Source organism: Dasypus novemcinctus, chromosome 13, assembly GCF_030445035.2.
Source record: "Dasypus novemcinctus isolate mDasNov1 chromosome 13, mDasNov1.1.hap2, whole genome shotgun sequence".
NCBI lineage: Eukaryota > Metazoa > Chordata > Mammalia > Cingulata > Dasypodidae > Dasypus > Dasypus novemcinctus.
The window spans coordinates 74,460,652-74,604,830 of NC_080685.1; the positions used below are offsets into that span (position 1 = coordinate 74,460,652).

General features: G+C 35.8%; 1 pseudogene; it reads left to right on the forward strand.

The window, feature by feature from the left end:
* The first annotated feature begins 27,219 nt into the window (after positions 1 to 27,219).
* Positions 27,220 to 29,050, forward strand: LOC101411084 (glutamyl-tRNA(Gln) amidotransferase subunit A, mitochondrial pseudogene; annotated as a pseudogene).
* Positions 29,051 to 144,179: the final 115,129 nt, after the last annotated feature.

A 144,179-nucleotide genomic window follows, 5' to 3' on the forward strand; every position in this document is an offset into this window, starting at 1 on the left:
TCTAATAATCAGTACATTTATTCATATGCCAATATTACTGATTTTTCTAATTTTGTTATAGAATTAATATCTGGTAGGATAATTAGTCCCTCCTTCTTTTTACAGGTAGCTTGACCTTTTTTTCTCTTTGCTCTTCCATATAAAAGTTAGTCAATTAAAAAAAAGATTTTCAAGACAACTAGATAACTTTCTTGAAAATAGAGGTTCTTGTGGTTTTGATTTAGATTAGTATTAAATATTTAGAGAGAGTTTATATCTTCATGACTTTGACCTTTCCCTTTAGTTGGTATATATCCAAATAATGAGGTATCTATTTTTAAAATCAAGTGTCTTTGTATTCATACTGTTTCTACAAAGATCTTAAGTATTTTAAAATACGTATTTTAAAATATCTCTGTGTTGTGTGTCAACACTAAATGAGGAAAATACTTTCTCCAAATGATGCAGCAAAAACACTGGATGTCCACAGGCAAAAGAATGAAGTTGGAAGCTTACCACATACCATATGCAAATACTAACTCAAAATGGATCAAAAACTTACATGTAAGAGCTAAAACTATAAAAGTATCCAAAGAAAATATAGATAAAATCATCATGACTTTGGATTAAACAGTAAATGCTCTCTTAGATATGAAACCAGAAGCACTACAAAAGAAAAAAAATAAACTAGATATCATCAAACTTAGAAACATTTGTGCTTCAAAGGATATCATCAAGAATTGGAAAGACAGGAAAACGGACTTGGCCCAGTGGTTAGGGCATCCGTCTACCACATGGGAGGTCTGCAGTTCAAACTCCTGGCCTCCTTGACCCATGTGGAGCTGGCCCATGTGCAGTGCTGATGCGCGCAAGGAGTGCCGTGCCACGCAGGGGTGTCCCCCGCGTAGGGGAGCCCCACGCGCAAGGAGTGCGCCCATAAAGAGAGCCACCCAGCACGAAAGAAAGTGCAGCCTGCCCAGGAATGGTGCCGCCCACACTTCCTGTGCCGCTGACGACAACAGAAGCGGACAAAGAAACAAGAAGCAGCAAATAGACACAGAGAACAGACAACCGAGGAGGGGGGGGAATTAAATAAATAAATAAATCTTAAAAAAAAAAAGAATTGGAAAGACAAACCACAGAATAGGAGAAAATAATTGTTAATCATATATCTGATAAGGCACTTCAATATAGAATATATGAAGAACTATTATAATTCAGTAGTTAAAAAAAACAATTAAAATGGGCAAATCATCTGAAGAGATAATTCTCTAAAGAAGATAAACAAATGGATAGCAAGCACATGAAAAAACATGAAAAGTTGCTCAAAATATTAGCCACTAGGCAAATGAGAAATCACTGCACACCTACTAGGATAGCTATAATCCAAAAGACAGATAATAACAAGTGTTGACAAGAATTTGAAAAATTGGAATTCTCATACACTGTAAATGGGAATGGAAAACATTTCAGTTATTTTAGAAAATGGTTTGACAATTCCCTAAGTGATTGAACATAGAGTTATCATATGATCTAGCGATTTTTCTTCTGGGTATACACCCAAGAGAAATTAAAATATTAATTAAAATGTCCACACAAAAATGCAAATAAAAATGTCTATAACAGCATTACTCATAACAGCTAAAAAGCAAAAATAATCAAAAAGCCCATAAACTGATGAACAGATAAATAAAATGGCATATTTCTATGATGGGATATTATTTGGCAAAGAAAACTAATGAAGTACTGATGCATAATACTACATGGATGAGTCTTGAAACTATATTACTAAGTAATATAGCTATGAAATTGTACACTATATTTTGGGGAATTCTTTCTCAATAAAGCTATTAAAATATGAGTATCCTTACCCAGTTTATATTTCTGTTGGTCCTCCAAATGGTGTCTCATTTTGGAATATAAGAACATTTGTGTTCGTGTTTAGAAATGCCTTTGTGCATTGTGTATTGATTATATCCAGTTTATCATGCTTTTAAATTAGTTTTCAATATTTTTTATTCTTAGTGAGTAATTTAGTATTGGAGAAATAGACTTTATAAAAGAAAAATACTCTTAGATTTTTTCTTTTATCTCATAACTTAAATATCTCTGCAAAAAAATATAATTATGTTTGAATTGTTTAGAGCAAAAATTACACTTCCCTATAGTTCAATGTGACATGCAAGCCCTTGATATTCCTCTCTATCCCCTAAAAACTTACTACTTTGACATTATATGCCTTGTGATTCCCCAGACCAAATATTGTCCCTTATCACTGTTAATGGCAGTCACTCCAAAAGACCCCAAACTTTGTAGCCATCCTCCTCTCCAGCAGTCTAATCCCATAGATTGACTGAAAATCTCTGTGTCTCTTCAACCTATCTGAGTAAAAGTTCAGAAAATTGCCCATAGTCATCCATCATCAAAATGCTACCTTCATGTTCTTGGCATAACTCTAACCTGAATTTCTCATGACTCTCTTTCTTTGTTTGTTTAATTCCACCTATTCAATAGTAGTGCTCCTGGAGATGGGGAGGTGTTGTTTGTTATATTACACACATTTACAGAATCACAGACCACCCTGTACCCATTTATCTTGAAAGTTTTAACTTCCAGGCCACTTGCACTCTCAATAACATTACTCATATCTAAATTTTTGGTCATTAAAATTTCCTGTACAAGATCCTTCCAACACTCTAGCCCCTGAGGTTTTCAAACTCCATTTCTCCAATAAACTCTCCAGCCTGCACCCTTGATTATGCTGTAAGCTTTGTTATTATCAATAAGAGAAAACTTTCCTTTAATCCAATTACCATCCCCCATGGTTCTTGCTCATTCCATCTAGTACTCCATCTTCATTACTGCTTCTACCCTGAGAGCTATCATCCAACTAAATTAACTGTCTCTCATTCTCCTTTTATTTCCCTTTGGTCAAACATAATTACTACTATTATGTATAACCTAACTCCTTTGCCCTTCTTTGTTTTCATTTTACTTCCTTGACTAAGTTACTTTAATTTAAACACAATTCATCGAACAAAAACAATTTTTTTAAAAAAGGAAGAATTTTTCCAAGACTTGCTAAGATGTCAGGATTTCAAATAGCTTCAGAGAAGCTTTAGAATATATATAATGTCTCCCTCACTATGCTGCAACACTCTCCAAACACAAGGGGATATGTAAGTTCACTGATTTATCGACACATTGACCCTTACATAAATAGTTCAGATTTTGACTTACTGAATTTTAAGGGAATCTCACCATTTCTAGATTTCCATTCATTTAATAAATATGTATTGGTGCCAGATGTATACCAGACCCTATTTTAGTTATTGCAAATCAAAAATAAACAAGACCAGTAAGCTCTGAAGTCTTTTGAAAGTTTTAAATAGAGTTACAAGTCGAAAATAACATAAAGAAATATATAAAATATTAAGGTTATTTAAGATGGTAGCCAATGCAATGAAGGAAAACCCAAAGTGATGTGAATAAAACTGATTGGGAATTTTAATGTGCATAGAAGATATAGGGGAATCCTTTCTGAGGGGGTCAGATTTTAGTTGATAGCCAAAAGACATCAGGGAGTTACAGGTTTTGTCAGCAGTGCTCTAAGGTAAGAAAGAAGCTATTGCAGAAATAAGGGGACTGGAGAATAGCACAATTTTCAAGAACCAGACAGAAAGCCAGTCTGACTGCAGCAAAATTATACTAAGAAAGAACTGCTATCTTCCTCAAGTTATGTACACACATATATTCATACATACACATGGTATTCTTTCTATTCATATGAGATTTTTACTTCTATTCAAGCTTGTCCTGTTTGGTTGCATTGAGAAATCTAATCAATTACCTGACTCTTTTCACTTTAAGCAATCTATCAAGCTCTTTGCCTGATTTTCATGTTCCTGTACAGACTTTTATTGTTATTCTGAGATTACATATGGATTAGTCCCAGATATTGACAACATTCAATTTATTTTCTTTTTATTGAAGTTTCTCTTTACACTTCTAATTGAGTTCCACCACTTCAAATATTGAATCTTTCCAATAAGCTAATTTCTTTTATTACTTTTTCAAGACAATACCATATAATTCATACAATTCCATGGCACTTTATTTGGAAATACTACATGAAATATTATAGAAACTATCATATCATCTATCTTGTAAATACAAGAATTTGTTCTCTTAGTATCTTTTTATTGATAGTCGTATTTTATTCTCAATTGTACAAGTGAGCAATCATATTGTAAAAATAAATTTAAGCAGTACAGAAGAATATAACAGAAAATAAGCATCACAAATTTCATTTCAGTGAAGCAAAACAGTTCTCATGCTCTAGTTGTAAATGTGTGTGTGCACTAAATGAGAAAGTTCTATGTTCTATTCCTGAGGTACTTTTATGAAGTGTATAAAATGAGCATCTATATAAATGATTAAATATAGAGTGACAATATTTTCAACAGATACACAAATAGCCAAAATAAATATTTAAAATAGGTGACTTAACCAGCTCTGCACTTATGAAATATAGATTTTCTAAAATGTTATACAATGTGAATAAACTATGATTGTTTTAATTAAACTCTATGTGTGTATTTTATTGCATATATCCTTGTAATAAATTCATATTTTTATGGGTGGGTCAAATCCTACTCAAAGTCTTCCCCAAAAACTCAAATTTGGAATAGATGGGAACTATCTTAAAGTGACAAAGGCAGTTTATGAAAAGTCAACAACTGTCATCAGATTTAATGGTGAAAGACTGAAAGTTTTCCCGCTAGATCAGGGACAAAACCAGATGCCCACTTTCATCACAACTATCATCATTGTTATTCAGCATGTTACTGGCAGTTCTAGCCACAGCATGCATCAGGATAAAGTAATAAAAAGGCATCCAAATTGGAAAAGAAGTATAAATATTTTTATATGCAGATGACTTGATGCAATACATTGAAAATCCCAAGGACCCACACACACATACACACACACACACACAAAACCGTCCAAAGGTAAATTAATTCAATGAAGTTTCAGGATATATGATAACATCCTAAAACCAGTTGTATTTTTATATACCAACAGGGAATACTCTTAAAAGGAAATAAAGAACACAATTCCATCATTAGGGTGTGCAAGGTTGAGTCCCTGCCCCCTTGGTGGGCTGATAAAACAGACTCTCACACAGATAAGTAGATACACAGAGAAGATACACAGAGGATCCAGTGGACCCAGGAAGACTGATGAGCCTGATAGCTTACAGTTAATATTGTGAAGGCAACAGAGCAGCTGAACCAGGAAAAGAACAAGACTCTGGTAAGAGAGATGAGACTTATGCCAGAAGAAGGTGGACCCACAAAGCCATAAGAGGGAAGAGGAAGGTTGAATCCTCACAGATGTTGCCCACCATCTTCCATCAACACGTGGCAATAGATTTTGGGTGACAAAGTGTCTCTTATGGTACCTTGAGTTGGACTCTTTAGGGACTTGTCATTTAAGCTTCTACTCCAAATAAATACCCTTTATAAAAGCCAACCGAGTTCTGGAACTTTGTATCAGCACCCCTTTGACTGACTAATACAAAGTCTTTCACCTCCTTCGTTAAAATTTATTATTAGGCATTTTATTCTTTTGGGTAAATGGAATTGTGTTCTTTATTTCCTTTTAAGAGTATTCCCTACTGTAAGTTGTCTTTAGAGAAATGTCTAAAGAAGTTCTTTGGTCATTTTTAAGTTGGATGGTTTGTCTTTTGGTTGTTGAGTTTTAAGTGTACTTTATATATCCTAGACTTAAACTATATCCTTATACTACATCCTTTCTGTAGTTTGAATTTTCACTTTCCTGTTAATGTCCTTTGATGTGCAAAAATATTTCTTTTTTTATTTTGATGCAATCCAATTTATCATTTTTTCTCTTGTTCATGAGTTTGGTGTCAAATCTAATAATTTATTACCAAATCCTATGTCATAAAATTTTACCCCTATGTTTTATTCTAAGAGTTTTATAGTTCTAGCTCTTACATTTATGTCATTGATCCATCTGGAGTTGATTTTTTATAGGGATTGAGATGGTGGTTCAACTCCATTTTGTGTATGATTATCCACTAGTCAAAACTCTAATCTTGATCTAATAAAGTAAAAGTCAAACATGAATTTAATACAACTAAAGGGGTGTCTTGCCCAGAGGAACAGACCAGTTTACAAACATAGTCGTCCTATCTTTTTGGAATTCATAAATAATATCAAATTGCCATATACTTCTATGCTCAAAATAAGAAATACTGCTGAAAATAATAAAAAGGTCTAATTAAATTGAAAGATATGCAATGGTCCTGAATTGGAAGACTTAATGTTTTTAAGATGACAAACCCCAAACATTCTACAGATTCAGTGCAATACTTATCAAGTTTCCAATGGTCTTTTTTTGCAGAAATGGAAAAGTTGATTCTAAAATTCATACCTAATTGCAAGGGGTCCTGAAGAGAAAACAGCACTGAATTAGGGAAAAAAAAGCTGGAAGACTTACACTTTCCAATTTCAAAACTTACTACAAAAGCCATGGTAATCAAAACAAAGTGATTCTTACATGAGAATATATATTAGATATAATCAAGTAAAATTGAGATTCCAGAAATAAACCCAAATATCTAAGGCCAACTAATTCCGACAATGGTGTCAAGACCATTCAATAAGGAAAGAATAACTACTTCAATAAATGGTGTTGGAGCAAGATGGCTTCCAATGTCAGCAAGGGGCAGGCTTCTTCCAATATCAGCTGTAGGCTGGGATAAGTTTGGTCTCTTTTTCCCAGGGGGTTCTTTTCTCTCCAGTCTCAGCTGCTCTGCTCTCTCAACAAGGCCAGGTATAGTCTATTGGGAAAATGACTTATGTCTCTTCCCTGAGCCTTTGCCATGTCTAACGGAAACTTCTATCTTTCCTCACATAGTTATTTCTTGGTATGTTTACTTCCCAAGGCTCCAGTATCAAAACTCCAATCTTCCTTCACTGCAATGCAATTTTCTCTGTGAGCCCTACTGATGTGACCCAATCAAACTCTGAATCATTATTTATTTATTTCAAGTAAAAGTGAAACCTCTGAATCCAATACAATCTAATATGCCCAGAGGAACAGATCAGTTTATAAACATAATCTAAGACCTATTTTTGGAATTCATAAACAATATCAAACTGCTAAAGATATCTATAATAATAATAAAATAAATGGAAAATAACAAATATTGATGGGCTTGTGGAGAAAGAGGGGTCACCACACATTGTTATTGGGAATGTAAAATGGTGCAAAGAGGAAAACAGTGTGACAGTTGCTGAAAAAGTTAAACATGGAATTACCATATGACTTAATCTACATTTAAGAATATACCTAAGATAAATGAAAACATATGTTCACTCAGAAACTTGTACATAAATATTTTTATAGTATCATTATTCACAATGCTCAAATCATGGCAACAACCCAAATGTCCATTAATAGATAAATAGATAAATAAATTGTGATAAATATATATAACAATATTATTTAATCATGAAAATGAATGAAGTATTAATACATATTACAACTTGAATGAAACTTGTAGACATATACTAACTGAAAGAAACCACATACAAAATGTCATGTATTTTCCTTTTATATAGATATCAAAAATAGGAAAATCCACAGAAACACAAAACAAACTAACATTTAGTAGAGGTTGCAGGAAAAAGAGATTAGGGAGGAATTATGTAACATTCGTGGTGTGTTCTAGGTTGTTGAAAAACTTTTGGAACTAGAGAAAAGTGGTGGTTGTACAAAATTGTGAATGCAGGATATGCTGTGTCCCCTGCTCCCACCCTGCCTTTCGCTTCCTTACACTTTGCCCGCCTGTTCCTCGTAACCTCCCTGTATTATGGCCCTTCTCAGCAGCAGTTTGTGCTGCTGCCTCCCTCTGCCCCTCCTCCCAGCCACTGTTATCTTCCCCCTCCCAGCCGATCGCTGTTCTCCCCGCCTCATTTCAACCGCCCTCATCCCGTATCCGCCCCGGCACAACCTCGGAAACAACCCCCTCTGCCATCAATGGCTTATGTCATAAACCGCAGGTCCGCCCTTGCCTCTGCAGCCAATCCTCAGCTGCCCCGCGGACATGCCCCTCCCACAACCTCCCCGCCTCCATGACACTATAAAACCCCATGTACTTCCCGAATAAAATCAGACCTGCGCATAGACCTCGTCTCCGTGGTTTTTCCTCCATCGAACCGCGCGTCCCCCAAGCCTTGAGCCGCCTGCTGCCGCCCCGGTCAGGCCATGGCGTAGGCCCGATCCCCGGCAGCGACTCGCCTGCAGTGACCCGCCTGCAGTGCCGCAGCGGAGGCCAACAATGCTGCTGTACTTTATACTTTGAAAAGGTTAATTGTATGTTTTGTGAGATTTCACCTTAATTTTAAAATTACTAAGTTTTTAACATATATTGCTATAATTTAAAATATATGTATATATAAATAGTCAAAATGATCAACCCACCAACATTTTGATTTAAAAAATTCTTTCAGTTTTTCATTTATATATTTGGAAAACTTCAGACATTTTCAAAAAAGTTAAAGTAGAGATATTGTATAGGCATTGCTCCCATTAAGATGATGGTGTGAGAAATTTCAGGGCTCTGTGCCCCTGCAGAAGCTTAGAAAAACCAGCAAGAGCTTGCAGAAAGATCTTTCTCAGTACTCCAGAAAACCTTTAAAGAATTGCATTAACAGCATGCATGCCAAATCAAGATAAAAGGAACTTAACAATGGTAGGATCTCATGGTACCCTGGCTGCTTCTCCCATCTTTCTCCCATCTTTCAATGGCTCAGCACAGAGCCAGCCCACACCTACTGTGTGGGTCCCTGGTCCCAGTTCTGGAGGGAGCAGAGTAACCCTTGTGCACATATTGGGAACATTTTTGCCTGGCCTAATCTGGCAGAATCCTGAGGGACTGAACCAAGAAACCTGTCACAGGCTCATCATCCCAGAACTTAACCTAAATGTAGAAGACAGTTCACTGAGCTCTCCTGTAGTGCACTGGGAAAACAGTCAAGTTGTGGCTGCCTATGGTGAAGGATTGCTGCCTGTAGATCTTATAGTGCAGTGTCCAGAGCCATGAAGGCGCTGCCTTTATCTGTGTAAACAGGGAAATTCTTAGGACCACAGGCTCATGCCCAAGACAAGACACATGCACAGAAAGCATCAAGGAGTTCCCTACACTTTAGTTTGCAGATATTCTCTAAACTTATTGGAAGGTGTGATGACTAGGCTAATGTATCAACTCGGCCTGGTTATTTTGCTAACCAAGCAAGTATTGTACTAATTATAATACAAGGACATTTATGGACTTTAATCATCAGGAGTTGATTGCATAGATGGTTGATTACATTGTGTAAACAACTAAGGAGACTTCCATCAGCAATGAATGATGTTTTATCCAATTCACTGAATGCCTTAGAAGGCAAAGTGATCCCAACATACAGATAATTTTCCAGCTTAACTTTGGGCAGCCAACATCTCCTGGGAACTCATCAAGGACCTTCATCAGAGCCTCTGGTTTGCAACCTACCTGCAGAATTTGACTTTTGTATCCCTACAGTTACATGAGAGAGTTCTACAAAATCTCACACTATTTACAGATGTCTCCTGTTGATTATTTCCTAGAGAACCCTGATGAATAAAGAAGGATAAACTCTGAACTGAAAGAGGACACTCATACATGCCATTGGGAAAGATCATTTCTTTTATTTCTTCTACTAGTATTACTTCTTCTTTTTGTTGGTACCTAGCATTCAAGGAAAGCTCTGTTAACACTAACTGCATACAATCTTCAGGGATAGACAGCTCAGAGTCTAAATTCTAGAGAAAACATATTAAAATATAAAAAGTCTAGTTTTCAAAAAGGATTATAAAACATACAAAGAAACAGGAAATAATGGCCCAAACAAAGATTAAATCATTAGAAACAATCAGTGAAAAAGATCAAATTTAAGATGTATCAGACAAAGATTCTTGTTAATGCTCTTAAATATGCTTGAAGAGCTAAAGAAAAACAAGGAGATGAACTAAGAGAAACATGGAAAATGATAGATGAACATACAGAGAATATCAAGAGAAAGATGGCAATTATTAAAAGGAACAAAACAGACCTAAACACCATAATAACAAAAAATTAAAAATTTTCTATGGGTTTCAACATCAGATTAAGCTGAACATAGCAAGAGTGAATTGTGGGACACCATCAAGAATAAGAATATACACATTGTGGGAGTTTCCAAAGGTGAAAAAAATAGAGAAAGGGGCAGATAGAATATTCAAAGAGATAATGGCTGAAAACATTGCCAATTTAAGAGAAGATAGGAATATATACATCCAAGATCCTCAACAAACTCCAAACAGTATACTACCCAAAATGCTCACACATAACAAATTATTATCAAGCTGTCAAACATCAAAGTTAGTTAGAGAATTACGAAGGTCACAAGAGAGAAGTAATATGTCACATACAAGGGAGTCTCAATAAGAATAAATGCTGATTTCTCATCAGAAACCATGAAGGCAAGAAAACAGTGGGATGACATAGTCACAGGAGTGAAAGCAAAAGCAAAACAAAAAAAATTCCCACCAAGAATTCTATATCCAGTGAAAGTGTCTTTCAAAAATTAGGTAGAGATTAAGACTTTTCCGGATAAACAAAAACTCAGGAGTGTTTGTCACTACTAGACTAGCCCTTCAAGTGATGCTAGAGAGAGTTCTGTAAGTTAAGAAAATAGGCCTTTAAACAATAAATTGAAGTCACATTAAATAATAAAAACCTTAGCTAAGGGTAACAAAATGGGTAAATATAAATAAAAGAAATATTGCTTTTTTTTTTTGGTAACTTCACTTTTTACTTCCTACAGGATCTAAAAGGTGAATACATAAAATGTAAAGCTAAAGCAATGGTTTGGGATGCATAATAAATAAACATCTAATTTGTGACAGGAACTACATAAAGGTACGGAACTGAGGGGTATAGAAACATAGTTTGTACATGCTGTTGAAGTAAATTTGGTGTCAATATAACAAGATTATTAGTGATTTAAGGTGTTAAATTTAAGCCCAATTGTAACTACAAACAGAATATGCAAACTCACAGAGACAGAAAGTAGAGTGCAGTTTGCCAGGGGCAGGAGTGGAGAGAATGAGGTGTTAGTGCATCAAGAGTTTCTGTTTGGGGAGATGGGAATACTTCAGTAACTGAAGTTGGTGAGGGTACCCCAACATTGTGAAAGTGATTCTTCCAACTGACTAGTGTACTTGGTAGTGGTTGAGATGGGAAATTATGTTATATATTTGTTTTCACAGTTTAAAAATAAACGAGAAAGAGTAACAAAGAGAGAATGTCAATTAATAGCAATGTGTGATTCTGGATCGAATGTAATAAGGGAAAAGAAAAGGTTCAAAGGGACATTATTGGAACATTGGGAAAAAATGGAATATAGATATAATCTTTATACTGATGTGGGCTATGGATGGAAGGCTCTTTGTCTCTTCAGAGATAACTAAGTTGTTTGACTTGTGGGTGTGGAATGGTAAGAGGCTGCAGTCCTGCCCTTAGGGACAGTGGCAGCGGCTCCAGTCCCAAGAAATGTTTAACAATACAAGGGCTATAAACTTTAAGTATTTAGGGGAAATGCAAAAAGTAAATATGCTAAAAGCTTATCTAGAATATCTAGAGTCCATGCTAAAAGCTTACCTAAGATGTGGAAGAGATATATGCTAATTGAAGCCTATTGAGAACTGAAACAAAGGGACCATTTGGCCTTTCCTCTCTGTATAAAAGACATTTAAAAATCTCATTCAGGGCTCAGGATTCAAACAGAAGTTCCCGAGTCTGGCCGGCTGTCAATAAACCATTTTTCCTTCTCAAAATCATTCCTGAGTCCTGGCCTCTCTATACTCAAATAATTGAACTTCTCTTAAATTCTACAACATTTTTGGCAACCCAGATGGGACAACAAACGAAGGCCAGAGATGGTAGCATTTTGCTGCCCCTTCCAAATCCCCGAGGAAGCCGAGAGGACTCAGGTGAACCCCAAATCTGGGTGCCCCTGGATTAAATTTAATCCAGAAAAGATGTGGGCTCCACCAGAATCTTCCAACAAAAATCGAGGACAATGGAAGGTCTGAAGAGAAAGATTCTGGGAACAAAAAAGAACTCCGAACATGGAAGAAGGTAAGACTCCCGGGTGAGCACAGTCTGGAAGGCCCTAGCTTTAATTGCTAGGAAGGGGAGGCTGATCACCTCCCGAGAGAACCCTAGTAGCCCCAGAAGGCTGGGGGAAAGCCGTTCTCTCTAGGCTTGGGAAAAGGAGAAAAACCAGGGAAAAGCCCTGGTGTTTTGGGTTTGTCTAACTGCATGTTAGAATCTGGTACTGGTCTTATATCCACTAAAGGAGTGGAGTCTCGATTTTAATAGGAAAGGCTATTTATAGGTTCAAGTCCTAATGTCCTGGAAATTGGTCTAGATTAAGGAAAACAAAACTTGGTTACAGAAAAATAGATCAGCTTTTCTGGTGGAGCTTGGTCTGGGTGTAAAGTTTAAACAGTGGAAAAGTCTAACTGAAATCTTTTGTTATAGTGCTAATTTGTGAATGAATTCGCTTTATACCAAATGTTAAGTGTTCTGAGGTTTGTGATGGCTGTGGGGGCAGCCATGGTGAAAATAAGTATATAAACTTGTGAGTCAGATTAGTGACCTTTGTGCTTCTGTCTGTGTCAGCTCAATGCTAGTGTTGGAGTTGTGTCCTTATGTAAAGTAGAATTACAGCTGAGCTGGAGCCCTCCCTTGCCATTGGCAAGGGAGTGAAATGATTCTGGGGCAAAAGCTGAGGAGTCTGGATGTTTGCGGAGTCTAGATGTTTGTGCATGCTCTGCTGTCTTGTCTCTGGTCTGGCCCTTTGCCGGGGCTTGGAGGCCATCTGTGTCCACGCAACGCACCCAAGTTTGTTGGGGATGTCCCAGTCAGGGTAGCTGGGTCCCTGAGAGAGTTGCCAAATTTGAGTAGGTTCTGTCTGCCCATTTTAGCTGAAAGCTGGAAAGCGGGGAGCTGCTTGCCCCTTTCCAGTGAGTCCACCTTTCTATTCATAAGCCGCATTCCTGTTTGTTATGCACCCGACTGCCTGGAAGGGGGGAAAGTGAAGGGGGTGAAAAACAGAATCAGAATAAATGCAATAAAGTTCCCTCCTTAGGGTGTCAAAGCCAAAATACGTTTGCATTCTGCTCAGGTTCTTAGAAGGTATTGTAGTAACCTTAAGTAAGAGAATGTGTTCTGTGAAGGTAAAATTTTGTCTTAAGGGTATAAATAATTATAAAAGTTTTACAAAGCATTGTTTAAATTAAGGTATTTAAGTGGCTAATTGCAGAAAGTCATTATTTAACAAAACTGAATTGATAATAATAATAATAAAAAGCAATTTTATAAAAAACTTATTCGGCAGCCAATCTCCCCTACCAACTTGCTTCCAAAAAAACTGTTTCTAGTATTACATGCTACTAAGTATTTAAAGTGAAGAAAAGTTCATTATTTTAACAAGCTTGTTTAGTATTAATGGCAATTATATGTTGTAAGAAGTTTGCCTAGTAACTTAGTATGTGAGATATATGGAGTGTGTTTTTATTGTTAAGGAAACAGAAGATGATTTTGTCCTAAAATAAAATGATTGATTATTGGAAAGAGTAGAGTGTGAGACAGAACCTGAATGAATACTAAAAGTGTAGAAGGTTTGTGGAAAGAAAATTTTTATGATTAAAATTGAATAAGATCAATATACAAAGAAAATCTTTTATCAATAGCTTCTTGTGCTTTAACCTCATCATTTCTTCAGTGTTTAAAAAAGAGTCTTACCTCTTTTAAAAGAACATTTATGTTCTAGAAATCAAATCCTAAAAAGTAGCTTTTTATTTCAAACTAACTGCAAGAGATTTATTCTTTTACTTTAAAAGAAAAATTAAAGTAATAGTTAAGTTCATTTAATATGTTATAAGTCGAAAGAAAGGTATTTAAAAGTGTTATAAAATTAATAGGTTTTTTTTAAAAAAAATTAATAAAAACTGTAACTAAGTTAAAATCATTTATAAATGCATTTATGTTATAAAACAGTAGAAAGGTAATAACTGAAATTATAGCTGGGTGAATTTAGCTTGAAATTATTAAGTGTAAACTCTAAACTTTACCTTTCCTTAGTTTATGGTTACTTCAAGTCTAACCTCACCCCTTGCCTTTGCCTATAGTTATTTCATAATAGCTTCTGCCCCTATAGGCCAGAGAAGAGCTGGGACATCACTGTCTCCTCTCCTTGTATTAGTAACACTTTCTTTCATGAATTCAAGTGCAAACTAAATAAATTGCTGCCTGATAGAATAAAGTTAAATGACCACTGGAGTTTTATTATCTCCAAAATCAAAAAGGGGGGTAGAGGGGGAAAAGTCTCCTGCCTTGACGGTCAGTGTTCCTAAGAGTGGCAATTCATGAGAGAAAGCAGTCTGTCTCCCTGAGGCTTCAAATAGCCTCAGTAAATATATATAAAATTAATCTTGTTGCTTATCCAAAATTCTGCTAATTTCAAAGTAAAATATAAAGTTCTAAAACAAAATGGTGCTAAGGCATTGAAAACATTTTAATTATTACAGTCCATTAAGTAAGAAGAAAAATTCTTGTGGTAAACTGCATAGTCATAGTGCAAATTAAGAAAAGTTTCAAGAGTCTTTAAAATGTTTGCAGTCACACTTGTTTTGTAAAAATTAGAAGTTTAAAGTAATTAAAGTTATGTTTTTGTCTCAAACTATTTATATCTGCCTATTTGCTCAAATTGTTGAGGTTAAATATGCAGTTATATTTATAAATATTCTTAAAGCCCAAATTAAACTAAGCAGGATGAAAAAGTCATAAAAATCTGATTATAGAAACAATTGGGAAAGGGCCTCCTCTTTGCAAGAACTTTTAAGGCAAGACTAGGTGTGGCAGATTAAACTTATCTACTAAGCTAGGGAATTAAGAATCAGTTTGCCTAGTAATTTCCCAGTTTAAACCTTTGTCAGCCATAAAAAAAAAAAAAGAAAAACAAAGATTAGGTTAATTTTCACATAAGAAAAATGTTGATGTAACCTGGCGGCCTGCTGCCTCAGTCTCCCACTCCCAAGTTAGACAGCAGTGGAGGAGACCAGTTTAAGCCAGTCCTATGGGCAGTAGAAGGATGCCCAAGAAGGAGCTAACTAAGTCGGTGCCATTTCAGCACTAAATTCTATTCCTTATTTGACAAAGGGGGGAGCAAGTAAAAACTAAAATAGTTAGAATGTGATAGAAGAAGCAGTTAAATCAAACTTTTGCGTGGGAAAGTTAAATCTCAGATAAGCGGTAACTTCTAAAGTATCCAATCTATGGAAAAACAGGAAGAGCTTGCATGCTAAGCTTAGGGGTATAAATTGTGTCATTTTCCTTTGTTCGTGGCACCAGCCATATTTGGCTCTGCACCCCTTCTTGCAAGATTGAAAATAAATTATTTTCTTCTCCACAATCTGGTGAGCCTTATTTTCTTCCAGAAGATTTCTTTCCAACAAAATAAAAGTAATTAGTGGCTCTATTAACAAATTTCAGTAAGTAAAAAAAAATCCATAAAAACTATAGAGAGATCTTTCCTGGGTTATGATTTTAAAAAAATTAAGTAATTGTGTAATGTGTTTTAAAACCTGGTAGTCAGTATGCATGTGTTTTAAAACCTGGTAGTCAGTATGCTTTTAAATTAATAATTTTCATAACTTAAAGAAAAAAAGTTTTTAGCTTCCTGTAAGAGAAAAAGAGAACATTCCTTGCATAAACTATTATAGTTTCAATTTTATTTAACTTGAGTGTAATCTCCAATAGTTAATTTATAAACTAAATTAACATTATGTATGAAATCTTTAATGAGTAAAATTAGGCTAAAAGAAAAAGATTGTAGATATGCTCTCTTAAATAAAGAGTAAATTTCTTTCATTAGTAATTGTAATTTAGTAAGTTTATTTAAACATGAGGTGGCTAGTCAATGTAGTTATAGTCAATTATAAAGAGTTTGTAAAACATCTTCCAAACTGAAAATGTTTAAATAGTTCTAGTTGTAGAAGTCATTGTTGACTAAAAAACTTAAATTAGTATTAGTAACAAAAATAACTTCATGATAATAAACCTGTCTAAAAGCCACCGCAAAGTACACATTTAAGTAAATAGTAATAAAAAGTTGTCTTGATTCTATTAGAAATATTCTGTTTTCATTCTAACAATGAAAAATAATATTTTTCCTCTTACTAAAGTAAAGTACCTACTGTTATCTTCATAGTAAAATTGTATAAGTAAACAGTCATTTGATATATGTGTTGCATTAAGTTGTTTAAAATATATATAAAAACAAGAAATAAACTTTAACATTGTCAAACTCTTGTGCATTCAAACCAGGCCTTGAATACATTACAGGAGGCCTCTCCATGTGAGTTATTGGCTAAGCTGGTCACTGACCCCTCAATTAAAATATGTGCTATATCAGTCTCTGGTTCTGCTCCTGAAGTCAATGGAAACTATATTGCAGTTTCAAGCTCCTGCAGCAGCCAATAATGACTCGGTACAGCCAAGTGTACAATGGATATCGCCTCCAGACTGGCACTGTTCCATAGTGCCAGAGAGCACTATGCACCAGGCTAGTAGAATACTAGAAAATCTCTCTAAGATCAAGGATGCTGCGACTTGCTCACTGCGTTGAAGAACATGCTAAGTAGAGCCATGATACCAGGATACTGTAAGTGAAACTTAAACACAATTGGCATTATAGCCTGCTCTCATGGAAAGATAACATGTAAGGTATTACAAACCTGAAACTCAAAACTAATAATTGCAACTCTGAATCCTTATGCATTAAGTAATACATTAGTTAATATTAAGTGCTGTACTTTTATCCTGTACTAAATATATGCCTAATAATTGTAATGTTATCTTTTCTATTTTGGATCAAGTGCAGAAGTATATTAGACATGTTAAATTCCTGGTAAAATCATTTTCTAAACAGTTAATAACATGTCTATAGAATAAGGTGGCAGTCTCAGCCAGTCTCAGTCAACTTCTATATTCTGCTGTACTCTGCTGTGTAGCAAAAGTGAGGCTTGCTTGCTGATGGTGAGTCACCTATTGAACAAGCCAAAATTGCTAGAAATTGTACAATGAAAACCAAGGTGTAAAAATCTTTATTCTGTAGTTCTGATCACTCCCACAGGTGAAAACTAAGAGTATTTCCAAATTAGTGTTCTAATCCTGAGTGAAGCCAGTTGCCCAAGGAGTGCCAGTTCACCAGGAGCATCTGACAGAGCGAATGAGTGTCAATCATTGAACAGCTTGGAATGTGTCTTCAGACAAAGCTAAGTGTCTGTTGCAATTTCTCTCTAAAGATGGATAACTTAAAAAAGAATATAAATGCTGTTCCCACCAGCTTTTAAGGAATGCCATCTTTATAGGCACCTAACCTTGTCTACCTCTGTAATCCAATGTGTCCTCTTTTAAAAACAGGTATTCCAAATTTTTAATTAAGTTTGTTTCTTTCAGAGTGAACATCTTATTAACCATATGAAAACTTCATCCAACTTCGTACAGAATGCCAGATCCATCTTCCTCCAGTTAGAATAAATTAAAGAGTTTTACACCTTATTAGGCAATGACTACAGCCCATGGCCAGCAGGAAGCAGTTACAGAAAAGAGATCGTCTCCCTTCAGCACCCCTTTTAAATTAAAAGTGTAAACTCTTTAAGAGTAAAATAAAAGTAATAGATGGATCTGGAACCTGACTGGAAATCCACGTGAGTGACAGTGGCAGCAGAATAACTGCAGGAGGCCCCTGCCCAAGATTCTGCTGTCCAGAGTGAAAAGTTCTAAACTTCTAAAAACAGTCCTGGATGCTGTACTAAAGACTGATAAATAATCAATCAAGACAACAAACAGCCATCCACCTCATAGCTCCAACAATAATTATGCCAAAGCTTAGCAAGTCAAACTTTGGCAGAAGGGGGGGAATGATGTGGGCTATGGGTGGAAGGCTCTTTGTCTCTTCAGAGATAACTAAGTTGTTTGACTTGTGGGTGTGGAAAGGTAAGAGACTGCAGTCCTGCCCTTAGGGACAGTGGAAGGGGCTCCAGTCCCAGGAAATGTTTAACAATGCAAGGGCTATAAACTTTAAGTATTTAGGGGAAATGCAAAAAGTAAAAATGCTAAAAGCTTATCTAGAATATCTGGAGTCCATGCTAAAAGCTTACCTAAGATGTGGAAGAGATATATGCTAATTGAAGCCTATTGAGAACTGAAACAAAGGGACCATTTGGCCTTTCCTCTCTGTATAAAAGACATTTAAAAATCTCGTTCAGGGCTCAGGATTCAAACAGAAGTTCCCGAGTCTGGCCAGCCGTCAATAAACCATTTTTCCTTCTCAAAATCATTCCTGAGTCCTGGCCTCTCTATACTCAAATAATTGAACTTCTCTTAAATTCTACAACAATACCAGGACTTCATAACAAGGAGTCCGTGAGCTTGAATTGAAATTAAAAAAAAAAAAATTATTCTTGTGGCGATGTGTTGGTGTGGGTGTGATGTATTTATTAAATAATACACAGTAGAGTGTAGACTTAGTAAGGGGTCTGTGGTTTTCCCCTGACTAGCAAAAGGGTCCATGAAACCAAAAAGATTAAGAACCTCTGCTTTATATCAATGTTCCCTTTCTTGAACTTGATCTTTATATTTAAGTGAATATCCTCTTTCTTAGGAACATGTACATAGTAGTACATATTCAAAGAGCATGATGCATACACCCTACACGCGTGTTCAGAAAATGAAGCGATTGATAGGCAGAGAGAGGGAAGTGTAGGTAGAGATAGGTAGATGATAGGTAGGTAGGTAGGTAGATAGATAAGAGATAGATGATAGAGAATATGGTAAACGTGGGAAAATATTAATATTGGTTAATCTGGGTATCTGAAACTATAGGGGTATATTGGAGTTCTCTGTACAAAGTTTGTGTTTTATTTTTAACTATCCAATAAGTTTGAAAGCATTTGAAAAGAAAAAGTTTTAAAAAGTCCAGATGAAAGTTCTTACCTACTTTTTTGGTGCAAACAGATGTATGGAGAGGAATGGAGAAGACTCTTCAAAAATTAAAAGTCCCAACCTTGTTTTAGTGATTAATACTTTATTCTCTATTTCAGGTTCATTTTGGTTACAAGGGAGACAAGGCAATGGCTGTAATGCACATTTAAACCACCGTCTATCTTGACAGTCCTCATATTATAAGGTGATGTTTACAGTAATTAATAAGCAATAACCAGCCAAACAGTTACTGTCTGCCTGGAGGCAGAGTCCTGGAAGACCACTTTTGAGGAAGGTCTTAATTTTTTATAGTTTGATGGAAAGGAAGTCTTGAGACTCTCACAGGAAAAACTGCATGATTAGGGTGTTGGGGGCGGGGAGCCCTCAAGGAGGCCAGTAAGAAAGCATTCCACTATTTTATTAAGCACTATGATATCAGACATACTGAACCGTAACAGCTGAATAACAGCTTTGTTTCTGCTCAATTTTGTAATTTCAAAGAAAACTAAAGTACTCTATTTCATTTAAGTCCAGGATTTAGCCCTCCTAATTTTCACATCAAATACATGATTTCTATTCTATTCAAGAATTCCAATTTTGTTATTACAAATAACAATCCCCTGATTTATTTTAAAATATATTAATTTGAAACTCTTAATCTGCATTCAGAAAAGTAAGAGTTATAAATATTTCTTTTTTGTTGCCATACAGAAAAATTAGTAACTTCACTTACACAAAACCAGACTGTAGTCATCCTAGGTAAATCACCGAACTTGGGAAGTTAAGAGAAAAAATAATTAAAATCAATCAAATTAAAAAATGCAAATACCCAGCAGCAAAATGATATTCAAATACATAAACCAAAATCCAGTTTATTTAAAAAAAACCATTGTGAATCAACTAATATTAAATATATAGCCTTTACCTTCTATTTTGTGTGACTGAACTTTTTAAGTAAAGACTGTTAATTAACTTAATGGTCAGTAGTAAATACATTCAGTATGTGTCTATTTCATGGCCAGGAACATATAGTTTTTGCCTCAATCACACAGTCAAGTTTGAGAAAATTTTTTCATTCAATTATGTAATATCTAATTATTGGAGGGAAAGAAAACTATATCTTCACATTTGCCAAAGTCAAAATTTTGTCTATGTGATCCCTAGAGAGAAAAAAAAAATTATATGTCTGTGCTAAAACCTAAAATAATAATAATAAAAGCAATAAGTTCATTTCAAAATAATGAAAGTTTTCTTCATGTTTCCCTATTTTAGATAACATTTTCTCTTCATAACAACCCTCTGCAGTAAACATAAGAGTTTATCATTATTGGTTTTCAAATTAAACCATCACCTAAGGACAAAAGCCTGCAAAGTGGCAGACAAACACTTGAAGCAACGTATTTAATTTTGTTTTCCTGTGTGCTGTTAAATATCATTTTTATTTTAAGATATGCCTAATCTTAATAATAAAAACAGAAATTAGCTCAATTTTTAAAATCTCAATCTTCAACACTTAAGTAATGTTGACATGTTTCCTGGTTCTTTACAAAAACCTGTAATTGAATCCATATCAGATACATATGAATTATGGGACCAAGTAAAGCTAGATAATCTTCATAAATCTCATTTTATTCATTTACAAAATAGGGATTATTATTTCTTCAAAATATCACTGAACGACCACTAAATCATGTAAGTTTTCCTTATTAAACCAATACAAAGTTTTTAGAAAAGGATCTGGTAAAAATTAACTTATGTAACTGAAGAAAGCTGGATTCTGTAAGAAAGTCTATGAAAACAAGTAATTATGTAACTTTGAGGATCTGTTGAACACAGGGTTAAATATTCTTACATCTAGCTTGTACTTGTAACATTTGTCAGATGTAACACCTGCTCAAATTGCTATTAGATAGATACCACTTCAGATTCAGGATTTGAAATTGCCAGGTCAGGTTTTCAACCTCTAAATCCTAAACTTTGATGGCCACTTTTCTCCAGGAAAAATTACATAGATTCGTTGTATGTCCTGCAGCCTATAAATGAGGTAGGACGATTCCATGCAATTTTCTTTCTTTGCTTCGATTTCACTTGCAGACTCTTTCATTCCTATCTTTCTGAAATTTCTATAAATAGTACAGACCAATGATGTCTACTTTTAAATCATTGAGATCAGCTTCCAAAATAGTTTTTAGAATTTATTTTAATTAGGAAAATTAAAGAAGTAGTTAATATGTTTAGAGCGTCCAACAAATACATTGAATACCAAAAGTTTTTGGTATGCACCTTTTCTCATATATGGAGGAATTTGTTTCACTGGTCTAATATCATATATATATATGATTACAATATGGTAATTATGCACGGCATTACTGCATATGAATTTGTATTTAGCATAAATAAACTCACTTTTTTCTGCATCCATGAGATATTTGTATGATGATATTAGAAAGCAGGTAATCAACTGGCTGGAAATAAAATGAAATTTGGTGCCTATGCCCTCTGCTTTTGCCTATGAGCCTAGATAAAAGTGTCTGCAAGTGAGGAAGACATATTCGATGTACAGCGATATAACTACTAGAAATAAGAACAAGGCACCTCCTCCAGAAATGGAAATTTTAAACAGAAAATAGCTACAGTGACAGCACAATAAAACAAAGTGTCATTTGGCTGCCATCCATTAGATAATGAACAATAACCATTAAGGGAGTAGATAAATGGATCACTTCTCATTTTGCCAGCCCAGTAATAACTCCAGCTATTTGACTGTTTTCTCTCAGGATTCATTTCTGGTGCTCTGTGATCTGTTTTGCTTTGGGTAAGCTGGCATCTCAAAACTCTTATTTCCAAAGTTCTCTTGTCAGCTGCCTTCTGGTTGTTCCGCGAACGGGAGGCACTGGTGGAAAGCGAGAGCCAGGAGAGGTGACTCTCTTGTTGCTTTGGGCTTCCGTTGCTGCCCTCTGGCAACAGTTGACAGGTAAATGCACAAAAGTCTTTTTTCAGACCTAGCACATGAAATCTTAAAAATACGATGTGGAATTTTGTGTATTGGTATCCTAGAAATTGTGAGAAAACAAGAAATCCAAAAAGATAATAGGTAAAACATGGGAAATATAATCAATGAACCAACAATCCCATTTACTAAAGATAATGAAAATAGTATCTAATAAAATATAAATATACTTCCCCATGGTATGGGAAAATGAAAAATAACAGTTAAATTCCACTATACCCCTCCTATCCTCTGTGTTCTTACTGTCATATATTTTATTTCTATATATGCTCTAAATCTCACAATACATAGTTATTAAATTGGCTTGAGTAATCAATAGTTATATTCATATATGGGAATAATTACCATTTATCATCTATTTATTTTCCCTTTAAGCTTAGAACACCTTTTAGCATTTCTCCCTGTGAGGATCTGAAGGAGATGAATTATCTCAACTTTGCCTCTCTGAAAATGTCTTATCTTTTCATTCAGTCTGAAGTTTATTTTCCCTGGATGTAGAATTTTAGATTGGCAGGGTTTTCTCCCTTTTAACACTTTAAGATATTTTTCTTTGTCTTCTGGCCTCCAAAATTTCTGAGGAGAATTCATCTTTTTTTCTTATGCATGTATGTATGTGCATTATACTGTGTGTAATGTGCCTATTTTCTCTGGCTGCTTTTAATATCTTTTTCATTACCCATTATCCTTGATTTCAGAAGTTTAAATATTATTTACCAAGGTACAGTTTTCTTTGTGTTTATATCCTGCTTCAAGTACACTGAATATTTTGGATCAATATGTTGATATTGCCATCGTTTTTTGAAAACTCTCAGCTTATGTCACTCTGAATATTTCTTTAGCTTCACTCATTATCTCCTTTCCTTCTAGGACACAATTTTATGCATATTAGACCAGTGGATATTGCTGCATTTTTTTTTCCTCTTTTTCTTTCAGTTGGGATAATTTCTGTTGCCCTTCAATCAAATACATTGGTTCTTTTTAGCCTGCTGCTATAAGCATCTAATGATTTCTTCATTACTAATATTGCATTTTCTTTTCTTTTCCTGTATTTAACCTTTCTTTTAGTTACTTCTTCATAGTTTCCATATTTCTGATGAAATTTTTGATGTGTTAATGACTGTTCACCTTTTCAACTAGATCAAAATTATTTTCAGTATCTGCCTAGAAATGCAAACAAAAAACACACACAGTGTTTGGGCCTTTTCTTGTTTTCTTGCATACTTTTAATGCCCTGTTTCACATTTTCCCTGAGGATCATAGTTTCTTGTTTCTCAGCATGTTCCATATTGTATTTATGCTAGACATAATATACTAAAACAAACAAAAAATGTATAGATATGTAGTTGGCAATCTATTATTATTTATTTATTCTTGTAAAAGGGCACATAGCAAATATGCGGGTCATATGTTCTATTTACTCAACTCTGCAACTGTAGCACAAAAGCAACCATACATAATATACAAGTAAACGAGAGTGACATATTCCATTCAAACTACTTATGTTTACTGAAATTTGAATTTTATATAATTTTATGCACTATGAAATAATCTTTTTTATTTTTTTCAACCATATAATAATGCAAAAATTTTTATTCCATAGACCATACAAAATATATTTTGGGCAGGATATGATCCTGGGCCATAGTTCATTGATGCCTGGCATAGATTAAGGGAAATAATATGTACCCATACAAAAGGGCCTGCTTTTTCTTCTATCAGTATGCTAGTGTGGTTGCTGAATCAATCCAATATCTATGTGAACTAAGTTGTGGTTTTGCTGTAGTTTTGTTAGATTGAATCCACACTGGATGCAAACCTTAAGAATAAGCAGAAGTCCACATTGAAGAGCTTTAATTGGAGGAGTGTAATAATCAGACCTTCAGTTTTAATTGATACCAGCCATGGTATGGGGAAATGAATAAAGGAGCAACTGATTTAACAGACAGCATTATGATATATCCCCAGGGTGGTAGCACCAAAGATGAAAAGAAGTAGATAGAGGAAAGATATATTTAGGATTCCTAATTAAGGAGACTAGATAAATAGGATATTTTATTAACACATCTACTCTACCAAAATTAATTTATAGATTCTTCACAATCCCATAAAAAAAAATGAAGCAGAAATGTGTAGTCATTGACAAGCTGATTCTAAGTATGAGATTAAAACTACAATGGTGGGATCATTCTTCCGGCACATGGCAGGGGAGGTTTACTGGTACAGGGCATCGGGGGTGGGGGGTATACAGTATAGAGTACACCTAGGGCAGGCTTCTGTGGAATATGAAAGTGTTCATTTTGACATAATATGTCACATCAGTGTGTGTAGACCCACAAAATAAACAAGAAAATATTAAACTCCCATCCTGGGTAGTCCTGCTATTAGAGGGGCAAGAATCTCTCAAGAACATGGGCAATGCATAATAAAAGAAAACATATCAATATGTCAAGCCTTTAATATTATTGTGTAACTATGAATCTTATTCTTCAAAAAATGGAAACTTAGTGGTTACCATAGTTTCTGAGAATAGAACAGATGGAACATAGGCTATGGGAATTGTTCTGCATGATCTTCCAAAAATGGATACAGGTCATTTCATTTTGTCAAAACCTATAAAAGTGTACAGTGCAAAATGTAAAATATAATTAAACTGTTGACCATGGTTAGTAACAATGCTTCAGTATTTGTACATCAATTGTAACAAATGTACAATATACATGTAAAATGTTATTAATAAGAGAGATGGGTAGCGAGGGAAGGGGTTGGGTATATGGGAATCCCTTATATTTTTTATGTGACTTTTCTGTAACCTAAAGCTTCTTTGAGGATGAAAAAAAAAGACATTGGAGAAACATACAGAAGAAATTCCTACTGTACATGAAAGTAACAGATCTTAGAGTGATGAAACATTGAAAAACACTTTTTACTGTATTTTTCTTTTTTATTCTTTTTATTTATTTATTTTTATTTTTCAAAGATACTTAAATTATACAAATGTCACATAAAAAATTTAGGGAATTCCCAAATGCATCCCTCCCCATACCTCCCACATTTTCTCACATTAACAGCATCCTTCATGAATGAGGTACATTCATTGCAATTGATGAGCACCTTTTGGAGCATTGCCACTAAGCATGAACTAAAGTTTACTATTCTTTTTAGTTTTAATTTTGTATATTTTATTGTTATGATGATGATGATATTTGATTTTATTTTTATTTTTATTTGTTCATTTTTTTGGCTTTGTTTATGGTGAGGTTTTGGAATGCAGAAGGATCAAAACTGGCCAGGGAGAATCACTGGTGTGAAATGTCATTGATGGGGGGATATGACGGTGGAGGTGCACATGGGACATGTTTCTATGGCTTATGAATGTGTTCAAGTGGTTATGGAACATTGTCTCAGCGAGTAGAGATCCACGCTAACACCAAAGAATAATGAATTCCTATCCTGGGAAGTCATGCTACATTCTCTAATAGAGTAGTAAGAATCCCCAAATACATGGGTACTGCCTAGTAAAGGAGGACAGACCATTGTGCTAGACCCTGATGTTGATGCTTATACTTACGAATGTTTTTCTTGTGAAATTGAAGCTTAGCCTAGTATTATATTGCCTAAGAGTTACATCCTGAGAGACTCCTTGTTGTTCCAATGTGGCCTTTCTCTAAGCCAAACTCAGCATATAAACACATTACCTTCTTCCAGACATGGGACAGGCATGCAGGGATGCGCATCCCTGGCACTGAGGGATTATTACCAAGTCCTGACTAGCAATGCATTTGGAAAAAGACCTTGACCAAAAGAAGGAAATATTAAATACAAATGAGTTTTTATGGCTGAGATTTCAAATGAGTCAGGAGATCATTCCAGAGGTTACAATTATGCGTGTCTCAGCAGTATCTCATTGCCTGCCACAGTAAACAGTGCCTCAAATACCTGGGTGCCTGAGGGCTTTAGAGATATGTTGACCCTATAGGCAGGGCAGACAATCTCAGGAATTTGTCACCCTATCAGTGGGCCTTACTGGGAATATATGCTCCCTATTGTAATAGAGTTAGACTATTTTACAATTTCCCTACACATGACTCTTCTGCCGCTTTTATTTCAACCAATAATTAGCACTATAGTCATTAAATCTATGTCCCAGAGACTTAAACCTTCAGTCTGTTCATGTAATTTGAGCCCTGAATCTCAGCAATAGTTGCAACACCTACTCTCTAGTTCATTAGACTCGCCCAAGACAACTAACAAAAGGAAGATGATGGATGATACCATTCCTAAAAACAGAGAGTGTCTACAACTGCAAGCAAGACAGTTCCATACATCTTTCCCATGGGATCTAAGCCCCTCTCAATCAGAAACAGAGTGGGCATCACCATCCCCAAATCCTCAAGCTTGAGGAATGAACAAACATAAGGAGGAATGCAACTATGTACCAGAATAAACTTATTATTATTCTAGCACTGGAAGAACTTGTATCATTGGTATAAAGGCAGTGGTTATATCGGTGAGGTTCTGAGGGGACGGAGAAGGAAGAATAGATGTAATATGGGGCATTTGGGGGACATTGGAACTGGCCGGCATAACATTGCAATGGTGGATACAGGCCATTATATATTTTGTTAAAACCTATAAAAATGTGCAGGGCAAAGTGCAAACTATAATTTAGTTATAGTTAGTATCAATGCTTCAATATGTGTTCATCAATTGTAACAAATATATCAAACTAATGAAAGATGTTTCTGGTGGGGAAAAGTGTGGGAGGTGGTGAGGGAGGGCTTATATGGGAATCCCCTATATTTTTTATGTAACATTTATGTAATCTAAAACTTCTTTCAAAATAAAAAAATGAACTTAAAAGATTTATAGAGAAAGATAAAAGAAATAAACTAAAGAGCCAATATAATTTTGAAAAAAAGTTGGAATATTTACACAACCAGATTTCGTCAAAATAATCGTAGATTAGTGATGATCAAAGATGGCTACACCCATTTACTACTGGTAGCTGCTGTTGACCCTTTTTTTCCAGTTTTTCTCTTTGTCACCTGGTGCCTGTGGTGGCTGACTGAGTACAAAGATCATGCTGTGCCAGACCCTCTGAGAAGTTTCTGCAGAACTGAAACAAGGCCAAATTACTCCAAAAGAGCTCTGTCAAAACTGTCTATACCTTATCAAGAAGACCACATTTCTAAATCCTTACATTACTATATCAGAAGAGGGGACCTTAAAGCAAGCTAAAGAATCAGAAAACAGATATGAGAAAGGTCAATCACTTGGAAATTTAGATGGAATTCCTATTGCAGTAAAAGACAACTTTAGCACATTTGGCATTGAGACAACATGTGCATCAAACATGCTGAAAGGTTATATACCACCTTATAATGCTACAGCAGTTCAGAAGTTATTGAATCAAGGAGCTCTACTTATGGGAAAAACAAATTTAGATGAGTTTGCTATGGGATCTGGAAGCACAGATAGTGTATTTGGACCAGTTAAAAACCGTTGGAGTTATTCAAAGCAATATAGAGAAAAGAGGAAGGAGAAACACCATGGCAAGAATGAAGGTTTAAATTGGTTGATAACTGGAGAAAGCTCAGGTGGTAGTGTGGCTGCTGTAACAGCATTCACATGCTTTGTGGCATTAGGATCAGATACAGGAGGATCAACCAGAAATCTAGCTATCCACTGGGGGCTTGTTGGTTTAAAACCAAGCTATGGCCTAGTTTCCCGTCATGGTCTTATTCCCTTGGTTAATTCAATGGATATGCCAGGAATCTTAACCAAATGTGTGGATGATGCAGCAATTGTGTTGGTTATACTAGCTGGACATGACCCCAAAGACTTTACTACAGTGTAATACCCTGTTAAACCATTTATACTTCCCAGCTTGGCAGATGTGAGCAAACTATACATGTGAATTCCAAAGGAATATCTTGTCCCAGAATTTTCATCTGAAATACGATCTCTTTGGTTCAAAGCTGCTGACCTCTTTGAGACTTTGGGGCTAAAGTAATTGAAGTGTCCTTGCCCCACACCATTTACTCAATGTCCGTTACCATGTATTGTGTACATCAGAAGTGGAATCAAATATGGCAAGATTTGATGGGCTAGAATATGGTCACAGGTGTGATATTGATGTGTCTACTGAAGCCATGTATGCAGCAACCAAAAGAGAAGGGTTTAATGATGTGGTTAGAGGACGAATTCTCTCAGGAAACTTTTTCTTATTAAAAGAAAACTATGACATTGTATGTCCTCCCCTGGTCCACTGGGTGGACTGTGGGAGAGTGTGGGCTATGATGTGGACCATTGACCATGAGGTGCAGCGGTGCTCAGAGATGTATTCACCAAATGCAATGAATGTCTCATGATGGGAGGAGTTTGTTGTTATTGGGGGGAAGAGTGGGGTGAGGGTTTGTGGGGTATATGGGGACCTCATATTTTTTTAATGGAACATTAAAAAAATAAATAAAGACAAAAAAAAGAAAACTATGAGAATTATTTCATCAAAGTACAGAAAGTGAAGAGGCTCATTGCCAATGATTTCGTGAATGTTTTTAACTCTGGAGTGGATGTCTTGTTAACTCCTTAAATGAGGCAGTACCATACTTGGAGTTCATCAAAGAAGACAACAGAACCAAAGTGCCCAGGATGATATATTCGTGCAGTCTGTAAATCTGGCAGGATTGCCAGCAGTGAGTGTCCCTGCAGGCCTCTCAAGCCAAGGGTTGCCAATAGGGCTGCAGTTTATTGGACATGCATTTTGTGACCAACAGCTTCCGACAATTGCCAAATGGTTTGAAAAACAAGTACAGTTTCCTGTTATTCAAGTTCAAGAACTAATGGATGATAGTTCAGCAGTCTTTGAAAATGAAAAGTTAGTTTCTGTTTCTCTACTAAAACAGTATTGATAAAAATATCATGCAAATTAAAATGATTTATTAAAGATTTTATTCTCTGGAGGAAAAAAATCATAGATTGATTATATAAGTCACATGAAAAAGAGTCATAAAAATAAATTACTAGTATCTCACACCATATTCAAAATTAAAATAGATCAAAGATATGAATGTAAGTACTAAACCTATAAAACTGTTAGACAATTAGACAAAAACATAGCGATAATTCTTCACAACCTTAGATTTCGCAAAGAATTTTTAGGTCTGAGACCAAAAGCATGAGCAACAAAAGAAAAAAAAAATAGACATTCATAAAAATTGAAGTCTTTTGTGCATCCAATGACCCAGTCAAGAAAATGAAAAGACAACTTAGAAAATGGGAGAAATTATTTGCATATCATATTTATGGTAAAGAACTTCTGGAATATATAAATTACACTAGAACTCAATAATACAAGACAGTCCAATAAAAAATTGGGAAAGGATCTGAATAACTTTTTCTCTAAAGAAGATGCACAAATGGCCAGGAAGCACATGAAAAAACTTTCAACATCATTAGTCATTTATGAAATGCAAATCAAACCCATTAGATGCCACTTCACACACAATAGGATAGCTTTTTTAAAAAATGGAAAATAAGTGTTGGTTAGGATGCAGAGAAATTGGAACCAGTCTACATTGTTGGTGGGTGGGAATGTGTGATGGTGCAACCACTTTGGACAACTTGGCAGTTCTCAAAAAGTTAAACGTAGAATTATAATATGACACAGCTGTTCAACTTCTAAGTTTATAGCCAATAGAATTGAAAGCAGGTTCTTGCTCACCAATGCTGTTAGCAGCATTATTCACAATTACAAATGTTGGAAACAACTCAAAGTCCATAAACAAATGATTGAATAAATAATATGTGGTATGCACATACAATGAAATGTCATTCAACCATGAAAATGATTGAAGTATTCATACATGTTACAGTTTGTATGACTTGTGAATAAATAATGCTAGTGAAAGAAGCCCACTTATTCTATAATTCCATTCATGTGTAAATCCAGAATAAGAAATTCTGTAGAGACAAAAATAGATTAGTGCTAGCTTAGCTGGGAAGTACCTGAGAGGATGGGGGGTGGGGGGGAAGCGAATAGTTAAATATTACAGGGTATTTGTTTGAGGTAGTAAAAATGTTCTAAAAGTGTATATGCTGATGGTTGCATATATTTGTGAATATACTAAAACAACATTGAATTGTACACATTAAATGGGTGAATAGTATAGTATGTCAATTATATATCTCAATAAAACCACTTAAAATAACAAACTAAATAGAGATAAATTATATTTAATTTTAAAAATATTGCTTTGAGAATGACTGTTAATAAATGAAAAGAAAAGCCACAGTTTGGGAGTAAATATTTGCAAATCTCAAAACTTAATAGTTATAAAACAAGCAACTCAGTAAAGAGCAAGCTAAAGAATTGAACACAAGCTCTGACAAATATAATACACAAAGGTGAATTAACACATGCCAAGTTAATCTTAGGCAGTAAGAAATACAAATTAAAGCTAAGATTAACCCTGTCCCCACACCTGGTACAACAAGCTAACAAAAACTTAGCAATATCAAGTGCTGGTGAGGATAATGAGCAACTTCAACTTCCTCCTCCCTGGTAGGAATGCAAAATAGCTGAGCTATTTTAAAACAGTTTGACAGTTTCTTTCGAAGCTAAATATACCATTAACATGTGAAAGAAATAGTATTCCTACTCTTAGTGTTTTATAAAGGAGGAAAAGAAAACTTACACTCAGACAAATTTCTGAACACAAATGTTTAGAGTAGTTTTACAATACTTTGCCAAAAACTGAAAAGATTCCAAATGTCTGTTAACTCTCAAATAGATGAAAAAACTGTGATCCATCCATATAATGGAGTACTTCTCAGAGTAAGACATAGTGCACTGCTGATACATGCAACACATGGATGAATCTCAAGTGTTTTATGCTGAGTAAAAAGTAAAAAACTGTCTAGAATGGCATAATGTGTATGATTTCATCTATATACTATTCTAGAAAAGGGAGAACTATAGGAGAGAACAAATCAGAGGTTTTCAGTAGCCAAGTGCTAAAGGGGTAGAGGGTAAGAATAGAACATGAGGAGATAAAAGAGAATTTTTGGATATATGGAATATTGAATTTCCAAAGAATATGGAAATATTCTTTGTATTGATTGTGGTCATGGTTACAAAAACTGTATTCATTATCAGGATTCCTATTAAATGAATGAAATTTACTTCTCTGTGTTATCTTATTAAACCTAACCTATGGAATAATTTAACACTGATAACTAAACTTGTGAAGATACAAAGTACTAATACTTTGAAATTACTAAGTATCCAAATATTAGTTATTCCAAAACCAAAATAAGAAGTTCTTAACTGGTGTCCAAATAAATCCATATTTATGGATAAAAAATTGTACTTCTCCACAATTGAATATAGGGAACAAAATCTTCTTATGCAGAAACACTAAAAAAACACTAAAGAACCGAACTGATTTTAAACTCATTTTAAACTTCTGGAATGTTGTTTATTAAATTTGTTTTAACTTGCTAGCAGACATTTACAATCCAGTAGGAATTCGTCTTACTACATTATTCCCCTTAAAAAGTCATTAAATTAGTATGCTTTATGTCATATTGCCTCACAAGTACTATCATTTCTTTCTGATTCTTTTATGTTAGCTTGAGTTAAGTATTCATAGACAAATGTATACTAATATTCTTATTTTGAAGCATGTTGACTAAATTTTAATGATTTTATCAATGGAAGTAGGAGGCATGTGGTTGTTTTCTACTTCAAGATATTAAAGTACTTAGTACAATATCATAAGTCATTAACTCCTACTGGCTGAATAAATTGATGACATTATAAGAACAGTAAAAATAAAAATATATCAGTTATATATTTCTGTTAAGTTCTAAATGTTTATTTTACGAATTGCTGAAAGTTTTCATTAATTTAGCTTCTAACCACCTTCAACTTGATAGTCAAAATTATAATTTTGAAATGTTTAAAACAATGTTGCTAGGAGTTACACAGAATAACCCCAAGGCAAATCAGACTTACAACTCCATTTTATGGATTAAGAAATTCACCAAAAGTGGAGAGATTCTTTTCCTTAAGTTGCATATTGTTTCAATAGCAGAGGAAGTTACTAAACTCAAGCCCTCAAGCATTGCTTTTTTCATTATGCAACAAAACCTCTATTTGCTTACACTTTTCAGGGAATACATTTAGATAATGGATCTTGATAGGTTTATGTTTGTTTTAGGAAATAGTCACTGTCAGGATGAACATACCTTTATTTTAAACCTGAATAACTAAAATCAGTTCATTGAATTAGTTTATCAAAGGATAGTTTACTATAGAATTTAAGAAATTTTGGAGTTTAATTTTTGTGGGGCTTGTGGGGAGACAGACCTATGTTGCTACAAATAAAATGGAAAAGAAAAGAACAGAAAAGAAAAAAGAAAAGAAAAGACTAGTAAACAGCAATGTGCAAAATGAAACCCCAAGAGCATCTTTTGTGTAGCTGGCAATATATTCTATTTTAAGAATTACTATTTGGATTTTTAGGTATATATAATAATTTAATATTTAGAATCATAGAGAGAGCTGTAATTAGCATATGTATAACTCCATCAAAAGATTATTGAAATTTTTTAGGGAATCCATACTGTACTTAAATAAATAACATTTTAAAATAAACTGAAAATCTGTAAAGTAACAGAAATTCATGTTCCAATGCCTTTTTCCACATACTGCTAAATTCCCAAAAGCTAAAGAAAGTCAACCATTACATGCACTGGATTTACAAACAAGTCTTTGTTTATTACTTTTGTCAAGCTCTCAGAATCCTATGGTGATGATGATTGTGTTTAATAGTACAAATATAAGAACATTTGTCTATTACAAGGTATTAAGAATATGGAGATACATGGGAAAGTACAATTAATGTAACATTTATACTATGGTTAACAGTAATATTGTATTTTTATAGCAATGGCTAAGAAAGTACTACATCAATGCTAAGGGTGGATAATTCCTTTTGGAGTAATGAAAACATTCTGAGCACACCTCTGTGATGAAACTAGAAAGCCACTGAATGTACACTTTGGATGGATTGTACAAGACAGGGGACCATGCAACACAGTTAACCCTGTGGTGAATGATGAACTGTGGGTAAGGGTATAAATATGAGAACATTATGTAATGAATTATAACAAATATACAATACTAAGACCTGGTATTAATAATAGGATGGTCTTGGGGAAAATATACCACATAAAACTAAGGACTATAGATAGCAGTAATATTATGATGATGCTCATTCATCAGTTCTAATAAATGTGTCACAACAATGTAAAGTGTTGGCAGTGGGGTGATATATGGAAATCCCGTATGGTTTGCATGATTGTTTTGTCAATTCACAACTTCTAAAATAAAATAAATAAATAAAATCCTATGGCAATCTATGTATTGTCTTTAGTGTCTGCCTTATTAATTTTCTACTTAGTCTCTTCAAAACTTTCTATTTTTCCTCAAGTCAAACTCCATCTCTCACCTCCACTCAAAAAGCAAGAATATTCACTGGGATCTCCCTCAGTTTCCCAACCTCAGAAAGCTAAGTATTATCCATCATATCTTATAGTTGCCATTTTTTTCTCCAGTCTAAAATATCCATGCTACAAACTTTTCTACACTTTCTGTCAGTGCTTTTTACTTACCCCATTCTATCACTATAAGGATGGTGATTCTTTAGTCTCCTCTACTATATGCAAATATAATCTCCTTTTTAAATTAAAACAAAAACAAAAATAAGTCCTACCATTCTGGCTTCTCCGTATATTATCATCATCCCACCTTCCTTCCCTAAGTTCCTGAAAATTTGCTTCTCAAAGTCAGAGTCCGTGATAGTATGCAACAAGGAAAAATTCAGGCTTCTAAGGCAAATTAGGAAACTCCTGGAAGGACATGATGACTTTTTAGAATTCTGAGGAAGCTGCAAAACAAGCAGAGGAATAGTCTGGCCAGCACATCACCTCTGCTGCCTGTGGACCTTCTAACTGGACCCCACCTTTGGTCATAGACTCAGGTTTTATTCCCCCTACAGGAAACCCACTTTAAAGACCCTTTTCTAGTGTCTCATTTTCATCAGTTACCTGACCCTGGACCTGTTCCTGTGCTCTGGCTGTCCCAAAGCACTGAGAACAATCTCCCCCATTAAGCTATAGTCTTTAGAGCTGTGACATTGTGCTGTCTCCCTCATATTGAAGGCAATGGGGAAAATGCCTTCAAAATAGGAAGGGGCTGACCAAGTCTTTCTGTCCAGACTTTTCTCACAGAATCTACTTCCAGATTTCACACATTTCTCATTGTTCAATGTAATACCAGATGGTTCTACCTTACCACCCTACTCCATGATCTTAAAATTTGTAAATAGGACAAAGAATATTTCTTAGTCTTCTAACTCTTGAAACTTCGACAATGTTAGCATTTGTTAGTATCGAATAACAAACATGATGCTTCTAGCTGCAGGGCTTTCACTGATTCCTTGTTCTTTTCCTACTTTATGAATATTCCTTCTGAGTCCCATTTTTCTCCACATACATTTTCAATGTGGTGGCTCCTCAAAACTATGACTGTACCCTCTATTCTTCTTATTTTGCCTATCATATGCTTTACATTCTTCGGTGGCTTAATTTTTTCTCATATTGCAGTCCTCAGCTTAAATTGCATGTCTTCAAAGAAACTGTTTCTAACTTCTCCATCTTATTCTCTGTTACTGAATTCTAAATATACTTCAAAGCCTTTATCACTATTTATTATGATAAACAAATATTTCTGTTCCAAACCCATGCCTGTGTTCATAAAAATTACTTTCTCTGAAGGAAAATGGAACATTTTAACCATAGCATTAAAAAGGAAACAAAACAAAACAAAATAAAGCATCATAAAAGCAGTAGCATACTAAAATCTCTACTAGCATGTAGAACTAGTATCAGAGACAATTTAGACTTTGAAGACTTGAATCTTGTACCTTGAATTTTCTCTCTTAAGATATATACTTGAAGGCTTTTTTATTCAATACAGTCCTGTTTTATCAAAATTTAAAGTCCAATATAGGTTGAGACATCTTCATCATTTTTGTAATACAGAAGAAAATAACTTTGCCTGGACTTTAAACCAGCCACTTAGCCAGTGATTAGTTGCACTGCATTAAGGGAAGGGACTTAGAAAGGATTTTCAACTGAATCCTTTGGGCTTTCTCTTTAATTTTGAGAAAATTTGCTTTTGATTTCTTCTGAATATTAGCATGGAGGGAAAAAATAAAACATGTATAGAACCAACAACAAAACTTTGCATTATATTGATATCATTCAGCTATAGACCAATCATATGTAAGATAAAATCTTTAAAAAAGAAGAGGTTTCTAAAAGAATGCCTGTGATTTTTATCTCTCCCTTTTGTTTGTAATATCTACACAAGCAGGAAACATGTTTCTTTTATTTATTAATATTTATTCAGTGGCTTGTACACTGTCTAGAATTTTGTGAAACATTAGATTTGATACAATTTGCATTGAATATGAAAATAACGACATATTCTTTATTTATTTCAGATAATGGACTCACTTTCTCCAGTTCTACTTTGCACTATTTAATGCTCTCACCAATTCTAGCCTGAGAACTCCAACAACTTTGTCAGCAATCTCTTTGCTTCCATACTCCATTTGGCTGCTGGTGTTCTTTCAAAGTTGCAAATCAGACTGTTAGGACTTGTTTAAAACTTTGTAGAGGCTCTCTGTTAACCTGCTGAGTGAAATAGGTGTTTTCCTTTTACAAGATTGTAGATCATCTGGACAGTATGTTCAAGCTTCATTTCATACCACTCTTTGTTTCAAAGTTAGCCCTCTACTATCTCATTGACTGTCAAAGTAAATATTGTCTCAAGTAGCAGGGCTCCTGAGGGCTCTGGAAACATCCAGACACTATAGGCAGGCCTGATAGCTTAGGAGTTTTGTGCCCTGCTATTGGGCCCTACTTTGGAATTTATGTTCCCCAGTGTGACAGAGTTGGACCCAGTTGTGGTTTACTTACAAATGGCTCTTCTTACCCTTCTATTTGAACCTATAGTTAGTACTAGAGTTGATAAGTGTATGTCCAAGAAACTTAAATCTTTGGTCTGCCCATGTACCAGTTGGATCCTGAATCTCAACAGAGTTGCAACACTTACTCTTCAGTTCCTTGGATTCACCCAGGACAACTAACAAGGAGATGATGATGGACAATGACCATCTCAAGGAACAGAGTTTTCCATCTGCCCCATGGGATCTAAGCCCCCTCTCAGTTAGAGGTGGAGTTGGCATCACCATCCCAGAATCTTCAGGATTAGGAATGAACAATGGACTAGAGTAGACTTATTTCTATTCTACTATAGATTTATTGTGATTCTAACAATAGAAGAATTTTTATCATGGATGTGGAGGCAGGGACCACTGGAGGTATTGAAGAAGGGAAAAAAAAAAGGTGTAATTTGGGGGCAATTTCAGGACTTGGGAATTGTCCTGAATGACATTTCAATGACAGATACAAGTCATTATATATCTTGTAATAACTTACAAAAGTGTGCAGGAGTGTAAATTACAATGTAAACTATAATCCATACTTAGTGGCAATGCTCCAAAATGTGTTCATCAATTGTAATAAATGTACCACACTAATGAGGTGGTAATGAAGGATGTTGTTAATATAGGAAAATGTGGGAGGGGTTGGAAGTAGGGCATATGAGAATTCCCTATATTTTTAATGTAACATTTAAGTATTCTAAATATCATTAAAAAATTAAAAAGTATATTTAAAAAAACAAAAGAGGTAAACATAAAAAAATAAAGTTAGCCCTCTTCTAAAATGAAATTATGTTTAGATTAATGCATAAACACTATCATTCTTCTCCCATCTTTTAGCCTCTCTCAACTCCATCCCTCTTTATCCTTTAACACCTTGATCAGGAATCTTCCATGATCATGCCTGGCCAGTTCAGTTGCCTCTCAATTGTCTCAAAATTTTTGTACCTATTACCATGATTAGTATTTAGTATTACAGATAATTACAATGATCTATTTGTATGTTTCTCTCCTATAACACATTGTTCATCTCTCTGGGACGTGAGATAAGTTGTATTTATTTTTGTGTCCTCAGATGCACACGGATGATTCTCAGAGAGACTGCTTCCTTAATTAATTAAAATTAATTAAAATATTCTCTCTAAAGTATCTTGATATTCAATCTACATGTTTATCCTTGCTCACCATTCTAAGTTCCAAATTCTTATTTTCAATTGCCTGAAAATGATCCTTAGAAGTTCCTACTTCAAGGCCTTCTATTGTCCCTTCTACATGGGATGTTTCTTCTCCAGATATACACATAACTTATCCACTTCCTTCAGAATTCTGCTCAAAATTCTCTTTATCATGGAGGAGTTTGAATCCCCATCTAAAATACCATCATTCAACTCCCTCTGTCTCCTTTATCCTGTTATTTTTTCTTAATATTTAGCACCACAAAACATTATATTTTGTTTATTTATTATCCTTACTAGAATAGAAACTCCTGGTAAATAAATAAATCATATTTTGCTTTGTTTCTCTTTGTTCTGCAGATTGGTGATCATGTTTGTGGAAACATATTTGTAAGTGCTAAACGAAAGGAAGAGAAAGTGAAAGACCCATCTTAAGTCTCCTTTATGTCTCTTTCTACCTTACTCTCCATTAGAATTTTGAAATGTGATGCTCATACTCACTGAATATCTAACATCTAACATTTTTGGAATGATTCATCACTATGTCAAGAGGATCTTAGAGTTAAGCAGGTCCAAAATTTAACCTTCCTACCTTCACTCTACTACTGACAATTAAAGTCCTTGCCTATTAAACCTCCCTTTTGAAATCTCTCTTCCCTTTTAATGTTTAATGTTTAATGTTATTCTCCAACGCTGCCAGAATGGAAATTTTGGAGTATTTCTAAGGCAGTTGTTTCTGATCAGCTAATATCCTATCTGAGATTTCTTTCTGACTAAAAAAGACACTTAAATACCAACAGAAATACAGTAAAACAAATACAGATAAATATTTGGTATTGGATACTAAATGAATAAGCAACATTACAATTAAAATATGTATAGAAAATGAAATGGAGTCCAGCATATGGAAGGAGACATTAGATAGGCTTTGGTCTTTACTTCTTTCTCTTTAAATTTGTGTCTATGTTCACAAGCACCATCATCAGGGATAGAACAGAGACAGGCCAGAAGGTCTTCCTGTCAGCTGTAAGATAAAGACGCACCATGAATTGGCATTACCGCTTTGTGAAGCTTTGCCAACCTCTAGTGATATGTGGTTTAATTAATGTGAAGTTCTAATGTCTTCTATGCGATATAGAAGAGGAGTATATATAGAAGAGGAATATATATAGACGAGGATCATGAAGCTTTCTTCATGATCCTTCTAAGTGATGGGTGATTATATAAATATGAGCAGAGAAAGTGCCTACCCCAAAACAAATAAATACATTTCCCAAACTTTAGTTCTCTTTTAATCCACTGGTCCTAACTGTCAAATTTTGGGATAACCGATAGGTGGATCCCTGGCAGGTTATCCAAAGACTCATGACCCGACCACCTCATAAGATGAATGTTTTGAACATTTAATAACTAATATTGTTCTTTTCTTTTCTTTTAAGAGAAATGATAAGAGCAATTTTGTCTTAGCTTTTAAAAGTCTCTGAAATAGGATAGAACAGGATATTAATGAACTTCAAGGTCATAATGAACCCTAGAACAACAACAACAAAAAAAGAATATTCCATTGTCTATCAAATTATCTAATAATAATTTAGATCAAACTAAAAGAAAAGGATGACCTAATTTAAATATAAACCCTTTCCCATTATTAATATTCCAAATAGAACCAATGTTTAAAAATGGCATGACCTTGTGATTAAAATAAAAGCAATTAAATAATTACGTCTACAAATTCTTTTCAGTTCACTCTCAGCTAAAGTGTTTGCAATCAGATGCTGTATTAAAGTGGAATCTTTTTTCAGCAGATGTAAATGAGATTATGCTTGCAATGTGCTTAGAACAGTGCCTGGCACATGATGGAGAAAAATCATTAGATTGAACTTGTACCACATAAATAGCAGAAATTTTACTTTTCAAAGTTTAAATGTCCCTAGAGAACATAGTAGAAGTTCACTGTATCACTCAGAAAGCACTAGGTTAGATTGCAGAGTAAAACATCCTTGGACTCTGTACAATAACAAAAATATTATGCCTTCCTCATAAACATATTCACCCTTGAAACTCTATTCCATGTTGTTGTCAAAACCTGCTACATAGAAAGAGTAAGTTATTGTGAAAAATAATACAATCTCTTAAAACCCCCAATCATAAAAATGAGAAAATTAGAAGTCTAAATATTTATTAAAATAAGAGAAAAAATGGGGGAAAGGAAGACATCTAGTCATGCGTGAGCCTCAGTTTGAGGTACTTTATATTTTTTTCTTCAATCCCACACTGTGAAGAGTCTATTATTTATGCCTATTTTACAGAAAATTAGATTCAGAAATAAACAGTATTTATAAACTTACATATTATCATTTCTTTAAACTGAGTGTTAGTTGGCAAAATTTTACTGATTAAACAACTGAAGGTTGATGGTATAACAACAATGATGATAAATATATTCAGATTAGTATTTAAATTGGCAAATATTCTAAGGTTAAATAAACTCAAAATATTTAGTGATTTCAGTGGGGTGCTTTCTATTAAAAGGTGCTTATTTACTTCTCTTTCTCTCTTGCCTTACTGCCTCCTGCTTTTCTTCCTCTTCATAACATGTCTGTTGAAATATAAACCAGGAGATTAGCAGGAGTTAAACATTTCTCTTTACTAGATGATGTGCAGCAAAGAAGATAGTCTGTGAAGTGTTTAAGCACAGAAATAGTTCTCTAGGACTTTACGGTTCAGACTTAAGGGCAGAGAGCAAAGTTTCCAGGGACAAAACCTACAAAATTTGAGCCATTCTGACAAACCTTTTTCAGCAGAGCAATATACTTGTTGTCATGAGCAATAACAGAATGTCCCCTTGCCGTCTCTTAGAAAATTGTTGGAGTAGTTATTTTCTTCATAATGTACCTTTAATCTGGGGATCAGGTGGAAGTTTCCAGAAAAGGTCAATGAGCCATACCAAAACATTTTAAGAACCATGGGATTCTGCCCTATATTCTCTCACATCTGATTTTCTGGTCTTCACATATTTTCTTCAATGTTCCTTCAAATTTGGAACACATATATATATATCAGAAAAAAATATTAATTTGTTTTGTTATATTTTCTTACTAAATAAGTGTAAGTACCAAAAACTATGTTAGTTCAATTTTTAAATATAAGGAAACTGCATTAGTCAGCCAAAGTGGTGCTGATGCAAAATACTAGAAATCAGTTGGTTTTTATAAAGGGTAATTATTTGGGGTAGGAGCTTACAGATACCAGGCCATGAAGCATAAGTTACTTCCCTTACCAAAGTCTATTTGCACGCGTTAGAGTGAGATGGCTGCTGACATCTGCAAGGGTTCAGACTTCCTGGGTTCCTCCCTTCCTCAGTCTTCTTTTTCCTGGGTTCAGGGTTTCTCTCTCCCTGGGGCTTGTTTCTATTTCCTCTGTAAGCTTACTTTCCAGGGCTGCAGCTTAAGGCTTCAGCATCAAACTCCAACATCAAAACTCCAATATTAAAAGCCCACAACTCTGTCCTTTGCCATGACTTTTATCTCTGAGTCCCCATCCACCAAAGGGTGGGAACTCAAATCCCTTCTGGCTCAAGAGGTTTACATAGTAACTTAATCAAGTAAACCTATGAATCCGATATAATCTAATATGCCCAGAGGAAAAGATCAATTTACAAACATAGCCCAATATTTCTTTTTGGAATTCATTATTTATATCAAACTGCTACACTCCACCTTCTGAATCCCAATAAGACATTACAATATTAAAAAAAAAAAAAATTTAAATGAGTTGCAATGCAAGTACTAAATCATCACAATCAATTTAAAGAAATACAGTTTGTCTTGGGGCAAAGTCTTGTCTTTTATAGACCTCTGAAACTTACAAAACAATTCATCTACTTCAATAAACAAATGGACAAAGGATAAGCATTTTTATCACAATAAGGAGAAATTGGGAAGGAAACATGAGTCACAGGTCCTCTACATTTGAGTAAACCTGCAGGGCATCCTCCATTCGATTTCAGTCTAACAGTCATTCTTTTTTTTTTTTTTTAAGATTTATTTATTTTATTTTATTCACTCCCCTGCCCCTTCCGTGCCCCGCCCTGCCCCAGGTTTCTGTTCTGTTTTCTATTTGCTGTGTGTTCTTTGTCCGCTTCTGTTGTTGTCAGCGGCACGGGAATCTGTGTTTCTTTTTGTCACGTCATCTTGTTGTGTCAGCTATCCGTGTGTGCAGCGCCATTCCTGGGCAGGCTGCACTTTCTTTCGCGTTGAGCGGCTTTCCTTATGGGGCGCAAGGACGCGTGGGGCTCCCCTACGCGGGGGACACCCCTGCGTGGCACAGCACCCCTTGCACGCATCAGCACTGCACGTGGGCCAGCTCCACACAGGTCAAGGAGGCCCGAGGTTTGAACCACAGACCTCCCATGTGGTAGACAGACACCCTAACCACTGGGCCAAGTCTGCTTCAGAGAGTCATTCTTAAGATGATGATTCCATTTGCTGGGGCCTTATGGGAACCCACCCTTACCACACACTTGCCCAATGGCCATTTTCTTGGTTCCACAATCATCAAGCATCTGGGTGTCAACCAAGCTCCAAACCTCTCCCTCCAAGAGTGTTGGTGTGATTGCCACACCTCACCCAATCCTTGAGTTAGAGTCTTAACTCCCCTAGTCCAGTGATGTGAAGACAAAATTCCCCCTAACCTTTGGCATACAACTCAACCTTCTCAGAGCAATGAGTTGACCACCTGGCCTTAACAAACCTTTGGGGGTTAGTTCCACCCCTCTCAGACCTGTGGGGTGCTGACCTTAACCAACCTAATCCTTGGGGAATGTGCTCCACCCTTTCTGTACCCTGGGGCAGCAAAACTCTCCCAGAACATTGGACAGGAACAGCGACCCTCTTCAGCTGCTGGGGCAAACTCACCCTCTCTGTATACATGTGTGGGGTTCCTCTCTTGGTTCAAGGTGATGTCATAATTCCAGATCTCATCTTCCATGGTTTTCCTCTTAAAGCTGTTTCTCCTTCAGTCTCTTCTTTCCATGTCCCTTTTAGTCCAAGCTGACAGTGTTTATTTTCATACAGTTCTCTCAAAAACCTTGTTGGTTTATCATGCAAGAAGCAGGGGTCCCAGCCATCAGACAGTAAGACTTTCCACAAGTCTTTCCTAGATACCTGCATCTTCAATCCTGATTTACAAGTTCCAAGTTTAGTTAAGTCCTCTAATGGGGGTGGTGGACTTGGCCCAGTGGTTAGGGCATCTGTCTACCACATGGGAGGTCCGTGGTTCAAACCCCAGGTCTTCTTGACCCTTGTGGAGCTGGCCCATGTGCAGTGCTGATGCACACAAGGAGTACTGTGCCACACAGGGGTGTCCCCCGCGTAGGGGAGCCCCATGCGCAAGGAGAGTGCCCCGTAAGGAGAGCTGCCCAGTGCGAAAGAAAGTGCAGCCTGCCCAGGAATGGTGCTGCCCACATGGAGAGCTGACACAGCAAGACGACACAACAAAAAGAAACACAGATTCCCATGCTGCTGACAGCAACAGAAGCGGACACAGAAGATGCAGCAAATAGACACAGAGAACAGACAACCAGGGTGGGGGAGGAGGGGGGAGGGGAGAGAAATAAATAAATAAATCTTTGGAAAAAAAAAAGTCCTCTAATGGGGTACTATCACCGGGATCCTGATTTCCATAGGCTTGGAATTTCCAGAATCAGTTTCTGTTTTCTTTGTGCCCAACAATTCAGTTCTCAACTTATCTCGCTTGTCTAGCATTTTGCTATAAGCTACAAGGAAAAGCTGCATTCTCTGAGTTTACTTTGGAAAGTTCTTCAGCTAAATGCCCAGGCTCTCCATTTTCAAATTCTTCCTTACATAGAGTTAGGCTCTTACAAGAGTTAATTTTGATAAATTCTCTGCAACTTTAAAACATGGATTGCCTTTCCTCCAGTTTCCAATAATAATTTCATCATTTACTTTTAAGGCATCATAAAAAGTCTCTTTAGCATCCATATTGTTATCAATAGTCTCTTCAAAGCAATCTAGGCCTTTTCCATCAAGCATCTCACAATTCCTCCAAAAAATACACCTTACCCATTTATAAAATCAATCCAGCATTTTGGTAATTGCAAAAGCACTTCCCCATTCCTTAGTACCAAATTCTATATTAGTCAGCCAAAGGGATGCTGATGCAAAATACCAGAAATTGGTTGGTTTTTATAAAGAATATTTATTTGGGGTAGGAGCTTACGGATACCAGGCCATGAAGCAAAAATTACTTCCCTTACCGAAGTCTATTTCCACGTGTTGGAGCAAGATGGTTGCTGACATCTGCAAGGGTTCAGGCTTCCTGGGTTCCTCCCTTCCTCAGTCTTCTTTTTCTTGGGCTCAGGGTTTCTCTCTTCCTGGGGCTTGTTTCTGTTTCCTCTGTGAGCTTACTTTTCGAACTCTACCTTAAGACTTCAGCATCAAACTCCAACATCAAAACTCCAATTAAAGCCCGCAACTCTGTCCTTTGCCATGCCTTTTATCTGTGAGTCCCCACCCACCAATGAGTGGGGACTCAAAGCCCTACTGGCACAAGAGGTTTACATAATTACTTAATCAAGTAAAACTATGAATCCAATATATTCTAATATGCCAGAGGAAAGATCAGTTTACAAACATAGCCCAATATTTCTTTTTGGAATTCATCAATAATATCAAACCGCTACAGAAAACATCACAGTCATGGTAATAGTGCTGGAAGGATGCAGCTATTTGGTTAGAACATAAACTCATTTTATGTCCAGCTCAGGCTGCTTTCCCAAAATACCCATGGCAACTTTTGAATTGGTCAAAAATAAAAATAACTTAATAGAACATAATCTAAAAGTTTGAAGTTAGATGTAAGCTTGTATGTTTTATAAAACTTCTGTAAGATAAATATCATTATCACAAAATTTTGATTATAATTCCTATTACTAATAAACAGCAATTAGTTTGAAAGCTATGCATTTAGTGTGACATTTATGGAAATATTCTAGCAGTTTTGTAGTATAATTCTTCATGTTATTTATTGTATTTTGCCTTTTACAGCTTAAGTGGGTACCTAGAGTCATGGTTTTGATAGAGTTTCAATATCAGGGATCAGAGTTTACTTTTTTGGTTGGTTTGTGTTTCTTTTTTTCTCATTCCATTAAGAATTAGTTTTACTTCCTCACAAAAGTATCTTTTATTTGTTTGTTGCTGTTTTTATACAAGGGTATTTCTTTGTACCCCATTTAATAAGTGAATTGCTTTCATTTCATGAAGAGTTTTATTCTCTGAACATGGTGGTGACTTTTTTGTTGTTTATATCAATTCCATGGACTTTGAATAGTACATCTCCTTTTGTGCCATAAATCCTAAATCTAAATCACAGTTTCTTCCCAAGTGAGATCAAATGGGTTCAAATTTGACACTGGAAAAGAAAACTGCTGTGCTATTTGTTACAGCTGGCCAACTTTGTTCTATTGAAGCAACAGGGATGTGTTGAAAACCAGGCTGTTTCCATAAGGTCGTTATGAAGCTTGCTCATAGAATTGCTGATGGAAAATTTCAACAAATCCTCCCATGGAGCATGGATGTTTCAGTGCAACTAATGTAGCAATCTTTTATATAGCCACAGCTAGGCATATCAATACTTGGTATGTGAAAGGAATTTTAGAGCCCTTGGCATAAGTAATGTTTATTATAAATTTTCTATGGTTTTCTTTTCATTTTATAACTTAATGTTAGAATGATATTGTAAGCACCTTATTTTCTAAAATATAACACTACAGGGACCCAAATATATGTCTTCAGATTTTTGTTTGTTTTGAACAAATATTGGGAGAGAGGAAAAAAAGAAAGAAGTAAGGACACATGAGTCTCTGTAGGAAGTAAGTTTTTAGGAATTCTTCTTTAAAAGTTTCATTATCATTGCTCCAGGAAAAAAAATTTTTTTTTTCTCCATGCTCACAGACATTCTCTTTGTCCCAAAGATTAAAGTACTCTCAATGTAAATTCGCAAAATAAACAAAGAGTTCAAAAGTTTATAGTAAAATTGTTAGGCTGCTAATTTGAATGTGTAAACTGATATTCTTTCGTGTTTCATTGTAGAAACTTGAAAGTCTCCAACCAGAGCATTCACTTATTTGCCTTTATTATTTATTACTTTATATATCATCAAAGACATCATGGAAACAGAATCCATGATTCAAGGGTAACATGTTTGAGTAATAAATAGGTAAAAATTTAAGAAATTAATTGACATAATTCAATGAACATTGTTTTATAAGGTTCTAATTGTTAAATTACAGGCAACTTTGTTTATATGTTGTGTCTACTTTATCGCTATTCTTATAATCCTTCCCAGCACACCATTGTTTGCTTTTTCATTGCTTTCTAGGTCACTGTTGATCGTAACTAAGCAAGCAGAAAACAATGACAACTGGTACAGTGAGCAGATGGCTAACATGGTCCCCTCCGAGTGACTCCTGCTAACAAAGAAGTCTGCTCAAGACTACATGGTAGTGTTTATCATAGGTAGGATCATTAGCCCTTTAGCCTCTTCATTAGCTCCTTGACCCCTACAGATCAGCATTAATGAAGCCATATCTTTTCAGTCCTGAGGCTTCTGTGCTTTCCCAACAGTGCCCTAGTAATGGGGCATGTGTTTGCTGCAACTATATTACCAAGCTATGGATCCCATGCCCCTAGCATCAGCCCCACTCAGCTGTGGGTCTTTGACACACACTGGTAAAAGTTCTGCAATGAACTGTGCTCATTAGAGCCCACCAGGAAAGCAAACTTCTTAGAATAATTAGATCCCCTGAGAACAATGGCTTCTTTCACAACCAGAAAGCTAGAAGAAATTCATTCTAAAGTATGTGAAACACTGAAAAAGCACCTGTAATTAAATTTCTTGTTCTTTTCTTTTTTTCTTTTCTTTTATTTGTATTTTCACCTTGATTAGCAAAATGTGTAACTAGAATTTGGTAATTATAAATACTACCTGCTGAAGGTCACATCTGTAAAGGTTGTAGGACTTTATTATTGCTTTTCTGTTTTAGCGGAAGTTCAGTGCTGAACTGTATGTATATATATATTTTTCTTCTAGAATATGTTGACAATTTGTGCAAAAAGCATAGTTAGTGAGCATGCACTCTGTGTAGACAAAAGGCTTGAATGAACACTTAGTTTTGCACTGGGAATTTTCCTTTGCTGTTTCCACTGAAGCATGGTCCTGATTTTGGTATAAAGTTGGTCTAACACTCTCATTTCCTTCTGATGTTTTCCTATTCTTTTTGTCTGCCATTTTTTTCACTCCATCATCCCACTGCAGCCTTCTTAATGATATCTGACAGACTGTTGACTTTTGTTACAAATATATTAATTTTTGTTTTAATGGTCTCCAACTTCTCACAAGTGGTATGGTGAGTTGTGTAAGTAACTCACAGCAGGTGGGTGTTGGCAACAGCATATTATCTCACATGGTAATAACCACAACAGTGTTGACTTGGTGGCCTCAGATTACATTTCACATTCATGCTGGAGAATAAGATAGCTCGCATGTGCAAATGTTTATTTAGTAAATGGCCATCTTTTGAGGCAAATCTAAATAGGAAACTGGCATTGTACTGAAGATCTGAGTGGTCTTTAGTTCATTTGTCTAGACTTGGGAAGAGCATGTTTTGAAGGTGAATGTGAAACAGAAATGCTAATAACTATGGTAATTAAAATTATCTTGCAGTTTCCAGAGTTCTTTTATAAACATCTTACTGAGTCAACAAGGAACACAGTACAAAGCAGTCTGTTCAAGTAGCTGACACTATAGACTCAGAAGTCTCTGAATATGGGATTAAAAAAAAAAAAAAACATGACAATAACTTCAAGATTTTTTGCTCCATAATTTTGCTGCTCCAAGGCTATATTTGCACAACACAATCAACCCTGCTGTTTTAATCAAGTCAGTGAGGGGAAAAAAAGTCAGGAGAAACAGATGTTGGATGTTTTGTATATGAAACAGCTGGCTGATTGGCTGAATTTTTCAGTTTTGAACTATATTCCTGTCATGATATAGCAACATCCTGAAAACTGATTTCTTTGCTTGTGAAACGTAAGTAGCTTCCTTAATAAAGGTTTTACAGGATTAGCTACCTTAAAATTAATAGGAAATGGCTTAGTTTAGGTAAAGTTGCAAGTTAGAGTGAGAAAGTGGACACAAATAGAATTATAGAAAATGCAAATTGTTATTTCTCATTAGCATCGCTACAAATTTTATCTTAAATTCACTTCAGTGGCATAATGTCATAACTGCAGTGAATGAAGAATCGATTAAAAAAGACATTATAAAATATGTTTTTAGTTTATGGAATCAATCATTATTTTAAGCTGTGAATTTGCCATATTAGATTTTGAGTCTAATTTTATACGATCACTCCCTTTTATTCTATTCTTTTTATTATTCTGGAATTGTATTTGTGTAGAATTTTATATTTCTCATGTAAATTAATTTTTTAAATGTGTTCCTTTAGCTCTTACTTATGGCAAATTCAGAATCTTAGAAGAGTTACATTAGCAAATTACCATAGCTAAAAACATAAATAATTATGCTCATGAAAAAAAGAAAACAAGCTTAAATAAGTTTTGTCACAAGTTTTCCTAGCATACATTTGTTGGTCGATAAACATATAACATATTTTAATCTCTGAGCCTTTGTTCTATTATTAGTTTTAAAGTTTTTCATCCAGAATGGACCTGTGCAAAGTAATATAGTAGTAATTAGTGCAATGAAACAAATTATCTGGATAATTCAACACAACATTTTACCTCAGTCATTCAATGCATGATTAATAAAATATTTATTGAAACAATTATTATACAAAGTTATTGTATTAGGCATGTTTAGATGTGCAATCATGTATATATAGCTCTAATTTAAGCAATGACATAATGATATGAAGAATAAGATTAACAGTGCAAATAAATTCTTGTCAATTTTAGACAATGATAATTTCATGCAAGAGGCAATTAAGAAGGTGGATACTGAATTAGTTAGATGCTAAGAGTGAGTACAGAGAAGTGGATTTGGCTCAACTGATAGAGCATCTGCTTACCACATGGGAAGTCCAGGAGGGTTCAAACCTAGGGCCTCCTCACCCTTGTGGTGAGCTGGCCCACATGCAGTGCTGATGCACACAAGGAGTGCCCTGCCATACAGGGTCATTCCCCATGTAAAGGAGTCCCACACGCAAGGAGTGCACCCCGTAAGGAAAGACTTTTTGCATGAAAAAAGCACAGCCTGCCCAGGAGTGGCTCCTCACACACAGAGAGCTGACGCAAGATGATGCAACAAAAAGAGACACAGATTCCTGGTGCTGGGGACAAGAACGGAAGCGGACAAAGAAGAACACACAGTGAATGGACACAGAGAAAAGACAACTAACTGGGGGAGGGGGGGTAGGGAAGGAGAGAAATAAAAACAAACAAACAAACAAAAAAGAGTGACTACAATTCTGAAAAAGGGAAGGATGTTCCGGGTAGTCTGAACAACAGGAACAAAAGCACACTGAAGAAAGAGCACAGTGAGTCACAATTGGTAGATAGATTTGTCTATTAGATGAGTCTGTGTACAGAAGTAAAGGCAACAATGATTGCAAGTGAAGTTAGCAAGCAGAACACAGCTATTGACATTTAATTATGGTAGTGGCATGTATTGAGTGAGCAGGTGGAATTCAGTGCAAAATATTTTTGATATGAGACAGGAAAAGTAATATTTTCAAAAGCATTTTTAGGAGTATTAATCAGCAAACTGTTGCAGGAAATATTTGACTAGAGGAAAGATTAGAAAAAAAAGCAGGTAAAATAAGAGACAATGGGGCTTTCCTCCAAGATGCTCTCCATCTTTTTAGGTCAGTGTTTACCAATGCAAACTCCAGACTCAACTATATTCAGTGTAAGAAGAAGAGGATTCAGTAAAGGATATTAGATAGTACAAAGACTTCCTGGAAGAGTCAGACAACTGGGAATGGAGAAAACAACACAATCAATACCACGGGTCTTTGCTAGTCAAACCACCAGTGCTACCACCACCTGCCAATAATGACAATAAATGGTGAAGCCAAAAAGTACAACATAGCTGCTCCAGAAGATCTGGAAAACATTTCACCACACTTACCAAAAGATCAATCTCCTAGCACAGGAATCAACAAATGTTTTCTGACAGTCTCTGTCTCATATACGCCTTTGTAATTTTTGCAAACCTTTAAAAATGTAAAAACCATTCTTACTTTGCAGGCTGTGCAAAAACAGGTGAGAAGCCATAGTTTGTTGACCCATATCCTAGCATATGCTTAGTGCTTTCCATTGATTTTCCTTTGGCATACAAATTTAATATACATGAGTATATTTAATTGGTGGTACCCAGATCACATGCCTTTACTTTACCTGTAAGGGATTCCAGGAAATTAGAATTCATTTTGTCGGTTTGTTGTTATATTTGGTCATATTTTAATTCAATTTTATCTTGGAAAGGAAAGAGTCATACCTTGAGAAATTTTCAAAATGTTACAGGATTATCTGAAAGATAAAATAAAGTGCAGAATCTTAACAAATGCAGAAAACAGTATGAACACAAAATGCTGGCATCGGGTAGGCCTATTTAGGAATAATGAAGGCTCTATATTGTCTCCAAAAATTTTTGGAAGTCATTAATTTTTTTCTTAATTATCCTCTACCACAAATAATTATATCACTTAATAATTAATGCTTGCAATATTTATTTTTGATGAACAAATTCTAGAATTCAGAAATATTTCTATTCAAACATTAGTTTTCAAAATTAATTTTCAGAAAAATATAAATAATAAGCTCATTTTCATTAAATAAAAATCATAACTTATAAAGTATCTAAACTCTTTGAAGTAACATAAATAGCATGATTATTTTAATGTATTATCATGTACAATAATCAGTGTGTTAGTCTGCCAAAGGTGTGCTGATTCAAAGTACCAAAAATCTGTTGGCTTTTATAAAGGGTGTTGTTTGGGCTAAAAGCTGACAGTTACAAGGTTGGAAAGAGGCCAACTCAGGGTTGCATTCTCACCAAAGCCAGTTGTCTCATGCTGAAGTAAGATGGTTGCTGATCTCTTCCTGGTCTCTCCTTTCCCTCTGGCTTCTAGCCCTCTCTCTCCTGGTTTAGGCTCTTCTCTCAGGGCTTCCTATATCAGTCTCAGCCATCTTCCCAAGGTGAGCTGTAAGTATCAGGCAATTGGCTCATCTCTCCCCAGGGCCCCAAGATCAAAAATGACAGAGCTCTCTCTCTTCCTGTGTCTTTTTGAGTGAGTATCAATTTATATAGACCCACCAAGGGAGTGGGGACTCAACCTGAGTCACACCTTGTTGATGTAGTTAAATTAAAGCCATGATCTTAATGCTAATTTATTCAAAGACATTTAGCTGAATTTAATAGAATCAAAGTGTATCACACCCAGACGAATAGATGAGTTTACAAACATTATCTTTCTCTTCTTCAGATTCACAAACATTATTATAAACTGTCACAATCAGTTTTGCTAAAGAAGTTGTTTTACTAAAGCACGAATTTTCTTAATAATGTTACTGCTGAAATTTTTCAACAAAAATGCAATTTTCTTCAAGGTTGAATTTTGAGCTAAAAAGTTGACATATGTACAGGTAAAGTGAGCAAAATACAGTTTTTTGTTATGAGATAATATTGAGTATGCTAGAGAAATAATTCAGTTGAATTATACACTTTATTTCTTTGTTTCTATTGTATACTTCATTTTGAATTGTTTGAAGGACTTCTAAATTTTCTTTGCATTTTGCTAAAAAAAAATTGGCTATTTCAAAATATTCAAAAAATGGAATGCCAAAACTTATAATGTTTAACGTGTTAGAAAATAGCAATTACTGAAAACAGAGCTTGCAAATAGTAACACTGAAAACTGTACATACAAAAGCAAGAGAGAGCTCTAATTATATATAATATTTAATTTGAAATTCTTTGAATATTTTAAGGTAATTTGTGCATGTAGAACTTTATTTCTAGGGAACAAATATCTAGAATTAAAACTGCTTCATCTTAAAAATATGCATATTTTTCAGGCTTTTAAGTTGTCCTACAGACATTTTGAGTCAGTTTGTATTAGCAAACACTGTTTATGGAATAGACTCTGAGATAAAATTTAAATTCCCTCTGAAAGAATATATTGGCCCTTTTGTGGTGATTTGGAACTGTATGTATCCCAGAAAAGCATGTTCTTAAATTTAATCCATTCCTATGCATGTGGACTCATTGTACATATAATCTTTCCTATGGCTACTTTAATTTAGATGTGACCCACCTCATTCAGGATGGGCCTTAATTCTCTTTCTGGAGTCCTTTATAAACAGGATAAATACAGGGAGTGTGAGAAAGCAACAGGATCAAGAAACTAAAAGCAACAAAACCCACAAGACAGGAAAGGCCAGCAGATAACATTATGTGCCTTGCCATGTGGCAGAGGACCCAAGAATTGCTGGCAGACAGTTTGGGGAAGAAAGCATCACCTTGATGATGCCTTGTTTGAACGTTTTTCTCACCCTCAAAACTGAAAGCTAATAAAATCCCACTGTTAAATGTCAACCCATTTTATGTTACTTATTTTCAGCAGCCTAAGACACTAAAAGATCTTTAAAGATGAAATCTCAGATAACAAAAGTAGACAGTAGACAAAGGGTGGTTACCTGTTTTCATAAAATCAGAGTGTTGAATTTCCTTAACAACATCTTTAAGTCCCCAGGACCTGGCTTTAAGTTGGTAAATCAGGATGTTAAAATAACACAGCAAAATGTGTCTATTTTAGGGAGTACTCAAGTATTTTGTTTGTGCATAAATCCAAACCGTATATTTACTAGACTGTAGACAGCGCAAAGTAAAATGCCTGACAAAATAATTTTTATTATCTAAAACATTTTTCTTAAGAATCTTAAGCACTATCCTCTATTTTAGCTATCATGGTTTCAAGTACAATTGAATATTTCTTCCTTATATTCAAAGTTAGAAAAACATGTGCCAAATAACACAAGCTCAGAAATCAGATTTCATGCTGCATCACATTCTTATTTTTCTTTAACTTCTTGGATTATCCAATATCTGAGTCACAAAGTATTCAGATTTATGGATTACATAGTGAAAGATTTCTTAAGTATGTATCATTTTCATATTCTTATATTCCTGATACCTAAATTATGATTGTTTCCCTGAAAATTTAAATGCTAAGCTTTCAGATTTTCTTTTTTATAATTTTATTATTGTATATAAAAGGGAAATTAACTTTTTTTTTCATGTTTTCATAAGTAGTCAATATATAAAATCAGTTAAAATGCAAATAGAGTGACTTCCAAGAAGATGGCATCAGAGTAGGAAGTCAAGGCTCAACTCTGTCAGAAAAACAAGAGAAAGGGTAAAAAGCTGTCTGAGGGACCTCCCTTGGGGGTCAGCAGACCAGTACAGTGCTGCACAATCCCCAAGAGGATGAGAGACCAGAGAGATGAAGAACCTGAAATGACAGCTGTTACTTAATAAACACCTGCAGTGGCCAGAATGGCACCCAGCCCCCACCCTCAAGGCACACAGCCTGGATAAAACCTGTGGTACAGTATGCTCTACAGCTAACTAAGAAGGGAACAGACATTTTCCTTCCTGGGAAGAAGGAGGGTGTCCATAGGGCAGAGATTGGTATCTCTTCAGTGAATTATGGCAGCACAGAACACTTTAAATCTCTGCTCTAGTCAGGACAGAAATACTGTTAAGCAGGAGATGAAAAAGACACCTCTGTGGAATGACTTGCTGATGGGTGCCATCTCCTGGCCAGCTGAGAAACTGCAAGGAGAAAAACTGCTTTTAGGTCTCTCATAACCCAAACACCTGGGGAGAAAATCTGTGCCCCATTAGTGAGTCCCTGACCTCATTTTGATAATGTAAGATGGGCAATTTTAAATGTTCAGAGTAAGTAGAACCAAAAATCAAAGAAGAATCATAAAAAAATTACTAGGCAAGAGAGAAAAATGGACTGCCAGGGTAAATTTACCAACATATACAGATGCCTAGACATCTGCAAACATTTACAAAATATACTAAGAAACAGAAAAAGATGGTCCAAACAAAGGAACAAATCAAATATCCAGACAAGATACAAGTTTTAAGACAATTAATCAATGATAATCACACAAATCTCCTAAATCAATTCAAAAAATTAAAGGAAAATATTACTAATGAGAAAAAGAACATTAAGAAGACAGCAGGTAAGCATAAACAACAACTGGAAAACCTGAAAATAAAAGTAGCTGAGGGAAGGGGACTTGGTCCAAAGGATAGGGCATCCACCTACCACATGGAAGGTCTGTGGTACAAACCCCAGGCCTCCATGACCCATGTGGAGCTGGCCCATGCACAGTGCTAATGCACACAAGGAGTGCCATGCCACACAGGGGTGTCCCCCACATAGGGGAGCCCCATGTGCAAGGATTGTGCCCTGTAAGGAGAGCTGCCCAGCGTGAAAGGAAGTGCAGCCTGCCCAAGAATAGAGCCACACACAGAGAGAGCTGACACAAATAAGATGATGCAACAAAAAGAAACACAGATTCTTGGTGCCACTCATAAGGATAGAAGCAGTCACAGAAGAACACACAATGAATGGACACAAAGAGCAGACAACTGGGGGCGGGGGAAGGGGAGAGAAATAAAAAATAAATCTTTAAAAAAAAAGTAGCAGAGCTTATGGGAATGAAAGACACAATGGATGAGATTAAAAATACAGTAGGTGGGAAGCTGATAGAGAATCCGCCTAACAAATGAGAGGTCCAAGGTTCAAACCCAGGGCTTCCTGTCCCATGTGGTGAGCTGGCCCACACAAATGTTGATGCATGCAAGGAGTACCCTACCATGCAGGAGTGTCTCCTGCATAGCAAGCCCCATGAGCAAGGAGTACACACTGCAAGGAGAGCCACCCAGTGCAAAAAAAGCACAGCCTTCCCAGGAGTGGTGCCACACACACACAGAGCTGATGCAGCAAGATGACACAACAAAAAAGAGACACAGATTAGACTCCCAGTGCCGCTGACAAGAATGCAAGAAGACACAGAAGAACACACAGTGAATGGACACAGAGAGCAGACAATGGGGGTGGGAAGGGAATGGGAGAGAAATACATTAAAAAAAAAAATTTAAAAATTTTTAAAAAGTCAATTGCTGTAAGCCCACAGCTTAAGAAATAGAAATACATTAGGGAAATATCAGCAGAGTTGAATTGATCAAAGACAGAATTAGTGATATCAAGGACAGAATATCTGAACTTGAAAAGAATGGAAAAAAATATGGAAAGGGGCCTCAGGGAATGGAATGATAAGACAAAATGCACAAACTTAAGTATTATCTGTGTCCCAGAAGAGGAGAACAGGATTGGGTAGAAAGAATAGTTTCAGAAATAATGACTGAAAACTTTTGAATCCTTATGAAAGATATAAATGTCAATATCCATGAAGAACAACAGACCCCAAACAGAATAAATCTGAATAGACCTACTCTGAGACACCCACTATTCAGAATGACAAATATCAGTGATAAAGAGAGGATTCTGAAAGCAGAAAGAGAAAAGCAAGTTATCACATACAAAGGAACGTCAATAAGATTATGTACCAACCTCTCATTGGAAACCATAGAGGTGCGCAGAAAATGGTATGAAGTATTTAAAGTATTGAAAGAGAAAAACTCCCAGCCAAGAATTCTATATTCATCAAAACTGAACTGAAAAATGAGTGAGTTTAAAGTCTTCACAGACAAACAAAAGCTGAGAGGGTATGTTACCAAAAGACCAGAACTACAAGAGATACTAAAGGGAGTACTGCAGGCTGAAAGAATTGGAGAATAGTGTAGAAAAAAGGATTATTAGGAAGGGTAACTTAAAGGTAAAAAGATAGACAATAATAAGATACGACAACAGAAAGCCAAAGGATAAAATGTGTGAAATAATTAAAGCCTTCACAATAGTAACGTTGAATGTTAATGACTGGATATCTACAATCAAAAGACACTGACTGAGAAAATGGATGAAAAATATGAACTATCTATATGTTGTTTACAAGAGACTCACTTTACACATAAGGACACAATGCTTTTGAAAGTGAAAGTTTGGAAAAAAACATTCCACGCAAAGAGAAATACTAATGTTGGGCAACAAAATTTTAAATGCAAAACTGTTGTAAGAGATAAAGAAGGTCATTAAATATTAGTAACAGGGGTAAGTTATTAGAAACAAATAGCTATAATAAATATTTATACACCTAAATTTGGTGCCCCAAGACACATGAGGCACAGACTGGCAAAACAGAAGGGAGAAATAGACATCTCTACAATAATAGTTGGAGACTTCAGTATACTTCTCTTCAAGCACTGCATGAACATTTGGACAGATGATAAAGAAACAGAGAGCTTGAATACTATGATAAATGAACGTGACTTAATGACATTTATTTAATATTACATGTGAAAACAGCAAGATATATATTCTTTTTAAGCGCTCATGGACCCTTCTCTAGGATAGACCATACGTTTGGTTACAAGACAGGTCTCAATAAATTTAGAAAGATTGAAATTGTATAAAATTCTTTCTGATTGTAATGGAATGAAGCTGGCAATCAATAATGTACAGAAAAAGGGAAAATTCACAAATCTATGAAGGCTTAAGAACACACTCTTAAATAATCATTGAGTCAAAACTGTAAAAGGATGTTAAAGAACAGAGTTCAACTGTTCTGGAATTAGAAGATAGATGTATTTGTTCCAAGCAGTTAATATTAGATTTCTGCCTTCCAGCCAAAAGCTTGGTAAAACCTTAAAATGATTAAGATCTGAAGTCAATGATTTCATAAGGATAAATAAAATAGCATTAATTCTATAAAATGAACTTCAAGATATGTTGGGATGTTTATTCCTGGAAAATAGATATAGGGGAAAAAATTCCTACCTTTTGTAAAACATGATTTTTATTAGACATTGGAAATGTTTCTGAGATTCATATATATATATTGCTGATATGAGGATTTTAATTTGTTTTGCTTTATACATTTTTATTGGCATATTACTTGTATAAAAATATGCTATGTAAGAATACATTTAGGTACATTTTGACAAAGTTAACATATCTCATATAACCAGCAAACAAAGCAAGAATCCTTGGTGCCTTTTCACAGTCAATAGTCTACTTTATGGTAAATTTAGCTAAACATCTGACAACAAGAATAATTTTGCCTACTTTTGAATTATATATATATATAAAATAATAGGATATGTACTCCCTTTTGCCTGCCTTCTTTTGTGCAGCATTGTCTGTAATTTCATTTATCTATGGTGTTGTGTATAGCTGTAGTTTGCCCTTTTTCAATTCCATATAGTATCTCAATTTAGAAATCTACTGCAAATTATTTTTATGCATGCTAATGTTGATAGACAGTGGGATTCATCCCACTTTTGTTCTGACAAATAGGGCTGTAATGATTGCGCACATTTTTAGTGAACCTTTCCATTGGATGAGCCAAGGAATGAAAGTGTTGGGTTAAAGATGTACATATATTCAGTTTAGGAAATACTGCCAAAGAGTTGTCCAGAATGGTTACACCAATTTTTATTCTCATCATCAGGGTATGAGAGGCCAGTTGCTCCACCTCTTTATCTATACTTAGCATTATTGGTCTTTTCCGATGCAGTTCTATTGTTGGGTATTTTAGTTTCCTGGCTGTCCAAAGGAAATGCCATGAAATGGTTCAGCTTAAAAAATGGACATTTATTCACTTATGATTAGAGTCCAGGCAAATGTCCAAATCAAGGCATCATCAAGGAGATGATTTCTTCCAGAAGATTGGCTGCTGGTGATCCTTGGGTCCTCTGCCACATGTCAGGGCATTTGGCAATGTCTGCTGGTCTCTCCCTTATCTTCTGGGGTTTGTTGCTTTCAGCTTCTTGGTTCTGTGGCCTTCTCCTCTCTCATATTCATTCTGTTCATAAAGGACTCTGGTAACAGAATCAAGGTCCATCCTGAATGAGGTGGGTCACACCTTAACTGAGTAGCCTCACCAAAAGGTTTTATAATGGGACTACACCCACAGGAAGTGATTAGATTTAAGATCGTTTTCCTGAGTTACATATACAATGGGTATATAGTGAAATTGCATTTGCTTTCAATTGGTACTTCTTTAATTTCACAAACTTGTTCCTCACTTCCAGCAATGGCCTGTGCTATTAATACTTTCTATTGTAGTCATTAGAATTGTGTGAGACATGGTTGAGTGCCACTCCTCTCTATCCCTCTCTCTGGTCTGTTGCCCTTGAACTTTCTTTTAACAGCCCGCTCAGCACAGCAAGGTTTCAAGGAGGCAAGATTGGCAGCAGTTCTTTGAGGGCCTAATCATTACTAATGCATCAGCAGTGAAATTTTTAGGCTCAAAAGAGATCCTTTCTATCTAAATACACTCGAGTTTGCTCTTGACTCCAGTTAATAGGTAATTCCTCCTTTATGGGATCTTTGTATACATTCTCCCTTGGATGACAGTGAACATCCCTCAAAGTGTTGTGGTTATTATCCTGAACCTGGATAGGTTTGCAAAGTTATCTGATTCCTTTGAATTTTACTAATGAAGTACAGTTTTTTTCCTGTTTTACTTCGTTTTTTTTCAGAGGTCTATGTCCAAAAATTTTAGTCCTGGCTTAGAAATTAGCTGAGAATTATGCACACATGTGCATGTTGATGACTTTTCCTTGCCTTTTCTCAGTCAGGGAGTTACTTATGATAGAACTCCATGATCAGGTCAGTTTCTTATTGCTTCGTAAGCACCTTCTATTAGAAAGACTACTTCTGCGCCCTATGAAATATGCAATTCTACACTCAGAGAATACATTTCCTAAGGCTCCTTCAGCCACTTATTTTGCCTTATCACTTAATTAATTTACGTAAATGATCACGAAGGATTCAGCAAGTGCTTTGTAAGCCCTCTTTCTTTCAGGTGGTTGTACACAGCAAAATATATAAAGTGGTTAAAATTTCAGTTTGCATCTTCAGATTTACTGATATTAATATAATTTGAGTATCATCAGTTGGAATTTGGTTTGCTTAGGTTATGTATCTAGTCTTCACTTTTCATTTTTTTTCTTCTTAATTTATAAATAATCATATCCCGAGAAAGTTAATTATCTGAATCCAAAATTGATAATACTAAATTTTTATCTGGTTAGAGAGATGTGTTTCTTGTTTTTATTTCGCGTAAACTTTTGTTTATCATTACTAATAAATGTTTACTAAAATGTCCATAGCACATTTTTTTTTTTTACGAAATAGTAATTATTTATATTTTCAAAAAGAAAAATTTAAAATTTGGAAGTTCTCCCCATAGAGAGTGGTTAATTAGAATGAACGGGACTGGCTCCTACACAGGTGGCAAGTCAAATATGCAGAACTGAACAATCTGGGTTGGGATTGTTTTCACACAACATTCATGAACAATGCTTTTGCCTTCTTTTTTCTTTTTCTTTTTTTCTTTTTTGTTGTGAGTGTGTGTGTTTTCTTTTGCTTTTAGAAAAAAGGGGTTGGGGGAGGAAAAATAAAAGCAGAGAAAAATGCCAAAAAACATTTTCCACAATATCTAAAACCAGAGAACCATAGTCCTTGTCAAGACAGTATGTATTCTGGATGAATGATTTTTTTTTCATTTTTCAAAACCAATAAAGATTTTTGCAAAAGTTACCTCATCCGAATATTCATCTTCCAGATCAAATAGCCTCCTTCCCCCTTTACCCCTCACTTGTCATTTTTTCATAAAACGATAAATGAATGTATGCTGTTCTTGCAAACAATGAGGGCTAACAACAAGAGAGCTCTTCTGGTAGATATAGAGTGGTAAAGAATTTTTCATAAATATCCAAGTTTTAGCACAGTTGGAAAGACTAAAATTTGTTTCTTTCAACATATATATTACTGGAATTCTCCACCAACTGATTTTTGAGAAATTCTGCAAAAACCCTTTCTTTTTTCCTTTGCTTTTCCCTTCTTTGAAAACTGTCCTTTTTTTTTTTTTTTCTTTTTCTTTGTGGTCCAGGCACCTGACAATTAGTTCTGCTCAGCCAGATGCCGGCAGGTTTCTCCAAAGTACCAATGCTGTGAAGCCCTTGAGGCCAGTGCCTAAACTGAATCCCCACAGTATTGAACTTGGCCAGGCCAGAGGGAACACAGTGACGCAGCAACGGGGTTTTCATCAGTTGAAGAGTTCCGAGCCTGGGGCACTTCCCTGGCCCCACTTCCCCAAGTTACTTAGTCCTGTTTTAAAAGTCTGGTGCCACGATGCAGTCTTTTCCCTCCACAACAGAGTAAAAGCCCCACAGATTGCGCAGTCTACCTGGCGGTCAGCGGTAGCAACAGTGGCTGTACTTCAGGAAAATCAAGGGAGTCTTAAAACAGGCAGGATTTTAGCAGTGCTTCGGGCGTTTGCGTGGCATCCCCAGAAAAGGCACTGTGCTGAAGCTAGAGAGCGGTATGTCCCAGCCGTAGTACTTAAATGACCTATTCTTTTTTAAGAAAAAGTACTGACCTCTGCAAGTAGGTGTGGCCAATAAGGTATCTATGTCATATGATGACTGCTACTCAGAGTTGAGTGGAGCAAACAGAACTAGGTATAATGGTTGAGCAGATAAATAAATCAGTCTCTCAAAAGAAATTAAAATATGTCTTTTGGTGATGCACTATTTTTTGGCTTTTCACATAATTTATCTAATTTAATACTATTGTAAGTATTCACACTTTTAACAATCGTTTAAAATATTAAAAACATTTTGGAACACATGTGACTCAAGCAGTTGAGTGCCTGCCTCCCACACTGGAGCCCCCGGATTCAGTTCCAGTGCCTCCTAAAGAAAACAAACAATGAAGCAAACAATGAGCAAAATAACAAGCAATAAACAACAAGCAAACAGATGAGAGAGCCAATTTAGGGGAGTCAATGTGGCTCAGTGGTTGTGTGCTGGCCTCCCTCATATGACATCCCAGGTTCAATCCCTTGTCCTGGTACCTCAAAATAAACAAAACCCCCCAAAAAAACATTCTTAGCTCTTGGGCTATATGAAAACAGGTCATGGACCAAATTTGAATTGTGGTTTGTAATTTGGCACCTCCATCTCTAGACCACGATCCCCTCATCCCCTACCACAGTGAATGCTATATGTATTCTAAACCTTAAAGAGATCATTGCATAATTAACACCTATTGATATAATTAATAAAAAAAAAAGTTACACTTAGGCCAAGCAACATAATTGGGGGAACTGTTTACTTCTTAATACCAAATTAACAAGAATATTAACATTAAAACACTGGCAGGTAATTCTCATTTTAGAGATCTAACTGTACTTGGAGAAACATTTTTAATGTAACAAAATTGTTGTGTCTGTTTCAGGTTTATTTCTTTAATTTTGCTCATCTTTTTGAAGAGTGCCTTGCTGTTATTGTTCTATAGCCATGTGCTAGGTGCTGGTCCTGTCTTTGAAACCACAGCACTATTTACAGAAAATAGTACAGCTTTGTTGATGCATCTATTGCAGTTCACTTTTATCACTTTTTATCATGTTTAATGAACATTCACAGTAGTATTCTGAGATTAGTTTTTACCTGTAGAATTTTTATTCTAATTTAATACCTGATTTCTCACAGCAATGGCTTTCCTGCTTCGAAGCTCTGGTTTTTTCTATATTTGTACACTAGCTATGTCCTGAACTTGCCTTCCACTAATCCTTCAACAATTGAATGGGTATTTTATATTTATTTATTCCTGGAAGAGCAAATTCTAGGGTGTGATAAATTAGACATAGCTTTACCACTGTAGAGAAATACTGATACCATGGTGCTTTATTCTGTGAAGAAAAAACTGTTATTCTTTCATTACATAATGAATAGAAGATATTGTGCTGCAAAAATAGGCAAGCATGGCACTCACTTTTAAGGTCATTAAAGTCTGAGGAATAAGAGTTACCTGCCTTTTCATCTTGCTGTACCTCCCAATCTTCCCACTAGAGATTTTATTGTTGTTAATTTCTGTGTAATATATATAGACATATGTGTTCTTTATTCATGTTTGTAGTTATAGTGCTTTAACTGCTGCCACAACATCCACAGAATTTCAGATAGGTGTTATTAGAAAGTAATTTTTGGCATATCATTATTATTATTATTATTTTTTAAAGATTTATTTATTTATTTAATTCCCCCCCCTCCCCTGGTTGTCTGCTCTCGGTGTCTATTTGCTGCGTCTTGTTTCTTTGTCCGCTTCTGTTGTCGTGAGCGGCATGGGAAGTGTGGGCGGCGCCATTCCTGGGCAGGCTGCTCTTTCTTTTCACGCTGGGCGGCTTTCCTCACGGGCGCACTCCTTGCGCATGGGGCTCCCCCACGCGGGGGACACCCTTGCGTGGCACGGCACTCCTTGCGCGCATCAGCACTGCGCATGGCCAGCTCCACACGGGTCAAGGAGGCCCGGGGTTTGAACCGCGGACCTCCCATATGGTAGATGGACGCCCTAACCACTGGGCCAAAGTCCGTTTCCTCATTATTTTAAATCCATACTAAAATTTAAAAAAGAGTTAATTGTGTGTGTGTGTGCATGTGCATGTGTGTATTCACAATGAAAAATAACTATGGGCTAGAGCTTATGACTTGAACGGCTGGAGGTTCTGATTTATTTAGGCTCAGAGGTCCATTTATTTAGGCTCTATTCTTCCCACTTACGGTTTGACACACAAGTTTTCTAATTACATTATATTACTTACATTTGCAGTTATGTGTATTCATACCTATAAATATTTAAACTTCATAAAATGTTTTTAGAACTCTTTGCCTTTTAGTGTCTCCTATTTCTTAATTATTCTGGTAGCACACACTGGTTCCCAGACTCTGGCCCCTGGATCAGAAGCATCATCACCATCTGGGATATTGCTACAAATGTAAATACTAGGGCCCTGCACCAAACTTACTGAATCACAAGTATGGAAATGGGTCCCCAAATCTGCATTTTAGCAAATCCTCCATGCCATTCTGAAGTAAGCTAACAGAGGATACAAGAAATGAACTCTATTAATTGCAACTGATTTCCTTCTTGCTAACTCTTGAATTAAAATAGTAGCAGCATTGTCTGCAATCACCTGAGAAACGGCTTTTGTTTTTTGAGGACCCCTCTGTACACACTGAAGATTTTGTAAGAGACTGTTATGGCACATTGGTACCCTGCTATCATTTTCAGCAGATTAGACTTCTAGTGTTATAAGAGATCTTTGGATGCAAAATACATTTTTCAGCCACTGAATTATATGCCACATCATTTGTTTGCTTAATGAGAAACAGGTGGCTCATTTTCAATTGCTACCATTTATTCCATTGACATAAACTTGTTTTCCTTGCTTTTTCATGGCTCTTTAATTTGCTTGTTATAGCATTATTTTCTCCAAAGGTATAACTAGAAATTTCAAGAATTGTTGGTGTGCATTATCTTGATGTACATCTGTAATAAAGTGTTCTCATTGCCACAGATGGGTTTATAAGGAGAAGTAGAAATGGGTAGATTAAGTGGGAAAATGACTTTATATGATAGATAAGTTAAAATTTGGGCAGAGAAAACTAATTTCACATATTTATTTTAATATGAAAAATAGAAAAAGAATGTAATTCAGAACAGAAATTGAGTTTTGACTCAATTTATCACAACTAAATTGATATGTATAGTACTATGCTAAATATCTTTCATAAGCACATCTAGAAAATTGAAGTAATATGTAATGCCTGTTTAAAGATAAACTAAAATACCTATTTTAAAGTCGTGAATTCACTAGAAATCTCAAGGAAGAATTTATTTTAGTATGTGAAATATGCCCATAAAAATCAATCAATAAATACTTCAAAAGAATGATGAAAATAAAACACAAATTATTGCATATATTGTTTAGATTATCATGGTAATATATGCAAATTATGACACAGATGGAAGTCCAAGGTAGGCAAACTAATCACTTACACTAAAACAGAAAGATTCGTTTATTTTTCTATTATTGCCATTATTTTTCTTACATATTTTTGTATTTCAAATGCCTTTCATTCACCCAGTCAAACCCTCTATTGAACCCCTCTGTTCTGGATATACATGTATGGAAGTAAATCAACACCTGCCACCCCACCAAAGGCCTCACATTTATCACATAAAAGAGTCACAATAATTTTTAAAATATTTGTTTTTAGTTATGTTGGCCTTAGTTTCATTGAAAATGTTTTATTAAAGATTTTTGACTAAAATTTTCCTATCTACCAGAAGAAGGTTTATACTTATTTCAGATTTTCCTTAAGTCCCTCTGAAATAGTTGGTTTAGAGCAATGAAAAGGTCATAAACTTTAGAGTACATTTTTCCTTGTTCTTCATTGTACTTTTTTTTAAGCACTGTCATTTTGAACTAGTTATACAATTGTGGGTCTCAGTTTACTCTTCTGAAAATGGGTACAATAATACCTTTCTGAAGAGTTATTATCATGCTCTTTGTAAAATCTGTGAGAATTCCGATTTACATATAGGTTAGGTTTGAATGTCAGTCCTTACGGGGATAAAAGTCTTTAGTAAAAATTACCCTTGAAATTGTACCTTATATTTCTCATAATGGAGACTGCACATGGTGCTGAGCTTATAACCTTGCAAATTTCCAAATTCCCCATCTGGAACCTCTTATGGCAAGATGTGTGTCAGAGTTCAGAAAATTTTGTAATTTAGAAAACTAATACTTTTTGAAGTAAGTTCAAAGTTGGTCTGGCTCAGCACTCTGTGATCAGGCACATCAACATGGATGCAATGAAACTGTGCAGGAAGCAGGTAGATATTTATGGGAAGATCTCTCTAGGTACAGGGAAGAGCATGTGAAAAAACACTGTTGGGAACATTTGGTGTTCAAGTGAAAATATGGAAGCAAGGTATGACTGTGTCAGTATGAACAGGTAGAAGTGTGAGAGGAGATGTGGTCATGGAGGTGACAGTAGATCTGAACTATATGGCCATGCCACCTACTATATAGGCGCTGGCTATGGGTCACAGTGAGAGGAGAAATCACAGAGAGCTATAAGCATGGAAGACACCTGATTTTATATACATTTTAAAAGAATAGCTTTGACTTGGTAATCAAGAATACACTTGCATATGGATGGGGATAAGCAGAAGCAGGGCAATCAGGACATAATAAAAGAAAATATGGCACATCAGGGTGGTTAAAAACAAAAGCATTTTTTAAGGTACCATTAATTACATCCAATCTATAGATTTCATAAGTTATGAAAATAGTTGAGAATTTCACTAAGGATTTTTAGTTTGAACAACTTAAAGGATAAGACTTTCATTTACTGAATAGGGGGCAAGAGAAACAAATATCAGGACTTTGGGTTGGGCTAATGTTCCATTCATATGTACTAAATATCTAAGTGGAGATGTCAAAGAGGCTTCTGAGACTGGGGATTAGATAGTCAGGAAGTGAGTGTGTAAAAAATTAAAGAATTTGAATGATTTTATAGAGAGAACAGACCATGACATAGAAGGATCACAGAAGAGTTTCTAGGTCTGAAAAGTACCTGGGGTGCACAACCTTTGGATATCAGTGACAATATCTGGAGGACAAAGAAGACTGAAGTAGAAAAAGACAGGAAGTGAGGTAAAGTGGTGTCCAGGACCATGGGAAGCAAGTGTTTGAAGACAGAGGGGTCAATAATTGAGTGATAGGTCAAGTAAGATACTGACCGAGAATCCAAGTAGCAACGTGAAAGTCACTGATGGCCATTACAAAAGCTTTTTCATGGGTTGGGTAGTGAATGTAGGCCAAATTGAAGGAGCTCAAGACAATATGAGAAAAGGAAAATTGGGGGATACAAGTATAGGCAATATATTTCAGGTAAACTGTTTTTAAACAGGCAGAGAAATGGGATATTAGCTAGAGGGAAATATGAATTCAAGGGTGAATTTTCTCTCAGATGGGAGCTAAAATGGCATGTAAGCAAGTGTGTTTGCTGATGAGCACGACTCCAGAGAGAAGGGTGATACAAGGGAGAGATGGGAGAATTGCTGTACTGACTTCACTGAAATAGGAGGGAGGTGATAAGATCTAGTGCAGGGTAGAGGGACTGGTCTTGTTGGGATTATAGGATTAGCCTATAGAGTTATAGGATCATTTTATCTATGATGACAGAAGAGAAAGATGAGTACATGATGACCTGACATGGGTAGACAGATTTTAAAATGGGAATTTATGGAATAATATTATAACCTTTTCCTCAGTGAGACAGGAAGCAAGGTGGTCAGCTCAGAGAGAAAATTGGTAAAATGATTTTGAAGGTTGCTGGAGAAAGAAAATAATACAAAAGAGTCATCTAGCAGAGTGGGAGAGCAAATGTCCTAGGATCACATAAAAATTTTGAGATTAGCAGTCATTAAAATAAGAATTATAGATATCCTTCATCAAGTTCAGGTATCCAAAAGTTGCATAGAGAAGGTAGGGAATTGAATTTAGCCAGAGTTTGGTTTTAACAGGGAAATACAAAGGAGGAAAAGAGACAGAAAGGACTGAGTGTATATGCAAGAAATATCTATAATAATAGTCTTATAAATCAAGTCTGGGAAAGTGTATATATTGAAGTAAACAGAAATTCATGGAGTCTGTATACTTGTGGGAATAATTCTAAAAGATAAGAGGTACTTCAGAAAGTAAAGACTCAAAATTTTGTTTATGAATGACAGTTTTTACCAGAAGCAGAAATGTCCATACTGTGAATTGTACATAGACTGTTCAGTTAGGGTGGAAGAAAAGTCATTTAAGTTTCAGTTAGGCTGGAAGAAAAGTCTTTTAAGGGGAAGAGGTTGAAATCATGGGATGCAAGCAGAGGTATACCTAACATATTTAACACCAAGAGCAAATAATTTGAGTATCTCTTACTCTTTGTAACAAATATTTCAAAGAATAGCCATGAAGGCCTACTGGGTGGACTGTGGGAGAGTGTGGGCTATGATGTGGACCATTGACCATGAGGTGCAGCGGCGCTGAGAGATGCATTCACCAAACGCAATGAATGTCTCATGATGATGGAGGAGGTTGCTGTTATGGGGTGAGGAGTCGGGTGAGGGGGGTGGGGGGTATATGGGGACCTCATAATTTTTTAATGTAACATTAAAAAAAATAAAGACAAAAAAAAAAAGAATAACCATGAAAAACATAGAAGTAACTGTAAGGGAAAAAAAACATGGTAACAAATTTTTCTTGTATTGAACTTTCATGTACAATCAGTGACTCTTTAAACACTAAGTTATGCAGTTCCAAGCAGAGCAAACAAATCCCAACAATTCCAAAACATTGTGAACTTTCTCTTAAAGGAATATGTGCAAACAAGTCCAAATGTATGGGGGTTCTCTTAATTAGCTTATATTATGGATGAAATTGTTTATTAAAGGAGGGCACAAATTGTGCTAATTTGAAGCTAAATATAAATTATATTTTAAATCTAATGATACTTGAAACAATGGTTTAGAATATAGCCAAGTAAAATATTTTTGAGGGAGTTGTATTTTATCACTGACATGGGTTAGAAATGCTGTCACAAGCTGATAATCAAAAAGAGACAAAATTTACTTTTTAATGTTTTTAAATCCTCCATGGAAAATTCACCTTCTTCTTACCAGTATCTGTGGTAGAAATGTTTTCATCACCCTACTCATAATATGTCCAGAAAATTGGTAGTATTATCTTGAAGATACTGAAATCATTCAGGATTAGGGTTGGAGGGAATGACAGTGAGCCATCTATAAAATTTAGTTTGGAGAATGAATTACTCAAATAAAATAAACACAAAGTGTGGTATAATGAACTTCTATGATGTACATTTTAAGGGAGAAAAGTGAACATGTATGAAAAAGGTAATGAAAATCAAGATGGATGTCTGCCTCATTTCAGGCTCAGTAGAAGAGGAGAGCAAGAAGAGATCAAGAAGAGAGAAAGTTGTTGTCATTTGAGACGTGGAATGGAATGTAAGGTTATTGGAATTGAGAAGGTAGTTAGCCTTCCAGATGCACAAAATGGTGCTCACATCCATGTACCTAGGTTGTATAGAACAGGCATAATATAAGATAGGAAGTGAATCCTTAATTTAACAACATCACCTCTATCTTACATCAAATACAATTTTTCAATGCCTCCTCCCCAAGTAGAATGTGAGTGAAATGAGGGGGATTGTGTATTGCTAAGAGTTATAGAGAAACAGTTATGTGCTGATAACTTTCCATTTTCCATCAAGTGATACATTTCTAACACCATTTTATTCAGGGGAAAAAATGTGAAGCTCTAAGGTTATGTTTGTCCCAAGTATCACATGGCCCAGAATCTCTCTTACATGTAAAGTATGACACCCCAAATCCTCACTGTTAGCATTCTTGTTTCAACCACTTGCCAATGCAAAACAAGTTTCACATCTCCTTGTTCAGATATCTATGGATATAGGATAGGTGACAACTAAGACTGTCCCCTTAAAATATAATGGTTGAATTTTACTGGATGGTGTCTCAATATTTTGAGAGTTTGCCATATATTAGTCTCTATATTAAGTGGTTAAAATTGATGATCTACTGTCTTCCTTATAACCATCCTTGGAGGAAGCCATGATTATTAAGCTCATTTACAGACAAGGAAAATAAAACTTAAAGATGTCAAGCAAACTTCCCAAGTTCACAGAACTGGCCAATTGACTGAGCTGGTATCTAACTTGGTTATTTTGCCTTAGTAAGTAAAATAAAAGTAAAATTATATATTAGCTTTCATTATTACTAAACATTTGGTATTGAGTTATAAAACACCAACATTTGGGGTATCTGCAAATTATTCCTGACAGCAAAAGAAAGTCCCCCATGAGATAGTGGCTGGAGAGCAGAGTTACTTCATCAATCCTACTTCAATAAATCAAGACAAGCAATCATGACAGAAAGATCAATAAAGACATAACTAAGTTTTTTATTTATAATATTTCAATATTATCAAAATACTAGAGATTTTTTCTTTACAAATATTCTTTACCTCTGATATATCACTTAGAATATTAGAGGGAAATAATAACCACTTACTCATGCCATGTTTAAAACGCTGTGGCTTTTGAATGTCATTGCCTCAGATGACTCAAGGGCCAAGTCGTGACTGACCTTGATGAAACTGTCTTCTTCCTCATTCTTCTTCAGCCAGGAATTGGTGGCAACAAATGAGTTACATTTAGATAAAGCTGGATTTCATGTTTTTAAAGAAGCAGGCACTAAATAAAACACATTCCAAATCACGTCTGTGCAACAAAGTGATTCAAATGCTAAAATTGAGTTCTCCTTTTTCCAAATTATTATAGGAATTTATTGTGCTTCTCCTTACTTTATTAACTTTACTGGAAGATACAGTTAATAAATTTATTTCTGGTGTGTATGCCTTTGCCTTTCATAACATACTATAAATTTTGAGGGTACAGGTCATCCAAAATCCTATTTGCTTCATGTCTAAAACAAGGCCTAGCAGAGTGCTTCATGAATAATAATTGTTTAATATATAGTTACTTAATGATATTCTAAAAATTTCATCAAATACTAATTTACTAATATGTAAGTGCAACTGTGAACACTGTTTTACATGTGGTTATGTAACAATAAAAAATAATGTATATTAATAAACACATGTAAATAGGATGTATGTAAAATAGAAATAATATATAACATCATACACTACAGATTCTCTAATTCTAAGAAGCCAGGCACTACTCTAGGATCTGGATATTCAACTGCTATTAAAACACAGTGCATGTGGAGTGGACACAACCACTCTAAGTTCCACAGGATGGAGGAATAGAGTATGGATTAAAGTGGATTTACTGATATTCTATTCATGAACTATTGTGATTAGTAATCGAAGAAAATGTGACATTGGTGTGAAGAAAGTGGCCATGGTGGCTGCTGGGGGTAGGGAGTGGGAGATGTGGTGTGGGGGCATTTTCGGGACTTGGAATTGTCCTGGGTGATGCTGCAGGGACAGTTACTGGACATTGTATGTCCTCCCATGGCCCACTGGGTGGACTGTGGGAGAGCGTGGGCTATGATGTGAACCATTTGCAGCGGTGCTCAGAGATGTATTCACTAAATGCAGTGAATGTCTCATGATGATTGAGGAGGTTGTTGTTATGGAAGGAGGAGTGGGATGAGGGGGTTGGGGGGTATATGGGGACCTCATAATTTTTGAATGTAACATAAAAAAATAAAGACAAAAAATAAAAAAATATAAAAAACAAAAAATAATAATAAAAATTTAAAAACCACAATGGACAACTTGGAGTTGTCCTGGGTGGTACTGCAGGAAGAGATGCTGGACATTGTATGTCCCGCCATGGCCCACTAGGTGGAGTGGGGGAGAGTGTAAACTGCAATGTAAACCATTATCCATGTGGTGCAGCAGTGCTCAGAAATGTAGTCACCAAATGCAGTGAATGTCCCATGATGATGAAAGAGGTTTTGGTGTGGGAGGAGTGGGGTGAGGGGGGGTGGGGGATATATGAGGACCTCATTTTCGTAATGTAATATTTTATAAAAATAAAGAAAGAAAAAAATAAAAAATTTAAAACAAAAAAACAAAAAACACAATGGGCTTCATCATTGACTGCTCTGGATTGAACTCTAACGAGCCGCCAACCCCCCCCCCCCCCGCCCCCCGTCCCGCAACAATATGTTGAAAACCTAAATGCCTGGTACCTCAGAATGTGATCTTATTTGGATAACTTCACACAGATGGAATTAGGCAACTTAAGTTGAGATCATACTGGACTGGTGGATCCATAACCCAGTATGTCTGGTGTCCTTTATATGAAGAGAAAATTTGGAGTTAGACAAAGGAGAGAATAGCCATGGATTGTCAGCAAGCCATTGCCAGAAGCCGGGAGAGAGAGGCATGAAATACCTTCCCCTACAGTTTTACGGGGAAGCATGGCCCTGCTGATAATTTGATATCTGACCTCTAGCTTGCAGAACTGTGAGACAGCACATTTCTGCTGTTTTAAGCCACCAAATGTGCTATTTGCTACAGCAGTCCTAGGAAACTAAGACATAGACTCTACATTTTAGTGGACAGTGTTAAATACTAGGTAAATGCATCAACAATGAACAAGAAAAGGGAAAGAGGATAACTGGAAGGTATAAGGGGGGATAGCTGCCATTTTGATTTGGTCATTATTCAAGAATATCTTTGATGAGTGAAGGCTTCTGAGCTGAGGGAACTAACTGCAAGTACAATCTCTGTAAAACAAAGCCTGAAGCCTGTGGGACTGGGAACACTGACCTTATCTTTAAAAGTACAAATTGTGAAATATAATAAAATGGACTACAAAATTCAGTACTTTTTCAAATGAGAAAATCACAATAAATTAGAAATCTGAAAACACCTGGCAAATAGCACAAACATAACAACACCTACAAAATATATCTTTTTTCTGACATACTGTTTAATTATATTTCCCTACATTGTTTGACTACATACTCTAAAACAGGTCCTTTACAGCTATGATTTTATAGAAAGAGAAAAGAAGGATCATTCATTGTCTTCTCTGGCATAGTTGAACAAAATTTGCTTTGTCTTTACTAGTTTTGAAAAGTTTATTCACCTCTCAAAATAGGTTACTGTAATGTACAAAATTCCAAAAATATAAAGGAATATATTTAAAAGATTGACTTTTAACCAAAGATAAATAATGGGAACTTTTTAATAATCTTTGTATATAGTTTATTTAATTTATTCTAAGTCATTTAACCAAGACTTACAGTATGTAATGGGATGATTTCCATTGTAATATAGTAAAAGATAAATTAGAGTAATTTTCCACCATGAAGAATATATGCTATCTCAAGGAACTTCAGAATTATTAAAACAGGTAAAAAATGAGCACTAAGACAATTCGATTTAAAAATGAAATTTGGGCTTTGGATCATTTAAGATTTTTTCATCTCTCTTTTTAATGATTAAATTTCTAAAATTTGCAAATATGCTATACCTCCCAGGAAACAAGTGCCCCTCTTCCCTCCCTCCATCTCTCTTTTTTAAAAATTTTTTATTAGTATTCTAGTAATGGAAGAATTTATCATATTGATATAAAGACAGTTGTCACCAGAGATTCTGAGGGGAGGTTGAGGTGAGAATATGTGTAACATATGGTATTTTTTTATCCGCGCCCCCTGCCGCTTTGTAGCTTTTTGTGTGCTGTCTGCTCTCTATGTCCATTTGCTGTGCGTTCTTCTGTGTCTGTATTTATTTATTTTTATCCGCCCCCCACCCTTGTGGCTTGCTTGTTGTCTGCTCTCTACATCCATTTGCTGCATGTTCTTCTGTGTTTTTGCTTGTCTCCCTTTTTTGTTGCATCACCTTGCTCAGTCAGCTCTCCGCGGCACTTGTGGGTCAGGCAGCATTCCTCAGCATGTGCCCATGAGCCTGCCTTCACAAGGAGGCCTTGGGAAGCGAACTCAGGGCAACCCATATGGTAGATGGGAGCACAACTAATTGAACTGCAGCTGCTTCCCAACATGTGGTATTTTTGAGACATTGAAATCGTTCTGCATGATATTACAATGACAGATTGCAGACATTATACATTTTGTGAAACATTAAATTGTGTGGGGCAAAGGGTAAAATGTAATGTAAACTATAGACAATGGCTAGTAACAATGCTTCAATATGTATTCATCAATTGCAACAAATACACCACACTAATGAAAGATGTTAATGGGGGGAAGTGTGGGAGGAGGGGGGGAGGGAGTAGGGCATATGGGAATCACTTATATTTTCAATGTAACATTTATACAATCTAGAGCTCCTTTAAAAATAAAAGCAAAATTAAATAAAAAGTAGGTTATTGTAAATGTCATGTAAATTTTTATGATCATTGTCAAATGTGTGGGAATTTCAATAAACTTCTCATGGATCAGCTATAAAATCTCAGGGTATTTTAATTTTTATTAGAGTAACTATTTTTAAATACCCTTTGAACTGACAACATAATGAATCATTTATCATAAATATGTACTCATTGTAGTGCTGGCATTATTAACCATAACTTATCAAAGCATAGTCTAAACACTACGCAATAAAGAAACTATTTAGATTTATATGCTTCATCTGAAAAACTTATCGTATACACAGGTGTTTTGCCCCATTTCTCCAAAATAAAGTTCCCTATGTCTAAAAGTTTAAATGAAAATTTTTAAAAAGGAAACATTCAAATAATTCATGCTCTGCATTTTTCATCTGGTATTGGAGCACCATCTTTCTTCTCAGATACAGTCTCTACAGTCCCAGAAGCAGACACAAAAACCATTGTTTTATTTGTTGAAGCCATCTTCTGTTTCTCAACAATAGCTGCAGAACAGCAACAATCTCATCACTTTCAAAGTCATAGTCAGGAATTATGATTTTGGTGAGAAATCTCTTTTTAATCCTCTTGCCACTTTTTGCTTCTACTGGAGCGTTCTTGCCCAAGAAAGGTCTTCTTTCCATATTTGAGGTTGCATTGAATGGATATGAAAAGTTACTCGAAAATTTTGAATTGCATCATCCATTTTGCCATTCAGTTCTCTGCTGTCATATTCTATTGTCTATCTTTTTGTCCTTTAGATTACCCTTCCTAATAATCTTCCTTCCTAAACACTTCTCCAAATATCTGGCCCTTGTTTTTTTTTCCTTTCAGGCTGCTGCACCCCCTTTAGTATCTCTTGCAAATCTAGTTATTTGATTACATATTCTACCAGTTTTGTCTCTGAATATTTTGAGCTCACTATCATTTTGTTTTTAAGATTTATATATTTATTCCCCCTTCCAACATTGTTTTGCTCACACTGTCTGCTTTCTGTGTCCGTTCACTGTGTGTTCTTCAGTATGTGCTTGTCTTCTCTTTAGGTGGCACTGGGACCTTCCAGAGTGAGAGAGAGGCACTAAATCTCTTGCGCCACCACAGTTCCCTGATCTGCTGTGTCTCTTATTGTCTCTCCTCTGTGTCCTTTTTGTTGCATCATCTTGCTGCACCAGCTTTCTCTGTGAACCAGCACTCCAGCATGGGCCAGCACACCTGGGCCATCTCTCCACTTTGACCAGCTGTCCATGCAGGCCTGCTTGCCTTCACCTGGAGGCCCAGTGAATCGAATGCTGGACCTCCTATATGGCAGGTGGGAGTCCAATCGCTTAAGCCACATCTGCTTCCCTCACCCTCATTTTCGAAAGACAGCTTTGCCAGATACAAAGTTCTTGGCTGGAAGTTTTACTCTTTCAGTATCTTAAATCCACCATACCACTTTCTTTTCTCCTCCATGATTTCTGATGAGAGTACAGCATTCAATCTTATCGGGTTTCCCTTGTATATGATGCTTTGCTTTTCTCTTACTGCTTTCAGAATCCTCTCTTTATCTCTGATATTTGTCATTCTGAATAGTAGGTGCCTCAGGGTAGGACTATTCAGATTTATTCTGTTTGGGATGCTCTGTCCTTCTTGGATATTGATATTTATGTCCTTTATAAGGATTGGGAAGTTTTCCATCATTATTTCCTCAAATGTTCTTTCTGCCACTTTTCCATTCTCTTCTCCTTCTGGGACACCAATAATGTCTCCTTCTGGGACACCAATAATGGATGTTTGTGTGTTTTGCATTGTCTTTAAATTCACTGAGACCCTGTTCCATTTTTTCCTTTCTCTTCTCTTGCTGTTCTCCTACCTTTTCCAGTTCAGACGTTCTGCCTGCAAAATCACTAATTCTGTCTTTAAACAATTCAAATCTGCTCTTATGTGCCTCTAATGTATTTTTAATCTCATCCATCATGACTTTCATTCCCATAAGGTCTGTTACTTTTCTTTGCAGGTTTTCAAATTGTTCTTTATGTGCTCCCAGTGTCTTCTTAATATCCTTTATCTCTTTAGTCATTTTTTTTTAAATTCTGAGAGTAGTTTGATTATCACTGATTAATTGTATTAATTTCTGTATCTCTTCAGGATATTCGATTTATTCTTTTGGATGAGTCATCTCTTCCTCCCTTGTAGTATGGCTTGTAATTTTTTGCTAATGTCTAAGCATGTGAATGTGTTGGTATATTTACTCTGATGTCTAATTTCTTTCTCTTACCTATTGTGGTGTGTTTTGGTTTTTGGGTTTTTTTTCCCACTCCTCTTCTTTGATATTTGGTTCAACTTATTCTCAGTCTTTAAAATTGCCCAGACTAAGTTTTCAAAATTGGGCCAGGGACCCATTAATGGGGCACAGGTTTTCTTCCATGGTGGGTTACAGAGAGCACAGTTTTTTTTTTGTTGTTGTTGTTTTTTTTTTTCTTTTTTTTTATTGACTTTGTAATAATATTACATCAAAAATATATATGTGAGGTCCCATTCAACCCCGCTCCCCCACCCCCCCCTCTCCCCCCCCAACAACACCCGCTCCCATCATCATGACACATCCATTGGACCTGGTAAGTACGTCTCTGGGCACCTCTGCACCTCATAGTCAATGGTCCACATCATGGCCCATACTCTCCCCCATTCCATCCAGTGGGCCCTGTGAGGATTTACAATGTCCGGTGATTGCCTCTGAAGCACCATCCAGGGCAGCTCCATGTCCCAAAGAGCACAGTTTTTATCTATGCAGTTTCCAGACTGGTCAGCAGATGGCTTTAGTCAGCATACCTTTCCATGGTGGTGTTTCGGTTTGGGCTTTCCAGTGTTCCTGTGTTGAATCTTCAGACTGGAGATTCAAAGTGGGCTCTGCTGGCCAAATTCACTGAAGAGAAACATCCTGACCTCCCCTCCCTTTACCCTTGAAACAGCTGACAGGGAAGAAGATGTCTATTCCTCTCTTGGTTGGCTACAGTGATCCAGGGGTTTTAACCCAGTTTAATGTCTTGGGGGATGGGGAGGGGAGACCTTCCATCTACCACAAGGGTTTGGTAACTCACATTTGTCTTTTTGGCTTCTTCATCTCTCAGGCTCTTACCCTCTTGAGAGTTGTGTAGCACTGCCCATGTCCTCTGACCCACAAAGCAGGTCCCTCAGACAGCTTTTGTCTCTTTCTCCATTGTTTTGGTGAAAGCATTCAGCTCTGCCTGTCAGTCCATTGTTATCTTCCCACAATTCCAGGAATCATTTAATAAAAGAAAAAAATAGATGAATGGAACCTCATTGAAATTAAAAAATTTTCTGTGTCAAAGGACAGTATCATAAAAGTAAAATGATAACCTATGCTGTGGGAGAAAATATTTGGAAAACACATATCTGTTAAAGGTTTAATATCCAGAGTATATAAAGAAATCTTTCAACTTAACAATAAAATGACAAATATCCCAGGCCTAAAGTAGGCAAAATACTTGAATAGACATCTCTCCAAAGAATTTATACAAATGGTCAAAAAGCATATGAAATTATATTCAACATCATTAGCCACCAGAGAAATACAAATCAAAACAACAATGAAATACCATTTTGTTTTACTTCTCAATACCAAAATAATTTCAATTGATTCCATTATCATACCTATCATGTTCCTTTAAGAGACTGTTAAATTATTTTCTTAGTTTTTCTTCCAAATTTTTAATAATGAATTTGTAATATTACAAAGGAGAGCACCCTATATTTATATCCAAATCAGGAATCTATGATTACTTATTTTTTTAGTGAAATACTTCAAAACATCTTCCAATTTCATTGAAAGCATTAGCAAATTTTGAAAACTTTTTTTTTCATCTTATATATACTTCACTCTGCAAGCTAGCCTTGTTCCTGTATGGCAAAGCTTCATTAGTAAGTGTTTGGAATCTGGTGACTGGGAGGATGAGTAGTTATTTAATGGAATATACACTTTTTCACAGTTAATTCTGTGTAGAGTCAAGTTATTGTTAGCTGTGCTGCTGAAGTAATAGCTTTCAGGAATCCTCTCACCACACACTTTGAGACACAACTAGAATCTAATGATATTACAGATTCTGACTTTATGAATTTGCTTATTCTAATTATTTCATATTAGTGAGATCATACAATATTTGTCTTTTTGTCACTTTATAATATCTAGATGAAATTTCTACACATAGGGCTTTTAAATTATATTGGCATGATAAGAAACATCCTTACACAACAGAAGCCATATTATTGTACATAGAAAATTTAAAGTGGGAGGGTTTTCTAAAGTAATGGGATACATTTCAGAATAGAAATAATCTTATATATGTACACACACACACACACACACCCGCATATAGTTTCCCAAACACTGCATGTGGACCATCAGCCTGAGAAGTCATGAACAATTGAAAGAGTTTGTGAAGCAAAACCACTGAATCTATTAAAGCTGCACTAACTACTATTGAAATTTTTCTGGCATATCTTAATAATTTCCCAAAGAAGACTTTTTAAAAATATATCAGAACATGTTGAGTACAGTGAATCATTGCTTTATGCCCGTAGGGTGATTAAGCATGCATATGTGTGTGTAAAATATATGTATGTAAAGATATATGCAAAATAATGTACACATATATATTCTGATTTCTGAGTCACACAACCCGAGATGGAAGGAAATCTTGGGAAAATGAAGAATAGCTATAGAAACTATAACTTTGCTGTGTCCATTCTTAGTTGCCAGTAATAGAATTCACTCATAATGGTATAGCCAGAGAATAATTTATTAAAGGATATTAGACATCTCACAAAATCTTCAGGGAAATGAGAAAAGCAGGCTAGAATCTATGTTCCTAGATAGAATATGCATCTACACAAAAATATTTATCACCAAAAGAAACTACCTTTGAATGTTTGAGATAGGGGAGTAGCCATCAGCAGCTCTACCATTGCTGTTCTTTAAAAGCCTCCAAATGATAAAACTCTCCCACATGTAGATTATATGCTCATCAACCTCCCCACATTGTCCCCATTAAATGGATGTCTCATGTTAGTGTGTCTGCTGGAAGAAGCGTAAGACAAAGTGTCAAGAGAACGTAGGCTAAAGGAATTCTGACTTCTTTCTTGGAGGCAGATCAAATAATGTGGGAGTTTTCTCAAAAGATGCTAGGCAACCATAAAAATGGCCAGTGTCTACTACACTTGTTTAATTATATCATGTTAACATACACTGATTTCCCCTAGTAAAGTTGTTTGATAAATTAATATACCATCTGGAGACCTCCAACAGAATAATGAAAATGTCTGTAAAATCTTTTTTTGCATTTGTTTGTGGAAGCTTTAGTATAATATATGTATATATATGTATATATTATATATAGGTATAATATGTGTATATATAATATACATAATGGTCAGTCATATTCTGCTATCTCCATGAGTAAAATGTTTGTAACTGGAAACTTAGCATGATGTTAATAAACATTTAAATTACATAGCTAATCTATCTTATTCCAATTATTATATCATATTCTAAGAGGTTAGCCTGTAAGGACAAAAATTCCTGGTTGAGGGATATGAATATTGCTCAAACGACAGCCTCACAGTATTTAAATATATTATTGGCATTCCTAGTTTTTGTGCCAGAGTCTCTGTGGGCTTCAATATTGGGAATCTTGCCTAGAAAAAGAGATAACTTAACACACTGTCAATCCAGGTTCCAGAGAGAAAAAGTTTGAAGACTTCACCCCAAGTTGTAGTCTATTCCTGGACTAGTTCTCACATTTTGGAACCAATTAGGAAGGTGACTTTTCTTAGTCAGACCTTAGGTTATGACTAATATAATTTCCTCAGACTTCTACAGTCTGCATCAGAACTTATAAAATTTGTAAATGGAAAGTAATAGAAACCATTTTTCCTGTTGTTATTCAAATTTATGGTTCACTTTTCATCTCTGATGTACATTTCATAAGCGTAAAAGAGAGTCTTTGAAAATGTCAGTGACTACTTAAAGCAAATAGCTTCCTAAATAAGTACCTTGTCAGTTTTTATTAGAATTGCTTGCATGATTAAAAGAAAGGAGACAGTAATTAAGTGTTTTCCTGTTAATCTGTTATTTAGAAGTCATTAATGAAAATGGTTTGTGGGTTCTGGAGACAGTCTAGATTGAAATGAATTTTGTTGCCAAAACCTGGACTAGATTTGCACAGTATTCAGAAGACCATGGTAAGTAAAATATTAAAAGAGGCATTGAATGAAGATACCTTGCATGTTTATATTTCACTTGCTGCCTTTAAATGTAATTCTAAATAAAATGTAAACATTATTATGTTATTTTTATAACTATAGTTATAATTATAAAAATAGAAGAGGAATAAAATGAGAAAAAGTTGACAGAGTCCTTCTTTCTTATTCTCAGATTTTTGCTTTATACTTCTCTAATTACAATACATTTGTACTTATACATTTGCCCACAGAAGAATTTGAAGATATTACAATAAATGTCATAATTTAATTTCAATGTAGAAAATCCTCAAAGGTTGTTGAATACACAAACTGTTAAATGAAGAGACTTTGGATGCAAATAGTGTCAAAATGCCTATTTTGATCTTTTTAAAAATGATCAGAATGTGCTGGAAAAATAATTATAGCTCATAGCATTAAAACCCAAGGAGCTTGAGATTAAGGTGAAAATACAGGCAAATTCAATACCTTAAGGGCATCTGACTTAGAAAAGCTATTCCTGTTTGATCAATAGTAGATCTGCTCCTATTAGCTTTCATAACTAGTTTCATTTTTCCTTATATAATATATTCAATTTTTCATTATATGTTCTTATGCGTAATAATTTACCCATCATTCATCTTTCCATCTGGGCTATATGAAACTTTGAAATGCATCATTTTCCCCCCACAGTTCTGTATTTTGCATTGTATTTGGATCTATTCAATGAAATTTTTGCTTCATATGAGGATGCGATGTTTGATTTGATGAAGTATTGTTATCAAAATAAGATGAGAAGAAAGGGTCAATATTAACAAAGTTTTGGAATGGTGCATTTAGTTGGCTATCAATGATGGCATGCCATTTCATTAAAGCAAAGAAAGAGAGCAGAGAGATGATACAATTAAAAAGGATCATAGCATGCCATTCATCAATAAAATGATGATTTTATGATTTCATAAACCCTTTATGCCAAAGAGTTTTTATAAAAGCTAAGTTCAAAGATGAATAAATATGTAGAGTATGAGCCTAATACTTACTATGCAAACAATAAATATTACCTTGAAAACAGTGGAATACTCGTTGATCATATACTATCACATGATTGTAATAGAATGAGGTCTTTGGGCTTCATATTAATTCAAAAAACATGGCAATATTACTTTTTATTAGTCAAGGAATGGCATTCTGGTTGATAAATCATTTCACGTGGCATAACACATTTTCTTGTTGAGTTTCAGGACAGAATGTAATGTTAAATTTCTTGCATAATTAAGCATTAGAAATCATAGAAAATGATGATTCCCTCTCGAGCACTTTCTCTCTCATGCACAAAACAGAAACATAAGCACAAACAGAAACACCCATAGTAACAGACAATTTTACAGAGTAAATCTGTTTAATATTCTGAATTTACTTTTATAACAATTGGGCAGAAATAATTTGGTGGCAGATTGAACAAGGAGATGCATCATAGCTTAGCATAGCTTCCTCTGAAGTAATCAAGGTTTAGGAAGAACTTGAACAAACAATATTGACACTTTAGATAATATAACCAACATTGAAACATCCTACTTCCTGAACCAAAATAAACCTCAGGGTGGCACATATTCTCCCAAGATTTGGAAAAATCCAAATCAGGCATCTCTTTTTCTTTTTTTTGGTCTTTATTTTTTTTTAACACTACATTCAAAACATATGAGGGAGGCCGGGCAAGATGGCATCTGAGTGAGTGCACAATCTCTTCTGCAAAGAAGCGTCTGAGTAGAGTTAGAGTCCTGCTAGAGGGGGCTATTTCAGGGACTTACAGGGCAGAGGTGTCTGGACATCGATTTGGTGAGACAGTGACAAAAGAGATTCTTGCAAGAGGTAGAATTTTGGGTCTCTTACATGGAGGTCAGAAGTTGTGGGTAGGACCCTTTCCCCTAGGGCTGGCAACCTGGCCACATCAATCCCTGAAATCTTTGTTGTGCTGTGGTGTTCCCAAACCCTGAGTGGGCTGTTTCAGAGGCTTGCAGGGCAGGAGGTGTCTGGATGTCAATTTGTTGAGACACTGACAGAAGAGATTCTTGCAAGAGGTGGAATTCTGGGTTTCTGACATGGAGGCAAGATGTTGTGTGCGGGACCCTTCCCCTTAGTGCTGGCAGTCCGGCCATGGAGAACCCTGAAAACTTTGTTGTGCTGCGGTGTTCCCAAACCCTGTGTTCACCAGATGCGTGGTTCCCAGATCCATATTGTCTAAACCCTGGTAGCCCATGCTCCACAGACTCATATACCTTGAGTCTGCAATACCCCAGATTTCCCATTCCTGAAACCAGCACACCCTGAGGTCCATCTGAGGTCTGTTATTACCCTAGCCTTCTGCATTTTTTGTTTTTTGTTTTTGCCTCCTTGAGCTTGGTGGAGTGTATCAGCTGACCTGGGGAGAGGCTGGGAAGAAAGGAGAGGCAAATCTGCTGAGAAAGCCCGATTTACCTAAATGTCCTGGGATAGGAAACTTGGTCTGGGAGAAGGTGGAGTCAGAAAATCAATTAGACCTCCCCTAGCACACCTAAGTGGGAGGGTCTGTAGGATATGCTATCCAAGCTTCCAATAGCATATTTGGGGTTTCTGGTGAGGTGTAGGTGCTCTCACACTGGAAATAAAGAGTTATAGTCTTCTGTGTTGAGTTGGTTCAACAAGGACCCACTTGAATCTCCTACTGGACCCCTCATGCAGCTTTCCTGCTGCCCTAGGAGAGAGAGAAGTGAGGAAGGGAGAAAGGGAGAACGTGAGATCTCTAACCATTTTAATTAACTGCAAAGAGGATTCCTAGCTTGAAACTTTGGTTCTTTTTTTTTTTTGTCATGGTCACTATAGTTGAATTGTCTCTTGGTTTCTTCTTCCATTTTATCCCCTAAGGCCCTTTTTTTTTTCTTGAGTTTTTTTTCTCTCTTTCTTTTCCTTGCTTGCTTCCCCCCTTTTTTGTTCCCTCCCCCTTTTTTCTCTTTTTTTTCTTTTCTTTACTTTATATAATAGGTGCTGCAAAGAGCACTTCACAGTTGCTGTGTTTCCTCATCCTCGATTTCCTCATTTCTGTGTGTATTGATTTTGGCCACCTACAGTATCCCTGTTCCTCAACATCTTTCTATCCTCCATTATCTACTGTTTCTCTTACATTCCAGCTCTCTTTCTTTGGCCCCTAAATTGTCTGACTTTTTATTTCTAATACCTTTGCTCTGTTTTCTGTCTTTTCTTATCTCTTTATATTATTGTCTTTCTTTTCTCTTTCCCTCTCTCATGAAAACACTGGCCTTTTAATTCATACTATATTCCTCCCCATATTCAGTTGACTATCTCATTATAGGTACTCTATTTACTGCTCTAACTCTACACAACTTACATGAGTCTAATATCCATTCTCCTAGATCTCACACTGTTAATCTCTTAACATTTATTATCAATACTACTTCACACATTTTCTTTTCTTACTTATTTTGCTTTCCCTGGCCCTAATATTTAACTTCAAAGTGAATTTATCCATCAACAAGAAAATAGAATAAGAAGGACAAAGTGACAAAGAGAAGACATAACATTTGTGCACAAACAACAACTAATTAAACCCCAAGACTAGTCAAAGAAGCTAAGGAAAGGATTAAACCCTTCAAGATAAAATGATGACCAGAGAGCAACAAAAAACTACAAACCAAACCAATAATCAGGAAAACATGCCCCAATCCAATGAACAAACTAAAAACCAGGAAGAGGAGCAGAACATCAAACAAGTAATTAAAGCTCTCAAAGCATATAGTAGTGACCAATTTGATGAAGTGAAGAAAGAGATTAAGAACATGAAGAAAACACTTGGAGAGAATACAGAAGAAATTGTGATCATGCATAAAAATATAACAGATATGATGGTGATGAACAGCAAAATTTAAGAAATAAAAATTACACTCTCAGCAAATAACAGCAGATTAGAAGAGGCAGAGGAGAGAATTAGTGATGAGGAAGACAGTATATCTGAAATCAAACAGATAGTAGAACTGATTGATAAGAAGATAGAAAAAATCCAGCTGAGACTTAGGGACCTGAATGACAATGCAAAACGCACAAACATACACATTATAAGCATCCCAGAAGGAGAAGAGAAGGGAAAGGGGACATGAGGGGTTTTGGAGGAAATAATGGCTGAAAACTTCCCAAATCTACTGAGGGAGATGGATGTATATGTCCAGGAAGGACAACACACCCCAAACACCATAAATCCCAACAGGTCTACCCCAAGACATATACTTGTCAAATTATTCAATGCTCAAGATAAAGAGAATATTCTAAAAGCAGGAAGAGAAAAGAGAACCATCACATACAAAGGAGGCTCCATAAGATTAAGTCCCAATTTCTCATCTGAAACCATGGAGGCAAGAAGGCAGTGGTATGATATAGTCAAGGTACTAAAAGAAAAAAATATTTCCAACCAAGAATACCCTATCCAGCTAAGCTAGCATTAAAAAATGATGGAGAGTTCAAAATATTCACAGATAAACAGAAACTAAAAGAGTATGCCAACAAGAACCCTGCCATTCAGAAATACTAAAGGGAGTTCTGCAGGAAGAAAGAGAAAACAGGAGAGGCAGAGTTGGAGGAGAGTGTAAGAGCAACAGAAAACAAAAAGAAAGAAAACAAACAAACAAAATATGACAAACACAAGTCCAAAGAAAATGTGGCTAACATAAATAATTCCTTGAAAGTAATAACACTGAATGTCAATGGATTAAACTCACCTGTCAAAAGATTCAGACTGGAAGATTGGTTATGGAAATATGACCCATCTGCATGCTATCTATAAGAAGCACATCTTAGACCCAGGAATTCAAGGAGGTTGAAAATGAATGGCTGGAAAACAATCTTACAAGCAAACAATAACCAAAAAAAGGCAGGAGTAGCTATATTAATGACAAACAAAATAGACTTTAAATGCAAAACAATTGTGAGAGACAAAGATGGACACTACATATTAGTGAAAGGGATAATCTTTCAAGAAGAATGAACAATCATAAATATTTATGTTCCTAACAAGGGCGCCTCCAAATACATGAGACAAACACTGGAAAAACTAAGTGAAAGAATAGATGCCTCTACAATTATAGTGGGGTACTTTAATACAGCAAAATCAACTTTGGACAGAACATCTCAAAAGAGAATCAATAAAGAAACAAAAGCTTTGAACAGTATATTAGAGGAGCTGGACCTAATAGACATATAAAGATCATTGCACCTGAATATAGCAGGATATATATTTTTCTCAAATGCACATGGATCATTCTCCAAGATAGACCATGTGCTAGCCTACAAAGAAAGGCTCAATGAATTCAGAAAGATAGAAATCATACAAAATAATTTCTCTGACCACAGTGGAGTGAAGCTGGAAATCTGCAAAGGCCAGAGGCCCATATTTCACACCAAGATACGGAAATTAAACAGCACACTCTAAGAAAAACAGTGGGTCAAGGAGGAAATCTCAAAAGAAATTAATAACTACCTTGAAACTAATGAAAATGATAACACAACATACCAAAAGTTATAGGATGCAACAAAAGCAGTACAGAGAAGGAAATTTACAGCCATAAATTCATACACAAAAGAGAAGAAAGAGCAAAAATTGAAGAAATAACTGCACATTTGGAGGAATTAGTAGAAAAAACAGCAAAGTAACCCCACAGGAAGAAGAAAGAAAAAAAAGAACAACGATCAGAGCAGAACTAAATGACATAGAAAATAAGAAACCCTTAAAAAGACAGACAAAACCAAGAGCTGGTTCTTTGAGAAGACCAATAAAATTGACAAACCCTTAGCTAGAAAATAAAGAAAAAAAAGAGAGAAGATTCAAATACACAAAATAAGAAATGAGAAAGGAGATATCACCACTGACCCCACAGAAGTAGACTATCATAAGAGGATACTTTGAAAAACTATATTCCAACAAAAAGGAAGGAAATGGAAAAATTTCTAGAAACACATAAGCAGCCTATATTGAAGAAAAAAGAAAATGATGAACTCAACAAACCAATCACAAGTAAATAGATAAAACCAGTCATTAAAAACCTCCCAACTAAGAAGACCCCTAAGCCAGATGGCTTCACAGGCGAATTCTACAGAACATTCTGGAAAGAACTGATGCCAATCTTGCTGAAACTCTTTCAAAAAATCAAACCAGAAGGAACATTGCCTAACTCATTCTATGATGCTAACATTACCATAGTACCAAAGCCAAACAAACAAACCACAAGAAAGGAAAATTACAGACCAATTTCTCTAATGAACCTAGACACGAAAATCCTCAAAAAAATACTTGGTAACCATATTCAACAGCACCTTAAATGAATTATAAACCATGACCAAGTGGGATTGATTCTGGGTACTCAAGGATGGTCCAACATAAGAAAATCAATCAATGTAATACATCCTATAAACAGACTGAAAGGAAAAAAAATCACACGATTATATCTATAGAGGCAGAAAAAACATTTGACAAAATACAGCACCCTTTCTTGATAAAAACACTGCAAAAGATTTCAAATACAAGGAAATTTTCTGGTCTTGATAAAGAGTATATATGAAAAAACCACAGCCAACATTGTTTACAATGGTGAAATCCTAAAATCTTTCCCTCTAAGATCAGGAGCAAGACAAGGATGCCCACTATCACGTCTTCTATTTAACATTGTCTTAGAAGTATTTGCTCAAGCACTGAGGCATGAACCAGGTATAAAAGGCATTCAAATTGGAAAGAAGTCAAAATTTAATTATTTGCAGGTGACGTGATCCTATACATAGAAAACCCTGAGAAGTCTACAAGAAAGTTCCTAGAACTTATAAATGAATTTAGTAAAGTCACAGGTTATAAGATGAATGCGCAAAAATAGTACCATTTCTATACACCAATAATGAGAAATCTCAGGAGGAAATAAACAAACAAATACCATTTACAATAGTAAATTAAAAAATCAAATACCTAGAAATAAAGTTAACTAAAGATGTAAAACACTTATACACAGAGAAATACACAACACTGTTCAAGGAAATCAAAGAACTAATTAAATGGAAGAATGTTCCCTGTTCATGGACAGGAAGACTAAATATTATTAAGATGTCTATCCTACCAAAACTGATCTACACATTCAATGCAATCCCAATAAAAATCAACTCAGCATTCTTTAATGAACTAGAAAAACTAGCTATGAAATTTATTTGCAAAGGAAAGCGTCCTCAAATAGCCAAAGTCATATTGAAAAAGAAAAACAAAATTGGAGGAATCACATTGCCTGACTTCAAAACATACCACAAAGCTACAGTAGTGAAAAGAGCATGCTATTTGCACAAGGAGAGACACACTGACCAATAAACTGAACGGAGAATTCTGATATAGATCCTCATATATACAGTCATATAATTTTCAATAAAGCCACCAAAACCTCTCAACTGGGAGAGAATGGCCTCTTCAATAAATGGTGCCTGGAGAATGGGATATCCATATGTAAAAGAATGAAAGAGGATTACCAATTCAAACCTTATACAAAAATCAAGTCAAGACGGATCAAAGACCTAAATAAAAGACCCAAGACCATAAAGACTTTGGAAAGCAGTGTAGGGAAGCATCTACAGGACCTTGTAATAGGAAATGGCTTCATGAGATTCACACCAAAAGCACAAACAGCAAAAGAACAAATAGATAAATGGGACTTCCTCAAACTTAAAGCCTTCTGCACCTCAAAGGGGTTTGTCAAGAAATTGAAAAGAGTGCCTACACAATGGGAGAAAATATTTGGTAACCATATATTGGATAGGAGACTTACATCTTGCATATATAAAGAACTCCTATACTTGAAAATAAAAAGACAAACAAACCATTTAAAAAAGGGGGAAAAGATTTAAACAGACACTTCTCCAAAGAAGAACTACAAATGACTAAAAGGCACATTAAAAAATGCTCCGAATCTCTAGCTATTAGGGAAATGCAAATCAAAATTACAATGAGATACTATCTTACTCCCATAAGATTGGTAGCTGTGAAAAAAACAGCAGAGTACAAATGCTGGAAAGGATGTGGAGGAAAGGGAATACTCATCAATTGCTGGTGGGAATGCAGAAGGATCCAGTCATTCTGGAGAACAGTTTGGCAGTTTCTCAAAAAACTAGCTGTAGATTTGCTATATGACCCAGGAATTTCATTGCTAGGTATACACCCAGTAGAACTGAAAACAAGGACACAAACCAATATATGCACACCAATGTTCATAGCATCATTGTTCACTATTGCCAAAAGTTTGAATCAACCCAAATGCCCATCAACAGATGAATGGGTAAATAAAATGTGGTATATACATACAATGGAATACTACTCAGCTTTAAGAATGAATACACTACAAACACATGTGATAACATGGATGAATCTTGAGAACCTTATGTTGATTGAAGCAACCCAGGCATTGAAGGACAAATACTACATGACCTCAATGATATGAAATAAGTAAACCAAGCTGCCTCAGAGAGCTAGAGAACAGATGATAGGCTTACAGGAATTTGGGGTGTAGAGGAAGGATGCAAGCTGACACCTACATGGGTGAAATCTATGATAAGCTGGAGGTAAGTATTTGTACAATGAAGGGATAAAATGGGGGCATAGGGATAACTTTGGGTGGGATTTTGTGGGGTTGAGGGGGCCTAGGGATAGGAGAATGGGTAATATTGCCCAAGAAATTGGGGGGAGAGTGGGGGAACATATGAACATAGGAAATTGTCAGGTATTGGGTTGAGAATATGTTGAGAAAACTTTTCAAAAAATATCATAAGGAATGTTACCTGTTTAAGATGCTTAAAGTGGAGAATCTGATGCAGGACAGGCTTCTAGGGAGTGTGTTTGTGCTCATTTTGTCATAGTGGGTTATATCATTGCATGGAGACCCATATAATGAGAGTGAAGGTATACCCACATCCTGGGGAGGACTGATGTTCTCAAATAGAGGGAATTGTATCTCTAGAGAGAAATGGTGGCTCCCAATTCATTAGGGCAGTCGAGCATGTCAAGCTCTCAACATTGTTGCAAGTATCTCTGAACATGGCCCTTCAAGCAATGAAGATCGATTGTCACTGTGGGCCCTGAGGGGAGGGGGAAAGACGTATTGAATAGATGGAATCAGTGTAACTGTGGGGCAATGGAAGTGTTCCACTAGATTATGCATGGATGGATATAGGCCATGTTAAATTACACCAAAAATGTATAGGGGCCTATAGGCTAAAATGTAAATCATAATGTAAAACATAAGATAGCTAAAAATTTAGAAAATTGTGTAGTCTAAAATATAAACCACAATGTAAACCCAAGTGTTATCTTGTTTGAAAGCTATTGTCTCAATATCTGTACATCAGTTTCAGTAAATATATTATGAATATGTAAAAAGATTATTGCTGTGGAAGGGAAAGGGTTTTATGTTAGGTATGTGGGAGTACCATATATTTTATATATGAATTATTGTGATCTAAAACTTTTATTAAGAAGAGAAGCTTAATAATTAGGAAAAGAAAAAAAGAAAAAGAAAGGGTGTAGACACTGAGGAAAAGATGGAAGAAGTTGCCTTGCCAATTTGCATACAGGGCAACACTTATTTCGGTGATGGAAGGCAAGACATCAAAAACAAAGCTTTTGCATTTTTTAATTTTTTGATACCCCAATTTATTTTACCTTAATTTTTCTAAATTAATATATATTCTATATCTAACCTTTAAACTCATCACTATATTCCATTTTACTATTAATGGAACCTGGCAATATATTGGGCTTCATTTTTTAAGAAGTTTGGATCACAGAGTTTAACAATGGCAGGGGAGGAATAGTGGTGTGAGATATTACTGACAGGGGACACATGCTTGGCAGGGAGTTCTCCAGGGCATATATCCAGGGTACATAAAAATGTTTGGATATTTTCATAGTGGTTACAGTTAAAAATGACAACTGAGGGAGTGCTGAGTTCCTAGCCAGGGGAGCTCTACCACATTCCTTAATGGAGCAGCAACAATCCCCCAAGTGCAACGGCAAAGACCAAAAAAGAAGGAGGGTCTAACAATGAGCCCTTGATACTAATGACTATGCTTGTGAGCCTGTGCACACAGGCTGAGAACAATGCCTAGAGCTGCAGGGTGCCTAAGAGTTACCTCCTGAGAGCCTCCGTGTTGCTCAAATGTGGCCAGTCTTGAAGCAAAACTCAGCATGTAAATGCATTGCCTTCCCCCCAGCATGGGACATGACTCCCAGGGATGAGCCTCCCTGGCACCAAGGGATTACTACCAAGTACCAGCTGATGATGTAACTAGAAAATGACCTTGAATAAAAGGGTCAACTCAGACCAGCAGAATATCTCAGCCTACATATAGTATCAGGAGTTACAAATGCTTTTTGACCTGAATAAAAGAGGGAAATTGAAAGGACAAATGAGTTTATATGGCTATGAGTCTCCAAAAAAGAACTGGGAGGTCATAAGGGGGGTCGCCCTTATGCACACCTCAGCAGAGTCCCAGAGACAGATAAAGTAGATATATCTCCAGGTATTGGTTCTTCTGAGGGCTGCAGAGACCCACACATTCTATGGTCATGTCAGATGGAGTTCAGCACTATGTCAGCTGGCCCTACTTTGGAGTCTGTGTTCCTGAGTGCAATGGATTTGGACTCAGATGTGATCTTTTTTCACAAGCTTCTCCTGTTACTTTTACTGGACCTGTGGTTGGCACTGGCATTTAGTGTATACTCAGGGGACTGAATTGCTAATGTCTTTTTTTAAATATATGTTTATTTTTTTAAATGATACTTAGATCACAGAAAATGTTACACACAAAAATATAAGGGATTTCCATATGCCCTACTCCCCACACCTCACACCCTTTCCCACATTAACAACTTTCTTCATTATTGTGTTACATTCATTGCAATTGAAGAATACATTTGGAGCATTACCATTAAGCATGGATTACAGTTTACATTGTAGGTTTCACTCTCTGCCACTCAATTCTGTATGTTATGACAGGATATATAATGACCTGATCTGTCATTGCAATGTCATTCAGGACAATTCCTAGTGGCAAAAAATGTCCTCACATTACACCTCCTTTTTCTTCTCCCTGTCTCCCTGCCTTCAGCACCTCCAGTGGTCACAATCTTCACATCAATTATATAATTTCTTCAATTGCCAGAATCACAATAAGTCTATAGTAGAATATCAGTAAGTCCATTCTATTCCATATTTTATTCTCCAATCTTGAGGATTCTGGAATGGTGATGCACACTCTACCTCTAATTGCGAGGGGACCTTGATCGCATATGCCTGATCGATGGGACTCTCTTGTTTGCAGTTGTATACTCTCTCCATTCCTTGGTGTGGTGGTTGTCCATTCTCACATTTTTGTTGATTGTCCTGGGTTAGCCCAATGAACTGGAGAGTAGGTATTTCAACTGTCATGGGGCTCAGGACCTGGGTGATACAGGAACAGCCCAAAGATTCACTTGGATGTTTACCTACCACCTCCAGTGCCAACTATAGGTTCAAATAGAAGAGACATGTGTGAAAAAGTCACATCTGAGTCCAATTCTGTCACACTTGTGAGTATAAACTTCAATGGAGAGACCACTGGCAAGGCACCATGCTCCAAAACCCTCTGCCATCCATGACTGTAGGATCTCGGTGTCTCCAGAGCCCTCAAGAACACCATTATTTGGGGTAGTATCTACTTTGCCAGTTTATGAGATCCTGTTGAGACATGTATAAGTGTTACTTCTGGGATGACCTCCCAAATCACTTTGAAGTCTCTTAGCCACATAAACTCATTTGTCTTTACCTTTCCCCCTTTTATTCAAGGTCTTTTTCCAGTTACATTGCTGGTTAGTTCTTGGTAGTAATTCCTTGGTTCCAGGGAGGCTCATCCCTAGGAGCCATGTCCAATGCTGGGGGTAATGTAATGCATTTATATGCTGTGTTTGACTTAGATAGAGGCCACCTTTGAGCAGCATGGAGGCTCTCAGGAGATGACTCCTAGACACCCTATAGCACTAGGTTAAGCTGCAATTTTAAAACCAAAGGATCATAAGCATAATTGTCAATATCAAGGGCCCATCAATGGACCATCCTCCTTCACTAGTCATTACCCTTCACTTGAGGGATTGTTGCTGTTCCATTAGAAAATATGGCAGAGCTCCCCAAATTCTTTCAGTTATTGTGTGAATCTCTACTCACTGTGACAATGCCCCATGAATATTTGAACACATTTATATACCTTATATGTATATGCCATACATATAAGGTGAATTTCTTCCCATATATACCCCATCTTTGACACACCACCCCAAATATTCTCCCCTGCCATAGTTGTAACCCTTCTGTGATCTAAAACATCTTAAAAAATTAAGCCATGAATATCACCAAATACATTTAATAGGTAAATGAAATAATAATGTTGGGTTAAACATAAGAAATAAAATTCATATTAATTTAGAAAAACTAAAAATAAAATAAAATTTTACACTTGGGATATTTTAAAAATAATGAAAAAATATGTAAATTTTTTTTTGCCATTTTGCTTTTCACCACTGTAATATCTGTTACATTTTCCTCCATTTCTTCCCCAGTGTTCTACTGTGTTTTTTGTTGTTGTTGTTGTTGTTGTTGTTTTCTTTTACTTTGTCTTCAAAGAAATTTTAGGTCACAGTCAAGTCACATACAGAATACAGGGTACTCACAAATACCAAACATACTTCCCCTTCCTCCCATTCCAAATCAATAACCTTTTCTATATGGATGGTACATTTGTTACAACTGATGTACAAATATTGAAACATAACCACTATCATAGTCAGTGGTTTACCTTATGGTCTATATTCTAGACCATATACTTTTATAAATTTCTGATGAAATTCAACATGGTCTGTATCCATCATTGCATGATTATGCAGAACTCTTCCAGTACCCCCTCAACATCCCCTCTTGCACCTACTCAATTCCTCTGTCCCCTTCCCTTCAAGGCCCACTGTGACCACTAGACTTCACTCCTTGAAAGACAAGATTCATAGCTACTTGCAACAGCACTGAGGTTTTGACACACTGGTCTGTTCTCCCCAATTAGGAACCACCCATGCTCTCAAGAGACACCCACTCCTCTGTTTGACAATATATTGGGTGACCCCAGGATGGGAATCCAACTCCTTCCCACTCATTATACAGGTCTCCACTCACTGATACAACACACAATGTCAAAATGATCCCTCAGACATTCTTTAGAATCCTGACCCAGGTGTGCCCTGTCCCAAATGCCTGCCCATCCAACACCCTAAACCAGTAACCCTTCCTTTTCATATTGCCAAAAGAGCTTTCCCAACATTGTAGTTTCAGCCACATACCCATCAATCTCCAGTGTTCATCTGCTCCCTCCTTCAATCTTACTCCAATTCCATGGACCATCCAACTCACATTACCCACCATGCTCCCTGTCAAATTTGCAACCCAATCCAATAGTATCACTACACTCCTGTCATATCCCTCTACTGCACAACTACTTTCTTCCATCTTATCATAGATTTCACCCAAAAAGGCATTGGATCACAACTTTCTTCTCTCTTTCTATTTCTCGTAAACCTATCTTCTATACTCTAGCTTTCTGAGTCTGCTCAATTGCAGCAATTATGCTTAATTCATATCAGTGAGGTCATGTAATATTTGTCCTTCAATGCCTGGTTTTCATCACTCAACATAAGATCCTCAAGATTCATCCATGCTATCCCGTGTGTTTGTAATGTATTCCTTCTTACAGCTGAGTCATAGTCTATTTTATATATATGTACCACATTTTGTTTATCCATTCATCTGTTGATGGACACTTGGCTTGATTCCAACTTTGGCAATAATGAATAATGCTGCAGTGTACATTGGTGTGCATATATCTGTTTGGGTCTGGCTTTAATTCTACTGGATATATACCCAGCAGTGGAATTGCTGGATCATATGGCAGATTTATGGTTAGCTTTTTGAGGAACCACCAAACTGTCCTCTACAATGGCTGGACCATTCTACATTCCCACCAGCAGTGGATGAGGGTTTTTCTTCCTCCACATCCTCTCCAACACTGGCAGTCCTCTATTTCTTTAATGGCCACCAGTTTAATAAGTGTAAGATGATATCACATTGTAGTTTTGATCTGCATTTCCCTAATAGCTAGTGAGGTTGAACATTTTTAATTTGCTTTTTAATCATTTGTATTTCTCCAAAATTTTCAATTTCATTTAGTTCTGCTCTAATCTTTGTTATTTCTTTTTTTTTAACTTCCTTTGGGTTAAGTTTGTTGTTCCTTTTTTAAATTCCTCCAGGTATGAAGTTATGTCTTTGATTTTAGTTCTTTCTTCTTTTTTAATATAGGCATTTATAGCTATGAATTTCCCTCTTGGTACTGCTTTTGCTGCATCCCATAGGTTTTGATACATGTGTTGTCATTTTCATTCATTTCAAGGTAGCTACTGATTTCTTTTGAGATTTCCTCCTTGACCCACTGTTTGTCTAACTTCCACATCTTTGTGCCTAACCTGATTCTCTGACCCTTACTGATTTCCAGCTTCATTCCATGTGGTCAGAGAAATTACTTTGTATAATTTTAATCTTTCTGAATTCATTGAGAGTTGTTCTGTGGTCTATCCTAGAGAATGATCCATTAGCACTTGAGAAGGTAGTATATCCTGCTGTATTTGGGTATAATGTTCTGTATATTTTTATTAGGTCCAGATCTTCTAAAGTATTATTCTAAGTTTTTGTTTCCTTATTGATTCTCTGTTGAAATGTTCTCTCTAATAATGATAATGTTGTATTAAAGAGCCCACTATAATTATAGAGGCATCTATTTCTCCACTTAGTTTTTCCAGTGTTTGCCTCATGTATTTTGAGGCTCCCTGGTTAGATGCATAAATGTTTATGATTGTTCTTTCTTCTTGAAAGATTACCCCTTTTACTAATACATAGTGTCCACCTTTGTCTCTTAAAATAGGTTTGCATTTAAACTCTATTTTGTCTGATATCAATATGACTACTCCCACCTTTTATGTTGTTGTTTGCTTGTAAAAATTATTTTCCAGCCATTCACTTTCAGTCTCCTTGAATCCTGGGTTTAAGGTAAGCTTCTTGTAGACAGCATACAGATGGGTCATATTTCCTTATCCATCCTCCAATCTGTGTCTCTTGAGTGGTGAGTTTAATCCATTAACATTCAGGGTTATTACTCTCAAAGAATTACTTACATTAGCCATTTTTTCTTTAGGTTTATGTGTGTCATAAATTGTTTTATTTCTCTTTTTTAAATTTTTTCTTACACTTTCCTCCAAGTCTCTCTCTCATTTTTCCCTTTTAACCTGCAGCATTCCTTTTAGTATTTCTATCAGAGTGCTCTCTTAATTTCTGTTTATTTGTGAGTATTTTGAATTCTTCATGATTTTTGAATGTCAGCTTTGCTGGATAGACAATTCTTGGCTGAAGGGTTTTTTTTTTCTTTCAGCAGCTTAACTATGTCATACCACTGCCTTCTTGCCTCCATGATTTCAGATGAGAAGTCAGCACTTAATCTTATAGAGCTTCCCTTATATGTGATGGTTCTCTTCTCTTGCTGCTTTCAGTATTCTTTTTATCTTGAGCATTGGATACATTGTGAAGTATATATCTTGGAGGAGGCCTGTTGGGATTTATACTGTTTGGAGTGTGCTGTGCTTCTTGGACATGTGCATCCATCTCCTTTAATAGGGTTGGGAAGTTTTCAGCTATTACTACCTCTAACACTCCTTCTATCCCCTTCCCCTTCCCCTTCTCTTTTCCCTCTAGGATGCCTATAATGTGTATATTTGAGTGAGTTTTGTCTTGTTGTTCAGATCCCTAAGTCCCTGCTACATTTTTTCTATCTTTCTCTATCTGTCCTACTAGCTGTTTGATTTCAGATGTACTATTTTCCCACATCACTAGTCCTTTCCTCTACATTTTCAAGTCTGCTATTATGTGTCCCAGTGTATTCTTAATTTCTTGGATTGTGCCTTTCTTCACCATCATATCCATTATCTTTTTATGTATGTTTACAATTTCTTCGGTATGTTCTCCCAATGTCTTCACAATATCCTTAATCTCTTTCTTCACTGCATTTAGTTGGCTCATGATATTGGTTTGGACATCTCTGATTAGTTGTTTCATATTCTGCATCTCCTCCTATTTTTTAGTTTGTTCATTGGACTGGGCCATATCTTCCTGTTTCTTCATATGGTTTATAATTTTTTGTTGGTGTGTAGGCATTTTTTTTATCTTGATGGGTTTATTCAGTTGACTAGTTTCTCTATATATGGTTTCATTTAGTTGCTGTTTTGCATGTGTGCTAAGTTTTGACACTTTATTACTCTTATTCTATTTCCTTTCTATTGTTTATGTTCCCTTGAAAGAAAAAGATTAGGGCCAGAGAAAGAGAAAGAGGTAGAAGAGAAAAAGGATAATAGTAATAATAATAGTGATAGGTAGAAGAGGAACCATATAAGACCTAGGAAAATGAATAACTAACTCATGTAAGAAGTTCAGAAGAATAAGAATTTAAAAATGGATTACAAACAATGAAATGAAAAACCAAATAGAAAAAAAAAATCTAGAATGAATTAAAAGGCCAGAATGATAAGAAGAGAAGGAAAGAGAAAAGATAATAAGACAAAAGAAAGTTAAAAAAGAAAGGAAACAGAGAATAGAGGAGATAGAAATAAAAACAAGAAAAACTGAAGACTAAACAAAGAGAGGTGGAATGTAAGAACAAAAACAGAGAGCAGAAGATAGGAAGATGAAGAAAGGAAAAGAAATACAGTAGGTACAAAATTGGTATAAAAAGGGGGACACAAAGAGAGGATGAAACATAGCAAACAAGAAACAAGACAGCAGTTCCTAATTTAAAACAAAACAAAATGAAAAAAATAGGGGTGGGGGAAGAAAGAGGTGAAAAAAAAAACCCAAGCAAGCAATCAAAAAAAAAAAACTTAGGAAAAACAGCTTTCCCTCTTAGGCCCCTGTAGCAGTTTGATGATGATTGTTTGATGATGATGATGAATTGTTTGATGAGGATAATTGATGAATTCCAAAAAGAAACGTTGGATTATGCTTGTCATCTGATCTATACCTGGGCATGATTGAGTTATGATTAGAGCATTGCATCCACACCCCTTGGTGGGTGGGGACTTGCAGATAAAAGGCATGGTGAAGAAAAGTGTTGGGGATTTCTGATGTTAGAGTTTGATGCTAAAGACCTGGGAAGTCAGCATGCAGAAGAAAGAGAAGCCAGCCACAGGAAGGAAGGAAACTTGAAGCCAGAGGAAAGCAAGCCCCGGGAACGTAGGAACCCAGGAAGCCTAAACCCTTGCAGATGTTGGCAGCCATCTTGCTCCAAATAGACTTTGCTGAGGAAAGTAACATATGCTTTATGGGCTAGTATCTGTAAGCTCCTATCCCAAATAAATACCCTTTATAAAAACCAACCAGTTTCTGGTATTTTGCATCAGCACCCCTTTGGCTGATTAATACAGCCCCTGCGTTGCTTCTCAGGCTGCAATTGTTCATCAATCAATTACCCTGCAGCCTGCCTTCTGCAAGTTTTGAATCAGGTTTTAAGGAATAAACTAAGTTAAATTTTAAAAAGAAACCCTTTTTAAGAAAAATAAGAGACTCAAGAGAAGCTAATACAAAAATACTGTCCATGTGTTCCCTGTCCTAAAGTATCAGCTGGGTGTTTGATAACCTGGTAGATCTCTACTCTAAGGACAGCTGGGAATTGAATCTGGAACTCGTATATTGAAAGCATAGACTCCTCCACTGAAAAAATTTTCGCATTGTGTAGGTTAGCTAGAGAGCTATCCAGTCACTTTCCCAACAGGTTTGACTCTTTGCATTTGGGTATATTCCTGCTGATTAGGAGCTTACCTATCCTTGCCCACCTTCCACTCTTTTTTTTTTTTTTTTTTAAGATTTATTTATTTATTTAATTCCCCCCCTCCCCGGTTGTCTGTTCTCTGTGTCTATTTGCTGCGTCTTGTTTCTTTGTCCACTTCTGTTGTCGTCAGCAGCACAGGAAGTGTGGGGAGCATCATTCCTGGACAGGCTGCACTTTCTTTTGCGCTGGGCGGCTCTCCTTATGGGGAGCACTCCTTGCACGTTGGGCTTCTATACGTGGGGGACACCCCTGCATGGCGCGGCACTCCTTGCACATCAGCACTGCGCATGGGCCAGCTCCACACGGGTCAAGGAGGACCGGGGTTTGAACCATGGACCTCCCATGTGGTAGACGGACGCCCTAACCACTGGGCCAAGTCCTTTTCTCCCACTTTCTACTCTTAATGCTTTTTCTCCCCGGGTAGCAGAACACAATAATCCGTGTGATCAGATCTCCCTTCAACTTACCTGTTTAGGTTGATCTCCCTTCTGAAATTCAAATGGTACTCTGGTATCTGAATTCACCAAATAGAAATGACTCTCAACCCTCTTGCAGACCTCCCCCTCCTCCCAGGGGACCTTAAATACACCCTTGGAAGGTTATTAAGTGCTTCCTACTGCCCACCTCCCTTAAGGGTGTTGGACTATTGATAGTTTTTAGCACTGGACCAGTCAAATGCCTGACTCTGCCCCCTCGCAGCCCAAGTTCCTCTCTCTCTCAGGTCGGCTAGGTAAATAAGGCTACTTCAGCATATTCACCTCTCCCCTTTCCTACGGCCACCCTGCCAACTTGTATGATCCCTAAAGTTCCAAGGGGGTGCAGGTAACCAAACCCACAGAAAGGAAACCCCTCTCCATGCTTCACCAGAAACCTCTAACTCCTGGAGAATGCTTCCTCTGCTTGGTGGCTGGTGGGAGTTGGGGGTTTGTAGCAGCTTTTTGCCTTGAGAGAGTGGCTTAGCTGTCCACCATTTCCAGCCACCTGGGCGAAAAACTCATGGTTTTCCCTTGGATTTTTTTATCTCCTTGTCCTGTTCCCTCCAGATCAATGCCTGGAAACCTCGTGCTCTGTGGTTTCCCAGAGCAGCTCACTCTTGTCCATTCTCAGCAGTTTTTTGCGAGAGAGATGGTGAGTGCCCACTGAAACTGATGCCATCTTGCCTCATGGGTAGGCCATGCCTAATGCCTTTATCTGCCTTTAAATTGAGCCAATATTGCTTTTGTTGGAAATAAGTACTGAAATGAAGTTGGAAATAAGGATTAACATCATCCACGATGTTCCACTTTTACCTCCAATATACCTTCATAACCATTCAATAGGCATGAATACAATGTCAAATTATCTTGCTTCTAAAGGGAATTCTTTCTTTCAGCAATCGGATTTTATTTGGTCTCTTATTTTAGGTTTAAAAATATTTGGTTGGGTATATTCTTGGTTCCAAGAATTGTTATTAGATCTGTATACCTGCACACCCAATGTTCAGGGAGTTTACATGCTTGGAGGGATAAAGACAAGAAACAAATAGTCATAAAATACTATGGCAGGTGTTAAAAATTGTACAGGAGGTTATAAGAGTCCCTATAGATTCTATTGAGAGATAGGCAAAAGCTCCCCTGAAGCAGTAATGTTGATACTAGAATCAGAAAAATAAATTGGAGACATCCTGATCAAACAAAGCTTATAGACAGATTCCTCGTGATGAGAGGTCAACATTGGAAAGCTATGTGGATACAAGAGACCAAGATATAGTCAGAGAACTAAAAATGGGTCTGTAGAAATGGATAGAAAGAGCTGATATTTGCAAAGCCTTACATTTTTCCTGTTCTTTGATTATTTACTCACTTAATACTCACATCAACCCTATGGGGTATGTACAGCTATTGTCACCATTATCTTCCACGTTATAATAAGGAACTTGGTACTCAAAGATACTAAGTAATTATCTAATTCCTATAAGTTAGAATGGAGGAAACTTCATTTTGAACCTAGAAAGGTTGAATCACAAATCTGTCCTTTCACCTATTACTTTATATTGCTTTGGAATATTAAGACAGCAAGAAGATGGCTAGAGGATAGAGAAAAGCAATTTAGATCTTGAAAAATTTCATAAGCTATATTAAAATAATTTTGATTTCTTTCCAAGGATAATGCAAACCCAACAAACTGTTGTAGGCACAGTAATTTCATGCTTGTTTTGCTATATAACACTTTTCCATCTGCAGTGTGGAGAACAGATTACAGAAAGGTTACACTTGAAGACAATGACATCAGAAAGCTGTTGGTAAAGTTCAAGTAAGAGACAAGGACAATCTAAACTATAGATATAGCTGTGAATTGAGGAATGTAGGAGGAACCAAGAGATAGTTAGAAGGCTGAATCTATAGAAATTCATTATTTTGAGGTATACAAAATAAAAGAATAAAAGAGAAACACAAATCAATATTGACTCTTGTTTAATATTCTAAAAAGAAAGGGATAATTGTTCTATCTACTGAGGTGATAAAAATGAGTTCACATTTAGACATATTGCATTGAAGATATCCATGAAAACAGATATAAATATATAGGAAGTTTGGTGTATGGGATCTGAAGCTAATAAATGTTATCTGGGGAGAATAGGAATCAAATGGCTTATTCATTTGTTCAACAAGTGCTTACAGAGTACTTACTATGGACTGCAGATATTGTCTTTGCAATATGAGTACAGTGATGAACTTCATAGTGAAGTCTTGCCAGTCAGAGTAAAGAGGAGATGAAAATTAAACAACTTAGTAGGGTGAACAAGGTAATTCCAGATAGTGATTAACGCTGCAAAGAATGCACAACAAAGTTATGCTGTTGAGAAAGACTCAGAGATATTGGAGGAGAGATCTGAATGACATGAATGGACAGCATGGTAGAGTGTGAATACTAAAGTTAGAGAATTATATTCCTGTTTTTTCAATTGAAAATTAGGAAAGATAACAATAATTATCAATTAGAGGGAAGAATTAGTTGATGTAAAACATTTAGCACAATTACAATCATAAGGAAAAACTTCAATAAATATTAGCAATATTGTAACTTGTGGATGATAGTTAGCATTAATATTCTCATATTTTGCAGCAAATGACAAGAAGATATTACATAAATTCTAAGAGACAATTATAGGAATGTATAAAAAGGTATGAGATGTTTTCTTGTGGAATAATGAAACCCTTCTAAAATTGGCTAAGATGATGGCAGCACAATTCTTTGATGAAAATGAGAGCCACTGAGTGTACATATTGAATGCATCATAGAAGGCATGGAACTATATAATACAGGAAATCCTGTGGTAGATGGACTGTGGTTCAAAGAATTAGTAAGACAGTGTTCTCTCCATGAACTATAACAAATATGTAATATTAGTACAGGGTGTTAATAATCAGGTGCAGTAGGGAGAAATCAAGTAAGATATTTCCATAATTAGTAGCAATATTTTGACGATGATATTTCATAGTTTTTAACAAAAGTTTCACAACAAAGCAAGGTGTTGGTGGGATCACGTATGGTAGCCCTCTATGATTATATGCATATTTGTTTTTTAAGCTTACAACTTTTACTATGCACTTATTTGTGTATGTCATGTATAAAAGATACACTTCAATAAAATTTTATTTAAAAATATTAGCAATAGATACAGTATTAATAATTGCTATTATTATTACAATTCTTATTTCACCCAGCTCATGAGGACAGGAAAAGTTTCTCAGCCACTAATTGAAAGAAGGCGTTTGTTTACAGTGTTCTAATTTTCTCCTTTGGAAATATGCAATGGTGTCAAAACTGGCTTAGAGTTTAGACTTTGGAAACAGAAACTATCGGTCTCACAATTAAGGTGCAAAGAAAGCCTATGGTATTTGGGACTGAAAGTCATATTGTATATGAGCTGGAATGCCTCATTAGAAATAAATCTACCCATTATTGTATTTTGTTTTTAAGTAAGCCTGAGTAAACATCTCAATGTGTTTTCCAATGACTTCAGTGGTAATTAGGCTTGTTATTCACTGTTTTTAAAGACTTTTGTGGTGTGGCAATAATAAGAATTGTTTCCTTATTGAGCAGGTTGATAATTACTTGGTTTCTTTTAACATATTTCATTTTAAAAATTATTTACTGTTTTTTGCTTATAAACAGAAACATAAGCTTGGATCTTTTCCAAGAGAGGAGTATAAAGATTTTGAGCCTCAAGTCAGTGCTATATTTCCAAAACAAGGAAAGAACCTGGAAGATGGTTTGCTCAAAATAAAATACATGTAAGCCTTCCATCTTCCTATAATTGAATGTATATGTGTATGTTAATGTGTTTTTGTTTGTGAGTAATCGCTAGTCAAAATACTTGCATTCCATTTTTGATAATGAAATATACAAAGTATTTCAGTTTCTCTGTTCCTAAAGCAAATACCTTGTAATGGTGTGGCTTAAAAAATGGGAATTTATTGACTCATAGATTTGAGGCTAGAAAAAGTCCAAAACAATGCATCAACAAGGCAATGCTTTCTTCCCAACAACTGGTGTTCTGGAGCTGGCTGTCAGTGATCCTTGGTCCTTAGCTCCTCTGTCACATAACAATGTACATGGTGGCTTTTCCTGACCACTGCTTTTACTTTGGGTTCACTGACCTTCAGCTTCTTGCTTCCCTTAGTTTTTTTCTCTATCAGTCTGAATTTGATTCTAATTATAAAGGATTCCAATAATAGGATTAAGACCCATTGTTATTGAGTTGGACCACACCTTAACTGAAATAACCCCATGAAAAGTCTCTACTTATAATGGGTTCACAACCACAGGTTTGGTTTGTTAAGAACATCTTTTTCTGGGGTAACTTGTCCTACACTACCACACAAAGCAAAGATGTGATATCATTTGAATAGATTTCCTCCAAATAAAATCACAACCATTTTAGTTGCGAAGTAAAAGAATTCAATTATAATTATTTCCACACATACATAATCCTATTGCAATCAAAGTTACATTGATATTCTTACAGCGCAACTTTTTGGTTCAGTGTATGGATTTCTTTAATACTATCAGAACTGTAGGTTATCAATAGGCAACATTTAAACACTTTCATAAAGGAAAGTTTCATTTTTTTCCAGAAAAGAATATATCAAAATATATGAATGTTTTATCATTCATATGAAATATATTGTACTGTAATGCATTCCTCTGCAGTTTTATTCTTTTTGTTTAACAATACATTTGTTAGATTCACCATTATTAATTTAATATAGTTTGTTTTCATTGCTGTGTGCTATTGAATATATATGTTTGTTATAAACCATAATTTATTTATGCAAGTTGGTTCCAGGTATTTTGTTTGCTATTTCAGTTGATGCTGTTGAGAACATTCTCATCCTTTTCTCCTACTCTATATTCTCAGAGGTGAAAATACTGGATTATAGAGTCTGTACATCATCCACTTTATTGAATAAACTACTCTTTATTTGCAAAATGGTTTTAACAATTTGCATTGCCATCAGCACGGTATCTTTCCCATTGTGCCATGTCACTGTAAAGTCTTATATTGTTCCTGCTGCTGCTGTTTTGGGGATCCTGCTTTTCCTTCTGAGGGTTTCCTTCCTTTCATACAAGCTAACAGTGCATTTTTCAATTTTTAAAAAATTATGTCAGATCTGTTTGATATACAAAAATATATATTTAGCTTATTTAAGCACACATGTTTTTAGGCATTTTATTCTACCAAGGTGTCAAAAATGGACCTATTGGATTTTTCACATATATTTACCCAATTTCAAGAAACCCTCCCTCAACCTTATATTACCTTCAACAAGTGCCCAATTCTTTTCCTCTTTATCATAATGAAGCTCATGAAAATTTCTTCATGTCTTCATTTCCAAATTTTTGGCATTCTCATATTATATCTAATTCATCATCAATTATCTCAAATAGCTATTATTATCCATATAAGTTTCCCCCAATGTTGTATCTAATAGACATGTTGCAGTACTCATATCTTTTTTTATCTCAGTAGTATACATTGATACATGAATCATATAATGCTTAGTTACATCTCCTGTTTGAAATACTCTCTCCTAAGCTTCTGTAAAATAGTGTTTACATTGTTTTTCCTTACATCCCTTGTCATAACTTTTCAGTATCACTTGATGGTTTATCTTAATTAAGTATTAACTACTAGCTTTCTTTGAGGCATAGATCATAGCTGTTTTTTTCTGCTTCCCTTTCTATTTCCTGGTAATCCTATTTATGCACACAACTTCAATTTCTCAGCCATAATCAGATGTGGCAGTTTGGTATTGTTTATGAATTCCAAAAATAGATACTGGGTTGTGTTTGTAAATTGGTCTGTTCCTCTGTGCATATTAGATTGTATTAAATTCAGAGGTTTCACTTTTACTTGATTAAACTATATTAAGTTTTGATTCGGCCAAGTCAGTAGGACACCAAGGGGGCAGAGACTCACAGAGAAAAATGACAAGGCAGAGGAGAGAGTTTGAGTTTTGATGCTGGAGCCCCAGGAAGTAAATATCCAGGAGAACACAGAGGAATAGAAACTGCTCCGTAGACACAGCAGAGGCCCCAGGAAGAGAGATGAACCAAATAGCCTACAGATGCAGCAGAGATCGGAGAGAAGCAAGCCTTGGGGAGCAAGATGAGCATTACACCAGCCTACAGCCGAGATTGGAAGAAGCTGGCACCATGGAATCTTAAGAAATAAGGAAGGCTGAACCTTCGCAGACTTCACCTGCCATCTTGCTTCAACACGTGTCCAATGACTTTGGGTGAAAAAGTACCTCTTACGGTACCTTGATTTGGAGTCCTTAGGACCTTGTGACTATAAACCTCTACCCCAAATAAATACCCTTTATAAAAGGCAACAAGGTTCTGGTACTTTGCATCAGTACCTCTTTGGCTGACAAATACAATAAGTGAAATGAAAATATTTTCAGATTTATATTCAATTGCTTACATATCTCCTCACAGATGATTCAAAATGGTCATCAAAAGTTTTTCAGCATATTTAAAATAAACTCACAATCTTCACTTAAAAACAAAGACAAGTCTGTCTGATTCCACTGTCCCCTATCTCAGTGAACAATGATGTAGCTATCCACTCACATGAACCAGACCCTAGGAGTTTTTCTTATCATTTTTCTTCTTTTCTCAACCCCAAACACAACTTGCCAATCATCGTAACTAATCAGTTTTACATTGTGATGTCATACTAATCTTTCTACATCTCTTTCTCTTTCTCCACTCCTACCCCATAAACTTCTAAACTTCTATGTGCATCTATTATCATTTCCTTTTGTTTCCCATGTAAAATTCAGAGTAATTATTCAAAATCCAAAAACAAAACATGTTCCTCCATCATTACCTTATTTAACTCATCGCAGTGACTTTTTATTTCCTCTAGAAAATATATAAATTCTCAAAGAAGTCTAGAGTCTAGAGTCTGCATGGTAGACTTTACCTACCCATCTCATATCTCATCTTTGATATTACTTGCTTTCCATACTTGGGTCAGAGATATTGCTGATTGAATTATTACCACCACCACCCCCCAAAAAAAAGATACATTCAAGTTCTTTGTCCAGTAATGTGAATGTGATCCTATTTGAATATAGGGTCATTGAAGACGTTATTAGTTAAGATAAGACTAGACTGATATAACTGGTGTCCTTCTAATTAGAGGAAATTTGGACACATCACCAGATAAAAAGAAGATGGCCATGTCAAGGGCGCAGAGATTGAGTTGTGCCAGACTGCCAATGGGTTACCTGCAAGCCACCTCCAGAGCCCACCAGGATTCAGAGGAAGCATAGTCCTTCCATCACTTTGATTTTAGACTTTTGGCCTCCAGAACTGTGAGACAATACATTTCCATTTTAAGTTACGGAGTGTGGGTTCTTTTAAGGCAGCACTAGCAAACTAAAATAGAGGGACCATCTTTCGCATTCCCATCACTTCTACCTAACCTCAGGGTATTTAGTATACTCTCATCTGTAAATGAACACCCTTTCCTTCACAATTCTGGTTAATGCTCAATTGTCATTATCTCAGTGATACCTTCCCTGCTTTCTCTAAGTAGGTGAAATCACCTGACTATATGTACTAAGAGAACATGTGCTATACCTACCACCCATGGGCTTTCCTACTTTTAAATTAATATTCATTAATGTAATTTGTAACTTCACCATTAAACTATGAATGCCAGGAGGTAAGAGAACTACCAGACTATTTACCACTAAATGTCTACTAAATGAATTCTCATAATTGTAGCCACTAATCCTTTCCGTTGTATGCTTGATCGATACAAAAGACTGGTCTTCTAGGTAATTTTTCTGCAGAAGCTCCACATTTCTAGTCAAATTTTAATGTGAAAGATACAAGTTGATGTTTTTAGATTAATTTGTCACATAGTAGGGATTTAGAATATTATTTCTTTTTCTTTCTTTCCCCTTTTCTCTGGAGCTTTGGCTTTTGTTTGACTTGTGTCTGGAGCACTTTGAATAGACAGTACAGTTAAAAATAAAAATTTTTCAAACCCCACATATACAACTTATCTTAAGTTAAAAACTCAGTTCTTGTTGACCTAGTTTGAGAGAACTGATGGGCAGCAGTTTCTATTATCATAAACTGCACTTTTAAAAGTATAAAGCTGAGTCTATGAACCACCTGCAATATAGAACTGTGCTAGTTTGCCTTAGTTTACTCATTTATCAATTCACAGTTCTAAAGGTTGTTATCACTGGTAACACTGCTCAGTTTCTTTCTATTAGAAGCAAGATACAAGTGTGTACTCTGAAGCCATTGGCTCCTTGGCTCATTTACTTAGCAATTATATGAAGTATGTGGCAAGTTACCTGGCCTTTCTGTGCCTTCAATATATTATCATTAAAATGAAAATGATAAATGGATACATATATTATTTTTTTGACTTTTAAGTATAATATGCTTAGAATACTGACTAGCATATAATATGTACTATAGAGTATGTTATTATTATCCATCTTCAGCTAAGCTACCTCTCTATTCTTCCTATTTTAACAGAATTTATTTAGAAATCCCTTGTGAAGTAGTTTTGCCATAATACTTTGAATTTTTTGAGTGATTATTTTTCCTAAGGTAATTAATTTGACTTGAAAATTTAGTATATTTGAGAGGCATTTGGTTTCATTTTTTAAAATAACATGTGGCCCTGTTTCTACAGATTTCACTAAATTGATTTGAAATTATAATAGTTTTCAGATACTTTTTCCAATTTGACCTTTCCTTTCATGTTTATAACATTAACTTCCATGAAGGAAACATTTCATTTTCAACTTGTTATCTTCAGTGTGAATTTGGTCTAGCAAGTAATTAAATTAGGAGCATGGTCCAGGGAGACCATTTGAGTATCTCTTTTTAATTATCTTTCAAATTAAATGTAAGATAGATTAAAAGAAATCTATCAAAAGCACATTACGTTCTGGTAAGAATAAGTTTTATAATCATGAAATCAATAATTGTTGTAGTGCTAACATTTTATTTCTCCATGTCATAACCTTCCTGCCTTTTAATAAGATTGGATATTTTGTTGATAACTTCCAAAATTGAATTTCCATCCAAAAATATATGGATATCCATATTTCATGAATAATTTGACAAGAAATTTTAGATAATATTTTAGGTCAACCTGGTCAGATGAATATGTATGTATTGAGTCAAATTACTTGCGTGTGGTTTTAGCCTTTCTATAAGTACTTCCTATATCCCTCCAAGACAGATATTGCATCTGCTATATGCATAAGGCTATTTTGTTCCATCCCTGGGCTTACTATGCAATGTCATTTATATTGCAAGCAGTATTTCAAGTTTTATATTTTATTCTATTTATTCTGTATGAAAGTTTATTTCAAGGAACATGGAATGCAAACATTTTTCTTTTGTGAATTCTATATTACCTTTCAGAAGTCTACATTAAGTTATTGCACTAAAAATTTAAACAATAATTAAAGTAATCATTTTCATATTTGATGGTATTATTTAAATTATATACACTTTACCAAAGAGTTGAACACCTCCATCTGTGTAAATCTTTTCTTCATGCTCAAATTTTCACAGGACATAGGAAATGGTAAAGAAGGAGTTGACTGACAAAGTTCAACTGTGTTTCAGATATCACAATAAATTTTTCTCATTTTGTTTATTATTTTATTTAAAATCTAAAATATGAATACCAAAATTATCTGAGAGGCATCAATTTTTGTTTGTATAATTTGGTAGATTTTACTCTACTTCATACTACTTTCTAAATATTAATATATGGAAACTTAAAATTAATGAGCAATGCAAAACTGTTCACTTTAAACTATTTTTCAAGTCTTAAAATATTGGTGAATTCTATTTAAACTTCTGTTTCCAATATCCGAGATTATTAATATTGAATTTGGTACTGCTTTTAACATAAAACCTTATATAAGGTGCTTAAAGGTTATTCCCAAATTTCCCTTTCCAAAAACCAATTATACTAATAACTATTGTAAGCTCTAAATTATTAAAGTGTCAAATTATTAATTAATATTAAATGTTTTTAAATAGGAATATTTCTACATCAAAGCTTTTATTGACTCTACATATGTGGTTGCAAAATCTTCCTGAGAAGAGCTCAGATATCAACTTTCTGAAAGATCTAATAGGCTTATTTCCCAAGTCCAATTCAACTTGTAAAAAGCATTATTTGACTTAAAATGTATGCTGGATTTAGACACATAGTGTTTTTGCCCTCAGATACTGCATTCAAAGAACATCAAACTTGGATAAATTATAATTGTTCCAACTACTCAACAATTAATTTATTCAATAGCTATTTTTGAAATAACCTTGAACTACAACTCACAAATGTAATTTAAGAGGAACATTTTTTAATAAACAAATCATTCATTTGGCAGAGCTACTGCTTACCTTCTGTGATATTTATATTTAAGATTATTAAGATATTTATATTTAAGATTACAAATAGGTGATAAAACTAGGCTATAACTATAATCCTTAGAGCATTATTCTTATTCATTTTTAGATACAAATCATTATAGGCGATAAAAACCAATGTAAGGTTCCTGGAAGATGGGATCAGAGTAGGTACGCACAGCTCAGCTCTCTGGCAAAAACAACAGTGGAGGAGCAGAAATGATATGAAGGAACTGCTTTGGGGACATGTAGAACAGGACAGTGAGGCATATGCAATCCAGGAGGGAGTGGGGACAGAGAGCCAAACAGGCCGTAAAGAAAGCTCAGAGTTATTGGTTCCTGCAGCAGGGAGCAGCACCCATCCCTCTTTCTCAAGTCAAGAAACTGGTAAAAATAGTGGATGACAGTGACCAAATAAGATTGGAACGGACATATTCATCTCTGAGAAGGGGGAGGGTGTGGCAGAGGACTGAATATGGTTTCTCTTCAGTGAGTTTAAGTGGCAGGGCCTTGCTTTGAATGGTGGCTTTAACTGACTCAGAAACTCAAGTCAGCAGAGGTGGAAAGAATCACTTCCTGTGGAAAGGGTCTCCAAAAAGAGTCATTGACTGGCTGGCTGAGAAAGTGAAGGAAAAAAGGCTTGAAGTCTCTTTTGTTCCTATTCTTAGGTCCCCTTGGATCTGATCTGCATCCCATTAGAGAGTCCCAGGCCCGTTCTGATAACTTAAATAGGGCAATTTTAAAGTTTTAGAAAAAGTTGAACCAAAAATCAAAAATGAGCTACTTAAAAAACCACTAGTCAAGAGAGAGGAAAAAAAAAAGAGAGAGAGAGAAATGACCATCCAAGTAAGCTCACTTAACATAATGATATGCCTATGCATCAGCAAAAATTACACCATACTAATAAAAGCAAAGATATGGTCCAGCCAAAGGAGCAAATTCAAATTCCTGATAAGACACAGGATTTAAAACAACTAATCAATGATCACATAAATCTTCTAAATCAAATGAAAGGGGTTGAAGGAAAATATGGCTAAAGTAATAAGGTTATTAAGAAGACACTGGTGAGCATAAAGAAGAATTTGAAAGCTGGTGAAGAAAAGTAACAGATCTTATAGGAATGAAAGATACAATGTGTGAGATTAAAAATACATTAAAGGCATGTAACAGTAGGTTTGAATTGCCTGGGAATGAATAAGTGAATTGGAAGGCAGCATCTGAAGTTGAAAAGAAAAAATGGAAGGAGAAAAGAATGGAAAGCAAAGAAGTGGGTCTCAAGGAATGAATGACAGTGCAAAACACAAAAACATTCATGTTATGGGTATCCCAGAAGGAGAAGAGAAAGGAGAAGGGGCAGAAGGAATATTTAAGAAAATAATAACCAGAAATTTTCCAACTCATATGAAAGACATAAATATCAATATCCAACAAAGGCAATGAACCCCAGTCAGAAAAATTCCAAATAGGCCTACTCAGACACACTTTGTATTCAGAATGCCAAATTCAGTGATAGAGAATTTTGAAAGCAGCATGAGAAAAGCAGTTCACCAAATACGAGGGACGCTCAATAAGAACAACTGCTGATTTCTCATCAGAAACCATGGAGGTGAAGGCAGTGGTATGATATATTAAAGGTAGTAAAAAAGAAAAATGGCTGGGCAAGAATTTTTTATCAAGCAAAATTGTCCTTCAAAAAATGAGGGTCATGTGTGGAAAATGACTCCCAGGGATAGGACTCCTTGGCACTGAGAAATTATTACCTAGTTCTATCTAGTGATGCATTTTGAAAAAGACCTTAACCAAAAGGGACAAATATTAAATAAAGAAGAGTCTTTATGGCTGAGATTTCAAAGTTAGTCTGGTCATCATTCCTGAAGCTATGCTTATGCACTCTCAGAAGGATCTCATAGACTGCCACAGTAAACAATGCCTCAAGCAGGGGTGCTCCAAGGGCTCTGGAGACCTCTCAATACTGTAGGCGGGCACACAACTCCAGGAAATTGACACCCCATGTGTGGGCCTTACCTTGGAATATATGATAACCTATCTCCCTTGTGTAGCAGAGTTAGACTCATTTATAATTTCTTTACACATGACTCCTCTGCCCTTTAATCTGAACCTATAATTAGCACACATATTAATTATATATCCCAGAGACTTAAATCTTCAATCTGTTCATATGCCAGTTGAAACCTGAATCTCAGCAGTTTTAACACGCACCTCCAGTTCATCAGACTTGCTCAGGAAAACTAATGAAAGGACGATAATGAGCAACACCCATCCCAAAAAACAGAAAGTTTCTACAACTATAAGCAAGATAATTTCATCCATCTGCCCCCTGGGATCTAAGCCCCCTCTCCATCAGAAACAGAGTGGGCATCACCATCCCTAAATCCTCAAGATTGAGGAATGAACAAAAATAAGGGGGGGATGGCAACTTTGGACAAAAGGAGGCTTATTATCATTCTAGCAATGGAGCAACCAATCCAATGTCCACATAGAAGAGGTGGCATTGGATTGGGAAAAGTGGACATGGTGGCTGATGGGTATGGGGAAAGGCAGGAAGAGATGAGAGGTGGAGGCGTCTTTGGGACATGGAGCTGCCCTGGATGGTGCTTCAGAGGCAATCACCGGACATTGTAAATCCTCACAGGGCCCACTGGATGGAATGGAGGAGAGTATGGGCCATGATGTGGACCATTGACTATGAGGTGCAGAGGTGACCAAAGATGTACTTACCAAATCCAATGGATGTGTCATGATGATGGGAAAGAGTGTTGCTGGCGGGGGGGGAGAGGTGGGGTGGGGGGGTGGGGTTGAATGGGACCTCACATATATATTTTTAATGTAATATTATTACAAAATCAATAAAAAATATAAATAAATAAAAGCAATGGCCACCAGAGGTTCTGAGGGGTGGGTGAGGGAAGAATAGGTATAACATGGAACTTTTTGGAGACACTGGAATTGTTTTGCATGACATTGCAATGACAGATACACGTCATTATTCATTTTGTCAAAACTCATAAAATTGTGCGGTGCAAAGTGTAAACCACAAAGTAAATTATAGAACATGGTTAGTAGCAAGGCTTGAATATGTGTCCATCATTTGCAATAAATGTACCACACTAGTTAAAGATGTTGCTAATAGGGAAAAGTGTGGGTAGAGGAGGGAGTGGTGTTTTGGGGAATTCCCTGTATTTCTGATGTAACATTTAAGTAATCTAAAGCTTCTTTTATAATTAAAAATATTAAAAAGCAGTCTTCTACATCCTAGAAAATCCCCAAAAGCCCACAACAAGGTTAGTAGAACAAAAAACAAGTGGAACAAAATAGCAGGATAAAAGATTAATACACCAAAATTGGTAGAATTTTTTTACACTACTGAAGATCAATCTGAACAGAAAGTCAGGAAAAAACTCCATTTACAATAGTGACTAAAAGATCAAATATTTAGGAATAAACTTAACTGAAAACAGAAAGGGCCTGTATTCAGAAAACTGCAAAACATTGTTAAAAGAAATAAAAAATGATCTCCACAAATGGAAGTATATTCTATGACCATGAATTGGAATCATGAATATCATTAAGATGTCAGTTCTACCCAAATTGATTTACAGATTCAACTCAATACCAATTACAATTCCAACAGCCTTTTTGGCAGAAATGGAAAAGCCAATTATCAAATTTATTTGGAAGGGTAAGGGGCCCAAAATAGCCAAAAATATCTTTTAAAAAGAAGAACAGAGTTAGAAGATTCTCACTTCCTGACTTTAAAGCATATTACTGAGCTAGTGTGGTAAAAACAGTACTAGCATAAAGATAGACATATTGATGAATGGAATAGAATTAAGAGTTCAGAAATAGTCTATCACATCTATGGTTAAATGATTTTTGCGAAGGCTGTCAAACCTGACCAGCTGGATCAGAAAAGTCAATTCAACAAATATTGCTTGGAGAACTGGATATCCATATCCAAAAGAAGAAGGACCCCTAACTCACTTGTTATACAAAAATTAACTCAAACTAGATCAAAAACCTAAATATAAAAGCTAGAACCATAAAATTCCTAGAAGAAATGTAGGGAAACATCTTCAAGTTTGTCTGGTACGTGGTGGTTTCTTAAACCTTATATACAAAGAATGAGAAACAAAAGAAAGAAAATACATAAATGCAACAATCTCAGAATTAAAAACACCTTTGTGCATCAAATCATTTTGTCAAGGTAAAAAGACAGGCTACTTTATGTAAGAAATTATTGGAAAACACATATTTGATAAATGTTTGCTATCCATTTTATATAAAGAGATCATACAACTCAATATTAAAAAGACAAGAAACTCAATAAAAAATGGGCAAAAAACTTGAAGAGACATTTTTCAAAAAGGAAATATAAATAGCTTAAAAGCATGTGAAAAGATTCTCAACATCACTAGCTATAAGGAAAATGCAGATCAAAACCACAAAGAGAAATCATTTCATGCCTTATCAAATGGCAATTATAAAAATAAAAAATTAAAAAAAAACTGTGAGTGCTCACAATGATGTGAAGAAATAGGAACACTCACTGTTGCTGGGATTGTAAAATGGTGCAGCCTTTGTAGAAAACAGTTTGGTGGTTCCTTTGGATGCTAAAGATCTGCCGTATGATCTAGCAATCCCACTACTAGGAACATATTCAGAAGGACTGAAAACAGGGGCATGGGAAGACATTTACACCTGATATTCATTATGGCACTATTCACAACTGCTAAAAAATGGAAGCAACCCATATGTTCAAGAATGCTTAATGGATAAACAAAATGTGGTATGTACATGCAATAGAATACTCTTCAGCTGTAAGAAGAAATCAAGTCAGGATGCATATGACAACATGGGTGAAACTAGAGGATATTATGATGAGTGACATAAAGCAGAAACCAGAAAGACAAATCTTGTATGGTCTCACTAATAGGAACTAAATATGATGAGTAAACTCATGGAGGTAAACTCTGAAGTATAGGTTACTAGGCGATAGAATGTGTGTTGAAAAGGGGGAACTGAAGCTTAATGTATGAAGAACTTTTAACAAGATTGATTGTCAATGAGCAGAAATGGATAAAGTTGGTTATAACATATTATAGTGAGTAGAGAGACTAGTGTTCCATGGAAAACACATTAAGAAAGAGTGATTTAACAATCTGTGTAGGGATGCTGCCCATATAAGTGGTTTTAAAAACATGTTTCAAAAATTTCTGGTTGCCGAAAGAAGGTCAAATACTTATTTGAATAGGTAATGGGGATTAGAATAAAAAATCCACAATAATTGGAAAGCCATTAGGGATAATGACATTGGCATGAGTTTTAAAGAATGCATACAAAGTTTAAATTTTGGATCCTCTTTTATTAACTGAGAAACTATACCATTCAAGTAAGTCATGCATAAAATACATCATTACATATTTTTAGAGTGATGATAACCATGCACATAGCAATTATTCAATAATATTTGTTGTTGAATATGTGATAGAATAAATTATGAAAATGCCTATCACAGAGTAGGTGCTGAATGGATAGTTTCTATAATAATGTTATTATTTTAATTAATAATGTCAATAATATTGATTAATAAATTTCTGGTGGGTTGCCATTGGTTCTTCTAGTGTACATATCATATTTAAAAGCTTACTTGATGATTTTAAGAAAATTGCTAGCAAAACTTTGTAGTCAACAGGAAGTTAGTAGAAATTTAGTGGATGATGAATATGCTAAAAACAGAATTAGGATTTAAAATGCAATCAGAAGCTGGAATAATGAACCAAAAAATAACTTGATGAAACGTACAGAAATTTGTAAAAAGCACTGCAATCAGAATGTAGCAGTAGAAAATGTAAAATTATTGTATTGTCTAGTTAATCATAAGTACAATGTGACTAAAAGCTGCCATAAAACTACTCTACAATATATATTTTATTAGATTTCATTAATAGAGAAGTCTTCAAAAATAGTTAAAGGAATATCCCAACTTTGGCTGAATGCTGGGAATCAGGCATTGAAAAGAATGGCATCAAAAGGTAGACTGCTTGGTCTCTTTTATACCCCATAGTATTTCTTGGACTTTATTTCTATTATGCTAACAATGGAGAATGTCAATAGAACATACTTTTTTTAACCATAAGCCTACAGCTAATGTTAATACTTGAAAAGTTTAAGTGAATATTTTTCAGAGAAATAACATAACAATTCTTCTTGGGTATTAGAGACCTCTATGCATCTAAGGGTTAGAAGTTTGCTTGGATACCAGAGATTTTATATGATGTTTTGGATATCAAATTCTCTATTTAAAAAGTATTTGCTAAGAGGATTATGGGAACATGGTGACAAAATAGCAGGCAGGCCTCAATTCTCTCATAAAAACAATGGAGAGTCAAAACAATGGAGAGCCAAAAGCTGTCTGAGGGACTTGATTTGAGGGTCAGCAGACCAGGACAGTGCTACGCAACACCAGGAGGGTGAGGATCAGAAAGGCAAAGAACTCAAAACAAACAAACAAAAATCACATGAGCTCCCAAACCCTTGCATTGGTCTGGAAGGCCTTCCCTCCAATCGCAAAGATATTCAGCTGGGGTAAAACCCTTGGCTCATAGCAGCTGAGTGAAAGGGGAACAGATATCTTCCTCCTTGTCAGCAGTTTCAAAGGAAAGGGAGAGGGAGTTGGGGGGAGGTTTTCATTCAAACTAGTAATTTCAAAGACAGAAAATCTGAATTGGAAAAGAAAGGAGAACAGAAAGAGAAGAGAATGCCAAAAAATGGATCAGAGACTCAGGGAACTGAATGACAATGTGAAACACACAAACATTCACATTATCAGTGTCCCAGAAGGAGAATAGAATAGAAAAGGGGAAGAAAGAATATTTGAGGAAATAATGACTAAAAACTTCCCAACCCTTTTCAACTGCATATATATGAATATTCAAGGACAGTGCACCCCAAAAAGAATAAATCTGAGTAGACCTACACTGAGAAACCTACTATTCACAATGACAAATATCCCAGAATATTCCAAAAGCAGCTAAAGAAAAAAAAGCAACACATATGAGGTAAACTGAGAAAGATTAAGTGCTCACCTCTCATCAGAAACCACAGATGCAAGAAGAAAGTGGTATCATGTATTTAAAGTACTGAAAGAGAAAAACTCCCAGCCAAGAATTCATATCAGAAAAATCTGTCATTCAAAAATGAGGGTGAGATCAAGGTCTTGACAGACAAACAAAAACTGATAGAATATGTTACCAAAAGACCAGAATTACAAGAGATACTATAGGAGTGCTGCAGCCTAAAAGGAGGAAAACAAGGGTGAGAGATTTGGAGAAGAGTGTAGAAATGAAGATTATTAGGAAGGGAAAAAGAAAGACCATAGTAAGATATGACAACAGAGAGGCAAAGGACAAAATGGATGGAGTAAGTAAAGCCTTTACAAAAATAACATTGAATGTTAATGGCTGGAATTCCCAAATCAGAAAGAATGGTTAAAAACATAAGCCATCAAATTTTGTCTACAAGAGATCCACCTCAGACATAAGGACACACCCAAGTTAAAGTGAAAGGTTGGAAAAGATATTCCATGCAAATAATAAGCAAAAAGGAGCTGGAATAGCAATACTAATATTGGATAAAATAGATTTCAAAAGCAAAACTGTTATAGGGGATGAAGAAGATCATTGTATATTTTAAAAAGGGTCAATTCACTGAGGAAAAATAACTATACTAAATATTTAGGCACCTATCCTGAGTACACCAGGATATATGAAACACACACTGGCAAAGCTGAAGGGAGAAATAGGTGTCTCTGCAATTATAGTTGGAGACTTCAGTGTACCACTCTCAACCAGATAAAACAACTGAACAGAGCAAAAATATGGAAATAGAGAACTTGAATAATATGATAAATGAGCTACACCAATCAGACATCTATAGAGCATTGCACCTCATAACAACAGGATATACATTCTTTTCATGTGCTCATGGATCCTTCTCCAAGATAGACCAAATGTTGAGTCCCAAGACAAGTGTCAATAAATTTAAAAATATTGAAATTAAACAAAACATTTTCTCTGATTTTACAGAATGAAGTTGAAGATAAATAATGGACAGAAAAATGGAAAATGCGTAAATATGTGGAGATTAAATAACATACTTTTAAATAATCAGTGGGTCGAAGAAGATATTAAAAGGGAATTCAACAAATATCTTGAGATGAATGAAAATGAAAGCAAAAACCCAACATATGAAAACCAATGGGACACCACAAGGGCAATACTGAAGGAGAAATGTATAGCCCTCAATGATTACATTAAAAAAAAAGAAAGAGCTAAAATTGAAGATCTAACTGCTCATCTGAGAATCTAGTAAAAGAACAGCAAAATAATCCAAAACCACCTGAAGATAAGAAATAAAAAGCTCAGAGCAGAAAAAAAATGAAATCACGAACAAAAACAACCCCCCCCCCCCAGAAAAAATACAAAACAAAAGAGAGAATCAACAAAACCCAAAACTGGTTCAGAAATAGAAAGATCAGAGCAGAAAAAAATGAAATCAAGAACAACCAAAAAAAAAAAAAAACCACAATAGAGAGAATCAACAAAACCCAAAGTTGGTTCTTTGAGAAGATCGACAAAATCAACAAACCCTTAGCTAGACTGAAAAAGAAAAAATTATGGAAATTAAATGAGAAATAAGAGGGGAGAGATTACCACTGACCCTGCAGAAATAAAATAGATCATAAGGATACTGTGAACAACTGTGTGCCAAAAAAATAGGCCATGTAGAGGAGATGGACAAATTCCTAGAAACATAAGAACCACCTACACTTACCCTCGAAGAAATAGAAGACCTCAACAAATCAATCACATGTGAAGAGATTGAAATAGTCATAAAAAAAAACCTCCCAAAGTAGAAAAGTCCAGAACCACAAGGCTTCTACCATTCATTCAAAGATGATCTAATATAAATCTTTCTCAAGTGCTTCCAAAATATTGAACAGGAAAGACTACTACCAAACTCACTCTATGCAGCCAACATCACCCTAACATTATAGCCAGATAAAAATACCACCAAAAAAAAAAATCACAGACCAATATCTCTAATAAATATAGATGCAAAAATCATCAACAAAATACTTGCAAACAGAATCAAAAAGCACATCAAAAGGATTATACACCACAATCAGGCATGTTTAATTCAAGGTAGCACAAGAAAATCAATTAGTGTAATAAACCATATTGATAAATTGTAAAAGAAAAAGTACATGATTTCCTTAATTGATGCAACAAAGGCATTTGACAAAAAACACAGCACCCATTCTTGATAAAAAACACTCCAAAAGATAGGATTAGAAGGAAGTTTTGCAATATGGTTAAGTGAATAAATGAGAAAACTACACCTAGCATTATACTAAATGCTGAAAACTGAAAGTTTTCCCAATGAGATCAGGAATAAGACAAGGATGTTCACTGTCACCATAGTTATTATATTGTGCTAGACATTCTAGCTAGAGCAATTAGGCTAGATAAAGAAATAAAAGGCACCCAAATAGGAAAGGAAGAAGTCAAACTTTCACTCTTTGCTGATGATATGATCCTGTATCTAGAATCTCTGGGAAAATCTCTCATTTGTCTTTACTTTTTCCCCCTTTTGGTCAAGGTCTTTTTCCAGTTGCATTGCTAGTTGGTGCTTCGTAGTAATCCCTCAGTGCCAGGGAGGTTTATCACCAGGAGTCATGTCCCATGCTGTGGAGAAGGTAATGTAGTTACGTGGTGAGTTCAGCTTAGAAAGAGAACACATTTGAGCATCAAGGAGGGTTCCAGGAGTCAATCGGTAGGCCAGTGGGCCCTACTTTGGAATTTATGCTCCCCAGAGAACAGGACTCAGTTGTGGTTTTCCTACAACTGGCTTTTCTGTCCTTCTATTTGAACCTATAATTAGTACTAGAATTAAGAGAACTTATGCTGTATGGCTTGGTAACTGCAAGCTTCCGCCCCAAATAAATATCCTTTATAAAAAACCAGCCAATTTCTGGTATTTTGTGTCAGCATCCCTTTGGCTGACTAATACAATCATCCTCCTTCACTAGTAATTGCCCTGGCACTTGGGGGTTCTTGCTGATCCATTAGAGAATCTGTCAGAGCTCCCAGGATGGGAATTTGATATTTCTTCAGTTTTTGTGTGAATCTCCACCCACAATGAGAATGCCCCATGAACACTTGAATACATCTATATGCCTTATATGTATGCTCAGGTGAGCTTCTTCCCATACATTCCTCATCACTAACAGCCTGCATCAATGATCTTCCCCCAGTTGTAACCCCTCATTGAAACAAAATCTCCTCAAAAATGAAGTCAATAAAATAGCCAAAGACAATTAATAATAAAATGAAATAATAATGGTAGTTTTTAAAATATTAAATAAAATACAAAAAATTTTAAATAAAAATTTACGATAATAAAAATAATGAAAAAATATTAAAAATTTTTTTTGACATTTTGCCTTTCATCACCCTAAGATCTGTTGTCCTGTATGTACAGTGACATTCTCTTCCATCTACTTCCTCAGTGTCTTACTTTTTTTTTCTCATTTTGTCCCCAAAGAAGCTTCAGGCCACAGAAAAGTCACATACCAAATACAGGGGACTCCCATATATCCAACATTCTCCTCCTTTCCCTGCTCCCCTATCAATAACATCCTATGTGCAGATGGCACATTTGTTACAACTAATGTACAAACATTTAAACATAGCTACCAACCATGATAAATGGTTTAAATTATGGTTTACATTTTGGACCATATGCCTTTATAAACTTTGACGCAATTGAACATGGCCTGTATCCAGCATAGCAAGTGTATTAGTCAGCCAAAGGACTGCTGATGTAAAATACTAGAAATCTATTGGCCTTTATAAAGAGTATTCATTAGGGTTAGAAGCCCACTGTCACCAGGCCACAAAGCATAAGTCACTTCCCTTACCAAAGTTTATTGCCACTCCTGGGGCAAGATGCCTACTGATGTCTGCCAAGAGTTCATGCTTCTTGGGTTCCTGTCATCCTGGGGTTCCATTTCTTTTTGGGCTCAGCTGCTGTGCTTTCTCCACAAGGCCAGCTGTAGACTATGAGGCAAATGGCTCTGTCTTTTCCTGGGGCTTGTGCCATGTCTAAGGAACTCTCTCTATTCCTCTGTTTTTCTCCTGTGTGTTCATTTCCTGGGCTCCAGCTCAAAACTCCAGCATGAAAACTCCAACCTCCCTTCTCTGTGGTGCAGTTTCTCTGTGAGTCCCCACCCCTACTGACATGGCCCAATCAAAGCCTTAATCATTATTTAATCAAGGAAAAGTAAAACCTCTGAATCCAATACACTCTAATATGCCCAGAGAAAAAGACCAGTTTACAAACATAGTCTAATATTTCTTTTTGGAATTCATCAATAATATCAAATGGCTACAGCAAGATCATGTAGAACACTTCCATCTTTCTCCAGATGTCCCCCTTATTTCTATCTATTCCTCATTCCCCATTCCCTTGGGACCCACAGCAACCACCAGGCTTCACTACTTGAAGGAGAAGATAGTTACCTGTAACAATACTGAGGGTTTGAAACGTTGGTCTGTCCTCCCCTATTAGGCACCACCCATGCTCTTAAGAAACTCCTGCCTCTCTATTTGAGAACATAGTGGACTTCCCCAAGATGGGAGCCCACCACCCTGCCATTCATTATGTCTCCAATCATTGATATAACATGCTATGGCAAGATGAACGTTCACATACTCCCTAGAAGCCTGCCCCATGTGTGCCCTGTCCCAAATGCACCCCACATCCAACACCCCAAACAAGTAATGCTCACTTGCTATATTGCCAAAAGAGAATTACCAGCATTGCAGTTTCAACCATGAACCCACCGATCTCCAGTGTTCACCTACTCCCTCCCCCAATCCCACCCTCCCCATCCCAACCTCCTGTCAAACTAGCACCACCCAAGCTAAAAGTATCATATATAATCATTCAGTGCCAGGGAGAGTCACCCCAGGGAGCCAGAAACTGAAGGACAAATATTACATGACCTCACTGATATGAATTAAGTAAATTGAGTAGACTTACAGAGCTAGAGTCTGGAAGCTAGGTTGACAGGAAATAGAAAGGGAGAAAAAGGTTGTGATCCAATGCCCATGTGGGCAAATATAGCTTTCCTTCTAGTAATATACAGGACCTTAGACTTTTCCTTTCAACCAATATTGTGTCCATATATTAACAGTGCTAGTTATAAATGATACAATGAGCTTTCACCATTTCTATTCATTTCCAAAGATTTACAAACAACCTTTTTACCAGTTCTGCACAGAATATGACCTATATTCTAATTATTAACTCCATGATTTTATACAATATTTGTAGTTCATAATAGCACCACCACACAGTATTTTTCCCTTTGTGTCTGACTTTCTCCATTCAACTTAATGTCCTCCAGTTTTATCCATGTTGTCATATACTTCACAACTTCATTTCTTCTCACTGTTGCCTAATATTCCATCCTGTGTACATACCAAAATGTGTTTATCCATCTACTATGTGATGGACACCTGGGCTAGTTCCAACTTTTGGCAATTATGAATAACACCAGTGTGAACATCAGTGTACAGATGTATGTTCACATCTCTGCTCTAAGTTCTTCCGATATATACCTAGAAATGGTATTGCTGACTCACATGGCAAGTCTTTCTTCAACTTCCTTAGGAATTTTCAAACACCCTTCACAGTGTTTGCACCATTCTACATTCCTACCAACAGTGAATAAGATTCCTATCTCTCCCTATCCTCTCCAACATAAACAGTTTTCTGACTTTTTAATAGTGGCCAGCCTAATCGGTATGAAATGATATTTCATTGTAGTTTTAATTTGCATTTCCCTAATCACTAGTGATGTTCAACATTTTTTTCAAGTGTTTCTTTGCCGTTTGTATTTCTTTTACAGATGACTATCTTTTCAAGTCTTTTGCCCATTTTTTAATATGGCAGTTTGTTTTTCTATTGTTGAGTTGTATGATCTCTTTGTATCTCATGGATATTAAACCTTTATCAGATATGTGATTACCAAAAACTTCCTCCTCTTGAGTCTGCTGCCTTTTCAGCCATTTGCAAGTTTTGAAATTTGAGGAGGTCCCATTTATCCATTTTTTCTTTTGTTGCTTATGCTTCAGAAGTAAGGTTTAAGAAACTACCACCTATCACAATATCTTGAATATGTTTTCCTACATTTTCTTTTAGAAATTTTATGGTTGTCACTTTTATATTTAGGTCCTTGATCCATTCTGAGTTATTTTGTATAAAATGTGAGAAAGGAGTTCTTTTTCTTTTTTTTTTTTTTTTTGGACATGGATATCTGGTTCTTCCAGCACAGTTGTTGAATAGAGTGTTCTGATCCAGCTGGGAGGGCTTGACTATTTGTCAAAAATCACCACCTTGCATTGGTGTTGCACATTTGTTACATAAGATGATAGCACATTTTAATGCGTGCACTATTAATTAAAGTCCATAGCTTAAGTTAGAGTTCAGTGTTTGTGTAGTGCAGTTCCATGGGCTTTTTAAGAATTTTTATTCTATTATCATATACACAATCTAACATTTCCTTTTTAATCATATTCAGATGTATCTCAGTGCTGTTAATTGTGTTTGCAATGCTTTGCTACCATCACCACCATACATTATTCCAATAGAAGACTTCTATATTTTAAGCCTTAACTTGTCATAGGGATCCATATCCCATCCCCTGGCAATCTATATTTTAGATTCTGACACTATGAATTTACTTATTCTAATTGTTTGAAATTAGTGAGATCATACAATATTTTTCCTTGGTGTCTGACTTATTTCATTCAACATAATGTCTTTAAGGTTCATCAAATATGTCATATATATCAGGATTTCATTCCATTTTACAATTTAATAATATTTCATTTTATGTATTTACCACAATGTATTTACCCATTCATTGGTTGATGGATACTTGGGTTGTTCCATATTTTGATAATGGTGAATTATGCTGCTATAAACATAGGTGGGCAAATACATGTCCAAGTCCCTGCTTTCAATTCTTTTGGGTATATACATACAAGTGGACTTGCCAGGTCATATGGTAGTTCTATATTTAGTTTTCTGAGGAATGACCACACTGACTTCCATAGAAGCTACATTATTTCACATTGCCACCAGCAATGAATGAGTTTTCCTATTTCTCCACATTGTGTCCAACACTTGTTATTTTCAAATTTTTAAATATTTTTAAAAAATCAATTATAATTTGATACATATTAGTAAGGGTACAATTATCCGAAGTGTACAATCAATGGTATTTGGTATAATCACATAGTTGTGCATTCACCACTTCAATCGCTATTAAAGAATTCTCATTATTTCAATATAATAATAAACAAAAAATAGACAAACAAACAAGAAATTTCCTAACCTCTCAATTTCTGTTTCCAACGATGTAAATGCTGCTATTTCTGGCTATTCTTGCACAATTATTTATTTGTTTATTAACAGTTTTATTGAGATGAGTTCACATACCACATGATCTATCCAAAGTGTATGATCATTGGCTTTTAGCGTAATCACAATGTTGTATATTCATCATCTCAAAAATTTTAGAACAATTTCATTACAACAAAAAGAAAAAATCCATACCCTTTAGCACTCCTTCTTAGCCCTACATGACCACTAATCTAATTTCATCTTCATAAATTGATTTATATTTACATTTTATATAACTGGAATCATACAAAATGTCATACTCTGTGTCTAGTCTTCTGGTCTCCTTCACTTGGTATAATGTGTGGGTTTTTTTTTTTTGTTTGATATTAACATTTTGTAATATTAACCTACATTTGTTCAGTCTCAAAGAAAAATGGTGTTATATATGCAATTTTACCAATATTCAACTTTGGGCTATCATGAATAACATTGCTATGAACATCTGTGTGCAGATGTTTATTCATGCCACTGCTCTCAGTACTTCTGGATATATACCTAGCAATTGTATTGCTGTGTCTCATGGCAAGTCTATATTCAACTTCTTTAGGAGTTGCCAGTCTTCTATGGTGGCTATAACATTTTACATTCTCACCAAAGATGAATAAGTGTTCATGTCTCTCCTCATGCTCTCTATCATTTACAGTTTTCTGAATTTTTAATAGCAACCAGTTTATTAGGTGTGAAATGATATCTTACTGTAGTTTTGATTTGCAATTCTCTATTTGCTAGTAATGTAGAAAATTTTCTCATCTGTTACTTTGCCATTTATACTTTTTCTTTGGACAGTTGTCTTTTCAAGTCTTTGCCCACATTTTAATTAGATAGTCTTTTTTACTGTTGAGTTGTATGATCTCCTTTTATATCATTGATATTAAACCCTTATCATATATGTGATTGCCAAATACTTTCTCCCATTGAGTCGGCTGACTTTTCACCCTTTTGACAAAGTCCTTTGATGTGCAAAAGCACTGGATTTTGAAAAGGCTCCAATTATCTATTTCTTTCTTTGATGTACATGCTTTGGGTGTAAAGTTTAAGAAGCTGCTGCCTACCACAAGACCCTGAAGACGTTTTCATACATTTTCTTTTAGTACTTTTATGGTTGTGCTTTTTATATTTAAGTATATAAAGATACATTGCAAAAAGAAATTTATTGCCCAATATCTCGAATGAATATAGATGCCAAAATCCTTAATCAAACACTTGCAAACAGAATCCAAAAACACATTAAAAAAATTATACACCGTGATCAAGTGGGTTTTATCCGAAGTATGCAAGAGTGGTTCTACACAAGAAAATCAAGTAATATAATTAGCTATATTGATAAACAAAAGTGAAAAATCACATGATCCTCTCACTTGATGTAGAAAAGGCATTTGGTAAAATATAGCACCTGTTCTTGATAATAACATTCTAAATGATAGGAGTAGAAGGAAACTTTCTCAATATGATAGAGTACATATAAGAAAAACCTACAGCTAGCATTGTACTCAATGCAGAAAAGACTAAAAGCTTTCCCACTGAGAACAGGAACAAGACAAGGATGCTCACTGTCAGCATTATTATTTAATATTGTGTTAGAAATTCTATTATAGCTAGAGCAAAGAGGAAAGGAAGAAGAAAACTTTCATTATTCACTGATGACATCATGCTATATCTAGAAAATCCTGAAAAATCCCAACAAAACTACTAGAATTAATAGATGAGTTCAGCAATGTGGTAGGATACAAGATTAATACCCAAAATCAGTAGTGATACTTTACACTACTGATGTGCATTCTGAGGAGGAAATCAGAAAGAAATTCCATTTATAATAGCAACTAAAACAATCAAATATTTGGGAATAAACAATCGAGGACATAAAGGAATTCTACTCAGAAAACTACAAAACATTGTTAAAAGAAACCAAAGAAGACTAAATAAATGGTAGGATAGTCTATGTTCATGGATTGGAATGCAAAATATTATTAAGATGTCATTCCCATAGAACACCCTCCTCCACACACTACATTGTTGTGGAACATGTTTTACAAAATATGAGACATTATTATCAGACTATTACCACTAACTATGGTCTATAATATACATTTGTATATCTTTTCCATACCTCCCTATTATTACACAGTATATCTTTGGCATTGATGCAAGAATAATACAGTATTGCTGTTGACTATAGTCCGAATGTTACATTAATTTTTCCTCATGCTTCTCCACATTCTTACCACCTTGTAATAGTGATGTACATTTGTTCTAGTTCATAGAAGGGCATACTTGTATTTGTACTATTAACCATAATTCTCATCCACCTCTTAGTTCACTGTGTTTTTCCATCTCTAGATTAATCTCTAGCTCTCTTTTCAACTAAAATTTACATCCCAAGACTGCCCATTTTAGCCACAATCCCATTTATATCCCAGCTGAATTAATTCTACTCACTATGTGTTCACATCAACTCTACCCATTTCCACACTTTTACAGAAAACTTAATTAAAATTTCTACATACATACCCTTCTCATCCCTTTTATTATCTCCTAATAACCTATGCTCTAGATTTTAACTACAATGCATTTATTTTTTTGTATTTAGTTCATATTTGTGAAACTGTGCAATAAAGTCCTTTTGTGTTTTCCGGCTCATTTCACTTAGCATAATGTTTTCCAGCTTCATCCATGTTTTTATTTGTGTCCCAATTTCATTTCTTCTTAAAGCAGCATAGTATCCATCTTATGTATATACCACATTTTGTTTATTTATTGGTTGATGGACACTTGGTTTGCTTCCATCTTTTGGCAATTGTGAATAACATTGCCAAGAACATCAGTGTGCAAATATCTGTTCATGTCATAGTTTTCAGTTCTTCTGGATATATTTCTAGTAAGGAAATTGCTGGATCATATAGAAGTTCTATGTTTAGCTTCTTGAGGAAGTGCCAAACTGTTTTCCACAGAGAGTGCACCATTTTACATTCCTACAAAAGTAAAGCAGTGTTTCTATTTCTCCACATACTCTCCAGCACTTAACTGTTTTCTGTTGTTTATCAATGGCCATTCTAGGCAGTGTGAGATGCCTCATTGTTGTTGTTGTTGTTTTAATACACTTTATTTTTTGTCTTTTTTAAAGATACATACATCACAAAAAATGTTACATTAAAAAATATAAGAGGTTCCCATATACCCCACACCCACCGATCCCCACTGCTCCTACATCAATAACCTCTTTCATCATTGTTGCAAATTCATTGCATTTGATTAATACATTTTGGAGCACTGCTGGACTGCATGGATTATAGCTTACATTGTAGTTTACACTCCCCCAGTACATTCAGTGGGTTATGGCAGGATATATAATGTCCAGCAGCATCTGCCCCTGCAATATCATTTAGGACTGCTCCAAGTCCCAAAAATGCCCCCAAATCACAACTCTTCTTCCCTCTCTCTGCCCCCACCAACTACCATGGACACTTTCACCACATCAAGGCTACATTTTCTTTCATTGCTAGTCATAATAGTTCTATAGTAGAATACCAGTAAATTCACTGTAATCCATATTTTATTCCTCCATCCTGTGGACCCTCTAAAGAGGTGTTAGATCCCACATGCTTGATGGATGTGATTCTCCTGCATGCAGTTGTAGGCACTCTTGGTTCCCTGGTGTGGTGGTTGATCATCCTCACCTCCCTCTTAGCTGACCTGGGTAAGTCCAATGAACTGGAGAGTAGGAGTTGCAACTCTGCTGAGGTTCAGGGCCCAGCAGGCACATGGCCGGTCCAGAAATTCAAGTCTCCTGAGTATACACCAACCCCAACACCAACCACAGGTTCAGTAAGAGACAGAAGAGGCATGTGTAGAAAGGTCACATTTGAGTTCAACTCCATCACACTCAGGAACATAAATTCCAAAGTAGAGCTCACTGATAAGGTATTGATCCCCAGAGCCATCTTCCATAACTATAGAACATGTGTGTCTCCATAGCTCTCAGGAGAACCAGTATCTGGAGTTGTATCTACTTTGTCTCTCGGATCCTGCTGTGAAGTGCATAAGTGTGAACCCGCTGATGACCTCTTGACTTTTCTTAAGACTCTTAGCCATATAAACTCATTTGTCTTTACCATTTCCCCCTTTTACTTAACATCTTTTTCTAGTTGCATCCGCTAGTGATTGGTAGTAATCTCACAGTGCCAGGGAGGTTCAAATCTTGGAGTCATGTCCCATGCTGGGGGAAAGGTAAAGCATTTACATGCTGAGTTTGACTTAGAGAGTGGCCACATTTGACCAACATAGAGGCTCTCAGGAGCTCACTCTTGGGCACCCTGCAGCTCTAGACTTAGTTGAAATTTCAGGCACACAGACTCATAAGCACAGTCATAAGTAACAAGGGTTCATCATGGGATCATCCTTCTTCATTGATCTTTGCCCTTACACTTGGGGGATTATTGCTGTTCCATTGGGGAATGTGTCAGAGCTCCCCTAACTAGGAACTCATCAATCCATCAGTCGTTGCTTGTAACTGTAACTACTATGAAAATACCCAATGAATATCTGAAGATTTTTATATACCCTATATAAATGCCCTGGAGAACTCCCTCCCAACCGTGTGTCCCCCATCAATAACATTCCACACCAGTGTTCCTCCCCTTCCATAGTTGAACCTTTCTGTGGTCTAAAACTTCTACAAAAATGAAGCCTAATATATTGCCAAATTCAATTAGTAAGAAAATAAAATAATACCGATAAGCTTAAAGATTAGAAATAGAATACATATTAATTTAGAAAATCTAAAATATAATTAAAAAGAAATTAGGGAATTAAAAATGAAAAATACCATAAAACTTTATTTTTGATGCTTTGCCTTTCATCACTGTAATAGATGTTGCCCTGTATGCACAGTGGCAAGGAAATTTCTTTCATCCCTTCCTCAGTGTCTAAATCTTTTTTTTTAATTTTTAATTTTGCCTTCTAAAAAGGTTTAGACCACAGTAAAGTCACATATACAAAAAAGGGGACTCCCATATATCCAATATCAAACCCTCTTCTCCCTTCCCCAGAAAATGATTTTCTTACATGTTCATGTTATATTTGTTGCAGCTGATGTACAGATATTGAAACATAACTACCAAACATGGCTCCATTTTGGTTTACATTGTGATTTATATTTTAGACTGTACAGTTTTCTACATTTTTAGTTACATTGTGGTTTACATTATGGTTTACATTTTAGACTGTACAGTTTTATAAATTTTTGGTGAAATTTAACATGTCCTATACCCATCATTGCCTGATCTTGTGGAACACTTCCATTGCCCCCACTTAACCTGCTTCCACCTATTCTCTTCTTCACTCCCATTCCCCTCAGGGTCCACAGTGACAACCAAGATTCACTGCTTGAAGAACCAGATTCACAGTTACTTGCAGCAATGCTGAGGGCTCGACACACTGGGCTGTCTTCCCCCATTGGGAGCCACCAATTCTCTCAAGGGACACCATTCCCTATGTTTGAGAACATTAGGCCTCTTCAGGATGCACATATACCTTCCCACTCATTATATGGGTCCCCACCCAGTGATATAACACAATATGACAAGATGAGCACTCACACACTCCCTAGAAGCCTTCCCCTGTGCCAGATGCCCATTAAACACCTTGAACAGGTAACCCTTCCTTATCATATTTTCTAAAGAGTTTTCTCAACATTATAGTTTCAACCATATACCCAATAATCTCCCATGTTCATCTGTTCCCCCCAATCCTCCCACCAATTCCTTGGGCCATTGGACCCATCCTCCCAACCCTAGCCCCCTCAAACCTGCAAAGCCCCACCCAATAGTGTCCCTATAACCCTGTCTTATCCCTTCCCTGTACAACTACTTACCTCCACTTTATCATAGATTTCACTCATGTAGGCATCAGCTCACAGCTTTCTCTCCCCCCCCCCAACTTCCTGTAAGCCTATCATCCAGTCTCTAGCTCTCTGAGACAGGTTGGTTTGCTTATTTCATATCAGAGAGGTCATGTAATATTTGTCCTTCAATGCCTGGCTTGCTTCACTCAACATAAGGTCCTCAAGATTCATCCATCTTATCCCATGTGTTTGTCCTGTATTAATTCTTATAGCTGAGTAGTATCCTATTGTATGTATCTATCACATTTTGTTTATCCATTCATCTGTTGATGGGCATTTGGGTTGATTCCAACTTTTGGCAATCAAGAATAATGCCGCTATGAACATTGGTGTGCATATATCAGTTTGTCCTTGTTTTCAGTTCTACTGGGTATATACCTAGCAATGGAATTGCTGGGTCATATGGCAAATTTATAGCTAGTTTTTTGAGAAACCACCAAACTGTCCTCCAGAATGGCTGGATCCTTATGCATTCCCACCAGCAGTGGATGAGTGTTCCCATTCCTCCACATCCTCTCCTACACTTGTAGTCTTCTGTTTTTTTAATAGCCACCAGTCTAATTGGAGGAAAATGGTATCTCATTGTAGTTTTGATTTGCATTTCCTTAATAGCTAGTAATTTTGAGCATCTTTGCATGTGCTTTTTAGCCATTTGTATTTCTTCTTTGGAGAAGAATCTGTTCAAATCTCTTGCTCATTTTTTAAATGAGTTGTTAGTCCTTTTACTTTTGAGATACAGGATTTTTTTTAATACACAGGATATTAGTCTCCTGTCAGATATATGGTAAACAAATATTATCTCTCTTTGGGTTGGCTTTCATTTCACTTTTTTGACAAACTCTTTTGAGGTGCAAAAGGTTTTAATTTTGAAGAGGTCCCATTTATCTATTTGTTCTTTTGCTACTCATGTTTTGGGTATGAACTTCATGATGCCATTTCCTATTTTAAGTTCCTGTAGATGAGTCCCTACATTGTTTTCCAAGGTCTTTATATTCTGCCTTTTATATTTAGGTCTTTGATCCCTCTTGAGTTGGTTTTTGTATAAGGTCTGAGATGTTAATCCTCTTTCATTCTTTTGCATATGGATATCCAGTTCTCCAAGCACCATTTGCTGGAGAGGCCATTCTCTCCCAGTTGAATGGGCTTGGGGGCCTTGTTGAATATCAGATAACTTTATATGTGAGAATCTATATCAGAACTCTCAATTCAGTTCCTTTGATCAGTACGTCTATCCTTGTACAAATATCATTCTATTTTCACCACTGTAGCTTTGTAGTATGTTTTGAAGTCAGGTAGTGTGATTTCTCTAATTTCATTTTGATTTCTCATTATGTCTGTGGTTATTTGGGGCCTCTTTCCTTTCCAAATAAATTTCACAGTTAGTTTTCCTAGTTCATTAAAAAATGCTGTGTTGGTTTTTATTGGGATTGCATTGAGTCTGTAGATCAGTTTGTGCAGGATAGACATCTTAATGATATTTAGTCTTCTCATCCATGAACAGGGAATATTCTTCCATTTATTTAAGTCTTCTTTGATTTCCTTGAGCAGTGTTGTACAGTTTTCTGTGTATAAGTCTTTTATCTCTTTAGTTAAATTTATTCTTAGGTATTTGATTTTTTAATTTCCTCTTGTAAATGTTATTTTTTATTTCCTCCTCAGATTGCTCATTACTGTTGTACAAAATGCTATTGAATTTTGCAAATTGATCTTATAACCTGTGACTTTACTGAACTCATTTGTAAGTTGTAGAAACTTTGTTGTAGATTTCTCAGGGTTTTCTATGTGTAGGATCATGTCGTCTGCAAATAGCAAAATTTTGACTTCTTCTTTTCCAATTTGGATGCCTTTTATATCTGGTTCTTGCCTCAGTGCTTGAGCAAGTACTTCTAGTACAATGTTAAATATTATGGGGTGATAGTGGGCATCCTTGCCTTGTTCCTGATGTTAGAGGAAAAGATTTAGATTTCACCATTGTAAATGATGTTAGCAGTGGGTTTTTCATATATACCCTTTATCATGTTCAGAAAGTTTCCTTCTATTTCTATTTTTTGCAGTGTTTTTACCAAGAAAGGGTGCTGTATTTTGTCAAATGCTTTTTCTGTGCCTATGATCAAGTGATTTTTTTCCTTCAACCTGTTTATGAGGTGTATTACATTAATTGATTTTCTTATGTTGAACCATCTTTGCATACTAGGGATGAAACCCATTTGGTCAGTGTATAAATCATTTAATGTATTGTTGAATATGATTAGCAAGTATTTTGTTGATGATTTTTGCATCTAGGTTCATTAGAGAGATTGGTCTGTAATTTTCCTTTCTTGTGGTGTCTTTGTGTGGCTTTGGTGTTAGGGTAATGTTGGCATCATAAAATGTGTTAGACAATGTTCCTCCTATTTTGATTTTTTTAAAGAGTTTAAGCAAGATTCGTGTAAATTCTTTCTGGAATGTTTGGTAGAATTCACCCGTGAAGCCGTCTGGCCCAGGGTTCTTCTTAGTTGGGAGGTTTTTATTTTTTTATTTTTTTTATTTTTTTGAAAGAATCAACCTTTATTACTTATATGATTTTCTTTTTTTTTTTTTTTAATTTTTTTATTTTTTATTGACTTTGTAATAATATTACATTAAAAATATATATGTGAGGTCCCATTCAACCCCACCCCCCCACCCCCCCTCTCCCCCCCCCCCCCAACAACACTCGTTCCCATCATCATGACACATCCATTGGATTTGGTAAGTACATCTTTGGGCACCTCTGCACCTCAAATACATTGGTTCACATCATGGCCCATACTCTCCTCTATTCCATCATGTAGGCCCTGTGAGGATTTACAATGTCCGGTGATTACCTCTGAAGCACCATCCAGGGCAGCTCCATGTCCCGAAGACGCCTCCACCTCTCATCTCTTCCTGCCTTTCCCCATACCCTTTGTCCATTATGTCCACTTTTCCCAATCCAATGCCACCTCTTCTATGTGGACACTGGATTGGTTGTGTCCATTGCACCTTTATGTCAAGAGGAGGCTCAGATTCCACCTGGATGCTGGATGCAATCCTCCCATTTTCAGTTGTAATCACTCTAGGCTCCATGGTGTGGTGGTTGTCCTTCTTCACCTCCATCTTAGCTGAGTGTGGTAAGTCCAATAAATCAGATTGTAGGTGCTGGAGTCTTTTGAGGCTCAGGATCTGGCTATCACATTGTCAGTTTAGTTGGGAGGTTTTTAATGACTGATTCTATCTCTGTACTTGTGATTGGTTTGTTGAGATCGCCATCTTCTTCTTTTGTCAATGTACGCTGCTTATGTGTTTCTAGAAATGTGTCCATTTCCCCTAAATTTTTGTTTTTGTTGGAATATAGTTTTTCAAAGTATACTCTTATGATAGTCTTTATTTCTGTGGGATCAGTGGTGATATCACCTTTCTCATTTCTTATTTTGTGTGTTTGCATCTTCACTCTTTTTTTTCCTTGTTAGTCTAGCTAACGGTTTGTCAATTTTGTTGATCTTCTCAAAGAACCAGCTCTTGGTTTTGTTTATTTTTTCAAGTGCTTTTTTATTTTTTATTTCATTTAGTTCTGCTCTGATCTTTGTTATTTCTTTCTTTCTTCTTCCTTTGAGGTTAGTTGTTTTTTATTTATTTTTTACTAATTCCTCCAAATATGCAGTTAGTTCTTCAATTTTAGCTCTTTCTTCTTTTGGATGTATGAATTCATGTCTATAAATTTCCCTCTCAGTACTACTTTTGCTGTATCCCTTAAGTTTGGATATGTTGTGTTATCATTTTCATTAGTTTCAAGGTAGTTATTAATTTCTTTTGCAATTTCCTCCTTGACCCACTGTTTTTCTAAGAGTGTGTTGTTTAACTTCCAAATCTTGGTGCCAAATCTGGGTCTCTGGACCTTGCAGATTTCCAGCTTCATTCCACTGTGGTCAGAGAAATTATTTTGTATGATTTCAATTTTTTTGAATTCATTGAGATTTTTCTGTGGCCTAGCATGTGGTCTCTCTTGGAGAATGATCCATGTGCACTTAAGAATAATGTATATCCTGCTGAATTTGTGTGTAATGTTCTGTATATGTCTATTAGGTCCAGCTCCTCTAATATATTACTCAGTGTTTGTTTCTTTATTGATTCTCTTTTGAGATGTTCTGTCTAAAGTTGATAGTGGTGTATTGAAGTCACCCACCATAATTGTGTAGGCATCTATTGCTTCACTTAGTTTTTCCAGTGTTTGCCTCTCATATTTGGAGGCATCCTTGTTAGGAGCTTAAATGTTTATGATAGTTTGTTCTTGAAATATTATCCCTTTCACTATTATGTAGTGTCCATCTTTGTCTCTCACAGTTGTTTTGCATTTAAAGTCTATTTAGTCTGATATTAATACTGCTACCCCTGCCCTTTTTGGGTTATTGTTTTCTTGTAAGATTGTTTTCTAACCATTCACTTTCAAACTCCTTGAATCCCTGGGTCTAAGATGTGTTTCTTGTAGACAGCATAAAGATGGGTCATATTTCGTTATCCAATCTTCCAGTCTGAGTATCTTGACAGGTGGATTTAATCCATTGACATTCAGTGTTATTACTTTCAAGGAATTACTTATGTTAGCCATATTTTCTTTGGATTTGAGTTTGTCATATTTTGTGTGATTTTCTTTTCTGTTTTTGTATTTTTAGTTGCTCTTACACTCTCCTTCACCTCTGCCTCTTCTGTTTTGTTCTTTCTTCCTGCAGAACTCCCTTTAGTATTTCTTGAAGGGTAGGGTTCTTGTTGGCATACTCTCTTAGTTTCTGTTTACCTGTGAATATTTTGAACTCTCCATCATTTTTGAATTCTAACTTTACGGGATAGAGTATTCTTGGTTGGAAATTTTTTTCTTTTAGTACCTTGACTATGTCATACCTCTGCCTTCTTGCCTCCATGGTTTCAGATGAGAAATCAGCACTTAATCTTATGGAATCTCCTTTGTATGTGATAGTTCTCTTTTCCTTGCTGCTTTTTGTATTTTCTCTTTATCTTGAGCATTGGATTACTTCACAAGTATATGTCTTGGAGTAGGCCTGTTGGGAATTATGCTGTTTGGGGTGCATTGTGCTTCCTGGGCATGTACATCCATCTCCTTCAACAGGTTTGGGAAGTTTTCAGCCATTATTTCCTCCAACACTCCTTCCATCCCATTTCCCTTTTCTTTTCTTTCTGCAATGCCTGTAATGATATGTTTGGTTGTTTTGCATTGTCATTCAGGACCCTAAGTCCCCTGCTGGATTTTTTCCATCTTTTTATCTACCAGTTCTACTATCTGTTTGATTTCAGATGTACTATCTTCTACATCACTAATTCTTTCCTCTGCCTTGTCTAGTCTGCTGTTATTTGCTGAGAGTTTATTTTTGTTCTTGAATTGTGCTGTTCATCACCATCATATCCATTATATTTTTGTGTGTGATTACGATTTCTTCTGTATTCTCTCCAAGTGTTTCCTTCATATTCTTAATCTCTTCCTTCACTTCATCAAATTGGTTCCTAATATATGTTTTGAGAGCTTTAATTACTTGATGTTCTTCTTCTCTTCCTGGTTTTTAGTTTGTTCATTGGATTGGGACATGTTTTCCTGATTATTGGTTTGGTTTGTAGTTTTTTGCTTCTGTCTGGTCATCATTTTATCTTGACAGGTTTAATCAGTTGCTTATATGCTTTGTCTAGTTTTGAGTTTAATTACTTGTTGTTTTTGCATGCAAGTTAAGTCTTCTCTGTCACTTTGTTCTTATTCTATTTTCTTGTTGTTGGCTAAGTTCACTTGAAGGAAAATATTAGGGCCAGAGAAAGCAAAAGGAGTAAGAAAAGAAAATGAATAATAGTAAATATTAACAAAGGAACCATGTGAGATCTAGGAGAATGGATATTAGACTCATGTAAGGTATGTAGGGTTATAACAGTAAGAAAACTAGGATAATCATAATGAGACAGTAAACTGAATATGGGGAGGAATATAGTGTGAATTAAAAGGCTAGTGTGTTCAGAAGAGAAAGAGAAGAGAAAGGACAATAATATAAAGAGTGAATATAAGACAGAAAACAGAACAAAGATATTAGAAATAAAAAGTCAGAAAAATAGGGGAACAAACAAAGAGAGGTGTAATGTAAGAGAAACAATAAATGATGGAGGATAGAAAGATGTAGAGGAAAGGGGATAGAGTTGGTGACCAAAATCGATACACACAGAAAAGAGGAAATGGAGGATGATGAAATACAGCAAAGTGAAGTGCTCGCTACAGCACCTAATGTAAGAATAAAAAAGAAGACAAAGAAAGAAAGAAAAAAAGGGACAAAAGAGAGGGGGAAGTTATCAAGAAAAAAGAAAGAAAAAGGCCTTGGGGGGGATAAAGAGGCAGGAAAAACCAGACAAACCAACCAAATACTAGGGAAAGTTTCAAGCAAGGAATCCTCTTTGTAGTTAAATAAAATACATAGGGATTTGACATTCCCCCTTTCTCCCTTCCTCATTTCCCTCTCTCCCAGGCATCAGGAGGGCTGCCTGAGAGTTCTGGTAGGAGATTCAAGTGGGTCTTTGTTGAACCAGCTCCACACAGAAAACAGTGACTCTTAATTTCCAGAGAGAGAGCACCCACACCTCATCAGGAACCCCAAGTACACTATTGGAAGTTTGCAAAGCATTTCCTACAGTCCCTCTCCTTTAGGTGTGCCAGGAGAGGGCTAATTGATTTTCTGACTCCACCTTTTCCCAGACCAAGTTTTTTATCCCAGAGTATTTAGGTGAATTGGGCCTTCTCAGGAGATTCACCACTCCTCTCTTCCCAGACTCACCCCAAGCCAGCTGGTATGCTCCTCCAAGCACAAAAAAAAAAAAAAGAAAAGGGGGGTGAGGTAAATAGAAAATGGAACCTGCACTCGCTGGCCTGTTTGATGCACACAGCACGGAATCCCTCCCACTCATGGAGCCAGTCCAAAACCAGAGGGCTAGGGCAATCCTGGACATCTGGGAGTACTGGACTCAGGAAAGGGAAGTCAGAGACACTTCAGGCTCAGGTTATGTATGTCTATGGAATGCGGGCTATAGGGGCTTAGGGTACATGGGCCTGGGGACCATGCATCTGGGAATCATGGGGCTTGGGAATGCCACCGCACAACCGACAGTTCTCAGGGAACACCACAGCAGCCAGCCCTTGGGTGAAGAGTCCCACTTCACACTGCCTCCAACTTCTGTACTTGCAACCCACAATTCTACCTTTAGCAAGCACTACCTCTGTCACTGTCTCTCCAAATCAATGTCTACACACCTCTTGCCTTGCATGCCCCCAAAACAGCCTGCTCCAGCAAGACTCCAACCCCACTCAGCTGCTTCTTTGCAGGAGAGACTGTGAGGTCAATCTCTCAGAAATCATCTTGCCACCTCTGCATATTGATTTCTTTGAACAATTTTCCACTGAAAGGAACTCTACTTTCTTGGAGAAGTAGCGAACCCCAAGTTGGAGCAGAAAAGTACAACATGAGCTCAGTCCATTCATTTTTTTTTTTTGCAAGAAAATAATAAAGTTCTCCAACAATAAAGAATGTGTCTAAAGGAAGCATAAGTCATTTTGAAAGGGCTTTTTTATTTTTATTTTTTCTTTTTCCTTTTTTTGTTTTTTATTCCTCTCTCTCTTTTTTTTATTTGTTACAATAAAAAAATATAAGTGATCCCCATATACCCCCACCCCCCTCAACCCACTCCTCCCACATAAACAACCTCTTTCATAATCATGGGACATTCATTGCCTTTGGTGAATATATCTTGGAGCACTGCTGCACCACATGGATAATCATTTACATTGTAATTTACACTCTCCCCCAGTCCACCCAGTGGGCCATGGCAGAGCATACAATATCCAGCATCTGTCCCTGCAGTACCACCCAGGACAACTCCAAGCCCTGAAAATGCCCCCACATCATATCTCTTCTTCCCTCTCCCTATCCTCAGCAGCTACTCTGACCCCTTTCTCCACATTAATGCTACAATTTCTTCCATTATTAATCACAATAGTTCCATAGTAGAATATCAGTAAGTCCACTCTAATCCATACTCACAAACTCCAAAGTAGGGCCAACTGACATGGCATTGAACTCCAGAGCTATCTGCCGTGACCATAGAACCTATGGGTCCCTCGGGAGAACCAGTACCTGGGGTTGTATCTACTTTGGCTGTCTCTGGAACCCTGCTAAGGCATGTGTAAGTGTGATCCCTCTGATGATCTCCAATACTTTTTTGGAGACTCATAGCCATATAAACTCATTTGTCCTTCCATTTCCCCCTTTTATTCAAGGTCAAAAGGCAGTTTTAAACACCTGATCTTACACATAGGCTGATATATTCTGCAGGTCTAAGTTGACCCTATTATTCAAGGTCTCTTTCTAGTTACATCATCAGCTGGTGCTTGGTAGTAATCCTTCAGCACCAGGGAGGTTCATCCCTGGGAATCATGTCCCACACTGGGGGAAATGTAATATATTTACATGCTGAGTTGAAAAGGCTCTTATTAGTAAAACTTGGAACAATTTGAGCATCAAAATAATGTTAGCAGTGGATTATATCCTATTAAATAAATAAGAAACCATGAACCCTGTACTGATATAAACAAATATATGGAGCCCATTGAAAGTATTGTAAGTAATATGTATTCTCTCAATACTTATTCATAAAATTCTTATTAATTTTAAAGTAGTAAAATAACTTTACAAGGCACACACTACCCTAATCAAGTCATCGAAGTTATCACCAATGTTGAGACACAATGAAATTATGTACCAACCAATAGGATGGGATGAGAAAATAGAAAAACTTGGGTTATTCCTTCCAAAGACACAGAACTTGACTTGAATCATAAGGGGATATTGAATACATCTAAATAGAGAGGCATTTCCCAAATAATTGGCCTATTAGCATACAAAGTATCTAGACCATGAAAATCAAGGAAAGGCTACAAAGATGATCTAGATAAAGGAAAAGTAGAGAAATGAAAAGTAAATGCAATGTGAGACTCTATACTGAATTATTTTGAACAGAAAAAAATATCAAAAATTGGAAAAACTTTAACTGAGTCTAAGTATTAGATACTATTAATGCATCAATACCAAATTTATTATTTGATGGTTATATTGGAGAATGCTTTAGAGGCAAATTGCACAGAATCATTTATGGTTGATGGAGCATTATTTTCAAATGGATTAGGAAAGAAAAAGTTATGTGAACTGTACTTTTCTGTAAGTTTGAGATTGTTGTAAAGTAAGAAAAAGACAAAGTGAATGAGAGACAGAAATAGAGACCATATTCTCATCAAGAAACAAAAGTTTGTTAGAATTCCATCGCTGCTTCTTTGTGAAACCATCACAGATACATTCAAAACTTCAGATGTAGTCCTTACATTGATTCTTTCTAGCAATAACTGCTCTATTTAATATCACTCCCACACAAACTTATGCAATAGATGCTATTTTTATGTGTTTCAAACTACATAAGTGGTATTACACATACATATACTTTGGTAACTTATTTATTTAATCATTTTGTTTTGAGATTTATACACTTTGTTACATTTTGCTAAACTTCATTTTGATAGCAGTTTTGTTTTTGTATAAAGTATAGTTTATTAATTCCCCTACTGAGAAACAGGTTGCTCTGACTTCATTGCAATGTTATAAATAATGCTGCCACATTACATAAACTTTTAAAGTTTCTTCTCCTAGGGATAGATTTGTCTTTTTCATTCTTTTTAATGGACTTTTGTCATACAGGTGATTAATATAATTTTATTATTGGCACATTTATTGATCAATTTATTATGGTTTGTCATTCTCATTTTTTATATATTCCTTCATTATAGGTATTGTAATATGTATACATCAGGAAAAAATGCAATGGATTTTTAAGTAAAACATCTTGAAAAATAGAGTAGGGTCTAATGAACTAATATATTAGAATTCAACTAAATTAAGTATATTCATTCTTGTAGATTGACAGGCCCAACAAATTTCTGAAATTGATATTAGCATTAAATGTTGTGGTGAGTTGAACACAGCTGCTCGAATTTTGACATGTTCTTAATCCTAATCCATGTTTCTATGAGTGTGAATACAATGTAAATAAGACATCTGGAATATGTTATTTTGAATTAAGGTTTGGCCCAACTGAATCAGGGTGGGTCTTAATCCAGATTACTGGTGACCTTATAAAAAAATACTGGAAGTCACACAAAAAAGAAAGAAGAGGAAATTACCATGTTACAGGAAGCAGATATACAGACCTATGAACCCAAGGGCTGCTGGGTAACCAATACGGGAGTGCTACCAATCCCAGCATAAAGCATGGTCTTGTCAAAACCTTGATTTTTGCTCCTGGCCTCTGAAACCATGAACCAATAAATTCCTGATCTTTAACCAAAGCCAGTTTGTGTTATTTGTGATAATAGCTCAGTTAAACTAAAATGATATTATATAAGGATATTTTTTAATTGTTCATTTTCTGTGTTGGTTGTGAAAAAAGAAGAAAAAAAACACATATAAGCAAAGTAGTTAGATTTCATTTATTTGTTGTTCAGTCAATTACATGGTAAAAAGTTTGAGAATATTTGTATCTAGATCTACTTCCAAAAATTAATTTTTCAAAATGTATTCATTCATGCATTCATACCTTTATTAAACAAATCTTCAAATGCAATTATGTATTCCAGTGCCTAGGATGTGCAATGGAGTATTAGAAGTAAAATAAAGTCTCTGGTCTTAGAATTTTGTATTTTAGTGAGATAAGATTAACAATAAATACGTAAATAAATAACTATACAATGGTCAAATTGGGATAAATTCTATGCATAACAATAAAGCAGCGAGAATGGGAGTGAAGAAGAAACAGATAAATCAAAGATAAAATCAAAATGTTTGGCATAAGCAATTGAATGGGTGCAATGAGTCTTTTATGTTACCTAAAATTGGTATAAGGAAAGGTATTATCTTTCATATCTATAAATGTTCATGACTTTTGGCAAGACAAAGTAGGAATTGGAAAAATATCTTGAAGATTTAATGCCAGGATTTAAAGTTTAGCCATCTTCTATATGAAGTGGTGAAAACTTTGTCTTATCAATGGAATATGAAGAAATAGATTTAGATCTGTAAGAACTGGTTAAGTGGATAGGTCACGGAAGACAGAGGGAAAGAGAATGAAAAATTTGATCCCTTGTCTTGTTAATAGCACTGGTGAAAGTGAAACCTTAAAAGAGGAAAGGATGGTAGAGGAGAAAAATCTAAAAGACCAGCTTTTCCTGTCATCTGAAGGCCTTCTCCAGATACATGAAAAGATATTATATTCACACATAAAGTAACAAAATTAAGGTCACCACTTACCTAAAAGACATTCAGAGAGCTTTTGATCAAAATCAAGTGTCTATTGAATCCTGGGTGTATTCAATAGTCACTTGTGGACATTTTACACGGAAATATGATCAGAAGTCTGGTAAATTAATGGATTCTTAGAATTAATGATCAGGGGCTAAGATATTCATTTTAGGTATCACTAAATATCAGTGATTATTTGGGTGAGCAACTGATGCACATGTGTAAGCAAGTGTCCATGAGCTTCAGATAGTATAACAGATAATTTGCAGTAGTGGGTGAAGTCAAGAGTTTGTCACACCTGTCCTGAGAGGAATAGCCCCCTATCTCTTCCTTACTTAGAAATGGAATACTTCATATCATAGTTAGAATTTGGTTGGAGTAAAAATAATTTTACTTTGTCTTTAAGATGATCAGCCAGAAACATTGAATTTGACACTACTAGCATAGAAATGACAGGTTCTGGGAGAAGGATGGTTCCCAACCTTGGGCCCCTTAACTAACCTTGGTCTTGCAAGTGCACAAGAATAAGCAGGAGAGAGTAACTGACCTTCTGCCTCAGATAAATGGCTGTAAAAGAAAGAGAAGCCTAATATTCAGTAATTCTTATGATAGGGATTGGATTCTGAAAATGCTCTAAGATAAACATGTTTGGTATGGAAGTGCCATAGTGGAGGGAAAAACAGAAGGGGTGGTGTTAAAAACTAGAAGTATGAGTAGCTTTTACCTAAATTTGGAGTTGGGGATGATATTCTGACAAATATCATGCGTAACTAGGGCATGATGCCTTTGCATTTTTCGTAGACACATTGTCTTCACCTAATTCTAATGGGTTATGATGAATGGGAACTTTTAGAGTTGTCCCAGTGCTCCAAATGTTAGTCATTAGCCAAAACTAAAGTCCAGGAAGTTAATAAGAGGTTGTTACTCCGATTAAAGAAATAGTTGAGGTGTGACTTTTAATTTCTACTAACTTCATTTTCAATAGTCTATCAATACATAAATAATATTCCTGGACACCAATGGTTTCTCAAATATTTTTGTATCCATATCGCCTTACTCTCTTAGTTATTGCAGCTCCCAAAGAGCTTTGACTTATAGGGATTATATTTATTGATGTATATCACATTAGAAATAACTCTGATAAGTTTTACAATATTGATTTACTAATTAATCTAAAAATTATAGCAAAGACCACAATACATGATTACGTAAATAACATTTTAAATGAAACCATTTTAAAGAGCATTAGTGAGAAAGGTGGAATTATTTTACATATTTGCAAGTATCTTTAATGTATGGGTTACTAGAAGGCAACCTTATTCTCACATCTGATGCTGCATTCAGTCTATTGTGACGTGTACTTTTGGTTGAGATATATGAAATAAATTCTGTCTCACACAGTATGTCACTGAGAAAGAGAAGATTATTTTAATCATTCTTTCAGATAATTGTAAATATGCTTCTTTGATACCCAGCACAACCAAAAGTAGTGATTTCTTAGAAATTAGTTGCAGTTGTGAGATTGGAAACCAGATTACTGAATTTCTCAATCCCTTTGAAATCCATTAGTCTAAGTTATACTTTAAATGGCTTTTTACCTGTGAATGATCTGGTTATATCATGCATCAGTCATTTGAAAAATATTAGTTTAATCATTTATGCAGCTCTCCCATGAGGTGGCATATTTCACTATACAATATCAAACATCACACTTTACTATTAACACTGAAATCCTTAGGGAAGTCTTAAGAAATGGGAAACTTCCAATCTCATGATGCCAATATTAGTTTTCCAATATTCTAAATTTCACTTGAACACTCAAGTTTTATCTATGCAATAAATATCATTTGTTGTTTACCTTGAAGTGAAAGGCAGACTTTGGTCATTTTGAGAAAATGTCTTCTGAATACCAGTTCTGAATGAGAAAGTTTGTCAATAGTTCTCTCAAGTAAAAATGTCATTCCCTCTGTAACCTTAATTCCCTCTGCCATATAACATAAGAGATTCATAGGTTTATGAGGTTTACAATGTGGACAATGGGGATGAGGCATTGTGATATCTAAAACAGGGAGTTTTAAACAAGAAAACATTTTAATTTTATGTTTCCTATAACTATATGGTGGTAAAAAAACACAATGTCTCATAATATAATTTGGTGCCACTTCTTTGATTCACACTAAGTAATACCCACTACTACTCTTGCACCATCAGGGCAAATTTTAACATAACAAAAAAGCCAAAAAAGTTATTATTATTAAGAAAATGGCTTTGACCTCGTTAACTCTCTGAAAATGTCTTGGGGTCTTGATGAAACAGCAAGGTGGTTCTTCCAATGGCTTTAGCTGTAAGTGAGATGGTAAAGATTATAAATGAAGTACAACCAGTCAAGCAGAGCTGGTATGCCATTATAGACCTAGTTAACATCTTCTTTTCTTTTCCAATTTCAGAAGTTAGCAGGCACAATTTGCATTTTTCTGGAATGGAAATCAGTATACATTTACTATATTGCCACAGGCATGTTTGATTTGCAGACATATTGTCATAATCCAGCAAGTCTAGGCTTGGAATAAATGACAATTAAGTGCACTACACTAATGATTCCATCAATATTACTACCTCAGAGGAAGAAGCTCAAGAAGAGTTACAAAATGGTATGACCCATTTGTCAAATAAAGGCTGGCTGATAAACCCAGATAAAATTTAAGTCCATTCCAAGTTTTAAAACTCCTGGGAGTTATGTGATCTGGAGCAACCAAAGGTATTCATTCCTCATATCATGAGAAATATAGTATTATCTCCCTAGACCCTGCCCATGAGCAGGAATCTCAGAGACTCTGTATGTTTTGGTGAAATCGTATGTCCATGTCAACAACCTATTCATTCCTCTTCACAAACTCATCAAAACAAATCTGAGTTTGAATTGGGTCAGAAATTGAAACAAGCTCTAATGGATTTACAGAAGGCAGTGTCATTGACAGTTCCATTAGGAACTTGTGATACTACAGCTGGGATGGTATTTAGATGTGTCTACACCAAACAGGGCTATTCCATGAAGGCACTTGGATTTTGTATTTGAAATCTGCCCCAGGTAGTTATAGTTATAGCCAGATTGAAAAATAATCAGTCTTGTTAATGGATTTGATTGAAACTGTCCCCACCATCAAAGGGTGTTAGATGATTCTGAGGTCTTAGATAATGGCAGAAAGACATTTAATTAGGGAGGGGGTAATCTAGCAAAGTTCACTAATAAAGGGTAAATAATATATTTAAGAAAATACTAAGGGGAGAAGTCCACAGGGAGTCCACCATATAGATGAGTAAATTGCTCCATTCTCCGTAGCGTTGGTGATAGTGCCCTCTCAACACAATATTTTCTCAGCATTATCATTCTCTCCAAGTTGAGACAAAGCAGGCTCTCTTGTTGACTGGTGTTGATGGCTGATACTACAGATAACTCCCTACCAAATGCACATAAAGATAGTTTATGGGAAGCCTTATGGTACCACCAGATGGAACTATATTTGGGGAATTAATGTACCAATTGACAGTCTCAAGGAACACCCAGTATTTTGGGGTTCTGACCGTTTTCCCAAAGAGCACAAATTCTCTCAATGAACAGTGGCAGCAATATATCATCTGATGGCCTGATTACCACTGGCTGGCTTTGGCAAACATGTGGCGGGCATGATAGGAGGTACTGAATCAGAAGAAAATAATATTCCTGGAGGTTTGTCATCGCAGGGCAAAAGACTTGTTAGCCCACAAAGAGACAATAGAAGGAACTATCTTCCTAGAGAAGGCATAAAATTTGGAGATGCCATAAATGGAGAAACACACCCACCATCAATGCTAGAAGAGGACTTGTACACTTACTCAGGAAGGATTCCTGTATATTTCAGTTATTATGAAATGAGATTGTAGGAACACAATAGTCATTTTAACTAAGGCTGGACATTATTTGATAGTGTGGCTTTTATCTCTGTTCTGTAAAATCTCAGTTACCATGGATTAAAAAAAAACAACAACAAAAAGGATGTGCCTGTCTTGTGTTGCAACTGGTTACACCTGAACACATAAATAAACAACACAATGTTATCTTTATTGGAAAGTAGGAGGTGGAAGTGGGATATGGTCAGTGTTATATAATGACACCTGGAAATCCATGTCTTATGAAAACTTATTCAATAATATCTGGTAAATGCTTATGTCCACAAAGCAAAAGATATCCAGAATTTACTGAACAAGGGCCTCTACTCACCATCTCAGTTATTGAACTTATGGTACATGGGAAAAGGTCATATCTGTCAGAAAAAATGGTGATACTGTAATTTTAACAAATACATATTATATGAAACATTAATATTCCCACTATCGCAACTGGTGTAACAAAGAGTTTGTAGGCTAATTAATGGAATTAAATGAAAACCAGGCTAATGTATATGATGTTCCTCACGATGAGAAAATAATTTAGTAATTTGGATTGAAGTCCCAAATTGTTATAATTCATAATAGAAACTGGTCAGAAAAGGAAGTAAATTTGACTCTAGGAAATTTACACACCCAATTAAATGCCTTCAGCATCATATAAAATTTTTGAATAACTTTGAATGAAAAAGGTAGGAGGGAACAAACTGCAAACTGATAAGTAAATATCAAAAGTAGTATGCCATATTAAATCTGTGGCCATCATGTGATCAAAGGTAGAAACTGTTGCAAGGCAAACAATGAAAATAAACTTGAAAAGCCTTGAGAATTTGCTATGA